The sequence below is a fragment of the Pinus tabuliformis genome, chromosome 3_2 (assembly GCF_031772625.1).
Source record: "Pinus tabuliformis cultivar Carrire ecotype Pingquan chromosome 3_2, CPIR1, whole genome shotgun sequence".
NCBI lineage: Eukaryota > Viridiplantae > Streptophyta > Pinopsida > Pinales > Pinaceae > Pinus > Pinus tabuliformis.
In genome coordinates this window covers 784,553,718-784,697,896 of record NC_142302.1, presented here as the reverse complement: position 1 = coordinate 784,697,896, position 144,179 = coordinate 784,553,718, and positions in this window count along the sequence as shown.

Genomic DNA, 144,179 nt, shown 5'->3' with positions numbered 1-144,179 from the left:
ACGTTCAACTATATGTATATGAAGTTGCAGCAAAATATAATATAAGTAACAACAAAGTTCATTAATCATTTTCTCAAAAACTATAAACCAGATTTTGCTAAAATTTTGCAAGTAGATTTCTACCATATTAATACTTCTCTCTTCCAAAAAGCAGATCATATTGATGTAGAGATCATGAGATATAAGCAAAATGGCTGTAGGTGACAGTGCATGATATCTGAAATTTGACAAACTAATTTAACTTGAAATTTTTTGGGTTTGTGTATTTTAATGATACTTCTTTGTTATCCAAAAATCACAAGAATTTAGTTCATAGTTTTAAAGATATATGCCAATCAATTTCTACACTGTACAAAAATGAAATTGTATGCCTTAAATGAGAAAGAAAATAGAAAACATTCATCATGTGTAGCAATTCCTCCCCCAAACTAGAGAGTTAGCATGCCCTCATGCAATGCTAGAAAACAAATTGAGGTGGTTGCTACAATCTATTGAAATCTATGCTTGGTGTAAAACAACATGGAATAAGGGAGGTGTTGAGAATGAATAAGAATATTAATGGATGATAAAGAATATTAATGGCATGGTCATAATAAATAAATAAATGAAAGGAACACTCCCCCAAACTGAAAGATTTTGTCTCTGAAAAATGGGAAGTGGTAAAGATGTGGAATGAATGATGATAAATAATGCTCAATGGATTTTGCATGAAATTCTCCTAAATTCGTAATAAATAAAAAAAGTATGCTATTTTACCTCAAGTTTTACCTCCAAAAAAAAAATGTGGAATGACATGTATGGACCGGAATTTGTTGAAGCTGATGTAGGCTGAGTTGATGCTGAAAGTGATGTAAAAGGTGGAATCCAAGCAACCACATCATGTCTGAACAATTGTTCGTGTTCGCGAGTTTCTCGAGCCTCTTTTGTTAGTTGCAATAGTGTGGCCTTGCTGTGAATGGAGTTTCTCCCCATACTTATTGTTCTCCTATAAACAAGTCACTATTTTGCATGCAAATTTCTTGAATCCACAGTTTTAGTTTTGAACAACAACAGATAAGCCGTATGCAAAAATTTCAATCAGAAAAAACTTTTGTATAAATGCAATACTAATATTTTGTCAAATCAACAAGTTATGGCAGAGTGTAGTAATTATATCGCATGCTATCCCATAATGCATACCTTCCCCCTCCAATTGGAAAAGGGCGTTCATGACCTTAAAGCCTAGGAAAAGTGTTGTTCTGATTGCAAGTCAAGGGAATGAACAATACAACAGTAAATGAAGTAGAGTACACCTATCAATGATAGGACGGCAAGAGGTATGATTATAATAAGAGCAGAGTGTGTAAAGATAGTTATAAATAAGAGATAGGACGCTTTATATTGATGATAAGTTATACAAAAAAGAAAAAAGACAGAAATATGCCAAAAAGATGCTTTGCTAACGGTATTCTAGCCGAGAATGATGCAATTGACCGTAAAACAATTTCTCATGCGTAAAGATTCAAAACAGGGAAAAATTAAGGAAATAACTTCTTCAATAAAAAGAGAGAATAAGAAGAGAGTATTATAGTAATAATTGACGATAAGATATAACTTCAATACCATAAGCAGAGCCTCTGCTGCCAACAAGCGTCCAAAGCCTTGGAAGGGTAGCTTTTTAACCCATATGAGCCAAGATCCTCAATTTATAAATAGAGAGTTCCAGTGTTGTTCTATAGAAGAGATCAGTGTGATGGCGTGGTAACTAGATAACCACACTGCCATTCACTAGGATGTAGCAAAAGTGATCAGGTCGGCTCGTGATGAGACCTCATGTTCCAAGGATATCTTGGCTATCCAATGGATCATAACCCTAGTGTGGTGGCCATAGTGGAAATGTCACTGTGCTACATCCTTACCAACCTGGTAGGCTAATTCTTAATGAGACCCCCTATCCTCTATCTATAGGAAAAAATTTACTGTCATTACACATTTTTATGATAAATAGAGGGAGGCTCAGTACTCTTTAAGAGTAGGGATGGTGGAAGAAGTTGAACATGTCAATAGAAAAAAATATATCCATAATCTCATTTATTACATACAGAGAAGATTATAACCAGGAATGGTGAAACTAGCATGGTATTAAGATGATCAATCAATATCATGTATAGCAGAAAACGATGCAGTAAAGTAGTATATAAATAATTGTGTCCCTTTTCTTAAAAAGAATCTCTCATCCAGAAGTTGTCCTGTTAAAGATCATAACATTAAGGGTATTCACCTGCCTCAATAGACTCCATAATTCTTGTCCTCATAAAAGTATTGTACTTCATGCCATGAAAGGGAATTAGAAAAATGGGGCTGAGATGAGCTAGGAATAATCCCACAAGAGGAAGGAAGTGCTATTCACAAAACACAAAACTTCAGAAGAAGCAAAAATGTTGTTTCAAAGATGGAACAACAACTGTTCAAAAGTGGGAATAGCAAGACACGCTAAGAGAAAAAGGTGTTGTTCAAAAGTTTGAACAATAAACAACAAAAAGTGTTGTTCCAAAGTTGGAATAGTAAACACACAAAAAATGTTGTTCCAAAGTTGGAATAGAAAAAAACGCATAAAATTGTTGTTCCCAAAAGGAAACAACGAAAACACACAAAAGTGTTGTTCCCAAAAAGGAACAGCGAAAACGCAGAAAAGTGTTGTTCCCAAAAGGGAACAACAAAAATGCAAAAATGTGTTGTTCCCAAAAGGGAACAACAAAAACGCAGAAACGTGTTGTTCCCAAAAGCGAATAGCAACAACGCAGAAAAGTATTGTTCCCAAAAGGGAATAGAAAAAATGCAGAAACGTGATGTTCCAAAATGGAATAGCAAAAACACAAAAAAATGTTGTTCCCAAAAGGGAACAGCAAAGACGCAGAAAAGTCTTGGGAACAAAAAAAATGCAAAAAGTGTCGTTCCAAAGAGGGAACAACAAAAACAAGAAGTGTTGTTCCGAAGTGGGAACAACAAAAACCAAAGGCGACGTTCCAAATTGGGAACAACAAAACCAAAAGTGTTGTTCCGAAGTGGGAACAACAAAAACCAAAGGTGTTGTTCCAAAGTGGGAATAGAAAAAACAAAAAGTGTTGTTCCGGAGTGGGAATAGCAAAAACCAAAAGTGTTGTTCCGAAGTGGGAACAACAAAAACAAAAAGTGTTGTTCCGAAGAGGGAACAACAAAAACCAAAATTGTTGTTCCGAAGTGGGAACAAAAAAAACAAAAAGTGTTGTTCTGAAGAGGGAATAGCAAAAACGAAAAGAGTTTTTCTGAAGTGGGAACAAAAAGAAACAAAAAAGTGTTGTTTCGAAGAGGGAACAACAAAAACGAAAAGTGTTGTTCTGATGTGGGAACAACAAAAACAAAAAGTGTTATTCCGAAGAGGGAACAAGAAAAACAAAAAAGTGTTGTTCCAAAGAGGGAACAAAAGAAAAACACAGAAAATCAAATCAACAATCATATTTACAATTTTTACAAAAATAAATAACTTTTTCAATAATTAAGCTACTGAAGGATTGCCTTCTACAACTAAAACTTGCATGGTGGGGTCCTCATTGTTCAACCGCTAATGGAGCGGAAATATAATTTGAAGGAAACAACACCTGAAACACAAAAACATAAGAGAAATTAGAAAAGAAACAACACTCTATTTAAAAAAACAGTAAATAAATAAATAAATTAAGTTACAACAGCTATGATGTTATTTCCTAAGGGAATATCAATCTGTCAATGGAAAAAATGATCTCTAGGAAAAATGGTTTGGTAGCAGTGACATGAATCTTCAAATGGAAATCAATTCATCATTTATTTTGTTATGAATCCATTACGTAATGAATTGGATGAAATGCCCTTGTTTCATTAAAATTTCTTCCAAGAATCGTTCATCCATAAATTAACCTTCTTTATTCTCCTAAGACATGCAAAAAACAAGTGTCTACCTACAATAAAACATTAAATCATGGAGAAAGAGAGGTGATCAGGCTCCCCTAATCCAAGAATTATGCAAAAAAACTAACAAGTAGTTACTCTGTAAAACAAATCCATGGAAAAAAAATAACAAAGTAAAATTAATTTATTACCTGCGGGAGAGCAGTGGCCAATCATGCTAACCTGCAGTGTTTTAATCATAAATTCTTTGTTTTTCGTCCAATTTGAGTGATTCAAAAGCCAAATGAGAGATACTTCAAAGATATATTACCAATAGAAACAGGTTTTAAAAATTCAATGATATGATATGTCAATTTTACTTAGAACAACCTGCATAACAGAGTCATTTTCGATTACCCATCTTAGACCAACAATGGATATCTTAAGCATAACTTTTTTGTTTGATGATGGATTGAGCTGATTCAAATTGGAAATGAAAGTAGATTCATTTATTTATCTCCAATAGAAATATGTTTTGAAAACAAAAAGAATTGATGGGTCAAATACACAAGTGAACAGCTAGAAAAACAGAGTTTTAAGAGTGCTGATTTACGATAGACAGTCAGTATTTTGGTCATAACTTTCTCATACGATATCAAAAATGAGTGATTAAAATTGCCTTGTAAACTAGATTCATAGGGGAATATACCATAGAAACAGGTTTTCAAAATATAGTCATTTAGGCCTCCAAAAACTGACTGTCCCAACTCTGTTCCTAAGCTACCTGCTAGACACCTTGTCAATGTTTTGGTTATAACTTTTTCGTTTCAAATCCAAATTGAGTGATTCAAATTGGGTTGGAAATTAGAAATAAAGGTCTACTTATGATAGAAATATTTTTTAAAAATATATCGATTTAGGCCTCCAAAAACTGACTGTCCCAACTCTGTTCTTGAGCTGCCTACTATACACCCTGTCAATGTTTTGGTTATAACGTTTTCGTTTCAAATCCAAATTGAGTGATTCAAATTGGGTTGGAAAGTAGACATAAAGATATACTTAGGATAGAAATAGGTTTTAAAAATATTCTCTTTTTTTCCCTCAAAACATGATTGTCCCGACTGTGTTTTTCGAAATTTCATCAAGCCCACAAACCAAAAAAATATGATATTCAAGCATTTTTTCAAATCGGTGATAAAAATGAATATGAGTCTTTGTAGAACTATTATTTTCAATATAATACATCTACATACACAAATAAATTAAAATATTTATCATCGATGTTGATTTCCACAGTGTGTTGCAACAAAAACAACTATTTTTACATTAAAAAAAATTGTATTTATTTATGTCCTTATTTATTTTATTTTCTACACTAACCTACTCTGCTTTGAAAAATGAATATGCTTACGTATAAGAGTACTTCCAGTGGAGCTATTTTCGAAATAAAAGCCTCTAGTATGTACATACCCAAATTTCAAAAAATACATGTTAATAAATAGTAGGGTATGAGAAGCCAACTTCCCTTGAAAAGATGGTGTCAAAAATTGTTGAAGTATGGAGTGATGCTGCAAACAAATGATGGACTGAAACTAATCTTCAATATATCTTTTACTTTCTTGATTTCCCATAGCCATCATATCATGAAGTTCTTGAGCTTTTAAAACGACTTGTTGATGCAGACTAAAAGAAACCTCATTTTCTTCCATAACTTCTACAATTTTTGGATTTGAAACATTCTGAATCTCATTGTAAGTTTTCTCCAATGGCGCATGTGAGATAGAATGGGTGAGAAGGGTAGGTAAATTTTATAGTTCAACACTGTAAGCATGTTGTACTGGTTTATTATGGTGAGGCTATGGAATGAGTTGAGTAGGAAATTGTGTAGAGAATGGAGCATTTTGATGATGTAGTTGATTGGGTTGAGTGGATGATTTTGATAGGCAAGCAAGATGTTGTGGAAGAGTTGGTGGAGAATATGGAGAATGTGTTTTTGTTACAAGATGAGGGAGAGTAGTCATGCAATCATAAGATGAACCATGCCAAACTTGTAGACAAGATTGGTGGTGGTTATATTGAGATTGGCATCGCTGCCCTAACACATGAGTTTTTCATAATATATTATGCAAGTAAGAATATGGAGAGGAAGTGTTTTGAACCATACCTATAGGCCACAATTTCCATGGTTTTGACCTTGTTGCAGCTTCGCCATCTCTTTGATATGCTACTTCCATCCTAGACAAGGAAGAACAACTAGCTATGGGATGCTCCTTTCAGTAATGAGGGAAAAACACTTCTTCAATTTCTTGATTTTTCTGAACCTGCAAAACATCCAATTTTGAATTCAGAGAGCTAATAAAATCAATTTTAAAATGTTCAAATAAATCATTGATTTCAACTCTTATGTCTCATGTTCTTGTAGTAGATTTGGAAAAGAAAGAAGAAAATTCTCTAGAATTCTTACCAGCCTTGGAGATTCCTCTTGAATACCTTATGCACAATTCACAAACATCATCATATGATAACTGAAAAACATCACCTTTTCTTATCAGATTTAAGAGTTCTAAAAATTCATCTTTGATTCCTTTAAGGAGTGTTTTTAAGATCTCTTTTTCCAGATACTTATGCTTTGATTTTTGAAGGTTATATTGAAATCACTCTACATAGTCCTCCAAGATTTCATCTTCCCCTTGTATCATACCGAAAATATCTTCATTGGATTTGCAGTAGTCTTGGTACTTCTTCAAGAATATGTTCTTCATGTCCTCCCATGTTTGGATGCAGTTCCCACCTAGGCTTATGAACCATCGGAGAGCTACTCCTTTTAGAGTAAGAGGAAACACTTTCAACCTTTGATCTTTAGTACAATAATCATGTCCTCTACAAAGTACTTCAAACTCAAATAAAAATGTATTTGGGTCTTCGTTTGCCAAACCATGAAAATTTGGTAGAGAATATGGGGGAATTACGTGCATTTGTGTCACTCCTCCTAGATCTTTGATAGGGAATTCAAAAGTAGAAATGTGAGCCATTTCTTACCATAATAGAAGATGTTCTTCATGTGTTTCTTTGAGGCTCCTCCTTCAAATGTTCCTACCAATTGGTTAGTGAAATGGGTGGTTCTTACACCACCACTTACGTGAAATCATGAGATTTGTTTTTCAAAATTTCTCCCTTTTTTTTTAGTCATTCATAAAAAAATACAAACGTTCATTTCTACCTTAAATTCCTATGCAATTCTGCTGAAAAGCGGGCGGAGGAGAAAGCACTTTACTTGCTCGTTATGCAAGTTCTTACCTTTTGTTTTTAATACCCAATTCTTTCACAGCAGACAAACATCAAACACCTACTTCAACTTCTATGCAATTGTGCTGAAAAGTAGGCGGAGGAGCAAGCACTTTACTTGTTCGTTACGTAGGTTCTTACCTTCCATGTTTAATACCCAATTCTTTCCCAGTAGCAAATATCAAACATACATCACTCTTTGTGAAATGGCAACACTCTCCACGGAAACGACGCCAAAATGTTGAGTGCTAAAAGGTTTATTTGAAAACTCCTAATTGCCTCACATTAATTATCAACCTGGGTAAGTCTTTTTATTCCAAGAGTGTACACAATATGTGCAAACTATAAATCCAGAGATTAATGCTTTAAACTAGGTTATTGAATTCAATACAAGAGTAAATGGATGCAATCATAAATATCAAGTTGTAACTTTTAAAGGAAATAATACATCTAAGCATTAGGACTTAATCTCAAGCAAAACCATAATCCAATATTAAGCAAGCAATTCAAATGGGAATAACATCAACTGAGAGAACTATAGCAGTAACTGAGCTCTTTCAGCTGGATCTACATTAATCAAGCAATTTGAATGGGAATAACATCAACCGAGAGCACTGTAGCAGTAACTGAGCTCTTTCAGCTGGATCTATACTAATCACACTCTGTCTTAATTAATGAGAAACAATTCCTTAACTGATAACTAATTCAATCCACGGTATGCATAAATGAAATCAATTAACAGAGTTGCGAATTACTGAAATGAGTATACGAAATCAGAATTAAGGAAAGTAAACCAACTGCAAAGATATAAAATAGAATAAACTCGTAGGAAATGGAAAAGTATAAAACAAGGAATAGCAGTAAGATCTGCCAGAGACCGGGCCCTAGCCACCAGCAGATACTGCTTAGCTACTTCAGAATATCCGAATGAACAACAACGCAAGTTATATATTATTCATCAAATCCAAATGTCATTTACAGCATGATGTGTCCTTCAGAATAACATTCTATATATTGAAATTACAATTGAGGTCCCAAGTGAAAAGTTAAATCTCTCCATTATATCTCCTCCTCCTATCCTATCCTATTATCCCCCATTATCCCCCTTCTCTCTTTGATCTTTGTTTTCATTTAAATACACAAAGAGCAAAGAGAAGTTACAACATAGATGATTACAAAATGATTCCCATTATAAAATTAGATTGTTCCAAAAAAATTGATCAGCAAGATCATATCTAAAATATCTCTCCATCAACATTCAACAAGAACAAGTTGAATTTGGTATTGCAACTGAAATAATTTGGAAAATGGTCGCAACAACAAATATGAGAAAATCATCTTCGGATAACATTTCGTTTCTCTTAATGCAGACTGAATTTCGGAAAACTTCTCACATTAAAACTAATTCGGCCCATTCTGGAAAAAAACCCATGTTTCAGATTTTCCAGATTCTTCTTCATTTTCCTGAAACGTTCAATGCAAAACTGTCACTTCTTATTCCAACGAATTTCTGAGTTGGAATATTTAATAATGAGTTGGAGATCAAATTTGCAATCTGGAAAAGATCTTGGAGGCTAAAATGGTGAGTGATGTTTCAACAAATTCATTAAACCATCATTGGTAAAATCATGCATAATAATCATTAATTTATTAAAAATAAAGGAGAAGAAATAATATTTATCCATAAGAGCATAAATAATTATAAAATGGAATTATATGATAAAGTATGATAAATGACGTGATAAAGAATGGTAGAAATGGATGAAATAGGCGTTAAAGAGTGATAATAATGAAAAACTAGCGGCCCAACATTAGTTAGTGTCAGAGATATACATGAAGCATAACATGACTCCCTTGAATGGAGAAATTGAACCATTGGCTTTCACATAACTTATGTTCGGCAATTGCTTTTTGGAGAAACAGTAGGGGTGTTATCTTGCAGAGCCATCCCCTACCCCACCAGACACACAGTTGGGTCTCCTTCCATGCCCGACTAGAGAAAATGAAACTTGTACAGTAGTTTGTAACAATAGTAGCAGTAGTGATAGTAGTACTAGTGCGGTTGGTGGTCCCTATACAGATGATATGTGGACCATGAACTTTTATGGATCCAAAACGTAGGAGGGATCTAGATCCGGTTATGTTTTAATAGACCCACTTCATAGAAAACACTTAATCTTTAGCTTCTTGGAGTTTGAGTGCATGAACAACATTTTCGAGTATGAAGCACTCATCTTGGGCTTACAGAAAGCCATTGACCTCAAAGTTGTTATTCTAAAAAAGGTAAGTGACTCAAATATCATGGTGCATTAGGTGCGTAACACTATACACTATGTGTCACCTCATCTTAAGAGTTATAAACAAGAGATATGGCGACTCATATCTCATTCGAAGCTTTTAACATTATTTCAATACCAAGAATGTGTAATGTAGCTGCAAATTCCTTGGCAAACGCAGCTGCTAGGATGTCACCATTAAGGAATAGATTCTCTTATGAGATTTTGTATAAACCATCTGTCATGGATGACACCACTAATTTATGTGTTTTTTATGCTCATCAACTGATATTTCATTTCATGGCTAATGCTGACGTCTTCAAGGACACAACAATAGATGAGGACGAGCATAAATAGTCTCTACAGGATGCCACTGATACAAGCAAAGGAAACCTCATCTCAATCGTGCCTTAGACAAGGAGAACTACCCAGTGTCATCCATGGAGCATATACTACAGACAATATCTGAAACATAGATGTTTTCTTTGCTTGATGACTTTTTCAGGATACAACCAAGTTCTGTTAGCAGATTCTGACAGACTCAAAACTATCTTCCGTACCAAGTGGGGTACGTTCACTTTCTGCAGAATGTCGTTTGGGTTAGTAAACACAGGTGAAATGTTTCAGCATGCAATGGACATCACCTTCCGTGGGCTTATCAGACATAGCGTGTTGGTCTTCCTCAATGATGTAACAATATTCTCAAGACAATGGTCAGACCACCTGTGCCATCTCAAGAAGATTTTTTAGTGATGTTGGAAATATGGGATATCCTTGAATCCCAAGAAGAGCATCTTTGCAGTGTCTGAGGGTAACCTGCTTGGACACATCATTGCCAAAAGTGGGATCAAGGTGGATCCAGATAGATTTCAGACCATCATGCAGATTCCCTACCCCGTGAACAAGAAAGCTATGCATTCTTTCTTGGGAAAGATCAACTTCCTCAGGAAGTTCATCTTTTATTATGCGCAAATTGTGAAACCCATACAAGCGATGACCACGAAGGACGTAGTTTACAATTTGCAAAAGAAGGAAAAGGATGAATTCACCTATATCAATCAAGAAATAACAGAGGCACCCACGGTATACAACCCAAGCTTCAACATAGATTTCTAGCTCTACACTTTGTCTTCGCACACTTCACTCGTTCGGTGCTCACTCATAAGGACGAGTTGAACAATGAGCGACCCATCTCCTTCATGAGTGCGAGCCTGCAAGGATTGGAACTCAACTATCCCAGTGTGGAAAAATAATCTTATGAAATGTACAAGGTAGTGAAGCATTTCATACCCTACCTATTGAAAAAACCATTGCGTTATCTTTGTGCCACACCCAACAATTAGATCACTACTTGTTCAGCAAGAGCTAGATAAGAGAAGGGAGAATTGGATGACAAGACTGCAAGAGTATGATATTGACATCAAACCAATCCATACCACCAAGGGTCACGGTCTTTGTAAACTAGTAGAAGAAGCAGTTCACACACAAGAGGAAGAGGAAGAGCTCGTAGGCTGGCAACAAGAAATAGAAATGTACAATGTTGAGCGAGCCCCTCCCACTTTGCACTAAAAATCTTGGTACACAGAGGTGCGCCCGTACCTTGAGCACGACACCATGCCCTCTGAGTTCTCTATGCGGCAGAAGAGGGCATTCCAACTGAAAGCTTTATCATACCAGCTGGTGCATGGGGTGATATAGAGAAAGCACCATATTGGTATCTCGCTCAGGTGCCTGGAGGCACAAGATTCAGAAAAGGTTTTACGTGATCTCCATGATGGACCAGACATGGGACACTTCACGGGTAACACCATAACACACAAGGTTATGCGGGTCATCTTCTACTGGCCTACATTATTCAAGGGTGCACATGCTTATGCCCGCAAGTGCCCGGTCTGTCAGAGGTGCATCGATAGAAATCGAAAGTCAGTAGCCCTACTGCAGCCTGTTGCAATGGAAGAACCATTCCAACGGTGGAACATCGATATCATTGGGGATATTTTCCCACATTCATCGAAGCATTATCACTATATTTTTGCTACTACATATTATTTCATGTGGTGGACAGAGGTAGTTTCGTTGAAACAATTGAACGATAAGGAATTCATCAGCTTCCTACAGCAGAACATCATTTCCAAGTTTGGTGTTCCTAAGTCACTTATTTTTTACAATGCAACATAATTTTCTTCATTAAATATTTATGAATTTGCATTGGAAAATGGTATTGTTCTGAAACATTCTGCCAATTACTATCCACAGGGAAATGGTCTTACCGAACCCATAAACAAGAACCTCATTCCCATCATAAAAAATACCATATTATTTGAGCAGCGAAACTAGCACTCCACTCTAGTGAATTCTTTATGGGCTGACCAAGTCACACCTAAGCCTTCTCTAAATGCTCCCCCTACTTCCTAGTATATGGAAAGGAAGCCATCTTCCCATCAAACATTTACTTGCCTTCTCTCTAGTTGTCCCAAGAATCCCAAGGCAAGTCGTATCTTTTAGTTCAGCATAGGATGGACACATTGCAGGAAGAAAGGATGAAATAAAAAGATTTTACTTCACCAAAACTGTATCAAGATCTGGTTCAATAGAAAGTCAACAGGGAGTACTAGCTTCAGTGTGGGTTACTTAGTCTTAAAGTGGGACAAAGGCCACAAGGACAAATGCAAGCACATAAATTTTTAATCCCTGTGGATTGGTCCTTTTACAGTCCACGAGAAGCTTAGCCAACACACATATCATCTCCAATCACTTGACGAGAAGATTGACTCTCTCCCTGTCAATGAAAAATACTTGAAATGTTATTTTCAATGAGATTCAAGGTCGCACCCTGCACTATATACATAGTCTTTTGTTTGTTTCTTGTTTTGTTTTCTTAGTTTTATGTTGTTTTTGCTTACGTGAATAAGTGTTGTTCCTCACTTCGTTCTGGATTCTGAATTTGTATGTGGTTGAAGTTCAAAGAGTCTTGTGACAGTGCATCCCTTGGCTAGTCCTATGTCCATCTTCTTTGGGTTTGGTTGTAACTTTTGGCCGATGAAGTCTTGACGGAAAATACAATCCATCTGTAAGGAGGGTTTTGGTCAAAACATGAACCTGTGTCCAGTCTGGGAAACCTCATGCCTATATTGATTTTTCTGCTTTGGTGTGTTCAATATTATCCAACTAGTAGAAACAGAGAAGGGGAAGATCTAAATGAGATCTATATATGCTTCTTTGAAGGAACAGCCTCTCTTACTCTCAATAATTCAAGATCCCTTTTCCACCCCAAAAATAAATAAGTGCCTATGCACAGTTCTCTTTAAAACATAACAAAGGCAAAAGAAGAGAAAGGCTTCTTGCATAGAGAGGTGAAGTAGGCAAATCCACTGATTTACTGTCCAAGCTCACTGGAAGTGGAGCAATGCTTATATTCCTGCATGACTCCATCAGGGTACTATCCAGGCCTGCTAGTAGTGGAGCAACACCTTAGATGAAGAACTATACTCTGAAAATCTTAAGCTTGCGTGCTAAAATACCTTCCTAAATCAAAATACTATGATTTGGCTAAATCTTATGTTTTGTTTAACTGAAAAGGTACAAGGAGAACCATGTCTTCCCATGGGGTAAGTAGGGAAACCAAAGTAATATGCACAGTGAATCAATACTCCCTGAAGGACCAGGGCCATTCACTAAAAATGAAAAAAACAAAGAAGATGGTATTCAACCAGTGTGTCACCAAGTGTTGTAGCAACTGCAACACCCTCCAAAATTTTGGCTTGCACTCAAATTTCAAAGCCTTCCTTGGTTTTTCCTTTATGGTCCAAACACTCGAGCTCATTCTATGATCTCCTTCAGAATCTTTTCACCCCTTTTGCTTGATTAACCAACTGTCATCTTATGGCATGTTGATTTCTTTATCATGCTTGCGGTCCTATTATGGTGATTTCAAAGGTTTGTCTTTGTGGGTTTGAGTTTTCCTATCTAGGTAAACATCAGTCCCACTCATACACAAAGTTGTAAGAACTATCGGATAAGTGTCTTCATGGTCGTCCAAAGGTCTATCTCAAGTGTCGCACTTGTCGCTTTTGGATCTAGACAATCTCACGGAGGGTAATGCTTCATCTTATTATTATGGTGGTCTATGGTCTCATGTCATCGAATTATACTAAGTGTGTGATCACAATGTCAAGTTCCTCACAAGTTCACTTACCTCCCACACTTAGTCTTTTTCCTGAAAATTCTTCTGACCGGCCAACTCCATTTCACTGGACCCCGACTGAGCTGCATTGCGTAGCCTCAACCCTTAGTGATGTTTCTCTACTACCTAGAACTGTGTAGTGTGTGGAGATTGTCCTCCAGGAAAGATGCACTAAGCAATCCCAGAGTTGAGCAACGTGCCTTCCTTCCCAGAATTGTGTAGAAGCTACCTCAAGCTTGACCTGATTTATGAATTTCTCAGGATTAGTCATCAAGCCTCCTCCCTGCCTATTAGAACATCATAATGTGCAGAGACTTGAGCCTTCTTTGCCTCCCAAAATTTCACAGAGGTGTCCCCCTAGTGTCCTCCCTCAATCGGGACTCACTCCCAAAAATTGCGCAGAACGGTCCTATCTAGTCCCTTTGTTTTCCTGTCCTATCTTCCCTCAGAAAAATGTGCAAACCTTCCTCCTAGGGTCTCACCTTGTAGCTACCACTGATGATCTCAACTCCGCAATCCTGCCTCCAAGTGGACTTTGCACAATTTTTCCCAGAAGTGAAAACTATGCTCTGAAGTTCCTCAGTCAAGCCTGAGCTGCACTTTGCACAATCTCAGTGACCAGTCTCCCTCCCTGTCACCTGGAACTGCGCAATGCACAATATTTGGGCCCTCTTCCCGACCTATCATCCATTCTGAGCAAAGTCCATGGATAACAATGCATCATCTTAGACTAGGAGGTTTTGGATTTGATGTCGTCCCATCATGAGTGAATTGCAGGAATAGCTACACTGTTAGATTATGGCGAGACAATGAAGGAGATGAAGAAGGAGCAAACCTGCTATAAGACTCACTTGTAGCTGGATGGAAAAAATAATTTCATCAAGAACAAGTGAAGGGAACACATGCATGCAGCCGCTTTTCAAGACCAAGATCATTGAAGACGCTATAACATCAAGTCATGCAAAGGAGAAAAGAAATCACATCCAAGAACACATCTATCACTCAGTAGCAATAGCAGATTGACATTTCCACCATAGCAAGCCAATCCATGTCAGCAGTCTCATGTCAAGTTGTGTCATGAGCTATCAAGGCCACATCACTATTATGGGCCATATCTGTTGTAAATCAAATGTAATGTAAAGTGAAAGTCTAATGGACACACATGAATATGAAGAGTCATGTCAGTTGAAAAGTCATATGAAGTTGAATAGTCATGAGGGTATTCCAAGAGTCACAAGGGTCAAGAATCACCCTTGGTTATATATACCCCTCCCATTGTATGATCAAGGACTTTTCACCTTGGCTCCTCCCACGAAGCATTGAGAGTCGATAGTTCTTTGAGGAGCAAGGAGTGGCTCCAATGTCCCACTACTGGGTTAGTGATGGATGGTGTACACATGTGTCTTGGAACTTTTTCTTAATACATAATCATGTTAAGGCCAACACATTTTCATGCATGTTTTGTGGATGTTTGTAAGACTATTCTTTCTACATTTGTAATTCTTGTTTGTTTCACATCTACTAAGATAGTTGAACTATTTCGATTGTTTTACTACTTACCTTGTTGGGAATGTGTTGCATTGGTTATCACTGTTGTCTCATCCTTGTGAACTACTCTGTAGGATACTAGAAAAGCCTTCCTTGTTTACTGGTTATAATGATCGTCACATCCATAGTGGACTACTCTGTTGGATGGTGGATGGGTCTTCCCTTGTACTTTGGTTTTAACGAATACTGCATCCATTGTGGACTATTCTGCTAGATTGATCCAAATAGAAAATGGCACCAACCCATCGTATTCATCAACCCATGTTATTCATTCACACATGGAATTTACCCATGGTATTGTATGTGACATCCACCCATGGTATTCATTCACCCATGGAATTGACCCGTGGTATTGTGACATCCACCCATGGTATTCATTCACCCATGGAATTGACCCGTGGTATTGTAACTGAAAAAAAGGACTATAAGTAACAAGTCGCATTTTGTAAAAGGACAAATTGTCCGCCACAATGTAACCTTTATAGTTATTATCAGTTTTAATAAAAAGTTTCTTTGTGGTTTTATTTATTGTGTGTTTTGTCATTTTCTTTCTAGCATTGCAACTCTTCATATCTTTGGGGCTTCCCACACAAGATCCATTTCAATCTTTTTGATCTTGGGGGCCTCCCCACAAGATTTGGATTAGTGGTATTAGAGCAGGTTATGATTCCATGGGAATGAGGGTTTGATGCATATTTCAATTTCAAATTTTGTAGAAATATTCAACAAACTTCAGGCATGTGCTACGTTCTCCACAGAGCATTTTCTTGGGCCAAGCAAGAAGACTTTTTATTTTTTTTCATTTTTTTGCAGGAATGTTTTTTTTGGGCGGCAAGTTTGCAGATCAGATCTGAAACATTGGGTACAAAATTTACAAAAAAAAAAATTACAGATCTGGATTCCTTGTGAAAAAATACCAAAATTCAAAAAAACAATTGGCCGAATCGGAGTTCGGATGTGGAAGATATCGCTGATTTAAAATCAGTTATGTTGTAGAATATTTTCTGACTGCAACTGGTGGACAACGACTCTCCTATCATTTCTTGTAGTTTCTATACTGAATTTTAGAACAATGATTGAAAATTTGAGCTCCTCTTGAAAAATCACCCAATTTCAAAAAAAAATGGGGTCAAATCAGAGTTCGGATATGCGAGATATCGTTGATTTAAAATCAGCTATTTTTTTAAAACTTTTGTGACGATGGAAAAGTTGCAACGCAAATATGAGATTCTAGAGTGTCCAGATAAGTATTTCCAATACACAAGAAGATGCAAAATGGTCCTTCCGTTTCCAAAAACATGTTATAATAAATATTATGAGTTATATTGACCAAGTTATGTCCATTTTAATTCTGGAGTAGCATTCCAAGCGGGTTCCCTTTGGAGACGTGCCCTCCCACCCGCTTTAGTAGGCATCTGCTTCACATTCATCAGTTTTAGCATAACAACATTCGGCTTGGGTTCTTTGGAGATGTGCCCTCCCACCCCAGGCTATGTAGGCACCTGCTACTTCATCAACAACCAACATCACGGTTATGGGTCAACCGCACAAAATCCTTGTCATCGAAGTCCATTTGCTAGGCCGCACACTATTAGCATCACAATTGGTCACAAGCATTACAGGGTATCTCTATCCTTGGATCTTTGTTTGTCATGGTTATGGGTCATCCAAAAACCCACACTTCATCAAAGTCCATTTGCTAGGCTGCACATTGTCAGTATCACAGTTGGTCACAAACATTACAAGGTATCTCTATCCTCGAATCTTCGTTCATCATGGTTATGGGTCATCCAAAAACCCACACTTCATTGAAGTCAATTTGATAGGTCGTACACTGTTAGTATCACAGTTGGTCACAAGCATTACAGGGTATCTCTATCCTCAGATCTTCATTCATCATGGTTATGGGTTAACCACACAAAACCCTTCTCTTCAGTGGCTCTTCATATTCAACAAAGGCTTCGCAGGAGGGAACTTCACGCAATGGGGACCATTGCTTCTTAAGGAGGGAGGAATGATCCGAATAGTAAATGGCACCAACCCATGGTATTCATCAACCCATGTTATTCATCCACACATGGAATTTACCCATGGTATTGTAAGTGACATCCACCCATGGTATTTTCCCATGGTATTGTGACATCCACCTATGGTATTCATTCACCCATGGAATTGACTTGTGGTGTTGTGACATCCACCCATGGTATTCATTCACCCATGGAATTGACCTGTGGTATTGTGACATCCACCCATGGTATTCATTCACCCATGGAATTGACCCATGGTATTGTAACTGAAAAAATACTATAAGTAACAAGTACCATTTTGTAAAAGGACAGATTGTCCGCCACAATGTAGCCTTTATAGTTGTTATCGGTTTTAATAAAAAGTTTCTTTGTGGCTTTATTTATTGTGTGTTCTGTCATTTTCTTTCTAGCATTGCAATTCTTCAAATCTTGGGGGCCTCCTCCACAAGATCCATTTCAATCTTTTCGATCTTGGGGGCCTCCCCACAAGATTCGGATCATAGATGCCGGACAAACCTTTCTGGTTCGCGTGTGTCTCTTCATGGGTGGTACTATTACCTCTCATTTAGAGGCTCACTTTACTCTCCCTCTTTGCAGTAAGAGAACCTAGACATAGTTACATTATGCACTCACCAGGCACACTCACCTCACTTTTTGAAGACACCATTGTAACACTCTCATATGCTGAACAACAAGAGCTAAGGAAAATTTCTAAGTAAATGGAAACCGAGCCATCATACCAGATGGGACTCCTACACCAAATGGTGGAAGGTCTAATTGGGACTTCATACCAGAGAGATCCCCTGAATGTTGGTGGATCCAGCACCGTCATCAAAATATGGATACCTGGCACTCTCATCAGAACATCAAAGCTTCAAGAGGCTAAGACTAGCACCAAAATAAAAGGGAAAGATAAAGTTTCTACCTACTTGAGGTGAGTGCAAACAAATATTTTTGGGAAGAAATAAAGGGTCCATGACAAGGACAAAACAAATTATAATCAGGCTAGACAAAGTGGTGACCAACAAGTAGGGTATCTTGCAAGAAGAGGAACAAAACTATTAAATGAAGCATATACTGAAGATAGGGGCTAGAAAGGGAATGAGGATAATAACAAACCATAAGGAAAGATATTTTTATTCATGTTACTCTTTCACTAAGTAAAAATGGAGCAAGACAATTTATTTTAGTCCCTGCATGTATACTACCATATGAGTAGATTTAAAGGATTTTGTTGGCTTAACCAACTTTTCAATCAAATCACAATGAGCATCATGATCAACAAGAAGCCCCTAAGTGATTTGGACACAATGGAACAATAGACTACCCCTTTTCTAGAGTCCATCCTAGAAGATCAGATTCATGATGATGTACAGCTGGACAAAAAACATCCTTTGATGCAGAAATTTGATAACAGTAACCCTACCCAAGCAGTGGATAATATTTTCAGCGAATAATTTCATAAAGAAATTCTCAATACTAAGCTTCAAGAAGATCATCAGCTATGGGAAATAAATAGTGGCAGTGATGTTGATATTTTAGCCTTCTAGCAAGCCCAACCATTGCAGATCTTATGAGGAGAATGGTTGAAAGTGAAAATTTCAGATCTGAATTTGCAATTTGCAGCCCCTTATGTGAAGAAGAAATCAACATTTTCAGCCATATGGAAAGTGAAGGGGCAAGGACAGTGGTCCAAAAGAGAAATAGAAAAAATCAGATTGTGTTACATAGACATTTATTTCATATCTGCAATATCATGTTGGTGAGATGGAATTTTCAGATATGGGTAGCAGCTATATCAACCCACTTCAAGAATATATGGATACATATTTTAGTAGCTTCGTTCTACTTGTAGAAGACATTACTATTGTGCGGATGCTGAAATACATTTTCAGCTTGGTAGTCACAGATGTTTTAGCATAAAAGCAACATATTTTCCATGTCTCTGTTTTACATAATGATCAAGTACAAAGGAAGAATGCAACGGATTGATGCCTTGCTGAAGTGGTTACACTAGATATTTGATTTCACCTACTTTGTTATTGATGGTTAGACAATGGAAGTATTCCTCTCCCTAGGGCTTAATGAAAACTTTATCAACATTATTGGTATCTCTAATTTATTATGTGATATATGTTTTGACCTAGAAAGCTTTTCTTTCTGGTTCCTTCCACATTATTTTAAAGGGTTTAAACTTGTAAGTGATTCAAGATCACCACAAGGCTTAGTATGAACAATCCATTAAGGGGAAACAAATCACGTGGAAGGAGAGATCAAGGCACTAGACCTCATCTCATCCTTTTCTAGTGTGAAGTAAAAGTAATCATCAAGCCTCTTTGCTAGGTAGACCCTTGAGGGGCTTCCCTTAGTAAATACTTGGTTTGTTTAATGGTATAGTCAATCCTTGGGTTGGGGGAAATCTTATTCAGAAATCCTCTCCGGGGTGATTTTGAATTTATAGTTTACCCTAATTGGTTGAGAGAATACCCATCTTTAGATTCCACACAAACACAAATTTTATTATATCAAGATTCCACAAAAAATTAAGGAAAAATAATACTTTCCAAGATGCCAATGAAAATTAGCAAATCATACATTACATTGATCATTCATGAAAAAAATAGTGAACAACATCTAATAGCACTGTAATGTATTTTTCTTTTAAATAAGGCAACTCTTCCAAACCAATGTTATCAAAATCATCCAATGAAAGTCAATGTAAATTGATAGGGTTGAAAACTCGTCCAATTCCAAATAAAATAAACTACGGCCAATTTTGGACTACCATATATTACCCTTCATTTCAGCAAGGGTATCGATAGCCATTTTTTTTTTGGCAACACCATTGTAAAAGTAGAGAATGCAAGTCAAAAGCCTTGTTGGCCATGTGATGGTTATGTATTAGGGAATCCTAGGCCTATTGTGGCCAGCCATGCCCCATCCTTTTAGTCTCCACTCTTAAGTCCTTTCATCCTATAGATAGGATTGCAAGTCTTAGGATGGAGCTACTTGGGCGCTATGTACAGCAAATCCAACCCATGTTTTGAGCACACCTATGTCTTTTCCACATGGTCATGTGTCACGAAGTATCTATGCATTCCATTGGCCATGGATTAATACTAATTTACAATTCTCTACATATAAATCTCATTGTTCATAGAATTTCATGTTTCTTGAGGTAGTTCACATATCCCAATGCACAAGGTGGCACGTCCAAAAAATCAACAAAGGATCAAAATGTTCAAAATAATGTGTACTCAACATGCCACTTACAAATTTTGGTAAAAGGTGAACACATCAAGAAAATATTTCAGTTCAAAGGTGTTCATACACTTTATTTTGGCACGTGTGGATAAAAGGGGGAAAATCAAGGTCCAGACTCCATACTTGACATTGAGGGGCAAATATTACGTCAAAATTCAAGTAAATTTTCATCCAGACAAAACCCATGTCTTATATTCTTCAAATTAGCAAAGGCATTGGAGATCTAGCAAATCACTCATCCATGCAAGGTGACATCCCACAACTGTGAGTCAAAACTAGCAATTTGAGAGGTCAAATTAGTCGTTGGGGCCCAAGTGAACATTTGAAGATGGTTAAGAACTCAAGGAAAGTCAAATTATCAAGTCAAAAAGGTGAAGGGCATTGGAGATCAAGCCTCATTAAGCAAGTTGACCCTCCTCTACTAGTAATTTTCTCCTTCAAGATGAATTTTGGGGTATTTAGGGTCAACCAAGCTAGACATTGGACCTTTGGTGGACACAAACTAGCCATTAGAAGCCAAGTGAGCCCTCATGGAAGAAAATCATACAAGTCTAACAAATAGAGCCAAGTCAAGTCAAATAAGCATTCTCATGTAGTCATTTTACCTCATACAAGCCAATTGACCCCCTTTATGGGCAATTATGTGATGTAAAAAATATTTCTATTGAAGCGACTTAGTCTTCAAGTTGTGGATGACAAGTCAAATACTTATTTCTTGGAAGAAAGTTTCAACTAACCGTTAAAAGAAAAACTATATAAGGCTAGCCCCTCCTCACTTGGGTTTTTCTAAAATATTATCATTTGGCCCAAGGAAGGTACAACACTCTTATGTTGTATAGGGAAACAAATCTAAAGAAATTTTGAGGGACTATCCAAGGGAGATCTTCCATACAATTTACAACAACAATATTTGGGTGGTAAGTGAAACCCTCATTCAAGGGTTTGATAAAAAAGGTATGTATTCATGATACTTTGTCTTTTATTCACTTCTGCATTATATTTTATCATCATTTGAAGTGATAAACAATTTTAAACTTGCTAGAAATAAATAAATAAATAAATAAATAAATAAATAAATAAATATATATATATATATATATATATATATATATATACATTAAAAAAAGGGTTTTGACCCTATGGGGATTTGACCCCAATTGTAGAGTAATCAATTGTATTATCATTAGTTTTACTCATCTACTCTCAATGATGGGATGTTTTTTGTTATTATTTATTCATTTCCCTAGCTTCTCTACCCATAGATCCAACACTTTAAAGTGTCTCTATGCTAGTGGGTGGCCCCTAAGGGGTAGTCTAGCTTATTGTTTTCAATGTCTTGTTGCATTTCTCAAATATAGAGGTGCATAACAACAACAAGTTACTTTGTCATCTACAACCATTTACTAAATTCTATAACAAGCTACTCATCTCCCAATTATTAAGGGTTCCTAACACTCAACTTGGTGCTATTCTAAGAACTATGTCTAGTATTTTCACTATCTTTATGCTTGCTAATTTGCATTTTTCTACAGTCATATTTCATTTCTAGATTTCCTCTATTGAAGAACTTGACAAGACCACTATTTTGGGTTGTAAAACCACTAACTTATTTGGAAAATACCTACCCACTTATGATCTAAACCAATCCATTTGAAACTAGGAAACCCATAGAGCACCAAAATTCATAAAAACCAAAAACAAAATAACATAAAAAAACACCCCTCTCTTAAAGCCTAATCCTCAAAATTCTCAATCTCGAATTAGATATGCAATCACCAGAAAAATATCAGAATGTATCAAACCAATGGAAGGCTTTAACTGTAGCCTTTCTCATAGTTTGAGAATTCCTAGCATGGAAGTTAGGTTTAAGCCCACAGGTACTTAAAATTGGCACAAATGTAATAGGTTATGCGGATAATGTCTTCCTCCTCGAGGCACTTATTATTCAAATTCGAGATACAAGTTAATGTGCACTTAATATAAATGTTGATGTCAATTGAATGACAATTTGGAGATATGGATGGGTCCAAGCACAGGATTTGGGACATGAAACAAAGCAAGGCCCAAATCTATTTAAGTGATTCCAATGATGAAATTGCTTGGTCCTATAACACCACAAGCAAGCACTATTCAACTAAGTTGGGGTATCTTGTAATGCAAAACTTGGAAACATCAATAAATAAATGATGGTTCAAGAAGCTATGCAAAATCAAAGGGCCATTGAAAGGAATTATTTTATATGGCTTGTTCTAAAATGAGAAGTTCTAATCTAGGAAAAACTTCAATTGAGGAGTTAAGTTAGGGTTGGCTAATATTCATTTTTTAAGAGAAATTCCTTCATGGCCACTTTATATGAAGTTCATTAAAGGCTCTTAGGGCCCTTCCTATAATAGTTGTTTGGCGAGTATATTTGGCCCCAAATGTCAACCTCTTTAGGGACAAGAAATACCCCCTATTCAAAGTCTCACAGCAATCCCTAAATTACTCTCCATTTATAAGCCTTCTCTTTATGTGAATGGTATTTGTATGGTGGGTGAGGTAATCATCAACAAAAAAATTTCCTGGGAATTCTTTGCTAATCTTGGGGAATATACTATGTCAAGAGGAAGAGAAAAGATGGTCTTAGGCCCTAAAAAAAGCTTCTAGAGTTCAAGGAACATGAAGTAACCCTAACCACATGAGGAAGTTGAGCTCCCAACTATCAAAAACAGTTGAAAAATAAGTTTGGGTCAAACTAAAATCTTCCTTGTTCTGGCCTCTAGGATGAGATCTTGGACCACCAGTTTTTGTTCATGACGAGATAAAAATGTTATGGGGGTGGATATGAACAAGTGATTGTAGGAGAAAAAGGAAATTTGAATGAAATATATAAGGAGTCCAATGGGAGATAAATACTAGATCTTTATGTTGACGTTGTTCAACCCGTATGGAAGGATGTTGCCAATAATAGGAGGTGACCTATAAACAATGGTTTGTTTCTAACAAGAAAAAAGCTCAAAGCTAGGGGAACTTTTGTGTAGTGGTTCATTGGTTGGGGGGAGTGTGGCTTCTCCTGTTGTATTTACTAGAAATCATATAAGTACTATGTGTTGAATACCTACTTTGCATGTGTATGTAAGAACTCAGAGTTTCTTATTAAAGTTAAAAGACACTACATTGTTAGATATTTAATGGTACATAGTATATAAAAAAATATAAACTATATACAATAGGTGGATAGAAATATTATAAAAACTATTATAAAACGAAAGTAGGAGATTTTGGGTATCTTCAATGAATTAGTATTAAAAACATATATATGAGATCATCGAACGCGTCATTGTAAAATTTTGTGTGACAGGGTTGGCTGAGTGAAGAGAAATCTTGTGGCAAAAAACCCTAGGTCGCACCATAGTCCCTATCAAAAGAAAAATCTATTAGACGATAAAAACAATTCAAAAACATGGAAGACACGAGCCATGAATGTTATCTTCTAGAAACAGAGATTGTCTAAAAGTTAATTTCTCATGAAAAGGAAGAATGTGTATATAACTCGACTGATAACAAAAATTACTACTAGATACCGAAGGTTTAAACATTACAAATTCTAGTTAACATATAAATTCAAGAGTATTAAGTAATTTACAGCCAGTATAATTTATAATAGGAAGTTACAACTTTGGTCATAATCGACCTAAAATATGATGAGAAGTTTAATATAAGAATTCTAAGTATAATAAGTATAAAGAGATTTATAGCTTTAGCACCAAAATTTCTATTAAATAAAACATGAATTGTGTCCTGGTCAATGTACAATTGGGCTAGTAAAAGAACCATCTTTTACCTTGTTCAAAGTCCCACAATAAGCCGACAGGAAGGAAAAAGGAAATTTCATATCTTAGTACATAGAGATTCAAAATGTATATTCTTCCATATCTATTTAATAGAAGAATTCTAAGTATAATAAGTCTAAAGAGATTTAGAGCTTTAGCACCCGAATTTCCATTAAATAAAACATGAATTGTGTCTTGGTCAATGTACAATTGGGCTAGTAAAAGAACCATCTTTTATCTTGTTCAAAGTCCCTCAATAAGCCAACAAGAAGGAAAAAGGAAATTTTATATCTTAGTACCTAGAGACTCAAAATATATATTCTTCCGTATCTAACCCTAACCATGTGATCCAGATCTCTTCAGCTACCAGAATTAACCAAGATATTTTACTTTTGTGATGTTAGCAGAATTTCATATGAAAGAGTATGAAAAGCCACATGTGCATACTTTAAAGAATATGAAACATAATGACAACCATCAAATAAAATAACACAAACACATTAATAATGGAGTTCACCCAGTGTGGGTTACGTCTTTGGACCCTGGTGTCAAGAGTGGGGTGGTCGCTTCATTGAATGTTGCAAAATGATGATGAGTACATAGTACATTCTTTGTCATTTCAAGGATAAATTCCTTCAACCAAAGTGACATGTCTCTCCACCAGATTTTCTCCCTATAGGAAGTCTCACTCAAATGGGCCCTCATTCAACATGTCAAGCTAATAAATTCTCACATGTCGTGGCATACAAGTATCCTTAAACATGATGGAATCAAGGATCTCGAGAAAAAAAATCATCATCTCAGCAAATCAAAAGAAAGACATGGCATAACTTCATCATATACCTCCACTTTCGTGGATGTCCAGAAAATGAAAAGCTCAGCTGACGAAATGGACTACACCATTGAATTTGTGGCATGAAATCATGCCAAACAACCATAAACTTGGCCCCTTTTTGACACCTTCAAATTCAGACCCTCGGGAATCTCAAAGGTTCCCCCAAATATTATTTCATGAAGATGGAAGAAAAATACATTGCTCGGATGAAAATTCTGAGCACACCACTGTGCTCCCTACAAAGTTTTGTGAAAATGACTTTAAATTTGGCATCATTCGACCTTTGTAAAAAATCAACCTCCAAGTAAATCTTTTATATTCCATGAGAATATTCAAATATTTCTTGTTGTTGGACACCTAAATGAATGCTACTCAGATGAGGAAATAGACTACATCATCACGTTCACTGTGAAATTTTGGTCCTTTTGAGTGTAAAGTTGACATGAAACGCGTCGACAAATGATTTTCCATGTGATTTTCGCCGAAGATTCTCTCTCTAAAATGATTCTGTCACTATGAAAAATCACCCCGAGGGAATCTTTTAAATTCCTCACTACATCAAAGATTATTCTGTGGAATATTCTAGGGAATATTCCCCTAGAATATACTCGCCTCAAAATTTGTGCCCATATTGGTGGGGTTCCACTCGGCTCCTGGTTCCTTCGTTTCCCTTGGCCTTCCTTGGGTGCTCCTCTCGACCTCCACCTCATTCCGTGAATGAAATGAACCAAGGTTAAATAAATAATTTTAGGTGGATAAATCAATGTGAAGTATTGAGTCGTTGGAAAATTCAATTGGTTGTTACAAGACCAACCTTCAGTCAAACCCCATGACCTCCGGAAAATGTTGTTTTTTGTGTTTTATTATGCATTTTTGGTTTGGGTATAGGTTAATACATGGTATGAGTTTGTTTTATGAACCGAACCATACCAATTATACAACAAATCTTACCATAATGAATTCATTGGTTTCTATATGACCATATGCCATTTTATTATGGCTTAACCAACTATATATGATTCAAATATGCTCGAATTTTATGGCTATTATAACAATTTTTTGGTTTTAATAAATTTTTGTTAATATATAGATTTTAAAGTATGGTTATTATATATTTATTTTAATAATTTTATTTTTGTCTTTTATGGGATTTTTAATTATATTTTTTTTTTGTCTTTTTGCAGGTGCAAGAAGCCAATGATGGCATGCCATGTGTCAAAGGCTTATTGGTCATTTCATCACCACATAAGCTAAGTGGGTCCCACATCCCCTTATGACTTGCAAACTTTTGATGGTCATACATACTCCAATTGAGTTTTTGTTTGTGTCGTTGGGTTCGTGATGACGAGCTCTTCCAAATGACCCTAGTTTTGATGCAATCCAACAACTTTGAATTTTGAGCCTTTCAAAGCCACTTCTGATTTATGAGCCTTTCTAAAGCCACCTAGATCATTCCTCCCCAATGAGGAGATTTTGGTCCTCCAAAAGGATGATCATAATCTGCAACAGCTGTGTTACATTGTCTGCACTACAAGTTTCTTGACAGGTTAAACTTCCTTCTCCTTCACTCTTGTTCTTCAGAGCCATAAGTGATGAGTCAACACCTGCATCTTCTGCAAACCTGTAGTACATTATTTTTCAAACTACATGTTCAATTACATGACCAATCATGACCCAAGCATCCCCATACTTGCCAAGAGTTTATAACACACACTCTTTGGTCAAGTTTACATCATAATAGAAACCAATACCCCAACTATCAATAAAAAGGCCAAAAACATCATCGTTGCTTTAATAAGTGATGGAAAACACATCATCACTTTTACATTTATATTGCAACACATGATTTACAAAATGTGGCCATGAAAAGCTACTATATCTAGTAAAACCATCTCTCACTCATAAAGGTGAATGGGTCATCTCCCTATGGTGGATTTGCTTGTTGAACATTTTCACCACTCGGTTCCTGCATGGGCGCTTTGTCCTTGAGATGCTTCTCTAGATGGAGCCTCCAACATGTGATTCTTTGATGTCCACGCCTATTGTAATGATTGAAAAAAGTCTTCTTCCTCCATACTTGCTTATCCTTCTTCCTTCCCTGGTGTGGAGAAGGCCTTTCACGCCTCATCCTCTTTCTTGTTGTCATTCTCTTCCAACACTCAACAAACACATGGTTATGTAAACCACAAAAACTACATGGTTTTCTATGCCATGATTTCCACTCATCATTAATAATATACTTCTAATAAAAATGAGCTTTAGAATATTGAGACTATTTATACCTCTCTTAACTGTCTCTGGTGCAATCCTGGAAATGCGAGCTTTCCTTAGCTCTTCCTCTGCAATGTGCACTGTCATGGGAGGATTGTGATGTGTTCCAATCATTCTCTTTATCTGATGGCTTTGTAAATTCCTTGAAATTTTTTGATACCTTTGATAACTCTCCTTCAGTGTATCCCAAACCTGCAAATCAAAGTCTTTGTACAACCTCCAATGGCCGAGTCATTCCTTAGCCATGAACACCAAGTCCTCCTCCTTTACACCCCATCTTGGTAAGGAGTCACATGCCATCTCCTGAAATGGGTACCTCCATGTTTCCAATAGAAATAGTGTCACGTGAAAAATAAACAAAAGAACTATCAACACTTTTTACCTCAACTGTTGATTCTGAAACAGGTGATGATGGCTTTCCTAAGCCTTTGTTGCACTTTAATGTTTCCAAGGCCTCTTCCATGGCTCATAAATGAAGCTGCAATCTTTGCTTCTCATCGTTTTCATTTCATATAAGTCTCCTTAATTCAACATTCTCTACTTGAAGGCTCTGATTGATCTCCTCATCCAAATGGCGAGAAGATGATGAAGAAGATGAATGTTCACTCAAGGGGGTAGATGGAAAATCTTCCTCTACTCTTTCTTTCTCTTATTCCTCTCTTTCCATATTCTCCTCATAATCTGCCTACATTATGCCCACCATGCATTCCATCCTAAGGAGGTCCTCATAGATATCTATTTTTTTCTCCATTTCCCTTTTGTTGCACGTTCAATCATTCATACTCGCAATTCACATAAGCAAGACGACCGCTCTGGTACCAAACTTGATTTGGGTCTCTTCAGCTACCGGAATTAACCAAGATATTTTACTTCTATGAGGTTAGCAGAATTTCATATGAAAGAGTATGAAAATCCAATGTGCATACTTTAAAGAAGACGAAACATAATGATGACCATCAAATCAAAGGACACAAACACATTGATAACAAAGTTCACCTAGTCTGGGTTACATCTTCGGGTCCTAGTGTCAAGAGTGGGGAGGCCACTTCATTGAATGCTGCAAAACGATGATGAAGACATAGTACATTCTTTTTCATTACAAGGATAAATTCCCTCAACCACAGTGGCATGTCTCTCCATGAGGCGTTCTCCCTATAGGAACTCTCACTCAAATGGTCCCTCTTTCAGCGTGACAAGCTAATAAATTCTCACATGTCATGGTATATAAGTATCCTTAAACATGATGGAATCAAGGATCTCGAGAAAAAATTATTATCTCACCAAATCAAAAGAAAGACATGGCATAAATCAATCATATACCTCCACTTTTGGGGATGGCCAGAAAATGCAAATCTCATTTAACAAAATGGACTACACCATTGAATTTGTGGTGCGAATCATGTCAAACAACTATAAATTGGGCCCCTTTCTGACACCGTCAAATTCTAGACCCTCGGTAATCTCGAAGATAACTCCAAATATTCTTTCTTGAGGATGGTCGAAAAATCCATTGCTAGGATGAAAATTCTGAGCATGCCACTACGCTCCCTGAAAAAATTCTGTGAAAAATGACTATAAAGTCAAGCATCATTATGCCTCTGTCAAAAAACAGCCTCCAAGAGAATCTTTTAGATTCCACAAGATTTTCCAAAGGTTCCTTATTGCCAGACGTCTTAATTTCTGATCCTCATATGAGAAAACAAACCACACCATCACATTCCTTGTGAAATTGTGGTTCTTTTGAGTATAAAGTTGACATGATTTCATCACTATAAAAAATCACCCCAGGGAAACTTTTAGATTCCTCATTGCATCAAAAAATATTTTATGAAATATTCCAAATAATATTCTCCCAAAATATACCCGCCTTGAAATTCATACCTGACTGAGTACGGTTCCACTCGACTCTTGGTTCCTTCGCTTCCCTTGGCCTTCCTTGGGCGCTCCTCTTGGCCTCCACTTCATTCCGTGAATGAAATGACCCGAGTTTAACTAAATAAGTCTAGGCAGATAAATCAATGTAAAACGTATTGGGCTATTGGAAAATTAATGGTTGTTATAGGACCAAACTTTGTTCAAACCCCATGACTTCCATAAAACAATGTTTTATGTGTTTTATTATGCATAGGTTAATATATGGTATGAGTTTATTTTATGAACCGAACCATACCATTACATAACAAAACTTACCATAATGAATTCGTTGGTTTATATATGACCATATGTCGTTTTGTTATGACTTAACAAACTGTATATTATTCAAATATGCCCAAATTTTATGGCTATTATAATAGCCATTTTGTTTTAATAACTTTTTGTTCATATATAGATTTTAAAGTATGGTTACTATATATTTATTTTAAATAATTTTATTTTTGTCTTTTATGGATTTTTTAACTAATTTTTTTTTGTATTTTTGTAGGTGCGGGAATCCAATGATGGCATGCCATGTGTCAAAGGCTTATTGGTCATTTCATCACCACATAAGCTAAGTGGGTCCCACATCCCCTTATGACTTGCAAATTTTTTATGGTCCTAAAATGGTAATACAGACTCCAACTGAGGTGTTGTTCGCGTCTTTGGGTTCATGACAAGGAGCTCTTCCAAATGAACCTGGTTTTTCTGCAATCCAACAACTTTGAATTTTGAACCTTTCAAAGCCGCTTTTGATTTCTGAGCCTTTCTTAAGCCACCTGATCACCACGTATGCGAGAAATGAATGTAGGAAAGGGTTTGGAATTAACATATAAATACATAAGGATATGGATTGACTCTTGGTTAAAGAAAATTAAGGGAAGAAAAACATAAAAAGAATGTAAACACCAGAACAACAAATCAATTACATGAAGATGGGTTGTGCCTGAACACCAAGCCTAGCAATGCAAATATGAGAACAACAATAGTGTTGTTACAAAGAAATATAGGAAAATAAAACCCAGAATACACAAGATGTTTGAATTAAAACAATTCTTATCAAACTCACAAAGTTTGTATGGAAATACTTGTAGAGAAAATTGTGCAACTAAACCCTACTAAAATTTGAGTTTACGATGTCGGAATTTCTAAGAAAAAGAAAAAGAGATGTGATTACCTAGAGGATTTCGGACGGTGAGTGCTCTCAAGGGGATTTCAAGCCCTAGATTATTTGGATTCCAACAGGAAGAAGAATTATACCTAAGACCATGAATGAGTTCCTACTCACCATTGCCAAAGGTAAGATTATAGTCTGGAACCTGGAGTAGCCAACCCAACACATTTCATGTAAGAGTCTGCTTTAAGCCATAGTAAATCATACAAGAATTTTTTTAGCAAACTTGTTATTGTCAAGTTGAGGGTTAGTATACCTAAATCGAGCACCCATGGCCACAAGCCCTATGACTGAGAAAGGAAGAAACCATGCCTGTTAAGAATTGGCAATCTTGAGGATTGGAAACCCTTTTGTTGACATTGAAATTTGAATATTAATCAATACCAAGGATATCCCTTGTTCTCAACTTGTCACTCAAACCTCAAAAGGAAATTTAGTGATGAAACAACCTATAATGCAAAACATGATCATTATAATATTTCTAGAGTAAATTGCGGAAAAATCTATATCATGGTACAAAGAAATAGTTTACCTGTTTTCCACGTGAGTGACGAAGCTAGGCGAATGGACTATCCAGTAAATTTCTAATCAAAAGCACTACTAATCGCTAAAGAGTCGAACCTATAAAACCCTGGAGGTAAGTCCCCACCATCAAATACATGATGATTCACGTGCTTGGGTAAAGTGGCATCTATATAATTCACCACAGAAGCTCTAAGTTGAATGGGAAAACAACAATGAATAGTGGAAATGCCTAGAAGTAGTCAAGAAAGGGGATATGCACATGAAGTCCAAACATATCACAAATTAAACCTTTGTAAAACATATATCATCCAATTACTTGGCCTAATGGGGGTAATGCCTAACATAGTTGTTGATATATGTTATAGGTATATATATAACATGAAGCCAAGGGTTAAAGACACAATTTTTTATTATTATATAAAAACAAAGAACTCCATCCCATCTGGCATGGAGAATCTAGGATAGACCTTTAAAAATAGAAAATGAAAATGTTGTGTTTCTTTTAAAATGTCTGCATGGATCAAAATGGAGATATATAAATGTTTCTATATATATATATATATATATATATATATATATATATATAAGAGGAACATTACAAACATTTAATGTTCCAGCAATATCAAAATCCCCATAGCATTCAAAACAATTTAATAAGAGTATTGTTATATTCATAATGTACATTTAAACTAAATAAATAATTTGATATCTAAATTGAAAACTAGTATCTTAAGTTCAATGAATATGACTTTGATAATAAAAAATGTAAATATGCATGAAAAGTTAAGTCTTCGACTAAAGGAAATGTGTCCTCTACTAATGAAGCAACACTTCTCCTTTAAGGTATTCTTCATAATGTATTTGACCCAGCTATTGACCCAGCTATAAGCCCAATGCCAATTTGTATAATCTGTGAGCCTTTGAATTAATTTCCCTATGAATGTGATCAAAGGATATAACCCTAAAGATCCTAATCAGTGTCATAACTCTAATCATCCATTGATCCAACAAAGAAGTGTTTAGGGAAGTATAATATTTCATGAATCTATAACAACCTTTGAATCTTCTATCACTTGTAAGATTAGATTGCTAAAGTGACATAATTAAAATGACTAACATAAACAGCTGATTTGTATTATTGTAGTACTTGTTAGGTAGTCGTATATTTGTTCCTAGACTAAATTAGTCATTCGTGTTAGTCATTTTTAGATGTATGTCTTATTAGCTAATCATTTCTGTTAGTCCTTTTTAGTTGGGTCACTTAAAATTGCTCATTTTTTGTGGTATTCCACTTGGAAATATTGTGGTGACTAACTTTTTTAGTCACTTAGTCGCTAATTTTCATTTTCTACTAGTGTAGATTGAAATATTTATAATGTAAATATAACTTTATTTATTTAAATTTTAGTTATTTTTCTTTCTAAAGTTAATATAAAATTATGTTATGTAACATAGACATCGAAATATTTTATTTATGGCTAAAAGAATGAAAGTGGAATATTTTAACTACATCTCCCTCATACTAAGTTGTAATATTAACAACTAAAGCCAACACACCAAGAATGAGATTATTGATTTGTATAATGATTTTGATTAAAGCCAACCAAATATGTATATGTTTTTATTAAAACCAACAGTCTTTTTATTTAAAATATATTTTATTTTTATTTTGAAAAAAACACATATCAACTTAAAATATATACAAATGAAATCACACATAACCCTTATACTGAGTTGTAGAATACCCTAGCAAAACTCACACTTACAAATCAGAAAAACAATCCTGAAGGTAGACGTTTCATATGAAACCTCATTAAAGTAGACGATGGTGTTTCAGAAAGTTTAAATTGCTTTTTGAAAAAACAAGATGATGTTGGGACTGTTTGAAATTTGAATTAAATTCACATATGGTTAACTTGTAAAGGAAAACTCATTGTTACAGGAACAATGGATCTATGGGGTGTAGCCCAAAAAAATCTCAATGGCTCTCATTAAACGTAAAGAATATGTCAAATACCTTTAATATATTCCTTAAAATATACATAAATAATTTGCTAAATTTGTCAAAAATCAAATTAATAATTAAATACACCCTTTGAATACCTGAAAAGCTGAATCCTGGAAACACTCAGAGTGCTGTTTGCACGTATTGGATCTTCGTTCGTAAAGGTTAGCCCGCCATGTATTAAAAATTAAATATCTATTTTTCAATATAATAATTGTATGTAATTCAAAATATATGGATTTAAGTTTTAAAGAAAATATATCAGATTTAATAAACACTGAGTTATGATAGGTTTTCCCACATATGAAAAAAATAAAAATAAAAAGAAACACTGATATTAAAAAAAAATGTTTTTTTTTTTTTGAAGAATTTTAGATAATTATAATTTAATTTAGATATACTAAATATAGAAAATGTGATTTGATTTTGACAAATTAAATCCACTTGGATTCAAATAAAAGAAATCTTCCTAACTTGCAGCCATGAGTGATTACATCAAGGATTTGAATGATGTTTGTAACAAGCACATGGCACATCTAACATTTCATGGGCATGTTAAGATTTATGGTATCAAAAGAAATACATTAAATTTGAACAAGATACATATGAAATATAACAATAAAAAATGTTTGTAAATTTATTAGTAAAGCAAAAGAGAAATATGCAATATAACAATAAAAAAATGGTTGTAAATTTATTAATAAAACAAAATTGCAATGAGTAGATTTATTATTTTTATTATTTTTTAATGGAATGAACAATATTGTTTTCTGAGTTACAATTAATGTTTCTCTACAATATATCTCTCGTATTAAATTGTAAAGCCATTTTAACCACAAAAACAAAATTTATTATATATTTTTTATAATTATTATTTTATATAAATAAAATTAATAATATTTTTTATTAAACACCAAAAAGTTTGTAAATTATATAATTTATTATGCCCATAGAAATGTCTATTTTGAAATAGGGATTTCAAAGTTTTAATTTAATTATCAATAATTATTAGGTGGATGATAGGGATTTAAATTCCATATAATACTCTAAAATATTATTAGTAGTATATACAAATTAAAGGTTGAGATTTATTTTCAAAGTAGTTATGTCTTTTTTTCCATTTTAATTAAATTCAATATTTAAAAAAAAGTGGTATGAACTAGTGTCATATAAAATGAGTTATGGTTTTTTAAACATGTGGTATTAATAAGCCATGGTATTATAACAAACCCTATTTACACATTAAAAGTCACCATGATAAAGTGGAGTTGAATACCCATGGTTAAGAATTTTGTTACGTGTTTTTTTTAATGTATAACTTATTTTTTAATTCTTTTTTTTTGTCGGTCGAAGCACTAAATTTATATTATTGGTGATAAAACAACTACATAATGTTGGTCATCAACTTGTCTTGCCTCACTCCGGTCGAATTTGTTGGCTAGGAGAGCTAGAATATACAACATAAGATTTTTCAATTTTCACCTTATTTCTGGAGGGCTTCTCAGCCATACAAGCTAAAAACCTACAAAAAAAAAAAAACAGCTTAGCACATTCATATAAGGGTGGTGGACATGGTGGATATGTATTTGCATGAGTTGGATGCTCCCTTTGCATTTGTTGGTCATGCTAGTGAAATTCAAAGTGCTCCATACGCTCCTCAATCTCAGGCAGACGATCATGAATTATGCATTGGCTACAATGGACATGTGCTAGTTGCTCAAGAATTTCCTCTTAGGTGAATTGGATATCATTCCACTAAGAAACATTATTGTTGCAGTCCTCATACCTATGGTCCCATAGGATGTATAGGTTGGCCAGGATCATCCTTGGTTGTTTAGAAATGGAGTCTAATGTGGTAGTTTAAACTACGTGGCCAGGAGCCATTCCAGAAATCTAAATGAGCCTCTCCTTTCTATCTAGGTTGGTTGAATGTGTCTCATTGGAGGAAGAGGCATCACCACCTATGTTGTCAGCATATCTGTGTTGTCCAACCCTCAACGAGATCTCCCTCTTTGTATTTGCATACCTGTAGGAAAAACAATAGTGCACTCCCACAAGCCCAGGCACTCACTTAGCTCCCATAGGCATTGACACACCCACAGGCACTTGCACTCAGTTCCTTTCATGCTCCACTCACTGATGGATCATCCTGGGCTCTGTATATGGGTGTCGCTTGACCAACTCCGGGTTGCCCTCAGACACCTAATTCCACAGGGATGCTACAACCGGTTGAATTCACATGAACACAACGACCAACTAGCACACTACCCCTAATTCAATAGAGATGATCACTCTAGTTGTAGAGGGTCTAATGTTTTGCTCTCCCACCCTCAGAACACACCCAAGCATAATATATCCCCCCCCCGAGACCCCAAGTCACAACACCCCTAGACTGAGTGAACCTACTAACACAGGGGCATGATATAGAAAATCATAGGTAGGACTTAGTAAGCATGGAGCTCAGTCCACCAGAAGCATAAACACCATATGTATAATGCCAAATATCTTCCCTCCTCGATGATTCCCATACCAATTCACTTGTCGTCAGACTTCCTCTTCAGGTGCCCAAATATCTTTTCTGATCCAAGTGGATATTGGTGGAAACCTGCATTTTCCACCTAGACCTCCAGTCGGATTCATTTGTTTCCTTGTTTATTTCACCATTTACTATTTTTAGTATTTTTTTGGGTCCTGAACTTTCGAAGCAGTTTTGCCACCCTAAACAATGTTTTTTTTTTTTTTTATTGCGGGCCATAGACATAGGTAGGGGCCCATCAAAAATCATGTAGTACTCAGAGAGACCTTTCCAACAAGGTGTCGTATGCACCAAACAAAGATAATATGACCAAGTTACAAACCCGGGAAGTTGGTTGCCCAACTAACCCCAATAGGGCCTGCAAAATATTGGTGTTACATCTCCTAGGGTTAGGGTTTGGATTGTTTAGGGTTTTCCCTTGTTGTTCAATAATAACTAGGACCTTGAGCCTCATTGTAACACAATTAAGATGCATGTAGCTGCCACATCTCTGCTTAGAGATAAGCTACCATCGCCCGAGCTAGTTTATTCCATTATGTTTGTAAGCATATTTCAGTCTTTTGATATTAATGAAATGAAGTCTTATTTTTGTTGTACTTTATATTTATGTTTATATCTGTAATTTTTTGCATTCCTGATTAAGTATAGATTAGTGGTATCAAAGAAATCTTCTATTTCTCTGTTTTTCTTTGCATGTCCCCAACGAGGTCAGGGTATAAGGAGTTAGGGCTTGAACTGGTTGAACCTTAGCAAGACCAGCCTCACAAACCCTGATGATCTCACATGGTGGAAGAAAATAAAGATGAGGGGGCAAGATATCCTTTCAAAATATTTCTTGAGGAAACTCTCAAGTGACAGAGGAACGTGATGATGGATAAATTTTCATAGATCCTCTGACGGCTACCCATAAGCAATGCATCTTCATTCAATAGCCACTCTAGAGGCGCCGCTCCTTTTAAGGTACAAGTTAACTTTGATATTCCCATATTTGAGGGCCAGATAGATGCAAACGCCATAGATAATAGGTTGAATCTATTGTAAGGATATTTTTTAGTTCAGACTTTTCCAATCGGGAAGAAAATACTTTTTCACTTCTCAAAGTCACCCCACCCATCAAGGACTAGTGGGAAACCTATTGTGAACAAAAGGATGAGAGGGAATCCTCATTGTTTTTAGTTGCACCCATTTGGTATTCTTTTTGAGACACCATCAAGGAGAAATATTACCCTATCAAGAGTTATGAGTATAACTACATAAAGTGGACCATGCTATAGCAAGGAAGGGACCAAGATGTGACGGAGTTCACAAATGTTTTCCATACCCTCCACATGAAGTTGGGTATCAACGATTCTAAATAAAATTTGGTATTCAAATACCATAGTTATATACACAATTACATCCAGGACAAGATGGAGTTACTAGACATCTCCTCGCTCAGCATGACATACCCATACGTTGTCAAGATTGAGCAGAAGTTTAAATAGAAGAAGCGAGACTTTGGATCTACGAATCCGAATTAAGGAAAAGGCGCCATCAAACCACAAAAAAAGGCCAAATCCAAGGCAAGGCGACCCAGGACAACCTGGAAAATCCGTAATCAAAGAAAAACACCACAAAGACAAAGAAAGACACAGGAAAATTGTGTGAGTTCCATAAGAGCTCCACTCACAACAAAAGTGAGTGTCGGGCCAAGTAGTCACTGGTGGCCGAGTTGAAGGCTTTCGATTCAAATGCATGTTCTGACTCTGAGTTAGAACCTAATAAAGGGAATGACAAAGGGAAATAGATCATTGACGTGGAGCCAAGTGCTACTGTGGCCACCACCAAGATCCAGAAGAATGAACCTGAAGATCCAGAGGAGGGGGAATGCCTCTTCCGCTCATAGATGTGGGTGAAGGGGTCTCCACTGCAGTTCATTTTCGACAACGGAAGCCAAAAGAATCTCATTTCAGCAGAGGTTGTGAAGTAGATGGACCTACCAATGAAAACACATCCACAACCATACTCGATTGAATGGCTTCACCAAGGACGATATATTTGCATCAGCCAACAATGATGCCTTCCCTACAACATCAAGCCCTTCACGGATGAGGTAGTTTGTGATTTTTCTCCTCTTGAATTTTGTGATGTATTATTAGGACAACCATACTTGTTGAAGAGACATGTTGTATATGAGTCTAGACCTCACTCTGTGATTATTACTTTAGGAAATAAGTTGTACAGGATACTGAAGATAGCCCTGCCTACCGCCATCTCTTTGATCATTGGAAAGCAATGCAGTAAGATCATTTCCCAGACCAGGAAATTTGTTTTCCTTATGATTCACCCTTAGGTAAAGAAGAAGGTTATGGCCATGACTTCTAGACAGGGCTCCTCCGCACAACAGTAGCAGATGGACAAGGTCGTGGAGGATTAAAGTGACATTTTCACCTCACCTACAGGGGTACCCTTGCACTATCAAGTTGAGCACTCCATCGATCTGACCCCAAGCATGGCACTACCCAATGAATCGATCTATCAACACTCTATTCCCAAGAACAATGAAATCAAGAGGAAGATTCAACAACTGTTGTAGTAAGGGCACACCAGGCCAAGCTCATCACCTTATGGGAGCCTAATTGTATTGGTACTGAAAAAGGACAAGACCTAGAGACTCTGTATTGACTGTCAGGCGCTGAACAGGATCACTGTCTGGAATAGGTACCCAATTCCATGGATTGATGATCATCTGGACCAGCTCAAGGGAGGAAAATATTTCAGCAAGATCAACTTGAATTTGGTTTATCATTGGGTGCCTATCAAACCCTTCGATGTGTGGAAGACTTCCTTCAAATCCAAGGAGGGCCTTTTTGAATGGTTGGTCATGCCTTTCGAGTTGACCAATGCCCCTGCAAACTTCATGAGATTGATGGACGACATCTTGAGACCCTTCACCAATGCATTTGTCATGGTGTATTTAGATGAAATCTTGATCTTCGGCCATATTTGGGAAGAGCACATCCACCATATTTTATAGGTCCTTCAAACCCTGTGCCAACACAAGCTATGTGTCAATTTGGAGAAGTGCACTTTTGGCATGACCCAGGTTCAATATCTGGGGTACATCATTGATGATAAGGGTGTGCATGTGGACTAAGCTAAGATACAAGTCATTCGAGATTGGCCAACCCCAACCACTCTAACAGAGCTCCACAACTTTATAGGTATTGCCAATTCTTACCGTAGTTTTGTGTTGGGTTTCTCTCATATCACTTGGTCTTTAAGTCAAGTCACCAAGGGTAGAGAGAGAGATAAGTTTTTTTTAGTTTGAAACCCAACAAAAGGCATTTACTAAGTTGAAGCATTGCCTCTCCTCTGCACTAGTGCTCACATTAACAGACCTGTAGCAACCATTTGAGATTGATATAGACGCCTTAGGCTATGCTATTGGTGTAGTTCTTACTCAGCAGGGGCATCTAGTGGCTTACCATAGTGAGACACTTTCAGATATAGTCCAAAAGTATCCCACTTGTGACAAAGAAATGTATTCCATTGTGCAGGTACGCCGTCAATGGAAGCATTACATTTTGGGGAAGGAAACGGTCATCCAAACAGACCACCAACCCCTACAGTTCATACAGACAGAAGGGAAGTTACAGAGTGACTGCCATCACAAATGGTACACCTACCTGAAATAGTTCCATTTGAACATTAAGGACAAGAAGGGAAGCACCAATAATGTTGTAGACTACCTCCACCAACCACCAGTCATGGCACTAATCATTGTGCTCGACTCCTGTGGGCACGAGACTTTGGGGTAGTTGCATATTTACAAGAGAAATCCATAATTCGGCAACACATACCAGACACTCCTGGAAGGGAAGCAATTTCTAAATTTTCACCTTGAGGATGCACTTTTATGCCACCTAGGACACATCTATGTTCTTTCAAGCGAACGTGCCAAGATGATTTGGGACATGGACTACAGTCAGGGCGCTGGAAATTTCAAAGTAGAGAAAGCAGTGGCAGTACTGTAGAAGTATTTTTATTGGCCTAAAATTTTTCAATATGTTGGGAAGTACATTACATCTTGCACCACTTGCACGATTTCCAAACCAACCATCAAGAAGCAAGGCCTATACTCCTCTACCTACTCCTAGTCAACCTTCGGAATCTATCTCCATGGATTACATGTTGGGCCTTCCTTCTACTAAGCATGACAATGACTGCATTTTCGTGGTCATCGACAGGTTCTCTAAGATGGCCATCATGGTGACCTACAAGAAGAGTATCATATCAAAGGCCACTGCTAAGCTCTTGTTTGAGTGAGTGTGGGTACACTTTGGGATCCCACATTGCATTATGTCATATCAGGACAACATATTCCTAAGTGAATTTTGGTCAATTCTCTAGTCGATGTTGGATACCAAACTTTTTAAGTCCATGAAGTTCCACCCCTAAATTGATGGCCAAACAGAGGTCGTCAACAAGATGATCATACACATTATGCACATGTACAACTTGAATCATCCATGCACATGGGATGAAAGCCTCTCTTATGTCCAACACAACTACAAAGGAGCTCTCCATAGCTCAACGGGCCATATCTCCTTTCAGGTAGGGTTGGTATTTCATCCATTATGTCCCATTGATGTCGCCATACCATTTGCAGCTACTCAAGTAGATCCAGTTCACATCCAGTCTGAAGCCGACAGGGCTAACAACTTCATTAAGGTTATTCAACACATCTGCTATAAGTTCCATGACATATTGGACAAAGCTAATGCTAAGTACAAACAGTGCCATGATCAACATCGATTTTCGCACAAGTTCCATGTGGGTGAAAAATTTTGGCTACATATGCAGAAGGAGCACCTCACTTGACCCCACCGCAAAGCTTCGTCTACTCTGATATGCTCCATACACCATCACCAAGCTTGTAGGGGACAATTCCTTTGAGCTCAACATCCCACCGTTCCTTGGTTCTCACCTAGTGTTCAATGTAGACTGCCTTCATCCATAGTTTCCACCATTGTTGTACACATCCGACATTGCAGAACAACTCACACCAACAGAGCTCAACTTGGACTACATGGAATAGGCCACAACTGATTAGCTCATAGACATGTAGATCAAGAACACTTGCTAATAGAGGATCCAATTATATAGAGTTGTTAAAGCAGACCAACTCCTTCACCAGGGCAAGTGGTTCACCAGGGAGCAAGTTTAATAGAAATTTCCCCACCTCATCGAAGCTCTGCACGCAATGGGGACCATTGCTTCCGAGGGGGGAGGACTAATCTAGGTGGATATTGGTGGACACCAACTTATTTCACCTAAACCTCGAGTCGGTTTCATCTATTTCCTTTTTTATTTCAGCATTTACTATTTTTAGCAATTTTTTGGGTCTTAAACTTTCAGAGTAGTTTTGACCCCCTAAAGAACGTTTTTTTTTTTAGGTCCACAATAGAAGTATTGCAAATCTTGTATTACTCAGATAGACCTTTCCAACAAGGTATCGCACGTGAAAAATAGAGATAATATGACCAAGTTATGACCCCAGGAATTTGGCCGCCCAACTAACCCCAACGTGGCCCACAAACTCTTGGTGTTACATCTCCTAGTTTATGGTTTTAGTTGTTTAGGGTTTTCCCTTGTTGTTCAATAATAAATAGGCCCTTGAGCCTCATTGTAACATAGTTCATAGGCATGTAGTTGCCACATCTTTTCTCATAGATAAGCTACCATCACCCAAGCTAATTTATTTCCATTTTGTTTGTAAGCCTATTTTAGTATTTTGATATTAATGAAAAAAAAGTGTTATTTCTATTACATCTCTGTATTTATGGTTATATCTGTAATTTGTTTCATTCCTGATTAAATTCGGACCATTGGCCCAACAAAGCCACCGTCCCCTTTGACTAATGACCCAGATATTAACAACAAATTCTAAATCAAAACCAACTCACATAAACTAGACCAGGTGAAAGAGAATTACCCAAGCTTGGCGGATGACAAAGTTCCACTGTTGCAGTCCATGAGTGGCTAGCAGGTGTAGATACCACAGACTAAAGAAGGTGCAAACAACTACTCAAACCAAATTCTCTGATTGTGGTGCCTCAGGATCCCAGACAAATTCCTAGAGACAAAACCAGATGCACAAACTTATGGCACCCATCGACAACTTACCACCCTGAATTTTCAACTTTTGCCTAAGACCTGGCTAGTGAACATAACCATCTCCCTTCTTCTTTCCTCACTTTCTCATCACCAACCACAAACACACAAAGGTCATCTTCCACCTAAACAAGAAATTAAAACTCCTGTTCTCTCGATAGTTCCATTGACAGGCCGAGATCCCCCCATCTCGTCTCATTACTCCCCACATGATTATCAACTGTAATGGGTGGGGATCCTTAGGCCACCTCAATCGCATCTCTGTCACCCATATCGGGGGACTTTTTAAATTATTTTTATCATTGATATTAATTATTATTTTAAATAAAGATATATATTTTTTTAATTTAGCAACTTGATATGTATGATGAAGTACAAGTGTTTTGATGCTTATTATGGATTGATACCTATTGGTCATCTAATTTATACGGTTTCACTAGTATTTATTATTAATTGATTAAGATTTAAGAATGGTCAAAGGTTCCTTTGCTGATGGTAGGGTGGAAGTATCAAATTATAGGCTTATGGCAAGATGGATGTGTCAAAATAGCAAAAATCCCCCGAATCTACGAGCCTTCTAAATCACCCCATCAAAGCGATGAACTACCCACCATATTATCCTGGTCTAGCACTATCTCACTAATGAAGAGAATTCCTTATGCCAATAACGATTTCACCCCTATAGGATGATGAAATTGTCACAAAATATGCTCTGATACCAACTCCTAGTTGGTGAAGGACCCACCATAGAATAAGCTCTTATACCAACTATGACACCCCCAGAGTGTTCCCACAAGTTATGGTATATCGTGACATCTGAGCATGTGGCACAGGCGTGTTTCGTCAATAATGAGGCAACAAATCTTACGAGTACAACACCTATACTATGCCTCTATTTACTTATTATGTTTAGTTAATTCTTGTAGTATAATTACAAGTAACCAAATTCAAGCGTATTTTTTAAGGATTTAACATTTTTCCTTTATATAGTACTCTAGACAATTATTCTAGTTTGAAAATTCATACGTATAGAATGTCGGTGAATATTCAATAAAAAAATATGTAATTTAATATTAAAATTGGTAATTTTTTTGTGAATATCATCTGTTTAATCATATACATGTAAAAAATAGGCAAATTTTTAACCAAATTGGCGAATATTTTTTTTTCATAAAATGTACAAAAATTAGCCCATTTACAAAATTTCACCGCTAAAATTTTCCCTGTCAAATTCACAAGTACCATATGAAATTAACATCTTGTCAAATAATATTCATAAAAAATTATGAACCTCATATATTATGCAATCATAATATTCATGCAAACAACATATGAGGTGGGGGGTTGTATCCTCCAATACATATAATTATCTCCAAATTATAATATTATTACACAGATATTTAATACATAAACATAACAAAGGAGGCTCTAATTACTCTCCTACTTGGTCTCACCAAACAACCACATAAAAGTGACATTTATACAACTTGTCTCACCCCTTGGGTAAAACCAACCCAGCCTGCCCACCTGTTAGGTGGCAGATTCAACTTGTAGACCTGTAACTTCTTATACCTACACCTTAAAACCTATACTTGGGTCTATACCTTAGACCTATTCCGAAGTCACTTAGACTAGCGAGATTCTTTAGGGATTGTCAACAAATCATGTCCCTCTATGGAGTCATCATGTTTGAACCTTACCCTATGCGAGTAGGATGGACTACCCTCTACGTGACCTTTGTTCTTAACCACACCAAGAAAGTCCCTTGTCCTACCTCCAATTCTGCTCCCTTGTTTGGTTTTTCTCTGTGTCCTCCTCTTTGTCATTGTGCCCATGTCATCATCTGTTCTCCCTCATCCAACCCCCCACCATTATGTGTTCTCCCTCATCCAACCTCATGACCATATGTACACAAACTAAGTGGAGGGTCATGAACGCCCATGACTCCTTGGCTATTAGGGAAAACCTTCAATTATTGTCAATTATCATACACTTTCTTCTTGTTGTCTCACTACGCATATGCCCATTCACTCTTCACCTATCAACATAAACCCCAAAATGTCCACCCAAACGTTGCATATCATCACATTTCTTGCGATGGATAATCTTTGCATTCTCCATCCTAGACTCGCTTGAGGTTAGCATGAGCATTCATCCTTAGGGATTAACACTATGATAACCATCCATTTCATTATATTGGTTATCCATAAACTACCTAAGAAACTTTTTTTGTAAGATTTGTCAAAGGTTTTCCTTAATTCTTAAAGATGTTATATTGATAGTTGAACATACTTTCCAAAAGAAACACCGTAGGAGGTTGTAATTACAACCAGGTATACCAAACAAACTCGATAACTATTATTGAGATCTAGGAACAAAAAATATTAAACACACTAGAGACAAAGCTACACTTAAATACAAACTATATTTGCACATTGGTACCTTGAGAATTTAAATAGTTTAGAAAAAATCATAGAGAAGTAGAAAACAGTGAAACCAAGCCTGCTACTAGTATGCCATCAAGGTGAAAACCATGGATATACATATAGAACACCAAAAGAAACCTATGTCAGGAGGTGCCATGCCAAACTACATCTGGAATCCATGAATAAAAAACAAAGGAAGTGCTATAGTGCTTTGCCAAGCACCCTCTGTGACAATGAGAACAAAACTAATAATAATCCAGCAATAGAAACAAGTGTTTGTGGCAATCATAACTATTAATCATAAATGACGACCGAAGAGAGGGGAGAAGATTTTTTCAGGGGAGAGTTGCAAACAAGAGCATTCATAATTGCTAGAGCTTCCTGTTGCTCATCAAATTGATCTAGAATCAGAAACCACAAACCTCTCAACCCTCGTCAGTTTAGTCATTATGTCGTCCAAATTATAGCAGATGTCTCGTAGAATTATTTTGAGCTCCTCTTGTCCTACAAATATTTTATATTTGTCTACCTACTTGTCATGAATGACCATATGGAGGAAAGTATCCAATTGTCTATGCAGAGAGATGGAGTGGAGAAAGTGAAGCCTACACTTTTGAAATTTCCCCGGATCTGAAACCCACCTGACGTTGTTTCCTCCTATCTTAGAATCAAAAAAATAAAGATGGTCACCGAACTCCTTCACTTCAAGGTGGCAAATCTTGTTCCTTACTTTAGGAGGAACTAAGTCAAAGTGCTTCGCCACTAACTCCCAACCAAATAGGCATCGCCGACGCGAGGAAGAGGAGTTGGGTGCACCACTGTTATAGACATATTTGGGCACATCAACCCAAAACTTATATGTCTATAAACTAGGGCCCATCAACCCCTAAAAGAGTTATTTCATACCATAAAAGAACATAGTCATTTGATTACATCATTCCCCAAAAGTTCCATCTCAGAAACCATCCAGAAATGGCCTAAATTGAACCATATTGACTGCTCCACTGGCAAAATGCGATGCATACTGAGTGGTACACTACCAGGGTGTGATTATACTGATTAGGCCTTCTATAGGGTGCGATGGGCGAGGATAGAAAAATGTCCGAGACAATTTGCTAGGTGGTTGCTCATGGAATCTTCTAGAAATTCTCTTGTGCTACTTGCCTCTCTGAATTCGCCCAAGGATGATTAAGAGATCTAAGAAATCTCCAAGTGGAACCAATTGTAACAAGTGGAATGACACTAATCAAATCCCATGGATGACTCACACCCTTGCACACATCTATAAATGGATCTCCAATTCAAGAGATCTAGAGGTTGGAAAATTTTGAATTGCAAGGAAGTGTTGATAGTTTGTAATTGAGGAAAGAGCATTGTATTGTTAGTGTGATCTTGCTATTTCATGAGGTGAATAAGGATTGAAGCTGGGAGGATGATGCTAGATCAGACAACTGGGTTGTAATTCTCCCTTCTATTAATAAAGTTCTTCAATTTTTCTTCCATATGATTGTGCAATTGTGAATGTTATCATTTGTGAATGCTATCATTTGTTCATTATATATCTGATTCTATAATGTTTATGTTGTAATAGATCATGATGCTTGGGTTCTTTGTTACTATGCTTGTGCAGGTACTCTCCAAGCGGGTTAAGTACAAGGAGGAGTTGCGGGCTCTTTCAAGGGGGAGAGAGATCAAGCAAGGGATTAAGCGGAAGTTCCAGGTTGGTTCCATTATCTTTCTCTTATCTGTTGCACATAGAAGAAATTGTTGAATTGCGTTAAACTGTTGTTTTTAGGGTAGCTTCTAAACCCAGAGGACTATTCATTTGATAAGACACTATTTTTCCTGGAAACAACCACCATGGTGAGTGGGAAATCTTTGGCGCAGGGCCATAATAACATAGGAGAAGGGGTAAATGGTTGAATGACATGAAATGAATGACACACAATTAGGTAGATTTAATGTTGTATAGAGAGCAGGTACCCACAAGAAGAGGACTTCATCTATTATTTGAAGAAAAATGGGGTGGAGAAGAAATCAACTCAATTTTAATAAGAACATAAAACGTACCTCCCAGTAAACCACGAGTTGTGAGATACATAGAGATTGAAGGCCCAACAACCTTAGACTACTTGTGAGCCTAGACACACAAATAACAATATCAAAACCAAATAGAGAAGGTGTCGGGGTACCAAACTCCACAAACCAATATTGGGCAGTTGAAAGAGATTCCAGCAGCATCAAGGACTTGAGATGACAAAGACGCTAATATGGCCACCAATTTGAAAGAGGGACCGGTACCCATATTATGGAGAAAAAGCACACAAAAATTGAACAATTGGTAAATTTACAGAATTATATAGGGGATACCAAAAAGCTTTGAGTTTAAAACATGAACAAAACCTGAAATAGGAAGGATAAGAGCAAATAGATGAATCTCCTGGTTTCCAAAAAGAGACCCACCAACAGACCATCCAACATAACCATGAACAACATGATGGTTTGAGATCCTTTTCAATAATATCAACTTCATAACTATGCCACCACCTTGCAAGACTTCTCATGCATATATAATAAGGCACAAACATGAGAGGGTTGAGCCATTGAAGGGAGAAGTTAAGGTAGACAAAATTCATGTAGGGAAAAGTGTATGCTTGGGCACACTCTTTAACAAGCATGGAGTAGCCATCAATTATATGCTCATGAATGAGCTTTGTGAACATTGTGTCAGGATCTCCTCCTCCCACAACCAATCCGCCATGAGAGAGTATTTCCCTCGCAGCTACTAAGGTATGCATGTGAAGAGAAAACAGAATTTCATACTCCACTACACTTGCAACCACCTTTGGGCATTTATGCTGATGGGACCGGGGTAGGTACACCCTAAATGATGAATCAAAAATATGCCACACAAGGACAATGATGTGACAAGTGGAGAGCTTGGTTCTCATTCCTAGGGCCACCAACTTGTACTGCATTCCATAGTTGAGCATGTTAATCTTTCTCTCTGATGGGGCTATGACGAGGAAAAGCACCCCATCAGCCACAATAGCTTCTATTGCTAACCCAATAAACTTTATTCAAATAACTACATCACATTAATTATCATACCTATTAACTTAACATTACACAATTTTTTTATACATAAATTACCTTTCCTAAACTACTTACATTATTGTTAATTTTTTGTTTCATTTTTTTAATAAATTCATAAAATTTTCATACTTATTACTTCTTCTCCTCTATTATCCCACAATAATACCAAATTAAATAAAAATATCATCGTGTCTTTATCATTATATATAATAATATACTTATCATTACATAAAAATAAATGATAATAATTATCATAAACTAAATACATAAATGTTATGTTTTTAGTTTTTCTAGTTTTTCATATAATTTATTTTAATTTTTTGTTAAGCTAAAATGACTTATTATTTTTCATTGGGAGGCGCATTCTAAGCCCAATATGAGGGCTATGTGTGATTTTGTTTGTGTTCAACCTCAAGTTAGGAAGTGTCCCTTTTAGAATAAAAATAAAATATATTGTAAATAAAAAAAATGTCGGTTCTAATAAAAACATAATTGAATATACATATTTGGTTAGTTTTAATTAAAAGCATTATAAAAATCAATAATCATACTCTCACTATTGGCCTACTTTGTTAATATTACCAACCTAGATACATCTTAACTCCAGATCTATTAAGTGCAAAGAAGGATCAAATCTATCGAAGTGCAAACCTCTTTTTGAGTGCAAAACATGAGGAACTATTTTCACCTCAAGTGATTAGATCCCTCTCGGAACTTCATAGATCTAGAGTTAAGATAGATCTAGGCTGGTCTAATTATAAATTATTAATAACTATAATTATTAATATTAATATTATTTTTTCCTTGTTTTTGTATTTTTTAATTTTTATGTCATTTTAATAAGTCAAAATGTTCTCCTAGGGATTTGATATTATTCCAATTCTAATAAGTTCCTCCATGATAAGTTCCTCATTATTATTTATAACATTCATTTATATATAAGAAAATATATAACAAGGTATTTTCCTACGTCTTCACTATGGTGCAAATAAATTCCATCCATTCTAGTGTTAAGATCTCCCTCAACGTGTTTGAAGATCAAATTGTGTACTCCAATATTCTTCTCATGCTGGAAGAATGTGGGCTACAAGTTGTGAATGCTACGTCTTCTTTGATTAATAACAAATTTTTCCATACCATATATAACAAGGTATTTTCCTATAATTGTGGCAACAACTTACTTCCCTGTCTACTTTACCAGTATCTGAACATACATATATTTGTACTTTTTCTCAGGTGTTTGATAGTGGCAAATTTAACATGGACAACCTCTATGAGAAGTTTGGGAATTTGATATTGGATCATGAGGCTGACTTATGGGCCCTTGACTCTCGAGAGGAATATGTGTCACCACACAAATGAGGAGTACAAGGTTTGACCAGCTTATGCCACGAATCTCCACGAGATCAATTATGTGTCTGCTATAAATTTAGTAATTGAGTGTGGTTTAGATGTTAATGATTTGAAGGAGTGCTCTATGGAATATTTCTTTACTTTTCAAATACAAATGTATAAAAATAGCTTAGCTATGAATTTGGGTTGTCCTGTGTTATCAATGTAGGATTACTGTAGAATTAGGTAAAGTAGCATGAATGAATTTTTGCTCTAAAATTAATTAGCAATCATTTAATAACAAATTTTCAAATTGCAAGCTGATCTTATTAGTTTTTTCTTTAAAGATCGGTATTGATCTATTTTAATCACAAATCTAAGAAGTGTTTAGAGTGATATAATTTCCTCTTTGGTAATTTTTTCTTAAATTCAAAATTTGAAAAAAAAATGTTTGCATCTCAAAGATAAAATAGACAAAAAAATATAGCCCAAATATAAAATAATAACATTACTTGAAATGTTTTAAAATGTTTTAATCATGAAAATTTATTTCTTTTTATTGTACATATTAGTTGACATTAAAATATTTTACTTAATATGGCATTGAAATATTTTACTTATGAAGTACATTGTTTATATTAATAAGTTCCATGATAAGTCCCTCCATGATTAATAAATTTAGAAATTATGGTTGGTGTTTTGAAATTTATTTTTATTTTTAAAATTTGAAATGCATTATCTTGTAAATTGATTATAAGTAAATTAGATGAAGTAAAAATATAAAATTAGTTTTTTTTTTTTAGATGAAGTAAAAATATAAAATTAGTGTTTTTTTTTTTTTTTTTAAATACATCATACATTAAAAAATTGTAAATTTATAGATTTAAAATTCCATCAATAATGTTTCACATGTTATATATTTTTTAAATTTAATATATTCAAATGAGATTATAGTAAATGAATTTATGAATTTACAAATGCTTATTTTGTTTCATTTTATTTTATATGAATTTATTTTTGAAAAATTCATTATCTATTATTCATTTGTTTTTAAGATTTTGCACTATATTTTGAATGTTTTTCATTAAAAAAAAACTATAAAATAATAATTTATAAACCATTTAAATTTAAAATAATAATTTATAAACAATTTAATTCCTTCCATTGCCTTATAGATTTAAAATTTCATCAATAATGTTTCATGTGTTATATTTTTTAAAAATTTAATATATTCAAATGAGATTATAGTAAATGAATTTATGAATTTACAAATGTTTATTTCATTTCATTTTATTTTATATGAATTTATTTTTGAAAAATTCATTATCTATTATTCATTTGTTTTTAAGATTTTGCACTATATTTTGAATTTTTTTCATTAAAAAATACTATAAAATAATAATTTATAAACCATTTAAATTAATATATATATATATATATATATATATATATATATATATATATATATATATATATATATATATATATATATATATATATATATATATATATATATATATATAAACAATTTAATTCCTTGCATTGCCTAAATGTTAGCATTCATGATGTATGTGAGATTTCTAACGAAATAATTTGAAAGGGATTTGAGTATGACGTTTTTAGTGGCATGTGGTTGTGCAAAAATCAATCCAACGTCACATTATGACAAACATTGTTGCAACATGACAATTTATCTAATACTCATTGTCGCAATGTTACATTGCATTGCAATTTATTCAATGTCGCCTCTCAAAATTAATAAACCCAAGGGATTGATATTATAAATGCAAGGGTTTTAGAATTAATCCCTTGGGTTTATAATATCAATCCCTTGGGTTTATTAATCTAAGGGTTCATATTCCTAGGGTATAATATTATTCATAGGGTTTATAATATTACTCCTAGGGTTTAATATAAATCCCTTGGGTTTACAATCATGATCATCCATGGTCAATGATGGTCCAATGTCACAATGTGCCAAAGATTGTCTCAATATGAAAATCAACCATGGCCAACCATGGTCGAATGTCGCATTGTGACAAAGATTGTCTCAGTATGAAAATAAATGATGGTAAACCATGGTCAACCATTTTTATTTTAGGGGTTATAATATTTATCTTGGGGTTTTTATACCTTGGGTTTATAAACTCTTGGGGTTTTAGTATTAATCATTGGGTTTATTATTCCCTTGGGTTTGTAATGTCAATCTCTTGGGTTTATTAATTTAAGGCTTCATATTCCTAGGGTATAATATTATTCATAGAATTTATAATTTTAATCTTTGGGTTTAATATAAATCCATTGGGTTTATAATCATGGTTAACCATGGTCCAACGTCACATTGCGATAAATATTTTTTCAATATGGAAATAAACCAATGTCGCATTGTGACAACGATTGTCTCAATATGAAAATCAATGATGGTCAACCATGTTCCAACGTCACATTGTGACAAAGGTTGTTAACCATGGTCAATAACCGTGGTCAACCATGGCCACAATATGAAAAAAGCTCTCTCTTGGTCCAACGTCACATTCTCACAACCATGGTCATCCATTGTGAACCATGGTCAAATGTTGCATTGTGACAAAGATTGTCTCAATATGGAGATCAACCATGGTCAACGATGGTCAGCCATTGTCTAACGTCGCATTGTGACAAAAGTTGTCTCAATATGAAAATCAATCATGGTCAACCATATTCCAACATCGCATTATGACAAATATTTATTGTATGGTTTATAATATTTATCTTAGAGTTTATATTCCTTGGGTTTATAATATTTATCCCTTGGGTTTAATATTTTCCCTTGGATTTATAATCCCTTGTTTTATTGTTCCCTTGGGTTTATAATATTTAATAATATTAATCCCTTGGGTTTAATATTATTCAATTGGGTTTATATTATCAATTTGTTGGGTTTCTAATCCCTTGGGTTTTTAGTATTAATCCCTTGGTTTTTTTATTCCCTTAGGTTTATAATATCAATCTCTTTAGGTTTATATACCTTGCATTTATAATATTAATCCCTTGGGTTTAATATTATTCCCTTGGGTTTATAATACCTTTGGGTTCAATCATGGTCAACCATGGTCCAACGTTGCATTACGACAAACATTGTCTCAATATGAAAATCAATCATGGTCAACCATATTCCAACGTTGCATTGTGACAAATATTTATCTTAGGGTTTATAATATTAATCACTTGGGTTTAATATTATTCCCTTTGCTTTATATTATCAATCCATTGGTTTTTTAATCCCTTGGGTTTAATATTATTCCATTAGGTTTATAATACCTTTGGGTTTTAAAATTAATCCCTTTGGTTTATTATTCCCTTCGGTTTATAATATCAATCCTTTAGGTTTATTTGATTCATATTCTTAGGGTATAATATTATTCATAGGGTTTATAATATTAATCCTAGGGTTTAATATAAATCCCTTAGGTTTACAATCATGGTCATCCATGGTCAATGATGGTCCATTGTCACAACGTGCCATGAAAATCAACCATGGTGCAACGTCACATTGTGACAAATATCATCTCAATATGAAAATCAATGATGGTAAATCATGGTCAACCATGTTTAGTTTAGGGTTTATAATATTTATCATACAATTTTTATATCTTGGGTTTATAGTATTTATTCCTTAGGTTTAATATTATTCTCTTGCAACGAGCCACAATAGATATTGGAGACAGAGAGAGGTAGGGTCTGACATTTACAATAGTATCAAGAGTGAAATCAATAGATGGTTTACGAATTTCAACACCTTTTTATTTTCAACGTTATACAAAAATGCAAAACAATGCGAGAAGGTATTGATTGGAAAGTGTGAATGGTCATGATCATTATCCTGTAGATTTGAATTGGTGTAGCTTTTGCCATTGGTCTCAATGTGTTTTGGAAGAGGCTAACATTTAATAACTGTGTTCTGGTGGAGTGTTTAAAGTTGAATTTCGTATCAACCACATTTAAATTGTTGTTTGATTTTTATTAAATGTTGATTTCATAACTTCGTTATTATTTATTAAATGATTATTAATATAACTGTTGTTGTTATTATTATTATTTAATACAATAGTAATAATATAATAATTATTATTATTTAATATAATAGTAATAATATAATATTAATTATTATTAATATGGTTCTTATATTTATATTAATATTATTGACAATAATGGCATGGGAGCCAGCGAGAGCGCGGGCAGATTGATGCCAGCAAGTGGCAGGAGGTGATCCAGGTGGATGTTGGTGGCCACCCACCTATCCCATTTGGACCCCCACAACTGTCTCTTTCAGTTTTTTAGTTTCCTTAATTATAGCAGAGTTTACTATTTTTAGCAGTTTTTCGGGTCCTAAACTTCCGGAGCCGTTTTGAGGCCCTAAACGACGTTTTTTGGGAAATCCACCGCCAGTGATTTTTCTGTCAAAAAATCATCTTTTCCATCGCAGTCCTCGGAGAGATATTTCCAACAGGCTATCATGCGCGTCAGGAGATAATACGACCAATTCGCGACCCCGAGAAGTTGATGTACCAACTTACCCAAAAACGGGGCCCACAATTTGGCGTTTCATCTTCTAGGGTTAGGTTTTGGAATGTGAAGGGTTTTCCATTGTTTCCCAACAATAAATAGGCCTTTGAGCTTCATTGTAACACAGTTGAGAACAGTTCAGAGGCATGTAGCCACCACATCTCTTCTCAGAGATAAGCTACCATCGGCCTAGCTGGTTTATTTCCATTACTATCTGTAAGCATATTTCAGTATTTTCCATTAATGAAATGAAGTATTATTTCCGCTACATATTTTTCTTTATGATTATCTCTGTATTTTATTGCGTTCATGTTTAAATCCGGATCAGTGGTATCAGAGCGGTCTGCTTTCCTCTGTTTTTTCTTTGCATGTCCCCAACGAGGTCGGGATATAAGGAGTTAGGGCTTGAACTAGTCGAATCTTTGCAAGACCAGCCTCATAAATCTCGACGATCTCCCATGACGGATGAGAAGAAAAACGAGGGGGCAGGAGATCCTATCAAAATCTTGCTCGAAGAAGCCCTCGAGCGACAAAGTAACGCGATGATGGACAACTTTGCCCAGATCCTTCAGCGACTACCCAGAGGTGACGCATCGGCTTCCAACAGCCACTCTGGAAATGCCACACCCTTTAAAGTACAAGTTAATTTTGAAATCCCCATCTTCGAGGGTCAAATAGATGCAGATTTCGTAGCTAAATGGTTAAATCTGCTAGATGGGTATTTTTCTGTTCATGAATTTTCAAGTCGGGAAAAGATTGTTTTCGCTCTTCTCAAAGTAGCCCCCCACATCAAGGACTGGTGGGAAACCTACTGCGAGCAGAAGGATGAAAGTACAGGCTCACTATTTTCAGCTGCGTCCACTTGGAATGACTTTCAGGATGCCATCAAGGAGCAATACTACCCTGTCAAAAGTTATGAGGACAAATACATCAAATGGACCACACTGCGACAGGGACAAGACCAAGATGTGCCGGAGTTCACAAACATTTTTCATACCCTTCGCACACAATTGGGTATCAAAGATTCTGAGCTGCATCTGGTACTCAAATACCGCGGCTGCCTACACAGATACATCCAGGAAGAGATGGAGTTCTTGAACATCTCCTCACTCGGCACAGCATACCGATACACTGTCAAAATCGAGCAAAAGTTCAAACAAAAGAAGCGAGACTTTGGATCTGCAAATCCGAAGCCCAAAGGACAAAGCCAACGCGGTGTGACCTAAGGAAACCCCTCAAAGCCGCAAGAAAAGAACACCACCACGAAGCCGAAGAAGGACACATGAAAGTGGTGTGAGCTCCACAAAAGTCCCACTCATAACACAAGCGAGTGTCGGACCAAGCAGTCGCAGGTGGCCAAGTTGAAGGCTTCCGAATCAGATGCATGTTCCGACCCTGAGCCAGAACCTGACAAGGGGAATGGAAAAGGGAAGCAGATCATTGATGTAGAGCCCAGCGTCACTGTTGCCACCGCCAAGATCCAGAAAAATGAGCCCGAAGATCCAGAGGAGGGGGAACGTCTTTTCCACTCACAGATGTGGGTGAGGGGTTCGTCGTTGCAATTCATTGTCGACAGTGGCAGCCAAAAGAACCTCATTTCAGTAGAGGTCGTGAAGCGGTTGGGCTTACCAACTACACCACACCCACAGCCATACAGTATCGGGTGGCTTCATGGAGGACGAGATCTCAAAGTTCGCCAGTAGTGCTGCCTTCCCTACAACATCAAGCCCTTCACAGATGAGGTATTGTGTGATGTTACACCTCTGGATGTTTGTGATGTACTACTAGGCTAGCCATACTTGTGGAGGCGACATGCTCTGTATGAGTCAAGGCCTCGCGCTGTCATTATTTCTTTAGATAATTCATTATACAGGATACCGGAGGTAGCCCCACCTACCGCCACCTCTTTGATCACTGCTAAGAAAGGAAGCAAGCTCATCTCACAGACTAGGAAATTTATTTTCTGTCTGGTTCGCTCCCAAAGTAAGGGGAAGATCGTTGCTACATCCATGACCCCCGCGAAGGGTTCCTCCACACAGCAGCAGCAACAGAGGGATACAGTCGTGACAGAACACATGAATGACTTCTCCTTACCTAGAGGGGTACCACAAAATTTTCAGGTGGGTGACAAAGTTTGGTTACATTTACAGAGGGAGCGCCTTACTAGAACCCATCAGAAACTCAGACCACTTCGACTTGGTCCTTACACCAGTAACAAGGCTACGGGAAACAATGCTTTGAAGCACAGCATTCCTCCATTCCTTCGCTTGCACCGAGTGTTCAATGTGGACCGTCGCCGACCATGCTTCCCACCATTTCTGGACACATAAGAGATTGCAGAACAGCTCACCAGAGACCCAGCTTAGCAGAAGCTTCCTCATCTCAGAGAGGAACTCAATGCAATGGGGACCATTGCTTCCTAAGGGGGGAGGAATGATCCAGGTGGATGTTGGTGGCCACCCACCTATCCTATTTGGACCCCCACAACTGTCTCTTTCAGTTTTTCAGTTTCCTTAATTATAGCACAGTTTACTATTTTTAGCAGTTTTTCGGGTCCTAAACTTCCAGAGCCGTTTTGAGGCCCTAAACAACGTTTTTTTGGAAATCCACCGCCAGCGATTTTTCTATAAAAAAATCGTCTTTTCCGTCGCAATCCTCGAAGAGATCTTTCCAACGGGCTATCATACGCATCAAACGGAGATAATACGACCAATTCATGACCCCGGGGGGTTGATGTACCAACTTACTTAAAAACGGGGCCCACAATTTGGCGTTTCATCTTCTAGGGTTAGGTTTTGGAATGTGAAGGGTTTTCCATTGTTTCCCAACAATAAATAGGCCTTTGAGCCTCATTGTAACACAGTTGAGAACAGTTCAGAGGCATGTAGCCACCACATCTCTTCTCAGAGATAAGCTACCATCACCCTAGCTGGTTTATTTCCATTATTGTTTGTAAGCATATTTCAGTATTTTCCATTAATGAAATGAAGTATTATTTCCGCTGCATATTTTTCTTTATCATTATCTCTGTATTTTATTGTGTTCATGTTTAAATCCGGATCAGGAGGATAGAGAAGAACCCATGGTAGGAGGAGCCGGAGGCACAGGGGAGTTAATGAGGGACAAAGTTGGAAGTGCCAGAGAGCCATCATTTCGAGGAATAGGAATGAGCAAAAGGGTGGCAAGGAAATTAGGAGGATAGGTGGGAGGTGTGACGAAAGGCAGTAGGGATAGCAAGTTAAAACAAAAGGTAAGAGAGAAAGCAGATGGTTTCATGCAGAAAGAGAGAGCAAGGGTAAGAGCAGCGAAAGGTGGTGGATGCAGGACAAGGACACAGACCAGTGGATGCAGTTGTGTCAACTCAAGTCGACGGTATGTATTCCTCCATTTCCTTAACATTAGAATTACAGTAATTCCAAATTCAGTGGTACTAGGGAAAGAGACCTGGGAAAGTCAGGACTCAAAAAGAGTTGGAACTAGGGTCACTTGGAACATTATCTGGATCAGGAATGAGGATGAAAGGGAGAAAGAAGCAAAAGATAAAGAAACACACTTGAAGAAAGTGCGGAGAGGGAAGGAGGGAGGCCGGGGAGAAAAGAGAGAACCTGGTAAGGGAGAAGGCAGAAGGAATATAACTTCGAACAGGTGGCTCCTGAGGCACGGAGGGGAAAACTTAGGTAGCTGGTATAGAGAGGAAACTACCCTGGAGGCCACAGTAGCCAAGACAAGGGACATCTAGGCCGCTGAGAACCCTAACTGGAATATCCAGAGTAAAACTGAGAGGATAACCAGGGGCTCAATTAGAGCGAAGACTATAGAAAGGTGTGAGAATGGAATGAAGAAACCTCGTGCAGTTCAGAACAGGGACATGGTCTCCCTTTGTAGACTCCCCGGTAGGTCTTCTAAGGTAAACCACCCAAGTGAGGGTAGACAGGGAGAGATGAATATGAGAGAAGAAGAATTGAGAGGCTACAAAATTCTAACCCAAGAGCTATCAGGGGGAAATATGAGGGAAATGAAAAGCAAACTCAAGCCGCCAAGACTTGAGCAAGAGACCAAACATGGAACACTTAAATACAAGATAGAATGGGAAGTATACCTTCAGACTACTGATACTTCTTATGGTATTGTTTTAGGTTTAATTATAATTTGTGTCTAGTACAGTGTGAAGGCAAGCAAGCACATAGAGGAAAGTGAATTGGGTGAAGAAAATTGCAACCGAGACAACGAAAGAATGGCGAGAGATGGAAAAGAAGTGGCTAAGAAGAGCAACAGAGGAGCAGGCAAAGTAGGGAAACGGACCACCGAGGGGTGGGAACCCTTAGCAGAGACCAGTGTAAGAGAGGCAGAAAGATGGGACAGGATCATATGAATACCCTTATCGATGCGTACATGGCAGGTAATCCACCCGAGGTCAGAGTGCAAATAGTAGGTTGGGAGAGAGAACTAAATGACAATATCTCCAACCAAGATATTCCCACAAAAGAATGGGAAGACATGGTACAAGACCCGGGGAACACCCGCAAACACCACACTCTATTCAGACAAACGATCCAACAATACTGGGTCATGAAGAATGTAGTGGCCCAAGCCATGACTCTCAACAAAGAACAGGCAGTAAACAAAGGACAGGAGGCACAGGAGGAAACCAAAGTGAAGGAACCCAGCAGAGCAGATCTCCTCAGAGAGATAGCAACAATTCATATTCAAACATATCGAAACAACCTGGCACTGAGTAGGATTGAGCAAAGTCTATAGGACATGAGGAGAAGTGAGATGCCGGGATCCAGCACTAAAGCCCCAACCCCTGTGGAGTCCTCGGACAAGGAGTAAAACAAAGTTCTAGATAAAATTTTGTTTTTATGCTGAGTAGCTTTTACTTTTCAAAGTTGATATTCAGTATAGATAAAATAGACAATGTTGTAAGGATGATAGAAAAAGACTTATTTAAATTTTGGACAACTTTTAACGCTGACAGGTGGCCAACCTGGTTTCCTACGGGCAGGTTGAGGCCACCTGTTACTATTGGAAAAACTTGATTATGGTTAGTTAATATAAATAGAGAAAGTACTACCAAGTTTACAAAAGAAAAAATATTATTCACAACAATATTAATAACATTAATTCTTAATATTATTGATAATTGATATATGTGCTCGATATGGGCCTATCGGCGTTTATCAACCACATTTATTAATATGGTTGTGCTAGATAATATTCTTTCTCTTCTCTACAGATGCACACACAATTTATGAATATGGTTGCAATATTCATTCATGAGTTTTATATATTTCTGCAATGATCTTTTTTTCTTAAGTTTTGCAGAAAAACCATCCAAAAATTAAATCCTTAAAAATAAATCATACTCAGGTAGATAAAATATTTATCATCATTCACTTTCCACTATAATTTAAGCAATTCTTTGCATTAAAAATGGATATGAATAGATGTAAATAAATACACCTACCAAAAGTTACCTCCCACCATTATTTATGTTTTCCTCAACACTTATGTAGGAGTAAAACTATAAATGTGTAGTTTTATTAGTGGTTACTACCCACCAAATTTGTGCAAGCCTTTGTTTCTGAACAAGTAATTAATTTATCCACTTCACTTCTCAATTTATTAGTTCTTGCCAAAGTAAACCTATAGGATTTGATTTTCCTATTGATTATTATTAATTTAGCATTGACCAATGTAGGTTATAATTTTTTATGCAAATTTTCGAAGAACATAATTATGCCGTAATGAGTTTCCATTTGAGAATAACTTCACTATCTTCCACAGTGTACCGGTTTTCACCATCGGAAATAATGTTAGATGATTGAAGATTTTTAGGCCCTCACATTAATAGTTAATAGTTAAGATAAAACTAAGGGAACCTAATGGGCGGAAGCTAATAGTTAAGAAAAAACTAATAATTAGGGCACATAATGGGTTGAACGATTTCTTTATGGCTTAATGTAGAGGATTATTCCCCTCTTGGTTCTCCAGCAAAAGGTTTCTTTGTCGCGTTGTGGTTGCATTTGTTTCTGCAACTCACGCCCTGAGCTTGCATTTGCTCTAGAATTCAACATTGTTGTTCATGCGTTCAAATCCAAAGGAAGAAACCTTATAGTCATTGCATTTCTGTGTTGAAGTGTCCAAGCTACCATGTGTGTTTTTGTTGTTATGACGCACATATGTTATTTGTTGCTACCATGACCAGGGAGAAATTCATATGTAAACTGATACTCGCTACCAATAGTGCATTCAATGAGGTGATTATAATGCAAATTTGTTTACCCAATGGACACCCAGGAACCTTGAGTCCCATTCCTTGCTACTAGTAGGAACGAGTGGTAAAATACATCTTTCCAAAGAATGTATAGTTTATTTCATAGCTATGTGATGGAGGAGATCTACAACACTTTATCGTTGCTCATGGCGTCATTTCTGAGAGATCCAATCTCTCATCCAATCCCTTCAATACTACCAATCAGTGGAACATCATTCACAAACACGTAAAACCATCAAGTATTTTTATATCAAACATTGCAAACAATGCAAACCCCTGTTCCTCGGTTTTTAAACTTGGAAATTTTGATATGTCAATTTGGAATGGTGTGCTACAGAAATATTGTTGAAGATTTATTTATACATTTTGCGGTCCCTTGTAGTATATTGGTGGATTATTTGTTATTATAGGTAATGAAAATATAGCCATCGGTAACGTGGGGAAATTGGGATATTCTGCAACAGAGATGTTGAGTGGAACTAGGTACTCGTACGAGGTTGATATATGCAGTGCAAGAGTGGTGTTGTAACATCTAATCTTTGAGAGGACAATGTTTTATGCAGTGAATTATGCAATGGTCATGTATGAGAAAATACAGAATACAAACCTAAATTCGAGTGATCCCTTCTTGCCGTCCATATCAGAATCTGCAAAGAAACGCGTTCCTCGAATGTTGCTAGAAGGACCGCACATGCTGATTTTCTTGCGATGAAATCTTGAGTGAGTTTTTTATTTTCTTTAAGATCCTTGAACTTAGTTTATGCCAAGAAGATATCTAAATCATTGTTCGAATGTAATTTTTGGGATTTTGTAGATCATCCTTGGATCCTGACCAATGTAGAAATGGACATGGATATCCAAAGGAAAAATATTATTGTTAAGAAGGGTAATGAAGTAACATGTTTACACCTAGAGATTGTATAACATGTTATTCAAATTTTTATGTTTATGATGCTTTAATTAGATAGAAGATAAATTTTATATATAATTAATATTCTTTTATATGATCTCATTTACTGCTTATTATATGTAGGAATTTACAGGGTAAGTTCCTCAGACATAACACCAAAGGACATCGCTCACAAATAGATCACAGATCAATACACCAGTGTTCTTGATGTGGTTAAAACCATCAAAGAGGGAAACAATCCACAGCCTAAGCCAACGTGGCCACTTCAGGCAATTTATTAATAAAAGAATGAAAATTTACATAAGTTTCTCTCATGAATGGTTACCCTACAAATGACCCTCCATTCTCTTTAAATAGAGATCATGGACCAATCGGGTGTTAAGCCATGGATCAAGTGTCGATAATACTGAGGAGAGAATGAACCGTCAAATCACTTCATGTCTACAACATATCATGACTGTTGGATTGTAAGTTACAAAAGTACAGAGTAAGAAACACACTTTACTTAACTCTACACTAGACCAAGTTATACTTAACTATTTTCTATGTGTCGGAATATCCTAACATCCCCCCTTAAGAACAACTTGGGATAGGATTGAAGGATGTACAAATATGACACAATAGAAGAAAGAAGGAGGCATTAGAGCCTTCCCCCCTTAGTGACAACTTCCTGAACTCCAACCATAAATCAAAGTTTAGTAAACTTCACCTCTGTGAGAGCCTTTGTAAAGATGTCTGCAACTTTATCATCTGTTGAACAATATTGCACTTAAAGAACATGGTCATGAATGATCTTTCTGATGAAGTGCATGTGCAGTTCAATGTGTTTGTTGTGCTGATGTTGGACTAGATCTTTGCATAGTTGAATGGAACTTTGATTATCACGTCAAAGTGTAGTCGGATGCTACCACTGAAAGCCAAACTCTGACAGGATCTGACAAAGCCATAGGGCTTCCTTACTAGCTTCTACGGCACCACGATACTCTACATATGTTGAATAAAGAGAAATGGCACTTTGTTTCTTGCAAGCCCATGTAATAGGTCATGAACCAAGAGTGAACACATAACCTGCAGTAGACTTCCGATCATTAGGGTCACCAGCCCAATCGGAATCAGTGAAACCAACTAATAGAGGAGATGCTTTTGCACTATAATGAATCCCAAACTGAACTATACCTCGAACATAACAAAGTATTCTTTTAGTCGCTTTCCAATGACTTTCATGTGGGTTTTGCATAAATCGAGCGATAAGGCGAACAACAAAGGAAAGGTCAGGACAAGTATGGGTCAGATACAAAATTTTTCCTACAAGCTGACAATATAAGGTAGAATCAACTTCAGGGGAAGTACAAGTGACTGAAATTTGGCTCCAAAATGAAAGGGAGAAGGGGTTGGCTTATAGTCTTCCATGTGAAAGTGGTGTAGAAGATCACAGGCATACTTGGAGTGGGAAACAGAAATACCTTCCTTGGTTTGCAAGACTTGAAGACCATGAAAATAATGCAAGTGTCCTAAGTCTGTCATTTCAAACTTCCTTTCAAGGTTAGACTTCACATGGTTTATAAGGTTGGGATCACTACCAGAAAGGATAAGATCATCAACATAAAGAACAAGAATGATAAGGGACTTACCCACTTTCTTGGTGTAGACAGTATTGTCAGAATGACACCTAGAAAAGCCAATATCTAAATGAAAGCTATCCATTTTGGCATACCAAGGCCGAGGGGCTTGCTTGAGACCATAAAGGTATTTCTTAAGCCGACATACAAGGCTGGAGTCTATTTGTATATAGCCAGTAGGTTGTTCCATATAGATTTCTTCATGCAAGTCCCCATGCAAGTAGGTAGATTTAACATCCATTTGATGGACTTCCCATTTGAAAGAGGAAGCAAGGGAAAGAACAAGGCGGATAGAGTTCATCTTGGCAATAGGGGAGAAGGTTTCAGTATAGGCAATGCCTTCAACTTGTGAAAAACCCTTAGCAACAAGACGAGCTTTATGTTTATCAACTTTTCCATCTGGTCCATACCTGGTTCTGTAAACCCATTTGCATCTAACAAGTTTTCGTCCCTTTGGAAGAGGAACAAGATCCCATGTATCATTTGCCAATAATGAACAATATTCTTCATTCATAGTTACGTCCCAATCTAGATGGCCTGAAGCTTCTGCAAAGGTGTTAGGATCATAATTTGCTGAAGCTTGACCCAGTAAAGAAGAGGCTCTATCAAACTGAGAACGTGTACATTTTTTATCTGTAGGATCACTAGCAAGAGAACCTGCTATATCCCGAGTAGGATGAACCCATTTTGGAAGATGAGGAGCTCAAGGAGGAGCCTAAGAAGGTGGGGGAGGATTGTCATCCTCGCTATCATCATCTGAAGAAGAAATATTTTCAGAAGTAGAATGGATAGAGAGAGGTGGCACATCCTTCGAACTAGGCTCATAAACCGATATATTTTCAGCAAACTTTACATCTCTTCTAATGATAACGTTTTTGGACTTAAGTGGAATATGTCTATATCCTTTGACATCTTCATAATATCCAACAAAAATATATTTTTCACTCTTAGGTTCTAAAGCTTTATGTTTTCTCATCTAGAATATGGGCTCATGCTTCACTTCCAAAAACACGAAAGTGACTTACATCTGGTTTAATTGAGCTCCATGCTTCTTCTAGAGTGATATTCCTTAAAACCTTAGTAGGAGGGTGATTTACTATGTAATTTTCACAGTCAATTTCTTGTACCCAAAAATTAAGACTAAGTCCTTTAGATTGAAGCATACAATTAGCCATTTCCTTTAAGGTGTGATTCTTCCTTTCAGCTACACCATTTTGTTGTGCAGTATATGGAACAGTATGTCGTATTTGAGTTCAATTCTCAGTGCAAAAGTTGATGAATTTTTTGTTAACGTATTCTCCACCATTATCATATCTTAGCTTAAGAATTTGATGTCTAGATTGTTTTTCAACAAAGGCCTTAAAGACCAAGAACATGTTAAATACTTCACTCTTGAGTTTTAAGAAGTGTACCCAAGTGCGTCTGGAGAAATCATCAATGAAAGTTAATAAATACTTGTAGCCAGAGAATGAAACAACTGGAAGTGGACCACATAAATCACTATGCACAAGCTGTAAAGGGGCTGAGCCGTGCCAAGAGGCATGTTTTTCAAAACTATCCCAATGATGTTTTCCGAATACACATCTGGAACAAACAACATCTCTGCAAGATACCATTGGAAGACCTATCACCATATTTTCTTTACATGGATTCTGAAGGGAGCGATAGTTTAAGTGACTAGATCGCTCATGCCAAAGTTTGCTCACTTCATCGTTATGAGCAACAAATACCAAGGGAAGATTTGATGACCCAAAGTTGTTAAACTTATACAACCTTGTAGAATCATCAGCAATGTTAGTAGCTAAAATCTGTCTAGGATCTCTTAGCTAGGTCCTTAATTACAACATTGTGAGGTGAAAATTCAACAATTTTACCTTCACCTGAATGAGTTATCTGATATACATATAGAAAGTTTCTGGATAAGGTTGGAACACATAATACATAATTAAATTGACCATTGTCTAGATGAATAGTTCGAGTCCCTACAACAGTAAGAGATCAATCATCACCAACATATATATTTTTGGTGTTACAATCATTTAAAGAAGAAAATGTGGCTTTGTTTTTGGCCATGTGATAAGAAGCTCCAGAATAAATGAGCCACTCATGAGAATGAGAAGAAGAAGATACATTTAGCGAATAACCAGACCAAGATGCTTGACAACCACATGCAGAAAGTGCTATCCCTGGAGATGAAGTTGAAGTTGAAGAGTGCTCCAAATGGATGTTATGCTTCTTCATTGTTGCTTCCAAGGCTTCCATCTTCTTAAAGCATTTGGATTCTAAGTGGCCATCTCGATTACAAGAGTGGAAATGTCTATCATCTTCTTCCCTTTGTTTTTATTTGCCTTATCATTTTGTTGAAATGCTTTTTCATTTTGAGACTGAAATTGCTTAGGACCCTTGTTTGGTTTAGGACCATTTTTTTTAGGATACTGCTTCTTAAGATTCCTTGAATTTGGTTGCTGCTGGGCTGCTAAGGATTTCTTAGAAGAGTTTCCAAGATTAAGAAGACTAAGATATAAGAGTTTTTCTTGTTCTTTTATTAAATAATCACAAAAGGCATCAAAAGAGGGGGACTTGTAGTCTTGTCCTTGAGAAATAAATGCTTCTCTAATAGAATGGCAGGTGGAAACAAACACATAGTAGGTTGGTCCCAACTTAGTAAGAATGGAATAGATAAGGCTACCATCTTCTTTCTTAACCTTAACACATTCCAAGAGAAGTATAAGGGTCTTGAACTTGGACAAAAAATTTGCGATCGAAGAAAAATTATTGGGGTCCAATGTAAACAACTCATTTTCGAGTTGATGGACTCTAATTTCATTTTTAATTCCAAAAAGTTTAGTGAGTTGTTTCATTGCTTCATTAAGGGTATCAAGTTCTGCGATATAGAATCTAAGGTCTGGAGAAATAAACATCCCTATCAACCCACGTGGTTGATCTTGCCTATTTTCCCATTTGGCTACCTTGTCTTAATCTTGAGGCTTGGTTTCTTGGCCTAATGCTATTCTATAAATACCTTTACTTCTAAGTAAATCCACAATGTAGGACCACCATTGGAAGTAGTTGGTGTTGTCAAGAATAACTTGGCATGGATTTCCATATTAATATAAACTGTAGTTGTAGATGCTAAAACTAAGTGTTCCAATGAAAAGATCTCGAAAAATTATGCTGATTAAAAAAAAATGGCTCTGAAAACGGCCTTTGGATGAAGAAGTTATGGCTTTTTTAAGAAAAGTTGTTGAAGATGCCGACGAAGTGCGTGAATGTGTGGAAGTGAATGATAATGTTATATTTAAAAAAAATCCCCCCCCCCCCCCTTCCAAACTTAATCTAATTAGCTCACTTAAAAAAAAAAAAAATTATGTGACTAACTTTTATAAATAAGTGAAAGTGAGCTAATTATGGACTATGCCATTGGAATCCGACAAAGAAAGAAATTGAAGGGTGGCTGGATAGAAAAATTCACGAGTTTGCGGAGCAGGAAAATAGGAATCCATGAGTATCGAAGGAATAGTGGTTAGAGCGCTACTTATATAGGAAATCCATGAAATTTTCTTTGCATCCTTCCCCTCTGAGTTGTATGAGTGGATCGTGAAGCTAGCAGACAGTCAAGGAAGGTGTAGGCTCGACAAATCGATTGTGTGGACTCCATAATTGGTGCGCAGACTAGAAGCATCAGAAGATAATATTGTGCACACTGTGGACCATTGGCTCGATCGAATCATAGGAAGGTTTATCATTGAGTTCACAGTAGATACTTTAGTCAACTATAGTGAGGGGGAATGACGCTTCCTCATAGGACAACGAGGTAAGTACATTGAAACTTTGAACACTTGGATTAGAATGCTACTGTGTAAAAAGCTGGTTATGCGAATAAATTAATGTTTGGGGCTACGCGAAGTGGAAGGATCTATAGAAGTGAAGGTAGTGCAGAGATAGAAACTAGCCCCTTGATTTCACCTCTGCAAGAAAGCAAGGAAGAGCTCGCGAGGGTTTCACCGAGTGTGATTAGTATGATAAGGAAGTGAATTCCGCGCATACCACCCCCTGCCCCCCCCCACACCACCACCAGTGTCACCATCTTCACCCCCATCTTCGCCCACACCACCTCCGCCACCACCACAGTTTAATATGGTGAGCGCAATAAAGTTGTCGGTATTCATAGGAGTAGGAAACGAAGATCCGTACCAATTTTGGTTCATAGTAAAGGCTGTATGGGAAGTGCAAGGAATCACCAATGATAATATCAAGAAGGCAACACTGGTTAGCGTCTTGCAGGATCGCGCACTGACATGGTACATCAAGCATTCCAATGACAATCGAAACGTAGGGGTCATGGATATCCAAGCTGCACTAAACAAGGAATTTAGCATACCAAAATCAGAGACACAGTCGAACATCGAATTTAAGGAAATTGTGATGCTTCCAGGTGAGACCCCCTGAGAGCTAGATTAGAGACTGAAGGGTATGATTCGTGAAACCAACATAACCTTGATTGATGGGAAGCACCGCGCGTGGATTGTAGCATCACTAACGCCACATGTAAGGACCGCGCTGTCACAACAGAAGTTATCTACTCAGGCCGAAGCCTTGGAGTGCAACAAATCCACACGCAGTTGAAAAGTTTTTGTCTTGAGATGCAAAGTTTGAAACAAGATAGGACAACTCGTCCAGAGGGGCACGAAGAGGTATGGTGCATAAAATGCAAGGGCCAAGGGCACGACAAGGACCATTTTCCAGTCTTCACGAACTACCTAGCAGGAGGAGGGCCAATGCCATTGAGACTAGATGCACAAGCCGGGCCAAGTGCGGCGCATGCATTATGGTGTGCGATTTGTCAGATAGGAGGGAACCACGTTATAGATAACTTTCACCTATTACAAAAGTATACGCAGACGTCCCAACAGTTGTTCTATAATTTCTATAGGTCAGTAGGCCATGATGAACGCACCTGTAGAAGTTATGAATTGATGATGGATCAGACTCCTGCCTACAAAGTTCAGACCAAAACACGAGCCCTCGATCAAAATACAAGGATGGCGCGCACTGGATTTCAGGGGTGCGGACGAGGTCGAGGTGGAATGGGACCAGGAAGGGGTTGCGGATAGCTGATTTATTACAATTGCAGAGGGCCAGGCATTATGCTCGTCATTGTACAAATCCGACAAGAGCATCATGTTTATATTGTACCCAGTTTGATCATGAGATGGAGGACTGCCCCACACTGATAGCGAGGTTGCGCGATAAAGGAATACTCCAACCTCCCCCAACTCAGAATCTGCAAATGATGAGGTCTGAGCCGCGCAAAGAGGACCTGAATGTAAACATCGTGCTCTGAAGCAGTATTACGACAGGAGATGACAAGGGAAAGCAACCCGAAGAAAGTGCTTGGGTTCGCAAGGCTCCTACAAAGGAACCAAAGTTCGATTTGGAGTGCGCAAAGGAGACATTCATGGAAGCTAAGAAGAGCTTCACAGAGGCCTCCACTTCAGGTAGTAAGGACAAACTAGAACCAGAGATGGACCCATCAATGCTTACTACCTTTCTGGAGACATGCATGAAGCTACTGCGTGACAACAAGGCTGTGAAGGGACTGCAGGAACTCATCACTAGGTGCGCTAGGTCAGGAGAACCGTGCATAGTCCAGAAGCTCGAGAAGCACACAACGCGAACATGAAGGGAGATGAGATTGACTATGCAAATCGGGGAATATGAAATGGATCAAGTGATTCTAGATTTAGGATCAGACGCGAACGTACTACCAAAGCAGACATGGGAGTGCATGGGCAGGCCCACGTTGCAATGGTCCCCTATTCAATTGCGAATGGCGAACCAGCAGAAGATCCTACCAATGGGAAGATTGCAAGGAATAATAATAGACATCGAAGATGCGAGCGCACTTGCAGATTTCGAAGTGATAGAGATTGTCGATGATAGCAATCCCTATCCCACGCTACTGAGAATAGGTTGGGCCATTGATATGAACAGAGTGATAAATCTGAAGAAGCGCAAAATGATTTTTGAGAAAAAGTCACTGCGCATAGTGGTGCCTTTAGACCCTGCGGAAGGATCGCGCTACACAGAGCCAGTGCACGATGAAGAAAACGACGATGATCTAGACTGTATCTACAAGATAACCTATCGGGAACAAGATTGGGTGAATCCTACCATGGATGGCAAGATTTCATGGAAGTGCAAAAGCTCCTGCACATCGGATTCAGATGAGGAAATAGAACAATGGCAAAACCTACCATGGATGCAAGATTTCATGGAAGTGCAAAAGCTCCTGCACATCGGATTCAGATGAGGAAATAGAACAATGGCAAAACCAGTTACATGAGGTACCCATGCTCAATTGCAACATGATGGTACAATCATTGCATTGCGTGACAACAGAGGTAAGGGATCTACCTACGTATGATTGGTTGACAGCGGTGGATGAATTCCTGACCAAATATGAAAGAGAAGTTCCAGAACAACAGCGTTTTGATGCTCTGAAATGGGCACTACGCACTACACCTGCAAGGTGGTGGGGTATGCATCAAAGAAGTTTTTAGAACTGGTGCGACTGTAGAAGAATGATGGTTATATGGTTTGGAAAGCCTTAGCTGTGGATGGAAGCCAGGTATAATGAACGAAACAGCCTGTGTGCCCACCTCTCTAGAAGGGTACAGGCATATGCTACGCAACCTGCATGGACACACATCGTCCTCACGATAGGAAACAGGAACAACAAGCAGGAGCGGGTAAGATGAGGGCGTGAGCGACGAGTATGATAAGACCAAGCGCACCGAAGATTATATACGGGGAAGCCTTTGACAAGGTGTGCGAAGTGTTGAACACGGTCCACCATGTGAGACGCACTCACTGGGATCTGTGGGTACCTGCAGTACTATGGGCTTACAAGACAATGTACAAGAAACTCATGGGACAAACACCTTTCCTGTTAGTGCGTGGAAGCTGTCATGCCGATGGAATATATCGCACCTAGTTTGTGCATAACAGAGCTCACAGGGATGACAGACCGTGAAGCTCTGGAGGAGAGGCTTGCGCAATTGGAAGAACCCGAGGAAGAACGGTTCTTGGCTGAGTTTCATCAGTAGGTATAAAAGCAACATGAAAAACACTGGCACGACCACCATGTCAAGTTGCGCACCTTCAAGGTAAATGACTTAATGTTGCTGTATGATAGTAAGTTTGAAAAATTTCTGGGAAAATTCAGAATGCATTCGCTGGGACCATACGTGGTTAAGGAGGTCATAGACAGAGGCGCAGTCCAGCTAGTCAAACTAAATGGAGAACCCTTCCTAGGCAAAGAAAATGGCAGCCGCTTGAAGACCTACACAAGTGGGCCGGCTATTTGACTAGCCGGCTGAAGCACAGTTTTCACGCTCCGAGGAGCTGGACAAAGGCGCAAGACTATAAACATACGCAACATATGCAGGTACAGATGTGGGGAAACAATTCAGACATGGAGCAGAGGATGCAACAGATCCAGCAAACAACAGCGTAGTGTGTTGTTGACATCAACATAGTTCGAGGACAGTTGGAGGGACTCCATGCCAAGATCGTCGCACCGACAGAGTGACTCGAGGGCGAGTCACAATGTTTGTGTTGGGGGCCTGTTGGGCATGGAATCCCCCCAAGGCATGTTTTGGGGCTCAAAGCCCATGTTTTGACTGAATAATGTTGTAAAGCCCCACGAATTACAGGTGCAGAAGTATGTCAGAGTCATAGGGTTGTTTACCCTAGTTTGTAATGTAATGTTAGCCTACCCATGGTCCGAAAACCATGGGATTGTATAAATAGAGCGAGGCTCTAAGTGTAAAAGGGTGAAGGAAAGCGAAGTATGATAGAGAAGTAGAAGCATAGAGCAAGTGCAAAGTGTGTCTTGGGTCGTAGAGTAGGAGAAGGCTCTGCAGCTGAGTGCACAGAGGCCTAGTTGTCCACAGCTGAGTGCGCAGACCCCTGCAGCTGAGTGCGCAAGGCAGAGTCGAGTCTGTAACCGAAGGAAGAGAATAATAAAGAGAAGTTTTATCTGAATTCCGTGTATCTATTCTTGAGTTATTACATGTTTGATATCAATTACAAATATATTGTTTATTTACTACACACACTTGTATGAATGATTTATATTGCTAAGTATACTTTACACCTGCAAGTAAGCTAAGTTAATAAACTAACAGTGAAATAATAGTAAGGACTTGGGTAATAACAACGTTCGGCCCCCAAGTAGGGCTACGCGAAGGCAGCATCACAAACTGCGAGGTACGGGTAAGTGCGCGTAGCGACGTGCGCGTAGGGTCAAACCGCATACCACTTGACCTCATCAAACATCTCCTAGGTGTGGAAACCTGGTTCTAGCACCCTCCCATACTACTTAGGGTGAGACCTCAGTCCGCAGACTATTGCCGAAAGGGCCTGTGGTGCCAGGATTTGTTTGGCTAAATCACCTCCATACATGGGTCAGGCCCCAACAAGCCAACAGTAAGTTCCGAAAGAAAATATTTGACAAATATAGACCTCATGTGTGCAAAGTCATCTTGTCATATTATTATTTTAAAATGGTGGATTATGGTTAATTAAATAACTTCTCTTTTGGGTGGGGTCTTTATTATTTTTTTTAATCCAAAATTTATAAATTCATCATAATTAAATTTCAATTCTATTTATTTCATAGTATAATTGACTCTAGGGTTCGAGTAATGGATTTTTATTCAATTTGTAATTATTTCTACTTTTTAAATTAAAAAAAATAAACATCAAAGAAACACATTTACCTCAAACTTAAAAATGGTTCAACATTGCAAAAAGGTCGACCCTAGATATGATGTTTTTAGTTCAATGTTAGGGTGGAGTGTCGTTTTTTTAATATCTATTTACTTATTTTCATTTTTTCCGATTAAGTTGAGTTAATTGTAATTTCAATATTGAATAAAAATTGATTTCCTTATTGTAAAAGATTCTAATTAGAATTATTATTGAGTATTTGATTGATTTTTTAATTAGAATTATTATTGAGTATTCGATTGATTGTTTTAATTAAATTGTATTTATATTAGATTAGTTTTAAATTCAATAATCAATTAAAAATATTTACCTATATAAAATATTATAATTAAAATTATGCAGTCTCCTCACTTATAAAATATTATAATTAAAATTATACAATGTGCGGGAGAATATAAATGTGACACAAATATTTACCTCATATATGAATCTCATTCCCCAATCTTTTTGACAAAATTTACATTTAACTATTTTTATATTTCAATGAGGCAAATACCAATGTGTATATTGTATGTATGATTTTTTTGTTTTTTCTTTTGCTTAAATTGAGTTAGGATTATACATTTTTCACTTATTTAAGGGATGCTTTTATATTTTGGTGGCGATGATGGTCGAAGATCTTTAGTCAAAATTATCTTCTATTAAGTGGAATAAATTCAAAGCTATAGAACTTGTAAATTCATTATTGTAATAAATTAAAACCATAAATGTATGTTTTATAAAACTTATAAATTCATTCTTATAAGGTAATAAGAAAATGGTTGTTATTGTATTTTATTAAATATAAAGTAATAATTCTAAATTTTAATTATACAGTTGTATGATATTTATTTATATTAGAATTAGGTTTGAGAATTTTAATTTAATTATAAAAAATTACTAGATAGATGGTGGGGATTAAACTTCAAATATATATTTTAAAAGATTTTTACTAGTATACATAAATTAATGGTTAAGATTTATTTTTATATGTTTTTATTTTTTTAATAAAGTTAATTATTAAAAAAAATGTCTAATGAGTTATATGATCTCAATTCCTTATTATATTAGATGCATGTTATCAGTAAAAGTTAGGTTTATGAAAAGGTCCTAAACCCCTGCGTGGTTTACCTGTCCTCCAATGCCTTTCACTATCAACCTATTCTCTAGAATAGTTGAAAAAAAATATATGTGTTCATCTTCATATTCAGCGCACAGAATATGGTCATCATCTCATATAATTCGCTAAGGAAAAGAAATGTTATATGCAGTATCAATTGTTTTCAATTCATACAATTCGGTCTAATGACTTTGAACATAATGAAAACATAATTTTCTTGAGATCATTCCGCTGAAGATGTGACATGTCAAACATGGAAAGATTAAATGATACATTAATTAGAATCTTTGAATTATTTACTTTAATGTCATTTATCTTCATAATGAATGATAGAATTAAACGTGGAGATGTTTCAACTTTCTTTGTCGTGTTCTTTGCATTATAGTTTGCGCTTTGGTTGAGTTTTTAAAGACATCCTATTTCAGATGTCGTGGTTACTTGATTAGTGAGAATTAAGAGTGGTCATTGATTAGAACTTGGCAAGATCATAAACATGATGGGAACTTTACATCCTTGATAGTGCATAGTATTTTATAGTTCCAAGTATACACCAGTTGATGTATATCATAAAAATCACCATCGCTCATAGCTTTCCCTTTCTCTGAATCCACTTCCTTCAAATATTAGATATGTATAGTTAAGCACTTTTTCACCACCAAAAATGTTGGAATTGAAATACATGTCCACCACCCACTAGTAGAATGACATTGTCATCAGATTGCTGGGAACTAATTACGATTTAAGTTAATTATTTCTTAATTGGAAGTTGGAATGTGAAAGCTAGAATGTGGATGGTTTTGATAGATGTCACTAAAATAACAATACCCCATTTTTTATATGTTATAATGCCTAAATTTTATGTAGTTTTTGTTAATTTGAATGTGTTGCATGTATTTTAAATTTTAAATAATTAAAAAGTAGATAAACTTTTATCGAGAATCACTTCATAAAACTTTAGATATATATTTATATTTCTATTCTTAATCAATGAGGGAATTAAGAAATAGAGCCTAAGGTCTCTTTTGTAAAATTGGTATTAGTTTGTGTGGATGTTTATCTAACTATTTAGCTTAGATTCACTACTATATTAGCTTAGCCATGTAAGATATATTGCATTGAATTGTATTCTCTCATAATTTATTTTTTTTGCATGAATATAATTTAGTAATATTTTTTTCTCTTTTTTTTCTTATTTCGTATTTGAAAGTTTTGTTCATTATTATTTAAATAGATCCACTCTTTGTAGGTTTAGGTACAACTTCACATGTTATTGGATAGTCAAAAGTAGAGGTTTGTATTGGATAGTCATGACAACCTAGATTAAACCAAATTGTGAAGTTGGATAAAACCAAATATTTCAACCACATTACAGTAATATTAATCTAAATGATGAAACTGAATCGAGGATATTATTATATAAGCATCTATGTCTAGAATACAATTAGGTTGGCTTGAGAAATCATGGAATAAAGTATAAACATTTGCAACCAATCTCAATCCATAAAAATTCACCCATTCATCATGTTGCATATAATCACTCTCCTTAGGAGTTTGTTGAACAATTCTAATTCCAGGGTATTGCTGAGAAAATAAACTATTTTTTATGCTTCATATTTCAAGACCAGATTTAACTTTACTACACTTTTCAGGTGTAGGGACAAATTCATCAATGGAGGAACATGATGGATGTGAACACATTTTCTATCTTAAGGTTCAAGGGCCAAATTTATCTTTAACTTCTCCAGGCCTTTATTTTATGAGTCAACAACATCTTCAAGAGGATCCTCCAACTCAACTGGCTCATTCCTCACCTCATGGTCTTTATTGTCTTCCCCAATTCGATCTCCATTTCCTTCAATTGGTTCAACATCCATTGGAATTCCACTTTTGGAAAACCCCCTTGAGTTACATATCCCTCAAAATCAATTCCAACATGCTCCTCTTCTTTCTCAGAATTAATTACAAATGTTATTTTTATTCTTCTATGTGTATCAGACTTCTCTACATAAGTGACGACAAAGTTGAAAAATTTAATGAAAAAAACAACAATTAGTTGAAGAAGACAAGGGCAATAGACTCATTTTGTAATGTTCCAATATTGATGGAATCGAGAAGAATTTGATTCAAGTTCATGGTTTCTCCTATCTTTGATGCAATCATCAATCTAAAGTGTAGAATCAATAGTGAAAAAAAATGTTTTTTTACTTGAGATGAACCTAGAAACCACTTTTGATGATTTGTCACTCAAACTTCTATCTTTTTATTGTATTGCAATTGAAGTTGGTTGTGTTATTCATATTGGTAATCCAAGTTTTGTATATTAAAATAAATGAGAGAAGTTGATAGCCTTTTTCTTGTAGATTAAATACTCTTTCGCTCTGATTAAATTGTTCTCACAAATATTTTAAGTGGACACTCCACCCATTATCAATACTATATGATAATAGTCTTCTAGGCTCAAATCAACCATGTATTATGAAATTACATCAAATTTTTTAAGCCATAAAACTAAACCCAACTTATTGTGAAAACATTTAAGGGGTATAGTAGAGCCATAGTTTCATTTATGAGAAAAGTAACATTTCTCATTATTCATCCATTCCTAATATTGTACTGCTACATCTCTATTGTGAAAGGATTGGACCTAGGAATTCAACCTACTCAATATCATGGTAAACTACAAATTCAAGACCCTTTGCTGACTAATAGGTATGTTGTAACTAGATCTACCTTCCTATTCTCTAAGCCTATATAGGAGTTTCATAAAGCAACATGTAAAGAAAAACCTCTTCTGCTGCAACTAATTATGTAGTGCATGCGAAAAACAGAGAGACAGGGTGTGAAAAATTAATCCCCATTAATTCATCACATGGATACCTATGATATTTTTTTCCACAATAGTAAGTCTATCCTAAAATTTATTAACAACCAAACAAAATATTAACAGAGTTCATTAATTTTTCATGAGTAAAATTCAAAAGTTTTGACTCTTTATTTTATTGTAATTGAAGTTAGGAGGCTTTTGATGATTTGACACTCAAACTTCTAGCTTTTTATTGTATTGCAATTGAATTTGGTTGTGTTATTCATATTAGTAATCCATGTTTTGCATCCTTAAAAATAAAAAGGGACTTTCATATGGCTTTGCACAAGTTAATATATATTTCTTTTTTTAACAAATTTTTGTTCCTAGTAGATATACCCACCTTGGTGTAAGAATTTCCAAGCATTAGAACCTACATATAATAAAATTGCAAAGTAGATTCATGGGGTTGACTCCCTTGTCTTAGCTAAGATGGATCCCCATGTAGCATGGTGCAAGCTCATAACTTTTCTAAAGAATGTGGATTGAACAGTGTGAAGCAGAAATTGAAAATTATTTGCTTGAAGTAGAAAAGGTAAAAAAATGCACATCTGTAGTTTTGTTTTTCTTTTTATTTGTTTTCATGTATTATATATTATGTTTGAGTAACTTAATGATAATTATGAAATTTATGTATGACACCAATCCTTCTCCTCCATTGCAACTTGACATACAATAATGCAGAAATCAACACATTCAGAATCAAATTATGTGTAAGGTAGAATGTAAAAGATTGCAAGATTTTGATGGAATGAGACACTTCAATATTGAAACATGATCATAAATCACTAGGAGAGGAGAAATAAATATTTACCAAACCTGTGTGGAAGGAAACAATCTTAGCATCAAATGTACACTTTGCAACTTTTTCTACTTATTTGGAAGAGAGTATGCTTTCTGAGGCATGAAAAGCCTTTTAAGTTTATTTACAGGCCCCTATCTTGTCAAATCCATAACCAATTCTTGTAAAATATCATGTTGGATAAAACAAAGCTTGTGATTGCTACCATAATAGTTCACCATGCTACCTCTGAATAGTGAATTAAAGTTGTTATATCAGCGAAAATAATTATTTAATCATTGTACAACAAAAGGTCCACTTCTCTCCTATTGAATAGTGTAAAGTTGTTATGTTAGTGACTAGCTTTATTGATATATCTATTTCGTAGTTATGCTTTAAGCTAGTTCATCCAATGGTAAATTTCGAATTTGTCATTTTGGAAAAAAAGATTTGAATAAACCTCATGTGTCACAAACCAATTTAAATACCCAAAAGAAGTTAAGCAAGAACAAGCAAAGGCAAATCCAATCACGTTAATAACAAGTGGTAAAAGATTGTAAGCTTTTGATCAAGTGAGACCGCTTAATATTGAAAAAGAGCATTTTTTTATCAGATATTTTCTATTGGAACTTGAAAGAGCATCTTTGAAGATCGAGAGGCAATCTATGTTTGAAAGGTTATAGCATGTGTAAATTTGGTATAATGTAATTGATTTATCTTTATCTTCTAGGTCTGAATGAAATTTTGTTTACTAACTTTTATATTCAGTGATCTTCTATATGTCAGTGTTTTTCTCAAATTTATGCCTTTCTCGAATTTATGCCATATGACGTTTCCTTTGCAACATCTGGTGCAATTACTAGTTTATAACTTGAGTGACATGGACTAAGCTTCCCTCCAACACTTGTTTAATAAGGACACTAATTTTTTTTACTTATGGCTAACATTAAAATAATTTATGTTTTTAATATATTTTTGTTTAAAATATTATATCTAAACTAAACATAGAATGAATTGCACATCACGTAATATCAATAGAATTATTTTTTGTCAACTCCATATTAATTAAATAAATTGCATATTTTTTCTTGTACTGAAACTTAAATTAAATTTTTTAGCTCTCAATTAATTTCTCTCTTTATAAAGTTGATGTAAAATTAAAGTAAAATTGGAGTATTTTATTCATTAACAACATTAAATTTTTTTGTTTTTACTATTATTTTTAATGTTTTAATGTAACTATTATTTTATTATTTTTAAATGTAATGTTACTTGACAACATTTCTCTTATACTGGGTTGTAGAGTGCCTCTTAGCATAATTTAAATTAGAAAAAAAAAATTAAACTTTGAAATTTAAACTTTTAATATAAATATTTTTAAGTTAATATTTATATTCAATTTATTAATACTCTGACATGTTTCAAACTATAAAGAAAAATAGAGATTAAGCTATGGAATTTTAGCATGGATTAATAGAACAAACTAGATGTATAATTAAATAATTTTGTTTTTCAACTAATTAACAAATTTAAAAATGGAAGAAAGAAAGGAAATATCTAAATGAATTTGGATGGTTATATTGAGATAAAATGGGAGAAAGAAAGGAAATATCGAAATGATTTTGTAGGGTTATAACGAGATCAGAAGTGTATGGTATATATTTAATATGTTTTTATATAATTCTCAGTGGTTTTGTACTATGTCAGTTTGGATAGGTTTAACTTCTAACCTATTAAATGTTAATAAATGTATGATGTGGATGTTACAACATCCTTACTTATGGAATAAAAATGACAAAATGTTACTTTGTGACTTAATATTAATTAGTCGAAATTTTGTCTCTTTATATCTCCAATGTTATCGGGGATTTGATATCAATCCCACCTGAGTATGTGTATTTAATTGCTATAGTAGCTTGAGATCCACCCCCAAAACCTTCTCCTAGAATAATGGAACCAATTGGCCTCCGCATCTATGAAACGCAACACACAAACTAATGGCTAGTTTGTTTGAATGTGACAAAATGTTCCATGAATTTAAAGACATATCCTTTAGTACGCTGTAAATGATTTGTGTTATCATTTCCTTCTATATAAAATGAAGATATTGTATTTGATTTTGGAAGTTATCATGAGAGCAAATACATTGGATAATATTTGTGATTACTTACTTTAAATGGAAAAAAATATAGATATAACTTGACATGTGGATATAATAAGGGATGGCTATGCCAATGGTCAGGGTTGGAATTTCCCATGGTCAGGGTTGGAATTTCTCATTCATTAAATTTGACAGTCTTCACACTTTTTCGGTCAATTTTCACAACTTCAACAAAGAACTTAGACGGTCTTGTAAAATTTTAAATTGTATTTGACGAGCAAATCACCCCATGATAGGCAATTCACCACATCAAATTCCATCCCTGCGAATGGTGCCTTAAGGATAGTGTATATATGATAGTTTGTTAATAGAATGTGAATGTTAATTATGTGATTTACAATTGAAATATTTTATTTTGGTATTGATATGAGTAATATAATAAATTAAAATAGATAATAATTTAAATTAGTTATAAAATATTAAAATGTTATAAAATTATTTAATTAGAAGTAAATGTGATGATTTTTTGGGTTAATGATTAGAAATATATGTCTCAAGTTGAAAGTTAATATTTATGATTTTATGGATTTGCACAACATACATTTGTTGGGTCTTTTAATGTTGATAGTCGAATACGATCATATTTTGTGACCATTATTATTTTTTAGGCAGAGTCTAATTAATAGACTAAATGGTTTTTTTGGCTGGAATCCGACAATATAGGTTCGAGCAAGATTGTTATTTCTTGTTGTTTAAAATGTATTTTGAATGCATGAATGGATTCAACACCCTAAAAGCCCCTGAGGTACTTGACCTTTACATATTAAACAACTTGATACTTAAAAATATTTATCGGATTTTGGGTAAAATTGACGAGGAAAAAAACCTTAAATATTTTGACCTTTGAACATTAAACAACTTAAACAATTGATTCTTAAAAATATTTACCAAATTTTAGGCAAAATTGACCAAAAAAATACTCTAGAAAAGACCGTTTTATCTATTAATTAAACTATACCTTATTTTTTATTATAAAATAAGTTTTTCTTTTTATAGAACTTCAAACAGCAATATAGTTATTCACCAACATATTCGCCAATAACAACTTGCTACCAAATTGATAATCACACAATAGAAGTACTTTGTACGAGGAGTGCAGGTTGGTGGGTTTCTTGAATCTTTCCATGACAAATACGTTGGGATTTCATAATGCACTTTGAATTTCTTTTATTTTAAAGATCAGTTTTGAGGAAAATGTTTCACGTTAGTTTTGAGGAAAATGTTTCCAGATAAAAACTTAAAATTTTTAAGGTATACAATTTCTTAATAACAAATATCAAAATTATTACAAAGACATACTCAAAAATAAGATATAAATAATTAAAGTGATAACAACACCTTACTTTTCTCAGCAATAAAGGTGCATTTTAAAAATCACACTAATATCGAATCAGGGCAAAGATTGCGTAAAAGGAAATGAGCAGAATCAGAATCCTGCCCATTACCCAAATTTAGTACATTTCACAATAAACAATCGCCTCTCATACGTCCCAAGGTCCATTCTCGACAGCACCCAGCTTGTTTTTTTCTGGTTAATTTAATCAGCGGATAAAAATGCCATTCAGCTTTTCAGACAGAAAATGTTGAAAGATTGTGACACAACACTTATCATCTATGTTGTGCTTTCGGAGATTTTGGTGTAGCAGGACAAGCTGACAATGACAATTCGTAGCAAACATTATTGAAGTAGACACTTGCGTTTCATGAAGTTTAAATTTCTTTTTGAAAAATCATGATAACGTTCGAACATTTGAATTAAATTCATATATGGTTAAACTGTAAAGACAGCTAATCTTATTTCGTAGACCATAGTAATATTAATGCGGTCTGATATAAGTCTGATATAAGACAATATAACATGTCGTTATTTTTTTTCTCTCTCATCACTACGGGGTGTATTGTATCGTCTTATATTGACCCCTGTCAGACCACATTAATATTGCTATGTTCTACAAAACAAAAATTGCAGTAAAGGACAGCTCATTGTTACAGGCACGAATGGATATGTCAAATACGTAAAGCTCCTCCATGCCTATCATTTAACGTAAAGGATATGTCAAATACTTTAATAAATAGACATTAATTCAAAGTATATTTTCCAGCATTTGCTTTAAGCTTTTATATATTACCTAATGTTAAGTAGATTCTAAATTATATTAAATGTGAGGGACATGGAGAAAGTTTTTCTTATTTACTCGGCACACTTGTTCTCTCGTGCAACACTCTTTCTCTGTATTCACGGGAAAGACATTTTTTTTGTTTAATATTGAATGATAATTATTTAATTGAAAAAAAAAAATTATTCGGCATGTTTGTTCTCTAGTGCAACACTCTAGTATTTACTAGAAAGATATTTTGTTTAATATGGATGATAATTATTTAATTGAAAAATGTCAAATTATAAATGTATTTAATATTTAGACAAATCCATATAGAGAGAGTAGTGAGACACTTTCGCTTACTCACTCAAACTTTTCATGTTTCAAATTTTTGTAGTTCTTTTTACTATAAGTTCGAAAGATGTTATATGTTTTAATCATTTAAAGTATTGTGGAGTGCAGAGTGTGGAGGTGTGGAAGAAGCTTTGATTGTGTTTCTTGATATCAAATTAAATGTATCCACGTTGAAAGGTAAAACATATCATGAAATTTTAAAAGGAAATGTGACGATTCTAACCACTAATTCTAATTATGTTGTCCGTAAGAGCATTGGCTAGGTGTTTATGATGCAGTTTTTAACATACAAATTGTCAACGCATGTTCGATTAACTTTTGGGGGAGTTGGTTACAAAATGATTTGTTCTTCAGGACATACAGTGATCGTTCTAGTAGTTTCATGATGTGCGGGAATTTCTCTACAAGCTCATTTTGAACGCAGTTGCATAACATGTATCATTTTTGTCAGTTAAGTTGTGCATCATTCCTTCTATATGTGAGTGCTTAGAGATTTTATACATTATACATTATAGACCTATAGCAATAAGGTGCACAGTTCAAAAATTGGATAACATGAGAGTGCTAAAAATGTTTCTAAAATGCACTTCAGCATTGTGTCGTTGTTAGGACTAAATTGTTTTCATGCTATGAAAATAGGACTTCTTCTTTTTCTTATTTCTATATATTTGATCTAATTCATATCTTTAGAGTTTGAAAATGAACATAAGTAAAACATATAAAGTTAAAGATGGTGATAACTTTGTTAAGAGGTGTTTTATGTTCTATTTATTGGCATTTGATTATTACATTATACAACTATGTTTTTTTTCTATATTTTTTATGTATTGTAACTAAAACGATGCTATTTTTAATTCAAGAAACATGTAACGCTTAAAGATTCAGATCCAAGAGAACAACTACAAGGAAAAAAAACTTTGTATATATTTCTATAAAACATTTGTACATTTGTTAATTTTCTGGTTTGATATATGTAAAAAAGAACTTTGAAACTAAGATTCTATCTCGTAGCTATGAACATGATATTGGAATATACATTAGGAATGACTTTCGGATATCTAATTCTACTTTCGTGATTGAATTCTTATTTAGTATTAATTATAATGTCCTTTTAAGCAGTGATTTGAGTGCAGAGTTTGTGAACAAAAAAAAATATCAAATTATGAACTGGTCTCAAATAAATATATTATAAATGATGTGATGATAGACATGGACAACATAGTATATATGGAAATGACCACAATTACAGAAGCACATATCGCTCTTGAAAATAGCCACAAGAAATGTTAAAAATAACATCAAGAGAAAAATCCTAATTTAATTTGTCTTTGAATAAAATTGTATCTCCACATCTCATGACAACTTGTAATATTTAACTAAGTTAATATGACTTAGTTAGCTCAGTTAATTCGAGTTGAGGGTCTAACTAGAGTCACGTAGAGTATCTCCTACAATTAGGAGCACTAGTTGAGTTTATTTTGAGTTGTAATTAATTAATTCAATCTAACTGAGTTAAATTAGTTAAACTAGTTACAACTGATGGAGGAATTAGTGGGAGGTCCAGTAGTGGGGTGCTACCTATCTAATAGTGGGGTGTTTCCTACAGTGATAAACTAGTAAACAGAATATTAACTCATAATTAACTCAGGCATGTCAGATTAGAGAAAGACCAAGTTGAGATTGGAGTTCAAGGACAGTGTACTACTCGTTGTAAAATAATCTAAATAAAACCGATGGTGCTTGCAGTCAAAAGAAGGCCTATGAGGATTTTGCAATTCATAATTGAGGAATTTCCACATTAAATAGGGGCTAATTCCCAAGGGAAGAGCACAAGGAATTAAGAGATTTGAGGCTTGGAAATTTGGCTAAGTATTGGCCAAAGGAAGTTAGTGAGGTAGAGGATAGAAAATACTTGTGCAGGTTGAGCTCAAGCTTTAGTAGAGCATATTGTATTCATCAAGGTTCTTTGACTAATGCATTATATAGATAGCAGGGGTTTTTAGTTGTGGCTTTCCCCCGAAAATCATTGTGTTATGTGATGAGCCCCAAATTTGGTAACATTTTGGGCTCATTTGGCCTAACTACCCTTGCTCAACCCTTCATTTTTCATAACTTATGCATCATTTTTTAGTATATTCATGTCATTTGTACGAAGGAGGGCAGTCACTATTCCTAGGTGGCTAACACATGTTTATTTCAGGTTTTTTGACATTTAATGGAGCAAAACCACGCAGATGAGGGCTAGGAGACAACCAAGATGGGATTGAGGTTTTGTAGGAAGGTTGTCCACAGCATTGAAGGGCCTTCCTCGTGATCTCCACCCCAACTCCGAGCTCCAATAGCCACCACCACTGAGCTAGAAGGCAGCCAAACGGATTGCGAGGAAGCAGCAGATTACTCTTAGTTTGGACAGCCAAACCCCACTAATTTAGGAGGCCAGCTTGGCCCTTGTAATGTATAAATGATGAGGCTGTAGCCTTCGATGGGGACTTTTGAAACTTTGTTGCATATTCTGGATTACGAGCTGATAGCTCTGTTTTGCTCTTTGTAAGCCATTTGTGGCATGTTATTTGACTTATGACTATTATCTTTTAATGAATAGCAGGCAGATTTGAGTTCAGTTCTGAGTTCTTAGAGGAGCCATAGCTCTCGGGGTTGGGCCCAACCTGAGAGCAATAGGCCTCCTTTCTTTGTATTGTTACTTTTCTTTCAGCATTGTGTTTCTTTTCCTTTACATGCATTTGGAAACACAGTTTGCTGAGTTGAACTTCTTGGTGTGATTAAGTAGGTTAGGCTTATGAACAAAGTTGCTTTCAGTAGTTTAGATTAGCGTAAGGAGATTGGAGTTAATCAGAGTTCCAAAAAAAGGGTTGACTACATGCTCACTTCCACCTCTGTTTAGAGACTGGAATTGCAGACCGTGCCACCCACTAAAAACACTGTTTTACATGTTCATGCAAGCTTTAATGCAATGTTCTCGGTTGTAGCAGCATCCCTGCATTCAGATCTTGTGGAATGAATCTTTGCTTCAATACCATGCAAGAGTTTCCTTACAAAATCACGTTGCTGTTCTGTGGTTTCATAAAAACAGTTAGAATAGGTTGATGAAATTTCGGTTATGTGCAAGACATGGATGATTTGTTTCATTTACACTGTGCAGTCCTACTCCCTCACTCCCCTATCCTCCTAAGCCGTGCCTAGGTTATCCACTCATCTCTCAGTTAGACCACTTACCTCCTAACTCTTCTCTCACCCACGTGACTCTACCTTTTCGGCCTTCCATTTCCTCTAACCTCCTCTAGACCAACCAGCTTTGCACACCCCCTCTTCATCTCATCTCTCTGTCCATAAGCCATCACAAGCTCCCCTGCTACCTCCATGTCCATCCATATAGCCTCTTCCACTCATCCATCACCCAAAAAATCCTATTGCAGAACATCCTGTAGGAATTAGTTAACTTCCTATAGAAATTCTGAACATCCTGTAGAACCCCTGCAGACTTCCTGTAGAAGCTTGTAAACACGGTTGCCAAGCATCTGAACTTTATGAACTTCTCTGAAAGGATGTTAGGGATTCCTTAGACCCTCTCTGAGCCTTCCTGACCTTTTCCAAGCATTTCCCTCCTTGATCTATCCCTGCACAGTCAAGACCCAGTTAAAAGCACACACATAATAATTCCAACGACTTGAACAAAAATACAAAAATATGCTTTCTTTAGATCAAAGTAGTCTAGGCACATGCATCTCACCTTCCTAGAAGTAATGGCACCTCTTTCAGTAGTTTGCATTCCCACCTTTGCATCAGTAGGACTAGCTGGTAGAATTAGGGTTTGCTAGGGTTTTCATTTCTTGTTGGCTTTCAGTTCCTTCCTACAGTAGGTTAATTTCCTTTGAGATAGCTTTCATTCATCGGTTAAAAAGCTTCTTCTGAGAACTCATAGAAGTTGGCTTGAGCCCTAGCGGACTTGTGCCAGCTGACCAAGTGACAGCTGCGACAAGAGCTAGTACTTGTGCATACAACACCGTCGCTTCCAAGTTTGTTACGAACTACCGGGTTGATAAAATTAGAGAAGGAAGCTCCAGGAGTTGTAGCATTATTGCTACAATACTGGAGCCCACCATCTTTTTGGCGTCGTTGCCAGGGAAGCGTCAGAGTATTAGTAATTGTTGCTTTTCTTCTATTTTCCTACTCTCGCCTTCTGCCAAGTAGTTTATTTCATTTCCTTTCTGCAAAAGTAGCATAGACATTTCCTGCTTTCATAGATTAACATTTCAATTCCGCAATTTCATTTTTGCAAGCGTAGATTAGCATGTCAATTCTGCAAGCGTAGACTAGCATTTCCATTCCTGCAATTTCATTTGAGCAAAGTAGATTAGTTCTTTCCTGCTTTCATTTCAATTCTGCAAGATAGTTAGTTGTAGATCAATCTGTTTCAGTTTTTGCAGGTACCAGAAAAAAAAAAAACAAAAGCAATCAAAAGTCTTTCCATTTCATGCCTCGTAGGAATCGAGATAAAACAGGCAAATTCTTACCCAACACCCCCACTACATCACTGAGTCACCCTTCTCTCTTCTTCGGTGACAGTGATCCAGAAGAACCTATAGGTGAACCTCTTGAGATATACGAAGATCCTATAGCAGAAGAAGAATTAGAGACCATTCCATCTGAAGCTATGGCTGACAATAGGGGAGAAGATGAGAGAATAGAAGGTGCCTTCCCCATCCGAGAGACCAATGGAGACATGAAAATGAAGAACATTAGCCCCTCCGCTTTACCTCACTTCCATGGACTGACTACTGAAGATCCTGATACCTTCCTGTTTGAGTTTGCTGTCCTTTGTCGAACCTATGACTATACTGAAGATGAGCAGAAGCTGAAACTCTTCCCCTCAACCCTTAAGGATGCAGCATTATGCTGGTTCATGGGCTTACCTGGGAACAGTATCACCACTTGGGCTCAGATGCAGCAAGCTTTCAATACCAAATACTGGGACTACTGTAGGTCCAAGGAAACCAAGGGATAAATCTTTCGAATGACCATGGGAAATGATGAGTCCTTAGAGGATTACGAGGAAAGGTTCCAACTTAGCTATAAACGGGCCAGGTGCACACTTGACCTTGAATCCCTCAAGTTGGTCCTGCTTCGAGGAGTCCCTGAAGACCTCTTAGATACCCTTCACATGTTAGCTGGAGAAGATATTTACCAACTGCCTTATGAGGACATAAAGACTGTGTTTAGAAACCACTCTAGGGCAGCCCGGAAACGAGGTAGAGGAAACCTCCTCTCAGCTGGTATTCCTTTCTCCAAACATGAGTTTGCAAATCAATTAGAGGATCTCAAGAGTGAGGTGAGACAAACCATTGCCATGCAACTTGATACATTCAGGATCCAGCAGAAGAAGGAAGAAGCCGAGAGGGCCTTGGCTATCTTCTGCCCTAGGTGTACAAGGAAACACCCTAAGAACGAATGCCCATTACATTCGGTTAAAGTATGTTTTGTTTGCGAGGAGGACCATCCCACAAACCAATGTCCAACCTTACCTGGGCTTAAAGCCATGTATCAAGGGACAGAAGCCCCCACCGAACCTCTCTATTTCCTCAACCAAAGGAGGCCACAAGGACCTAGACCTTACCAGCAGGGGATGCAAGGGGCACCCCAAGCTTATTACAGCCCCAACCAATCTACTCCTATGCCTTCCTGGGGTCCCCCTGCTCATCCTTCCTGGTCTGTGCCTCCTCCATGGTCTTACCCACCTTAGTACCATACTCAACCCACTACTCATTCGTATCACTCACATGCCCAGCCACAGCCTCAGTGGAATGCACCTCAGTCGGGGTGGAAGCCCCAGTACAACACTCCTCCCGCCATTTTGCCTCCACCACCAGTTCAACCACAACCATTACCTCCTGCTCCTCCAAGGCAACCTCAAATGCCTGCTCAACCGAACCCGAACCCCAACAACAGACAGGCCCAGCAGGTATATACTGGGGAAACCTCATGCCCTACCTATGCTGTGGAGATCCAGGAGATCAATCTGCGGTCTGGAAAGACTCTTCCGGATCGCCAACCTCCTCCCCCAGAGGATGAGGAAGACAAACAGGAAAGTGAACCAAAGGCTATTCCACCCTTTCCTGAGAGACTAACAGCCACCACACAACCCAACCCAGAGGAGGATGAGCTTCTGGGAGAGCTCAAACAGTTGTGTGTGAAAATACCACTTCTCCAAGCCATCAAAGATGTGCCAATATACAACAAACTGGTTAAGGAAAAGTGTTTCAGACACCCAGGCAGGCGAAAGAGGGATGCTTCCACCATCAATGTCATAGGACAACTGTCTGACCTTATGTTGGGACAAGTCATCTGCCCAAAGTATTTAGATCCTGGGAGTCCTGTAGTAGATGTCCACATCAATGGCACCATCATACCTCACACCTTGATTGATCTGGGGGCTGCCATTAACGTGATGACCAGAGATACCATGCTCAAACTCAACCTTCAGGGTTCCTTGAGGAAGACCTCGACAGTCCTACAACTAGCAGATTGCTCCGCCGTGACTCCCGAAGGGATTGTGGAGGATGTCTTGGTCTCTGTTGACTCTTGGGAATACCCTGCAGATTTCTTGGTTCTGCAACCAAAGGCAAAGCTCACTGGATATCCTCTTATTTTGGGAAGGCCTTGGTTAGCCACTGCAGATGCTTACATAAGTTGCCGTGCAGGAAACATGACCATCAAAAATGGTCCTATGTCCAAGCAGCTAGTCCTATACCCTCCTGCCCAACCCTCATTAGAGCATGACTTACCACTTTGGTTGGAGGAAGGAGAAGAGGATGAGGTGTACTCAGCACCTTTTTGCACCCTAGACACCACTAGGGGAGACCCCCCAACCGAGGATGATTTGATTGAGACCTTGATCCAGAATCCACCTCCCAGTGCACTGTCCTTAGAAAAATTGGTGGAGGATGCCCAAGCCAACACCTTAGTGGACCTTTGTGCGACCAACCCTGTCACTCCCAGAGTCAAGAATGTGGAGTTCGGCCCTGAGAGAACGTTAAAGATCAGCTCCTCCCTATCTCCTTCCTAGGAAAAGGAGCTGTGTAGTCTGTTGGCCAGTCATCTAGATGCTTTTGCTTGGAGCTATAAGGAGATGAAAGGAGTCCATCCTTCGGTCTGCACCCATCACATCTACATCAAAGAGGATTGTAAACTGGTTAGGCAATCCCAAAGGAGAATGAATCCAACCCTTAAGGACATCGTCAAGGACGAATTGCAAAAACTGTTGGATGCCGGATTCATTTACCCCATCTCAGATAGCGAATGGGTGTCCCCTCTGGTGTTGGTTCCCAAGAAAAATGGGAAGTGGAGAATCTGTGTGGACTACCGAGAACTGAACAAAGCTACCAAGAAAGACCATTTCCCTCTACCTTTCATAGATCAAGTGTTGGATGGACTGGCAGGAAAGAAGTTTTTCTCTTTCCTATATGGGTTTAGCGGGTACAACCAAATCCAAATCAGCCCGGAAGACCAAGATAAGACCACCTTCACTTGTCCTTGGGGTACCTTTGCCTACAGAGTTCTTCCCTTTGGGCTATGCAATGCTCCTGCTACCTTCCAGAGAGCCGTCTTGAGCATCTTTTCTGAGCTGGTCCATGATGCGGTGGAAATCTATATGGATGACTTCACTCCTTATGGGTCCAACTTCCAAGAAGCATTGTCCAATCTGGGAAAAGTCCTAACCAAATGCATTGAGATGAACCTATCCCTTAGTCCTGAAAAATGTGAATTCTCAATGACTGAAGGGACCGTGCTAGGCCATACCATTTCTTGCCAAGGGTTACAGGTGGATCCTAACAAAATTGCTCTCATCAAGAAGGTTCCACCTCCTCAAAAGGTAAGGGATGTTCGGAGTTTCTTGGGATTAGCAGGGTATTACAGGAGATTCATTAAAGACTTCAGCAAGCTAGCCTTGCCGTTCTTAGGCCTGTTGGCAAAAGATGTGGAGTTTAAATGGACTGACGATTGTCAGAGGGCTCTGAATGAATTAAAGGACAAGTTGGTGTCTGCCCCAATCTTGAGAGGTCCAAACTGGGCCCTACCTTTCCACATCCACACTGATGCCTCAAACAAAGCCATAGGGGCAGCCTTAGGACAAGTTGAACAAAAACTTCCGTATGCCATTTACTTTGTTAGCAAAAACTTATCCAAAGAAGAACTGAATTACACTGTAACTGAGAAATAATTCTTGGCTGTGGTCCATGCACTGAACAAGTTCCGACATTATATCACTGGCTATCAAACATTTGTACATACTGATCATGCTGCAATTAGATATTTAATGAATAAACCAGATGTGAATGCTCGTATTATTAGATGGTTACTTTTGTTGCAGCAGTTTGATTTGACTATCGTTGACAAACCAGGTAGAGAAAATGTTGTTGCTGACTTTTTATCTAGATTGGATTTATCTGCAGATGAGGATGGAACAGTGGATGACCAGATGCCCGATGAACATCTGTTTGCTATTTCAGTACTCTCTCCATGGTTTGCTGATATAGCAAACTACCTTGTTTCAGCACAGTTCCCTCCGCACCTATCCTCAAGAGAGAAGAGCAGAATCATCAGAAAAAGTGCCTCATTCACTTGGATCGGGGGCAACCTGTTCAAGCTTGGCCCTGATCAGATCTTAAGGCATTGTGTAAGGGAGGAGGAAGTCTTTGACATCCTCCTCACCTGTCATGATGGGCCTTGTGGAGGACATTTTGCAGCAAAGAGGACTGCCTTCAAAATCCTGCATTCAGGCTACTATTGGCCCACACTTCATCAAGATGTCAGAAGGTATATCAGCCAATGTGACCGATGCCAAAGAATGGGGAAACTGACTCAAAGGGATGAGATGCCTCTCCAACCTCAAGTGACTCTTGAGCCATTTGAGAAGTGGGGTATGGACTTTGTGGGTCCAATCAACCCTCCTTCGAGGCAAAGATCTTACATCATTGTGTGCACCGACTACCTGACAAAGTGGGCAGAAACGAAGGCAATCAAAGCAGCAACAGAAGAAAAGGTGGCTGAGTTCTTAAGAGAAAACATCTTCTACAAATTTGGCTACCCAAGAGAGCTAGTCACTGATCAAGGAAGCCAGTTCACATCCAACCTAATTGAAGACCTACTAGCTCATCACAAAATCAAGCATAGGACTTCCACCCCCTATCATCCTCAGGAAAATGGGCAAGTGGAAGTCACCAATAGAGCACTGGAAGGGATTCTGACTAAGGTAGTGAGCAGCAGTAGGAAAGATTGGGCAGATCGCCTGGTTGAGGCCACATGGGCTTACAACACCACTTGGAAGACCACAACCGGCTTCACACCTTATGAGTTGGTCTATGGGAAGAGAGCTTTGCTGTCAATTGAATTTGAATACAACACTTTGAGGATGGCAGCTCAGCTGGACCTAGATCTCAGCCATGCCCAACAAGAAAGGTTATTGCAGCTGAATGGATTGGACGAGCACCGAATGCAGGCCCTCCTTCACTCAGAAGTGGTTCAACTTCAGATAAAGGTGTGGCATGACCAACACCTCAATGACAAGCAATTTCAGCCAGGAGATTGGGCGCTGTTGTATGATTCCAGGCATAAAGATTTCAAGGGGAAGCTGAGAACCAGATGGCTGGGACCATATGCAGTGGAAAAATGTCATGACAATGGATCTGTTCTTATTCGGACCATTGATGAGGAGGCCATCCCCATGCTTGTCAATGGGCATCGACTGAAGATCTACAGGAAACCTCTCTCAAGACAAGAGTTCATCAAAACTGTGGAGAAATCAGTGTTGGTCATAGAGAAGGGTTCTGCCTCTGTTTTGGGCATACCCTGAAAGGTCTTAAAAAAGCAAAAATTAAATTAAATAAAAAAATAAAGATCCTTGGGTGAAAACCTTTCTGAGGCTCCCAAGGTAGATGGTAGGGGTGAAAACCTCATTGAGGCGCCCCTGCTGTCTTTCAAAAAAAAAAAAAAAAAAGAGAGATTTGAAAAAGATCCTTGAGTGAAAACCTCTCTGAGGCGCTTAAGGCAGATGGCAAGGGTGAAAACCTCATTGAGGCGCCCCTGCTGTCTTTCAAAAAAAAAAGAAGAAGAAAAAAGAAAAAACAATAAGCAAAAAAGACAGGGACAACAAGTTTACAAGTGGCAATGCATGCAGGTTGCAGGTATTCTATGAAGGAGAGGAGGTCTCTCAACTCAAAGTTAAGGGTCCTTATCATGCTACCAGTAACCTCACCAGCACCTCCCCCGAAAACACTCATCTTCTCCAAGGTATGGGCACGATTTCATCACAGCTTAGTCTTCTACAGGAAGCTGCAGACTTTCTACAGGAAGTTCTGTATTTCTACAGGAAACTTCCTGTAGAAGTTCTGGTCGGCCCAGAATTCATTGTGTGGGGAGATCTAACGACCAAGGTTCAACATGGAGGCATGCAAGCTACTATTTCCTCCATCACACACTGCTGTCACCTCCTTCTACCACCCCAGTTGACATGCAATAAAAGTACCTGCACAATCAAAACAGATCATTGAGTTATCAAAAGGAAGCGATTCTTAAATGAAAAAATGCTGAGATGCCATGCAATACCCATCACAGCTATCCAAGGGCCCTGCGAGCGTGATCGTGATGCCACTGTCTTCACCGGTCAGCATGCACCCGAGGAGGAAAAACTGCTACAGGACATCCTGCAGGAGTCCCGTAGCAGTTAAGCCAACTAGAGTGTACACCATTCAATCGCCTGCAACATGCAATAATAACGCGGGCACATGCAGCCGAGTCACAAGCTTCATCATCAGCAGCCTGCGAAGAGGAACCTCCGGGCCTGTGCAATTAAGCAGCAGCAAGCAAATCTAGTCATCGTCGTCCTGAAGCCTGAGAAATCATGTCGCGGTCGCACAGGTAAGTGCCTCGCGCTTTCTTTCGTCGAATTACATGAATATTACTTTGAAATGTTTGCAAGTATGAATGAATGGGTTGAGCGGTCGTATGGTCATTCGACTGGCCACGTCGACCAGTCAGATGGTCTAGTCGGATGTGTAAAAGGTGGTCGTGGCAAGAAGAACGGGTAGTAGACACGTGAGAGCCATCCAGTCGGGGAGAAGCGCGTTTTAACAGAAATGACGGCGGCGGATCTGTGGAGAATGATGCGGCAGTCAGGGAACTTGCAGTAGAATGATTAAGTGATGTCGTCCAACGGTCCGGCAGGGACAGCTCACCCCCGCGCCACGGATTCCGCCGGATTCAAATCTATCGGCTAGATTGCCACCCCACGCATTTATAATCAGCCGTTTAGAAGTCGAGTGAGCATCCAGATTCCTTTGAAGCTCGACACTCCAAGTCTTCGGCCGTTCGAACGTCTGATAACAGCACAGAGGGCACAGAACCACTGCAGTGTTCTCCAGAACCCGTGCGCTGCTTCTACAGGAAAGCTGCTTCTACAGGAGGCTCACTGCCACAGGGAAAATTGGGCTCTTCACGTCAAAGGTGGCGAATTAAAAAGTTAAGCCTGAACCTTGCCTCCCATGCAATTGGTTTCGAGGGTGGCAGAGTCGACATTCTACAGTCTGCTCCTAAAAGAATTGCAAGTATTGTCTGCCATTTGCATGAACTGTCGTCGAGGTGTATGTAAAGTCTCCTACAGGATATAATTTGTAATTAAGCTCTGTTAAAGCTCATCTGGAGATAGTCTTCGTGAATTGTATGCGTGGCAGAGGTATAATTCTACGCTCTGTCCCAAAAGGCTAGTTTTTTTGCATCCGCCACCTCCAACCAACGTAGCAGTTTTTCACCATGCCGGGTGGGTTCATCAGAAAGGAACCAACCGACTCCAAGAAACTAAGAGAGAACCCTGAGGTGGTAGAGTTGTTCACTCGTGCGCAATGGATGTCGTTCTGCGACAAATTGCAAGGGTATGATGATGAGGTGGCAAAGGAGTTCTTGCGGGCTCTGAAGCCAAAATCAAAGACATTAGCCACCGTCAATTTCAGGGGTTTGAGTCTCAGACTCACCCCACAGTTCATCAGCCGAGTTACCGAGCTCCCAATGGGGGTACCATGGGACAAAGAAGAGAGGAAATTAGGCCAAAAGGCTAAGAAGGAATTCTTTCCACCAGAGGAGCAACTCAAGGAGGCAAGAAGGGAATTAGCTATGGCTAAACACGTGGCAAATTGCCAACGGGTGTTCCTACAGGAAGAAAATGAAAAACTTAGACTGCAGCTACAGGAGCTGAGGAGAGGAACAGGCACATCCTCAGGGGACATCACAGCAGAACAGCAAGGCCTAAAGGAACTGCAAATCGGTCTTGGGGAGCCAACCACGCATCTACAGGAAACAGAGCTGCAAGCACAAATTGAGGTGCAAGCTCTCAGACAACAGTTGCAGCAGAAAGAGGCATAATTGGCCTGCATGGCCAGTTGGGCCATGGATGCTATACAATGCAGACAGCCGCCAAATCCAATGGCCTGTACCTGAGAGACCAATGGCTACAATTTCAAATCAATACCTTGGCACAAAGGGGTATCTCTCAGCTCCAAGACCCGCAGCAGTTCACTGAATTATGCAATACCAATTCATCAGAGGATAAGGCCAAACTATCGGAGTTCTACCTCCATAATTTGGCCCTTCCTAATGTGATTTCATGGGATCCCAACACGGTCTTAGGGGATATGCAGTTAATGGCACTTGCCTAATGGTTGAACCATGAAGACAAAAGAGCAGCAGAAGCCAAAGCGGTCATGAACCGAGAGCTGAATGAGCCATTACTAATTAGAGCAGAACCAGGGGATCCAACTGCATTAATATCAGCACACCAACACTTATCCACCGACCCTCAAGCTTCATTGAAATTTATGGATCAGCAGGCCTAGGCCATAGCGCATTTCGAGGATATGGAGAGACTGTTAGGAGACAACTGTGTTCAGGCTTGCACCCGCCGATAGAATACATTGGCCCACAGTCTAAAAATTAGAGAATATCATACTCCAAATCGAATGAGGGAAGCTCTAGTACGGGTGCCCCTCTATAAGAAATCTATGCAGAACCTCCAGGCCAGCTGGATTGGCCTCAAGCTAAGTCCACCTCTGCTGTTAGGATTGATGGAAGGCAGCACAGAGAAAGATGAGCATGAACAGTGGGAAGAGGTGGAGAGAAAGGCTGGGTTCCATGTCAGTAACGAGGAAACTACTGCAGAAGCTTGGGATGTGAGGGTGGCAGTAAAGGCAATGAAGGACGAGGAGCTGGATTAGTTGCTCAAGGATGAGCAATCGTTTTAGCTGGGGGGTGATGATGAGCCCCAAATTTGGTAACATTTTGGGCTCATTTGGCCTAACTACCCTTGCTCAACCCTTCATTTTTCATAACTTATGCATCATTTTTTAGTATATTCATGTCATTTGTACGAAGGAGGGCAGTCATTATTCCTAGGTGGCTAACACATGTTTATTTCAGGTTTTTTGACATTTAATGGAGCAAAACCACGCAGATGAGGGCTAGGAGACAGCCAAGATGGGATTGAGGTTTTGTAGGAAGGTTGTCCACAGCATTGAAGGGCTTTCCTCGTGATCTCCACCCCAACTCCGAGCTCCAACAACCACCACCACCGAGCTAGAAGGCAGCCAAACGGATTGTGAGGAAGCAGCAGATTACTCTTAGTTTGGACAGCCAAACCCCACTAATTTAGGAGGCCAGCTTGGCCCTTGTAATGTATAAATGATGAGGCTGTAGCCTTCGATGGGGACTTTTGAAACTTTGTTGCATATTCTGGATTACGAGATGATAGCTCTGTTTTGCTCTTTGTAAGCCATTTGTGGCATGTTATTTGACTTATGACTATTATCTTTTAATGAATAGCAGGCAGATTTGAGTTTAGTTCTGAGTTCTTAGAGGAGCCATAGCTCTCGGGGTTGGGCCCAACCTGAGAGCAATAGGCCTCCTTTCTTTGTATTGTTACTTTTCTTTCAGCATTGTGTTTCTTTTCCTTTACATGCATTTGGAAACACAGTTTGATGAGTTGAACTTCTTGGTGTGATTAAGTAGGTTAGGCTTATGAACAAAGTTGATTTCAGTAGTTTAGATTAGCGTAAAGAGATTGGAGTTAATCAGAGTTCCAAAAAAAGGGTTGACTGCACGCTCACTTCCACCTCTGTTTAGAGACTGGAATTGCAGACCGTGCCACCCACTAAAAACACTGTTTTACATGTTCATGCAAGCTTTAATGCAATGTTCTTGGTTTTAGCAGCATCCATGCATTCAGATCTTGTGGAATGAATCTTTTCTTCAGTACCATGCAAGAGTTTCCTTACAAAATCACGTTGCTGTTCTGTGGTTTCATAAAAACAGTTAGAATAGGTTGATGAAATTTCGGTTATGTGCAAGACATGGATGATTTGTTTTATTTACACTGTGCAGTCCTACTCCCTCACTCCCCTATCCTCCTAAGCCGTGCCTAGGCCATCCACTCATCTCTCAGTTAGACCACTTACCTCCTAACTCTTCTCTCACCCACGTGACTCTACCTTTTCGGCCTTCCATTTCCTCTAACCTCCTCTAGACCAACCAACTTTGCACACCCCCTCTTCATCTCATCTCTCTATCCATAAGCCATCACAAGTTCCCCTCCTACCTCCCTATCCATCCATATAGCCTCTTCCACTCATCCATCACCCAAAAAATCCTATTGCAGAACATCTTGTAGGAATTAGTGAACTTCCTGTAGAAATTCTGAACATCCTGTAGAACCCCTGCAGACTTCCTGTAGAAGCTTGTAAACACGGTTGCCAAGCATCTGAACTTTATGAACTTCTCTGAAAGGATGTTAGGGATTCCTTAGACCCTCTCTGAGCCTTCCTGACCTTTTCCAAGCATTTCCCTCCTTGATCTATCCCTGCACAGTCAAGACCCAGTTAGAAGCACACACATAATAATTCCAACGACTTGAACAAAAATACAAAAATATGCTTTCTTTAGATCAAAGTAGTCTAGACACATGCATCTCACCTTCCTAGAAGTAATGGCACCTCTTTCAGTAGTTTGCATTCCCACCTTTGCATCAGTAGGACTAGCTGGTAGAATTAGGGTTTGCTAGGGTTTTCATTTCTTGTTGGCTTTCAGTTCCTTCCTACAGTAGGTTAATTTCCTTTGAGATAGCTTTCATTCATCGGTTAAAAATCTTCTTCTGAGAACTCATAGAAGTTGGCTTGAGCCCTAGCGGACTTGTGCCAGCTGACCAAGTGACAACTGCGACAAGAGCTAGTACTTGTGCATACAGCACCGTCGCTTCCAAGTTTGTTACGAACTACCGGGTTGATAAAATTAGAGAAGGAAGCTCCAGGAGTTGTAGCATTATTGCTACAATACTGGAGCCCACCATTATGTGTGATTGAATTATTTCTCTTATATGTTTCGTGATTTCATCAATCGTTTATTGTTTCCACTGTGGTTCAAGTAAATTGTTTTAGCATATTACAATCTACAGTTTGAATCTACAAGGAATTTATGCATGGTATCAAAGCTATATTTGTAGAAATTTTTACATGGTATCAGAGCTAGATTTGTAGAAGTTTCTACATGGTATGCTAACTGAAGTCACACTAGAAGAGAAGAATTTGAAGTTGTCCTTGCAGATTAATGGAGCTCTAGTTTAAGGAAGATTCAGAAGACCCTATGTGCAGAATTATTAATGGATCAAGAAGGTTGCTTGTGGGCAGATCAATGAGTCAATGTTTAGTGACACAAAAAAAAGGAGTTGTGATCATTGACATTGGCAGAATGAGGATCAGAGAGACTTACCACAAGGAGATCGAGACTCAGAGGAAGCAACCCTATGGAAGCTAGTACTTCAGGATCTGGGAAGATCATACTCATTATTATAGTAGTTGCAACAACATTGTGGAAGCAACAGTAGTAACAGTAGTATGAGTAGATCAGATTTAGCTCATGCATGTAAAGTCTTGAGGAGAAAGGAAAAGGTTAGAGATTTGGTGGTTGAGAGGGAGCATAAATTACCTCTCAACATGCAGCCTCAGTAGAAGCCTCAACAAGTTGTGGAGCTTCCACAAATTGGAAAAGCATAAAGGAGACAGAGTGGAGACATCTACTCAAGTAGAGACCTCCAGTAGGGGGGAATTTCAAGCCAAGTGGGCAGAGGCAGCACATGCAGACATACCTCTAGGTGAGAGGTGGGGCGATGTGAAGCAATAGTCCAAAGAGTGTAGATATTTGGGTATGGTCCATTGAGGTGCTTTTCTCCTCATGGATCATTACCTTCCTACGGGGGTCCATAGTATTCAGTAGCAGGAGGATCAGTTTTAGTCAGACACTAAGGAGTGCAGAGTAGTCTTGATAGCAGAGTTAGTAGTGGCACAATTTTCCAAGTAGACAATTGCAGACACTATTGATTTAGTTTATTTTGTTTATTTTGGATGTTTTTGGGTTGCAAATGTTGTAGTAGCAACAACAATAGTGACAAGTGTTGCATTCAGAACATTCCAAAGGTACTGGACTAGGATAGAGTTTAATTCCTTTCTTATTGAGAGGGAGTGTTGAAAATAGAAACAAGAAATGTTAAAAATAGCGCCAAGAAAAAAAATCCTAATTTAATTTGTCCATAAATTAAATTGCGAGTAAAATTTTAACTCCACATCTCATGACAACTTGTAATAGTTATCTAAGTTAATTTGACTTAGTTAGCTCAGTTAATTCAAGTTGTGGGTCTAACTAGAGTCATGTAGAGTATCTCCTACAATTAGGAGCACCAGTTGAGTTTATTTTGAGTTGTAACTATTTAATTCAATATAACTGAGTTAAAATCAGTTAAACTAGTTCCAACTGATGGAGGAATTAGTGGGAAGTCTAGTAGTGGGGTGCAACCTGTAGTAGTGGGGTGAAACCTACAATAGTGGGGTGCTTCTTGTCGAACAGTGGGGTGTTTCCTGTAGTGATCAACCAGTAAACTGAAGATTCACTCATAATTAACTTATGCATATCATATCAAAAAAAGACCCAATTGAGATTGGAGTTCAAGAAAAGTGTACTATAAGTTGTTAAATCATCTAAATTAAACCGATGAAGCATGCAGTCAGAGGAATGCCTATGAGGATTGTGCAATTTATAATTGAGGAATTTCCACATTAAATAGGGGTTAATTACCAAGGGAACAACAGAAGGAATTAGGAGATTGGACGATTGGAAATTTGGCTAAGTATTGGCCAAAGGTAGTCAAAGACGCAGAGGATAGAAAATACTTATGCATGTTGAGCTTAAGGTTGAGTATGTAGGTTTTAACCCTGTACAGAAATTACCTGCATACGAATTCTAAAACACAGAAAATAAACAATGCGAGAGCATAACACATAAAACACATATACACAGAGATTTCCCCTGGATCCCAAAACTGGGACTACCAGCTTGATTTTTCATTATGTTCCTTTCAATGTTACAATACATATTTATACATGCCGAAGCATCCAATACCATGGACCGAAAACCATCGCGTCCAAAACCATGGACCGAAAACCATAGGTAGGTTCACCTGACCTAATATAGGGTCCAAAAAAAAAATTATTCCCGGGGCACTGCCCCCGACCCCCTAGAGGGGGGCTACCCACCCCCCTCGAACCCCCTGTGAGCCCCCCGCTGCGCAATCGGCACAACTAAGGGGGGGCTCCACCCCCCCTCTAACCCCCCGGTTCACTACGTAGGTTAGTCGTGGAAAGAATATAACACAACCCAACAGAGTAGAGCATATTGTATTCATTCAAATTATTTGACTAATGCAATATACATATAGCAGGGGTTTTTTGTTGTGGCTTTCCCCGGAAAATCATTGTGCTATGTATGATTGAATTCTTTCTCTTATATGTTTCGTGTTTTCATCGATCGTTTATTGTTTACGTTGATGAGTAGAGTATATTAAAGTCAATTTATTTAGCATATTACAACCTATAGTTTGAATCACAAGGAATTTCTACAATCGCAGGATATACAACGAAAAGTACATAAAACATACAAGAAACAGAAACAAAAAGGTACTTTTTTCCAAGTTAAGTTAACTATAAAACATATTTATTTTTTGTTTTCTTGAATTAATTTCAGTTCAATGCTCATGACAAGGAACAAAGTATTGATTCTATGTCATTATTGACCAAAGATATTAGTAACAACATAACACGAAGCATTTTCCATGGCATTGTGTTAGTTACATGTCAAACTTTTTCGGAATGAGAAAATAATACAAAAGAAATACTTTGTGTAGATTTGACAGATAAGAAGGGCTGAAATGAAAATAACATTATTTGTGCCAACATAGTTTATTGAACAACATGAGGAAAACATATTGCAAACGTTGATGTTTCTATTAGAAATTTTGAAATAATTTCAAAGCACAAATATTATAGTGGTGACTGTGACAAAACTATTGTAGTAAATAGATTTAACATTGTAGAAACATTTGTCTTGTTTTAGGAGAGTACTGATTTTTCCCAAATATCATGAGTACAAATATGTATCGTAGTCAAGGTCAATTTCTAGTTGGCACAATAGGTGTCATTGCAATTTTAGCTATATAGACTGGGATGAAATGCGTACTATAAATCAAAGATGGGAATGCAAATCGGGACAAGGTAATAATAAGATTACATTTATCTGAGTGTTTCAATGATAGCAAGTTAAGCTTAGATTTATAAATATTGCATATGTGACAGGTTCAAGTACACGACAAACTTCTTCCAACATATCTTTCAATCCAAAGACAATTGCAAGAAAATGTTTTTCTGCTCATCTTGCTAAAAAATATAGTTAAAAAACAAGAAAAAGTTTTTTGAACTTCATAATCCACGTTCATATGTTCATTGAAAATAGAAAAGAAAGTGGAAAGTCTAAGAAAACAACTTTCTTTCACAAGTGGAATATGCATGGTAAACTCTCTCTCTCTCTCTCTCTCTCTCTCTCTCTCTCTCTCTCTCTCTCTCTCTCTCTTTCTATATATATATAAAGAGAGAGAGAGAATAATATAAATTCATTTGATTTCAAGTTGCTAAGTCTCAGTTTTCTATATCAATTTTGCAGCACTTGTAAGGACTATTGACAACGACTAGTGCATATACGAATCTCTTTGAGAATGTATGTGTGAAATGAAATAATCCAATTACAATTGCTAGAACTATGGATAAAACTATAGTTTATTGTACCATTAGCAAGGAAAAAAATTCCCTTTGTTTATTCCATCGAATAAAATGTATCATACATGCAAACGACATGAATACAACATACTATATTCTAATAGGCATGGAACTTGAGAAGGTATTACTTGATCTGCGAGAACTTTCCTATCTGCAATACTGTGCAGACAAATTAGATATTATTGATTTGTTGTCTAGTTTGGAGGTCCATGACACATTTACAATAAACCATCCAAACACGATTATGTGTATACAATGATGGTTGTCTTTGTTTACATTGTCAATGAATCTAATGACAGTACAATTTTCTTTTCTTACATTGTCAAGTAATCTACTGATGATATTTTGGAGATGGTATTATTGTTGAGTTGTCAAAATCAAGAAGTGTTTTATGGAAAGTGCAGATATCCCTGTTACTAGGTATTAGTAAGACTGAATTCCCATTGACTATTAGCTAGGGGTGGAGGGGAATCTACATTTTTGCACCTCTACATTTCCGTAGTTTCAATCTTAACACCACCTTCTACTTTCTACTTCAATAATTTGAGAATTTCTAGAGAGTTTTTTTATTTGTTGGATGGTTGGGATCTGATTTCATCTTGTGGTTACATGATCTGTAGCTATTAACATTGTACAAAAACGTATTTCAATGAATTTGTTTGTTAAAGTTCCATGTTTTATGCTATGTCGTGTCTACTTTTTTTCAATGTGATTCCTTCCATTGTTTTATTGATTTATCGAATTTAAAAATCCTATAATTAGTCAAACAATATTAGAAAACATATTTCGTTCGCACATAGTTTATGTTTGCGTACGGTTTTCCATCGCATGTGACTTTTTAAACAAAGCAATACGACAAGTTAATGCTAGAATGTGACTTTTTCGTCTGATTGCAATGCACAATTTGATTAGATTAGAAAACGAAAGAAAACACTTTCAAACATGTGTAAAGGAGAAAACAAGGTCTGTCTATTTGCAATTGTGCAATTCGATTAGATCACATATAACATTTACATTATTTTGATGATCCAATTTGGTGTAATTTACAAAATTCATGTTCCATGCACATGATCAAAGTATAGGTGATGCAATGTTATTAGAATATTATACTATATGTTTCAAAAAATAATTTATTTAATGTGTCGAGAAAATTGCGATATATATCCTTTAGCATAAACTAAATTTCAAAATTGGTAGAGCTACAAAATTTTGTAACAATTTCTAAAATAATGATTTCAAATTTGGTAACGATTTCTCCCTAGAGGTTGATGCTTCTACTAATTGTGTTGCGATGATTGAGGTTTGATTACTCCATTCATTTTTTGCAAGAAATATTTTAATAACGTTCTTACGACATCCAATTCATCCTCCAAAAGCCCAAGAATTTGCTGAAGTCCCATTATGTCATTCATTAGCATTAAGATATCGTGTCTAAGAATTAAAATATCTTGGATGAGCATTAAGATATCTTGGTTGATTGCATATAATTGTTCCTATATGCTCTGGTCATTGCTTTTTTTGACCATTTGTCTAACTGTTGGTTTTGCAATAATGACACCTAAACCGCAATATTTTGAGTGACATAGAATCCCTTCCCCCCTTCCACTACTTCATCCCCCTTTCTTCCTCCTCCATTCGACTTGTTGTGGTATTTTGAGTGATGGAGAGTTACTACCCCATGCTCCTTTCTGCCTCCTCCATTTGGCTTACCAATTATCTGGAATTCTAGTACAAAGCTAAAGTAATAATGCCAATAATATCGAAATCGTCTTTCAAATTTGTGGTAGGGCTTCCATTTAAAGTAATTTTAGTATAAAACAAAAGCAATTTCAGACAGAACTTAATGGAGAGGAAAAAAATAAAAAACGATGATGCCAACAAGGCTTAGAAAATTCAAGAAACAATAGAAAAATGATAAAGAAAATCTTGATAACACTTATTAGTTTCAGAAGAAATGAAGCAAGTCACTTGCCTAGAGCTTTTAGAAACGAGTTCAGTGCTAACAGGCCTAACAAGATGAACATTGGAAAATTTATTTCCCATAGCTTTTAGAAACCATTTCAGAGCCAATAGGTCTACATATAATGTGTAAGAGGCCATAAGTAATCTAAAATCGACATCAAAATTTTGGAAGGACATTTAATCGTTATTGATTTTAGTGGTATTAACTAACCACTAATCGTACTAATGTGTCTGATATGAAATCATAAAAAACTATTTAAATATCAGTTACTCTAAACCATATTCATTTTTCTTGAATTCCCACTCGAGATAGTCCAATTCATAGGATTGTGTTTCATGATTGTTGTGTTCGACACGTTTTAGAAATCAATATCAACATATTATCTTATTAATATTGTAATTCTCATTCTATTTTGATTTATGTAATGATACAATGACACTTAAACATTTATTTTATTGCGTTGTGTTACTTCTTCTTTATGACAATGTTATTTTCCGGTTTGAACCCAATGTTTGATTTACCCTAACCCTACAACTAACTAAATCTCTCGTGCCAATAAATACAATTATTTTCGGCATTTATTCACTAAATTAATGTGTATTCAATAAATACACTCTCTTAACTTCCTGCACTCCGTACATATTCCCCCTCCATACACTTCTTTATGAACACAATATCTTAGTCATTTTGCAACAACGTTTTTATTGGTAAAATAAATCTATAAATTACTTTATCTTCACAGATTGCTTCTCTAATTGTGCTCACATTATTTTTATAATGAAATGGTCATGGTTCACATTTCAATTTGCGGAATGTGGGTGTGGGGTAGTTCGAAGAAAGTCAAATTAAGGCTTCCTCTACACTCTGCATATATCGTTTAAGTGCTTTGGAGTTTTCCCAAAGTTTAATAATACAATTTATCAAACTATTTATTTTTTTAATTAAATAAATTTATCTAAGATAGGGAAATAAACATGTTTTTCAAACTATTTATCATTTCATTTGTGTGTTTAAGCATTCCTTTCAATTCCCTAAAAGGCAGGGATTTCACATTAAACCTCAGTACAACACTTTACATTCGATCATGGCGTTGTGTGATATGCTAAATATGCACCTTTTTAATGCATCCAAGTAATCATTGAAGATCAATAAAGTGCAAAGCATAAGATATTAAAGACTAAAAATGAATTTCAACGCACGATGGTTGGATACCTTGTCTTAAATAAACAAAACAATCATCTCATCAAATTTTAAATAAAAAGAAATGGAAATAAAGAAAAAAAGAATACATGGATGCCATAATAGGAAAAGGGAAAACTTGAAAAGTTGACAACATTAGAAGCATTTGTAAATGGAATGAAGTATCAATTTATGCAAAAAAGAAGAAGATTACACTTTCGAGAACAGCTTGACAAAATATTACCAGCTTCACTCTTACAATATTTATTGGCTAGTAGCTAATTAGAAAAAGAAAATTATAAATTGCAAAAAATTACTTTAGTTCCAAAAACGAAAATAAACATAGATCCATAAAACTTTCATGATCAATGCATAGCCAAAAGCTATTAACTTTGAGAGGTAGTTATTAAACACGATTCTCTGTTCCTAAACATAGTTATGGTAGAAGTTTAAACTCATAATGTACAAGTTTCTCCATGTGATCCAATCTGGCTTCAAAGTGATCTAGTTTTTCCTATAGATGCCCTTGACCCTTTTGCGGATTTGCTAATCTGTCCCTCATCTACCGCTAGTTGCGTTGGAGATCATTCATGTATGATATGATCATATTATGGTCATCATGTTTGTCTCTTAGGAGTTGTTCCGTAAGAATCTTGAGATATGCAAGTTTGTCTCTTAGGGTCCTTCAAATCAATTTTATTGACAAGGTTGGGATCTATAGCTTCCCCATGTTCAATTCTCTCTTGGTGATGTTGGATTGACTCTCCTCATTCACTAACTCCACACCTTATTCTTCCTCGTTCACGTGGAATATTGTATTTCACAAGAAAACAAAAAAGACTATAATAAAATAATGATATGGACAAGCTAAACTAACAAAACCTTCTATGTAAACCCATGGGGCTTTGGATTGACGGTGAATGGGTGCACTGTTAAGGAACTCCTTGCGATAGGTCACTGGTTCAAATCCCCCGTGGGTACTTACCTACCAAAAAAACAAAAACAAAACCTTCTATGTTAAACAAAACAACAACTTAGCTGAGAACAAAACAACCCACCTAGATTTGCATTACAATGAATGAGGATGTAGTCCAAAAAGAAACTATCTAAATGAATAGTTATAGACTGTAAAAGAGAAACCCCAATAAGCAAAATACAACAACAATGATCAAATAAAACCAGAGCATAGAATATTTCCACCTTACCTCATTATCAAGTTGGGAAACAACATAACAACATATTATCAGACTTTCCGAATAAATCATTAGAGAAATTTTAAGGTAAAAAATGGGCCTCAAAACAAAAATGTACAACCAAAATCAACTTTATAAGAACCAATAAGATTCAAGATGATGATGTCAACCATGGGGGATGATTATAAAAGTTTGGAGTAAAAAAGTATTAAAAAAAAACTTTTTTTTTTTCAACTCATATTTTCAACTTATCTCCCTACGATGTTACTCAAATTTCAATCTAGAGCACTCGTTGGATGCATAATTTAATTCCACATTTTAAGGAGTACCCATGTTGCATACTTTTGATGGACCCTGTTACATGAAAAATGAGAAATACATGAAAAACGTGATTGCAATAATGTTGTTCCATGTATTTCTCAATTGTTTTGTGTATAAAGGTCCTTTGAAAGTGTGCAACATGGGTAATCCTTGTATGAGGAATTAAATTTTGTATTCAATGAGTGCTCCTGCTTAAAATTTGAGTAAAATCGTAGGGAGATTATAAGTTGAAAATACAAGTTGAAAAAATAGTTTTTTCTTTTTTCCCTCTAAACTTTGATGTAATCTAATCTTATTTTATTATTTCAACTATTATTTTATAATATTCCTTAGGAGGCCTATTTTAGACCTCAAAATTCCCTAATGAGCATTTAATTCTTATGGGTAACATGTATCTATATATCTCTCTTTAATTCGTTCACTATACCCTATGTCAATATGAATCATCATTGACTTAGTCATTGCCTTGCTCCAAGTGTTTTAAACTTATTTTCCCCATATTTCTGTAAACCAGAAAAATATTTCCCTGATTTCAAAATATTTCCCTAATTTAATTTGTGTATTTCTCTATTTCCCTTTCTGATTAATGTAAGAATTTATTCGATTAAATGACGCATAATCAGGAGATTGTTTTAATTCTTAATAGTATTTTAACAAGTCCATAAATATTATAAAAAAAGTGTTTTCGACATTTATTCAGTGAATGCACGCATAAATATGGCTCTGAAACTAGTATTTGTTCTAGTATACTAGAAGGATGCGCAAAAGAATGATATGTGTGTTGAAAATAGCAACAAGAAATGATAAAAATAGAATCTAGAATATTCCAATTTTAATTTGTTCTTAAATTAAAATTGTGAATTAAATTCGAATTTAGTATCACCAGCTGCTTGAAATTAATTAATGAATTAATTATGGATTAATTAGTTGGATAAATTCAAGTTAGAAGTCTTTCTGAAGTCATGCAATAGTTATCCCTTAAATTAAGGAGATAAGATTGAGTTATATTTGAGTTGTAATTAGGTAGCTCAATTTACTGAGTTAAGTCTAGTTAAATTAGTTCCAAACTATTTGAGGAACTAATTGTGAGTTATCAGTCAGTTTATGCATGCATGCACTCAACCAGTGTACTCTAGATAACTGAAGATTCCCTCATCATAAACTCATGCATGTCTATTCTGAGAAAGACCTAGTTGAGATTAAAGACAAGGACAGTGTACTATCAGTTGCATGTGTTTTCCTATAAAGGAAACTCATCCATGCAGTCAAGGTAAGGTTCATTGAGGATTGCGCAGTTCTGACAGGGTGTGAGATCAGTGTTCCACTTGGTTGAGAGTTTTCCACTTCGTGACAAGAGGATCACCCAGGAGAAATTGCACAAGGAAATAGGAGCTTGGAGGGCAAAGGAGAAGGCCTGTGAGAAGCTTTGATTTCCTGTGAGCATCCAGGAGGATTGTACTAAGAGCTGGTTAGCTGTGAGAGCTAAGGCTTTGTGTATTCTGATGTATTTCCACCTTGTATGATAATACAAATAATGGGGTTTTTAGCTAAGGCTTTCCCCTGAGTATTTTCTGTGTTTCATGTGCATTGATTCTTCTTCTTTTGGTTATATGTGTTCAACTCTGATTCAGCTCGACCTTTAAGCTTCCACAAGTTTGATAGTAGAAGTAGATTACAGTATTTTGCTTTGGTATATTGCATTATTGAGTTAATCTACATTCAAATTTTCTACATAGATCTCATAGGTAGATTTGTAGAGAATTTGTAGGAAATTCTACAATGTGCAATAGAACCTTTGTTTTATTTTTTTAACACTTTCATATACGTTACTCCTCTGCACATAGCAACTTTCTGTGAAGTCGATTAGCAGATATTAAAAAATTAATTAATGCCTAATATTATGATTAACAGATATATTTTCAAATCTTAATGGGTAAGAATGAAATGGTTATGTCTCGCATTGCAATTCGTGGAGTGTGGATATGTGGGATTAATTAAGGAAATGTGGGGTCCATGTTTTTTCGTTGTTCGAGAATGCTTCATTTTAAAAATAATTTCTGACATACGTTCTTATTCCTTCCCTTGCACTACATACAATGAATGACACCTCCACATATTTTCACTCTACAAATGTGGCTTCCCAGCAATCCATCTTAGAATTATAACAAAATATTAATATTTTTATAAATTATCTCTCGCCACTACTATCCATGATACATTATGCGACCAGTGGAGGTGCATATTTATACATTATGCAAAGCTCATAAATACATAGTGAGCAAATATTGAGCAATATTATATATTAGTTTCTTTCACACCTTTGCACTCGTGCTTATCTACACTCTGCATAATAAAAACTTCGTGTCCATCATGAAAACTTCCTTTGCACAATCAAAGCTTCCTTCAAATATGCACACTCTGCTCAATGAAATCTTTTGCATATTTCTTTATTTCTTGTTTGTTATTTTCTCCTTTCGTTATGTCTCTTGCAATATTTGCTTCTATAATTGCGGTCATATTACTTTAACAATGGAATGGTTATGCAACACATTGCAATTTACAACCCGCGAAGTGCCTTACATATCGTTTAGATATTATTTTTTTTCACAAAGTTTAATAACACAATTTATCAAATTATTTATTTGTTCAATTAAATAAATTGATTTAAGATGTCAAAATAAATATGTTTTTAAAACTATTTATGCATTCGTTAATGCATTTCAACATTCTTCCAATTTGCCACAAGAAAATAACAAAACTGAACTTGTTTTATCAGTTCGTTATTTCCAAGGCCAAATATGCATGATAAATCTACATGCTTTCCCAGTAGCATTTCTTTCAACAACAATGGAAAAAATTGCAACGACAAAAGCATTTTCAATATTGATACTAATACAAATATAATAATTAGTAAGAAGTAATTAGATTACATGCAATTAGAACAAAACCACCAATTCATGCAATGGACAAATAACAGTTGATGCTTTATTATTATATTCAATATGATTTTGTCTAAGTAACCGGTATAGAAAATAGATATCTACCCACATGAATTCTAAGACAATATTGTTGAAGAAATTATCAAGGTTAGATTGCTTTGGAAATCTCTCTTCATATATACATTGTTATGAAACCTGCTCACAAAAAGATAGAAAAGATAGATCAACGACTTAGAAATCAGCCTATTTGAGGGGGCAACCTCCTTTACATTATACAAATAAACAATTCTTCGATGATACAAATGACAAAACCTCATTTCTCTATATAGGAGTCTAAGGAGTCACAATATAACCCAAGCCAACCTAACAATAATAATATAAGGGCACAAAAATAACAATAGTGGGCTTCTATGGGGCACAATAATAATAATATGGGGACAATAGGGGTAAAACAATAACAATAAGGTATACAATGACAATAGTAATGGGGGAATCACTAGTATTATAAGGACCTAACATGCCCCTCTCCTTCAAAAAAGTGTTGTCCTCAACGCTTGAGTAGTTCTGGATGCTTCTGTATGAAATTCTCATCCTCCCATGTGGAATCTTCAGCGGGAAAGTTCTTCCACTTGATGAGATACTCTGAAATTGATCAATTTTGTAGCTGTCAAGTTCTTTTTTCTTTGACTGCTTCAAGTTCCAATATGACTTTTCCTTCCTCATCAAGTTCTGAAAATATTGTTTGAACTGGGATCTTGTCACCTATAACCTTCTTTAAGCATGAAACATGGAAACTAGGTGCACTCGGGAAGCTCCAGGAAGCTCCAATTTGTATGCCATAGTACCTATCTTTTGCAACACCTTGTACAGACCATAATACTTTTGTGATAATTTATTATCCTTCTTAACTTGCTTAAGGGACATTTTTTTATATGGTTGTAGCAGTAGGAATACCCAATCACCTACATCAAAACTTCTTTCGTTGTGATGTTGATTTGCCTGTTGTTTCATTCTATTCTACGCCAAGGTGAGGTTTTCCTTTAAGATTTGGAGAACTTGTTTTTGATGCTCGATGTGATCTTCCACTATTGGAACCTTAGAATTTTCTCTTAAATATGATGTGGTTGATGGTGGATGATATCCATAAAAATGGGGTCATTTTTGTTGCGGTATGCAAGGAAGTGTTATACCACCATTCAGCTAGAGGCAACCATTTGACGCATTGTGTCTGTTTATCAGATACAAAGCAACGAAGATATCCTTCCAAACATTTGTTTACTATCTCAGTTTTCCCATCAGATTGAGGATGATAAGATGAGCTATGAGCTAACTGAGTACCAAGACAAGAAAATAATTCTATCCAAAAATTTCTGGTGAAAATGGGATCTGTGTCGCTTACAATAATCTTTATGTTTCCATGTAGCTTTTGAATTGTTTCCATAAATGTAGTGGAAACTGTACTCGCTTTAAATGGATGAGATAATGCACAAAAGTTTGCATACTTGGTAAGTCTGTCTACTACCACCATGATAACACTCTTTCCTTCGGACTTGGGTAAACTTGTGTTAAAATCCATTGAAACCTCCTTTCAACATTGGCTTGGAATGGATAAAGGTTGTAATAGACCTAGGGTCTTAATTGTTTCAAATTTATTTTATTCGCAAACCAAACATTCTGCAACAAACTTTTTAATATCTGATTTAAGGCCATCCCAAAAAAATTCCTTCTTAACCATGTGGTAGGTTTTTGGAAATCCTAAGTGCCCTCCTAAGGGAGAGGTGTGCAATTCCCTAAGAATCTTTTGTTTGAGTTGGGAATTCTTACATAAGTATAACTGATCTTTGTACCATAACAAATCATTTTTCCAGCTAAATGTATCAGATGTGTTGGGATGTTGTTGTATCTTTTGAATGAGTGCCCACACTTCTTCGTTATTCTTCCATTCATCCCATGCTTCATTTATCTAATCTGGTTGGATAATAGAAATGGAGAAAATAAATTCTTCCACATCCTCATCCTTTCTTGAGAGTGCATCTGCCACAACATTTTGCTTCCCTTTTTTGTAGATGATTTCAAAGTCATAACCCAACATCTTTGTGACCCATTTTTGCTGCTCTTCTGAAGATAATCTTTGTTCTAAAAAGTATTTAAGACTATCATGATTTGTTTTTACCTTGAAGTGTCTTCCCATTAGGTAGGGTTGCCATTTCTTAAGTGCATGTAGTATTGCCAACGTTTCCTTCTCATAAATAGCTTTATGTAAATACTCTCCTTTGATTGGATAATTTTCAAAAGCAATGTGTCTTTCTTCTTGCATTAAAACAGCGCCAATTCCATTTCCTGAGGCATCACATTCCACAATAAAGGTTTTTGTGAAGTCTGGTGTAGCTAACACTGGTGCTTGGCACATTACCTATTTAAGATGTTCAAAGGCCTTCGTTTCTTGTGGAGTCCATGAAAATGCATCTTTCTTCAATAATGTTTTTAGAGGTGTTGCTATTCTCCCATAATTCTTAACAAACTTGTGATAATACCCTGTCAACCTGAGAAATCCTCGTAGTTGCTTTATGGATGTGGGATTTTCCATTCCTTAATGGTTTTAATTTTGCTAGGGTCTACCTTAACACTTCATGAGATACAATACGACCCAGATATTCCACCTCTTGTACTCCAAAGAAACATTTGGATCTTTTTGCATATAATTGTTTCTCCTCCAATAGTTTGAGCACCCTTTCAACATGTTTAACATGATCCTTCCAAGACTTGTTGTAGATTAATATATAATCAAAAAATGCTAACACAAATTTCCTAAGGAAGTTTTTGAAAATGGAATTCATCAAACCTTGAAATGTAGAAGGTGCATTGGTAAGGCCAAAAGGCATGATAAAAATTCATAATGACCCTCATGAGTTCTAAATGTTGTTTTCAGAATGCCTTCAGTGTTCATTCTGATTTGATGATATCCTGAACGAAGATCCAACTTGATGAAGTAAATTGATCCATGCAATTCATCCAATAATTCATCAATGACAGGAATGGGAAATTAATCTATAATAGTGAGCTTGTTGAGATCCCTATAATCTGGGTACATGCACCATGATCCATCCTTCTTGTGAACCGATACTACCGGAGCATAGAAAGAACTTGGACTAGGTTGAATTATACCAGCCTCTAGCATTTCTGCAACCATACGTTCAATTTCACTCTTTTGGGCATAGGGATATCTATAAGGCCTGATGTTTGGAGGAACAATTCCTGGAATCAAATGAATATCATGATCATGATCACAAATAGACGGGAGGTCTTTGGGAGTCTCAAATACCTTGGAATGATTGTCCAAGACTTTTTGGAGATCTGGAGAAATAGATGATTTCGATGTGGGAACCTATAGTGAACATAATTATGCAATTATGCCTCATTTTTCTTTATTTAGAAGCTTTTTCATTCCGTTAGAGTTGATTATCTTTCCCAGTTTCCCTGCAATACCCCTTAATTCGACTTCCTTTCCTTCTGCTGAAAATTTCATGAGAAGTTCTTGAAAATTAAAATCTATTGTACCCAAGGATTGTAGCCATTGGACTCCTAGCACAACATCAGCACCACCCATTAGAATGGAAAGCATTGGGCTATTCAATACATATTCGCCCATGGATAGCTTGATATTATGGCACTTTCCTAAGCAATTTATGGTTCCTCCACTTGAAACTATCACTTGACACTCTAGTGCTGGATATAGGAAGCAATTCAATTGCTTAGCTATCTTACAATGAATAAAATTATGGGTAATGCCTGAATCAATCAACATTATTACCTTTTTCTTCTTGATATGCCCTTCTATCTTGATAGTTTGAGGAGTGGTAATTCTAGGAAATGCATTACAAGATATGGTCAGATTCATTTCTTCTTTCTCTAGGGTTTGTTCCTGGTGTATATCCTCTTCTTTTGACATTTCTTGTTCCTTTTATTCCTCCTCTTCACAATCTATGTAAAATAATTTCTTCTTGGCATATTTATGACCTTTAGTGTATTTGCTATAAAAATTGTAACAAAGCCCTTTTGCTCATTTTCTTCCAATTGTCGTGGTATCAACCTTGTAGGTTGTGGATGGCTAGGGGAAACAACACTTCCCTCTTTATGATTGTGAGTGGTACGCCTCTTGTTGCCATAATTTTTCTTTCCATTTTTCTTGCCAACCTGAATGCCTTTTCCAATGAATCAGTTTCCCAAAGGTGAACCTCATGTTGGATGTTATCCTTTAAAGTCCCTATGAACACATCAATCCTATGCTCCTCTGGACTATATTTTACCCTTATATTCAATTTTTGGAAGTCCTCAATGTGCTCCATCATTGAACCCTTTTGTTTGAGATTTATCAATTGGATAAAAAAAGTTTTGCTTTCTGTATCCTCATAATGTGTTATCATTTCATCCGTAAAATTAGCCCAAGTGAAAATTTGTTTACGAGAGCAAAGCCATCGATACCATACAAGTTGATTTGGTTCCAAACATAAAGTTGCAATACGTACCTTTTGTGTGTTTTTCACATTATGGAGATTGAAAAATTGCTCCATCTGTAGTATCCATGTTATAGGATCCTTTCCATCAAACTTCCTCATATCGATCTTTGGAACACGGTGGGTCTTCGATCCAACATTAGAGTGTATGAAATCATGATTACCATTTATTCTTTTCTCATCATGAGTTTCCTTTACTACCGTTTTGCCATTAGTAAGCATTTCTTGTAGAAACTTTGTCAAATATGTCTTCAAATTTTCAATCTTATCTTCCACGCCTTTCTTTAAATCATCCATCTTAGCTTCTACGCCTTTCTTTAAACCATCCATCTTATCTTCCATGTCATACATCTTAGCTTCCACATCATCCATCTTAGCTTCTACGCCTTTATTTAAACCATCCATCTTAGCTTCCATGTCATACATCTTAGCTTCTACTTCTTTCTTTAAACCATCCATCTTAGCTTCTGTTACTTTTTGTGAGAGTGAATTTTGTTGCACTTGGTCTTGTAATTTTGATATATCATGTTGCATTTCTTCCTCTTCTTCATGAATCATGCTAGAGATTTTCAATTTCTTACTAGGTGTTTCCATTTTATTTCTTCGGGGCATCAATTAATGATAATAATGATTCACTATTCTGTTATAGACATATTTGGGCACTGCAACTCCAATAACATATGTCCATAAGCCAAGGGCTTCTAAGTCCCTAAAAGTGTTGTTTCATACCCTAAAGGAGCAAGTTCAGCTGATTACATCATCTCCCAAAAGTTTTCCATGAAAAACCACTCAGAACTGGTCAAAGCAGGACCATACAAACTGTCCAGAGAAAAGGGTGTGATGCATCTCACCTGCCACATGCAAAAAGTACGATGTATACTGGAAATCCCTTCTGTAGGATGCGATGAGCGAGAGCAGACAAATGGCACAAGCAGTTTGTTAGGTGGAGACCCTGAGAATCTTCTAGAAGCTGCTCATTTGACACTTTCCTCCCTGAATTCGCCCAAGGATGAGTAAGAGATCATGAAATCTCCAAGTGAACCAAGAACTATCAGAGAGATGACACTAATAAAAATCCCAGAAGCTGACTCACCCCCCTGCAAATATCTATATATGGATCCCTCATCTCAGAGATCCAAAGGTTGGAATTTGGTAATTTGCAAAGAGGTGCTGCTGATTTCTATTTGAAGACATTGTTGGGTGATCTTGCTTTGTATGAGGTGAAGAGGGCTTTCAAGCTAGGAGGATGGTGCTGGGTCAGACCATGTGGTTGTAATCCTCTCTTCTACTACTTTTATCAATAAAATTATTTGAGTTTTCCTCCATATTCTTGTGTATCTCTGAATATTGTGTTGATATATGCATTTGTATGGTCAATATATATCTGATCCTATGTTGTTTACAGTGATAGATCTCTATGCTTTGATGGTATTATACTTTTGTGACTCTACAGGTGCTCTTTGAAGCGGGACAAGTAAGGAAGCAATGACGAGATTCTGTCGAAGGGGAAAGGAAACAAGCAAGGAGCCAAATGAAAGACTAAGGTTGGTACTCTCTGCTTCTACTTTAGTTTGTTTGTTTCTAAGATAGCTACCCATCTTAGTGGGACTAGCAGTTCTGAATAGACACTAAATTTCCTGTAACAAAATGGTGACTCCGCTAGGGAGCGATTAGTTTGATTGCTTGTCTCTATTTGTTTGATTCATAAACCACAAACGGAGATTGAAGTTAAGCCAGCTAGCCTTCGAACTGCATTTGTTATGCAAGTGCAAAGTAGATCAACGCTGCTTTAGTCAATATCTGGGTTTGTTTATGAACTGAACAATTGACTTGAAATCATCTTAAGTGCCCTAGAGTTAGCTCAAGTAACCTCATTAGATCAGCCCCTATACTTTGTATTTACTGACTATCATTAGTTCAGCCTAAATCCCTGAATTGAGCTGCAAACTGTGACAAAAACCAAGTTAAAGTCTCGTACCTGGACCATTGCACCTTCTCCTCTTGGCAATTTGGATGCATCGCACCTCCTATGTGTAGTAGGTGAGATGCATCCCTATTTCCCTGTGTTACAGGTGCGATGATAAGATAAGACTGTTTCTGCCTCCAGATTTTGGTTTTTTCTTCACTGTCTTTAACTTTATTCAGGAGTTTTACTGTCTATAATCAGTGAACCACTATTGAAACCCCCCTTCCTTTTCATAATTCAACCTCCATTGTACAAAGATTTGTGAATGTTTTTGTGTATTTTTCACCATTCACAGTTCTCATTTACAAAATAGTAGCTTAATCGAACTGTCATCTTTTGATTTGAAAGTGTTGAAAGTGTCGTTTTCAGTCAAGGAAAAGAATCCTTCTATTTTTGATAGTCGATTACACTGTTACTCTTGTATTTGATCTAAATTAACATTATTTCAAGTGGCGATAGCAGTTTTCAATTCAAAATTGCAAAGTGTCATCTTGTCTCCCTTTCGTTTTTGAAAAGTTTGAAAGAAGATACAATCTAGATTTGTACTTAGCATTCTTTTTGTCATTTGCACATTAAGAAAGCGGAAAACAAATACATGCATGTGCATTTGCATTTAGACTGCTTGTTGATTTTGATTTAGGATAATGCATCTAGTGTGTGCTCTCTGTTCTATGTTGAAAGGATTTCGTTTCTCTTTCCTTAGTAGCTAGGATTTTCATTGCAAAAAGAAGAGTAAATAATTGTTTATAATCTTAGATTACATATTTAGGAGTTGTATATCTACATCATGCGGTGAAATTTAAAGGCAAACTTCGTAAGAAAGATCAACTGTAAAATAAATTCAATGAACATATAAATGCTTTGGAACCTAACGCACAACATCTAGAAGTCTAGGCTAGAGACGTATTCTGGTGTCGTAAAGCCTGGTGTCACACGGAATAAGTCGATCTTGCGGACAAGATAGGCCTTCCTAGAATCTAAAGAAGACCTAATGACAAACAAACCAACCAGACACTATCTTTCTCTAAATATGCTTTGATTAACAATAGCAAACAAGTGTTTTTAGGGCCTACCTTAGGTCCAACGCAAGCTTGTGGATGCCCTCGCTCCTTCGATCCAAATGAGCTCCTTTTCGTGAATCTGCAAACACAAACAAGGCAAACAAATTAAATAGCACCTGAAAATCCAATTGCATAAAACATATTTAACATGAAAGTCAAGGAGTCCATGAAACAAATAACATAAGATACTTGTTGAGAAAAATGAGTTTGATTGTATTAATTCAAAAGAAGAAGAACTTTACAACCTTTGCCTTGACGTTGTACAAGCTCCTTCCAGGGTCCAGCAAGAAGTCTCCTCTACTTTGACAAGTTTCACTCACTCCCCAATGAAGCCAAAAAGATGTGTGATCTCTCCTCTTAAGCTCAACTAGGAAGTCTTGATTTCACCAGCATTTACCCTCAAAAATGTTCAGCTTCTAACCTCTCTAGCAACCAGCCCAATGCCTGTATTTATAGTGCAATGGAGGGAGGTTACTAGGTCCTCCTTTAAAGGGATAAAGCCCTCCTTCAAAGGGTTAGCTCCTCTCATCAAGGGATTAGCTCCTTCTCTTTTGGGATGCATGAACCACCTCAGAGCGAACAACCCACGTCAAAATTCCTTCTAGAAACCTCTAGAATTAACCCAAAGTGAGTTTTTTAAGATCAAACTTGCGCCTTTTGACTTTCACAGGGGTCCGCACCTACACCATTAGGGACAGAGCGGGCAGGTCCGCAGTTTTTGTACACAGAAGGTGCGGGACCGCAGGTGACCATGAGAGAAAGTGCGGAACCAGAGTTACATTGATTTTTAATGTCTTTCTCTCATTTCCAAAGCTTGATTTGAAGAGCTAAGGTCTGAGACTTGCTTAGGAGGACAGTACAAGTGATGATAGACCCATACTGACTACAAATAATCATGGTGACGATATTTTTGTGTAACAGATTGCCCCCTAAAGTGCGAAGTCTGTAGTAGATGAGGATTTCTTATAATTTAGGAAGAGTGAAGTACTTTATCATTTCGAGGATCATCTTGTGGAGAGCTGGTTGGAACCTGTGAAAACATTCAATGCAAGATATATATATATATATATATATATATATATATATATATATATATATATATATATATATATATATGAGATCATATCATCGCTGAGGTAGGCATTCTCATACTCAGATCAAAACTGACTAGAAAAACTAACTACTTCTCTGACATAGGAATGATCTTGTAAACCATCACAAGTAAAGACTCATGTGGACACAGTATGGACGCAGCCATCTGTTTATGAATAGTCCATTATATAATGAATACAAAATTCCTCGCAGCCTGGATTGTGGAAACTAGATCCAGGGTCTTCATTTCTACTTCCCAAAACAGTACGATTCTATCCATGCGAATGAATGTGTTGATGTCGAACATGGTAGAAACCACTTGATTACCAGTCAATGATGTAAACTGTTAACAAGTGTGAGAGAAACCACCAGTGATGTCAATGGCTCTCAAAGTACCCAGTGCAATCCATGAGATGCGAATAAATGTGTTGATGTCGAACATGTCACGGAATCCTTTGATCGAAAGTCAATGATGTAAACTATCGTCAAAGGCGAGAAACCTGCCATTGAGGCATGCAGACTTCATGGTACTGACGATTCCTAGATCATCTTTCTAGATAATGAGCTGATGTCGATAGAAAGCGATCCGTCGTAGGCAAGCCCACAACACGAAATCATAGATCAAGTTGAAGAAATTTAGATGCAAGGACTGACTCAGGGATGGTCAAGATGGATGACATATATTTTGCAGATGAATGGCTTATTGGCAGTGACCTCTTGAACACATAACGACACGACAGATGGCTTGGTGACAATTGACCCAAAGTTAATAACCAGAAACCGGCTGAAGACTTTCAATGTGGTTTGATCAACTGTTAGGCAAAGGATTTCCCAACCCAGGTGAATGAAAGTGTCGTGTTCAAGAGTGGTTACAAAGTATGACAAACAGGCTCATTTTTCTCTCTTTACCCCCACCATTTCTGGCAAGTACCTCTTTATTTTTGACAAGCTTGAGGAGGATAACATTTGCTTGATTATAAGCTCATCCTTCGGATGAGTCCAACTTAGTTTAAATTCGAACCCTAAGAAGGAGTGGTTCGTTCCTATTTGTAACTGAACAGGTCCTTTACTGTGAAATTTTAACGAGTCCAATATAGGAGAAACTTGGCGTTTTTTAATTTTAGAGATTTTGAAAAAACTTAAGAAGACTCCAGGGTTGACCTTTTTCGTAAATTTGTGTCTCCCAAACCCGAAAAAGTATAAAATAATACTTGAGAGAACCGCTTGATCTTTTACAACCAAGGAGTACTTTTCGTCATTAGTTCCCTTGACCCGAAAAAGTAAAAAAGCGATCAATGACACGTCGTTTTATGACCAATATCGAATTTGAAACGACAAAAATCCGGCAATCTTTTCACGTTTTTATGGTCGGAAAAGAGTTGTAAGTGGACCGTCTTTTAATTTCGTTTTAACGAGTTTAAAAGAAACACTCGGCAATCTTTTCATGTTTTAGGAGTCAGAAAAGAGCTTAAAGATGACTCTACATGTTTTTTCGTCGAAAATGATAGATTTCGCCTGAATAATCCTTTATTCTGCACAAAAACACAAACATTACTCATACCTGTTTGAAATGGATAAAAACGTCGCAAAATACCTTTTCAAAGTGAAACATAAACAAATTTGCAATTTATTTACTCAAAAAACTTATAAAAAGGGCCTTTGTCAATTCATTTTTACCATTTGAGTTTGGGTGAGAAAATAGTGCTTTTGCTCAGAAAACTTCCCGTGAAGATTGCGGAAAATCCAACTGTCAGAATAGAACGCCGTCTTCTCCAGGTAATCCACATCATCCCACTCTTCATTTTTAACCATTTAATTTTTTGTTTTAGTCCTTTATTTCAATTTTGGGAGGGTTTTTAGGCACAAAACCCGCGCGTGGGGGCCCGCAGGTTTACCATTGCGGGCCTGCGGACCCCGAATTTTTCTCCATTGGGAAAAAGCTCGGGGTCTGCACCTTCCGTGTAGACAAAGTGCGGTCCCACGCACTGTGTCTAACCTGGAGGGTGCGGTCCCTGCCGCAAGGGTTTTTAACCCAAAAATTCTCAAAAATGGACCACACAAAATATTTTCTAGCATTTTAATTTGTCTTTATACTTGATGCAGAGAGTACATCATGCTAGATTGGCATGAACGAGAGCATGAGGACGTGGATGCTGCCGCATGGAATCATCAGTCTTCACTTGATGATTTGAGGGCGTGCGACTTGTACAAATTCTGGGCCATTCCTAGCATGAGGGCTCAGGTGGATTTCTTACAGTGGCTGGTTGACAGATGGAGCATACAGGACCAGTGATTTTTCATCGGCGGCCACCAGCTCGAAATCGAGCTAGCAGACATTTATTTCTTGACTTGTTTGCCTAAGAGAGGCAAAGACTTGACTCTGCACGGGACTAGGCCAGGTGGCCAGTCTGTCGATAGCCTCCGGCTAGAGTACTGCAACAGCCAGGCTAGAGACAAAGGGATAGACATAAAGACCATATCCCGTCCTGAGCTCATGGTGATTGTGTTCACTATCACCAGACTTTGCGGAGCTGTTGCATTACATATTGCCACCGGATCCCAGATGCATATGGCAGTTGATTGCTTTCGAGGCACCATCTTCAACTGGTGCGATGCCGTGTTGGCCAATGTGAAAGGCCAACTGACCAGGGCCAAGAACGGACGACTAAAGACCTTTGGTTATGGGGCTTTAGTCGTGATTTTTGGCCTGGAGAGGGTTCCTATGCTGATCCCACAGCACCTTACTATTGGAGCTGGGCTTCCTCGAGAGCCCAAACTGATGCGATGGGTCGCAGTCATGGCCCGTCACTCGGACGAGAGGACAGAGGTTGCTCGATTCAAACCTGAGTATTTCCAATGGCTGGAAAACCAGGTCTTTTCTATTCAGGACTTCCCTTACGTTGGGATAGATTTTCGTGGTGACCCAGACATAGTTCTTCCACCAGGAGAGCAGTGGGACGAGTCAGGTAAAATCCTTTTCAACATTTTTCTATTTTAAATTTTTTTTGTTATTTTTTCATCGTCTCAAAACTGATAGTAAAAATTTCAAATGCAGATGTGGGTCCACAGTGACCAGCTGCTCTCTGGCCTTACGAGAGGAGGCAACCATTTACACCCGCACCAGCCCCACAAGACGAATCAGCAGAGGTTTTGGCCGAGTTGGAGGGTCATCTTGAGCACTTGACAGGAGATATTCCTGAGACCACTATAGATGACATTCCTCGTCGACTTCAGCGCTATGTGATTGGAGACCCGAGACCTTTTAGGAGGTTCCTTTGCAAGGTGGCCCGTGCAGTGGTTTCTTATAGAGATCATCACCAGTGATAGGATGATCGCCTACTGTGGGCACATGTGACATTTTTGTTTTTTGTACTTATCATTTTTGCCGATCATAAGGTGTTTTTCAACCTATGATCGAGGACGATGTATTTTTTGACACACTCCTATATATATATCACTATTACTGGCTTATCTTGTAAATCATGTTATGGAATGGTTTTAAATTTACATGTATGATTATTGCAAATGTCTATTTAACATTCGAGAAGCAATTGCATCTGCTAATGTATTTAAAGACCTTGGAATATGCTGATATTCAATATAATCAAATTCACGTTCCAAGAGACGCACTCTCAAAAATAATCTTAATAACACTGGATTTATAATGGCATACACTCTATTAAGTTGTAATACAACGAGTTCAAAATCTAACCTCACTATCAAACTCCGAATCCCAAATGAAATAGATTCAGATAATAACTCAATCACTGCACTATACTCGGCAATGTTGTTCATTGTTTGACCGAGGCTTACCCCATGCATAGATACTAACTCGTCAGAGGGCGAATAGATAACCCAAGCTGCGGAAGAGATGTTCCGTGTATTACGACAAGCACCGTTAGCGAAACCAATGTATGTTTGGAGAGGCATCGACATCTGCAATATCAAGAGTAAAACCAAGATAAGCAGGAATAATGATGAAAAGCACTCTCTAAGCTAAGCACACTGTTTAAACTAAAACACACCAGCTAGAAAGAAAAACTATCCTAACTAAATCTCCATACCCATTCTTTTAAGCATAATACCTCTTCAAGTAAAGGCCATTTCTGGGTTTACCCAAAGAGTCCCTATCAAAGTCTACCAATTCATAGGCCCCTTTGGCTAGCTTTCGCTTGACAACATAGGGACCATGCCACATAGGAACGAATTTTCCAGTGCCTAATTTATCATTAGCTTGATTGTAAACTAAGACTAGATCTCCTTCCGAAAAATTTCTAGGGGTCACATTTCGATCATGCTGAGCTTTCATTCGTTTTGCATGAGTCTCAATCGCCAATGCAGCATCACGTCAATTCTCATCTAATTGAGCCAAGTATAACAAACTCTTTTCCTCTTCGGAAGTGGCTGGAAGTAACACGATGGCCATTTGCAGTGACGGGATTTCGCATTCAATGGGTAACACAGCTTCCAAACCATAGACTAGTTGGAAAGGAGTGAACCCTGTTGATGTTTTTACTGAAGTTCGGTACGCCCAAAGCGCTGAAAATAACATGTTGTGCCAATTCGACCGATGAATCCCAATGATTCGTCGGATCATGATAACTAAAACTTTGTTGATGGATTCAACTAGACCATTCGCTTGTGGATAATAAGGAGTTGAAATATCGTGACGTAAACCAAGCTGGCTTGTAAGTTTGGTCATCATAACGTTTTGAAAATGACGCCCATGATCAGTGATTATCGCTTGTGGGACACCAAACCTAGCAATTATATGATTGAACACAAAAATTGCAGTTGTCTTGCCATCTGCCTCAAATGTAGGCATCGCCTCGGCCCACTTAGTAAAATAATCTACCACAAGGATGATATACGCATGCCCCCCGGCCGAGTGAGGGTTACATGTAATAAAATCGATACCCCATTTGGAAAAAGGACCAATGGCAATTATAGGGTGGAGAGGAGCAGGTGGAGCACGCATCTTATGATAAAAAATCTGGCAGTTGTGGCATTTTCGAACCACCGTAATACAATCTTTAAACAAAGACAGCGAGAAGTAGCCAGCGCGCAATATCTTTTGGGCTATGGCATACCCAGACATATGACCACCACACGCTCCAGAGTGGCAGTCATTTAGAACCCTTTCAGCTTCCTTGTGAGTTAAGCAACGTCGAAAAACAGAATCTGCCCCACGGCGATAAAGAGTATCTCCAATAATCCTGAATTGTTGGGACTGGAATCGAATTTTCTGACGTTATGACCTTGAAATTTCTGGCCGAAAGGATTGGGTCTAGAGATAAACGATGATATCCCCATACCACGGATCTAAAGTTCTTATTAGAAACAAGGATTCATCCGCAATGGGTTCTTCCGCCACAGTTTCTGTGTCAGCACGCGAGAAGTCACACATCAACTCCGCAAAAACTAAAGATTTCTTAGACTTGGATTTCTCGAATTCCAAGTCGAACTCCTGCAGGATAACGATCCATTTAGAGTACTTTCCCCCTAGCAATTGCTTGGTCAAAATGTAGATCATAGGGTTGCAATCTGAAATTACCGTAGTTTTACGTAGTAGAATGTAGTGACGAAAACGTTGGACAGCTTGAACGGCTGTCAATGCCAATTTCTCCACATGGGAGTATTTTAGCTCAATTGGATTTAAAGTTCGACTAAGGTAATATATCACATGTTCAGTTCCTGATTCATCTTCCTAAACTAAGACCATTCCAATGGTGGAATGAGAGGCGGCGAGATACAAGAAGTAATCCTGGTTGTAGTTGGGAGGATGCAACAACGGTGCATGGGTCAACACGTGTTTGAGTGCATCAAAAGATTTCTGAGCTATCTCATCCCAATAGAATGGAGTATTTTGCTTCAACAACTGGGTAAAACCCTTTGTAACCTCGACGTATTTAGGAATGAATCGTTGTAAAAAGTTTGCTTTCCCCTGCAAACTTTGGAGTTGGCGAAGACTCGAAGGAGGAGGCAATTTGATGATAGCTTCGACCTTCGAGGGATCAATTCGAATGCCAGCTTTCGAAACTACAAATCCCAGTAATCGACCCGTTTCTATACAGAAGACACATTTGTGTGGGTTCAACCGAATTCGATAATGCCTACACCTCATAAAAATTTCTCGTAAATGGACGAGGTGATCAGCTCGATGTAAGGAATGAGCAGGCAAGTCATCGAGATACGGTTGTACAATGTGTTTGATGTCATTAAACGCATAAGACGTCGCCCTTTGAAAAGTTTCTCCTAAATTTAACTCTAAATCGGGATGTTTCATTGGATTCTGAGGTTCCTTGACATATTCAGTTGTAAAAATTGATGAGAAATCATTTTCAAAATGATCATCCTCAGGTAAAAACAAAGATCTATGACGGAGATCTTCCCATGGTAAATCATCTACACATAGGATTTCATGAATTTGCTCGTCAGAGTGAACAAGTTCAGAAAACGTAGTTAAATCTGAGGTTGATGTGAGAAGTGATTCCTCACGGACCACATTCATTAAGTCATTTTCAGTTGAACATGGGTCGGCAAAAGACTGCACGGCTTCATAGGCAATTTCATATGGACTCAAAGGCATGGTATTACCAAATGAGTCTATCTCAGATTCAGAAGGGACAATCCAAGGATCATCATAAATAATGGTGTCTGATGTAATCATATGAATGGTTGCAAATGAAGATGATGTGTTGATTGGAGGAAAAGGAAAAGTTCCCAGTAAACCGGCATCTTTAACTAATCCTACTCCAACATCCTTATATGGGATAGTCGTTTTACCAACATGCTGAATACTCTCCGAAGAGGTTGGGTCGGATGAAAAGTAAGCCAGCTGGTCTATTGTTACGATCTTTCCATTGTGTGGAAACTTTATTACTCAAAAGACCGATGAAACGATCGCTGTCATAGCGTAAGACCAACTTTGACCCAAGAGAAGGTTGTAATCTAGAGGGGCATCAACCACCTCCACATCTAGACTAACGGTTTTTCCTTCAACCCCTATAGGCAAATCCTATAGAATGCTAAAAGGATGAAACCCACGGCCATCAAAGGCCTTTTGAATCGTCGGGGATTGATTTAGCGAAGGAGAACCAAGCGATCTCCAACACTGTATCGACATAATACACGTTGAGGCTCCCTCATCAATTACAGTCCGATGAATAGGCCTGTTTTTGACTATCACTGGAATCTGGAAAGCCATTTGATGAGGCAAACGTGGTGTACTATTTTCTAGATCGAAGATTATTAGGTTCGGGTCCTGAACATCAACAGCTCCTATAGCCGACAAAAGTAATTTACGTTGTGCTGGACATGATTGCATCACTTCCAAAGCCGACATTGCTGAGGGTGAAACAGCTAAATCCTCAACAATGTTATAATTCTGAGCCACTCTCGCATGTGGATTGAAAGCTGACTTTCGAAGTATACCCTTGGCAAGCGGTTTGACTACCAAGTCTGGATTAGGTTTCTCGATCTGTAGTGGATCGGAACCGGGAGCTGAGGTTGATGGATTAGAATGAGAAGATTCTACTTATTTACCATCAACAGGACTCTTACTACCATAATCTTGCGATCGAGTCGCAATCCTAACATGGGACATCATCAGTATGGGTTCTTCATTGGCACTCGAGGATGAACCTATCATCTTACTGTCTTGAGCCGGAAAAGGATCCTTCAAAACGGCAGGAGTTTGGCAACCCTTGACAATTTTCGCAACCTCTGCACGATGAGGGTAGTCTCTTGTAAAATGTTCATCGTCACAAATGAGACAAGGATAACGAGGTTTGCGCTTTTCATCATTGGATTCCGCCTTTTCAGGTTTCTCCTTTGAACTTTTGTCCGTTTTATTCTTCTTCTTTCCTTTCTTCTTTCCACCGAATTTTGATTTGGCTGTAGATGACTCTACAACGTGAATATCGACGGAATCTCTGCAGAAGAATCTCCTGTTGGGGAATCAGGCAAGGTTATAATGGGAGAAGAATTCTTGGAAGACTTCTTCTTACTTTTAGTGTTAACCATGCCAATCATACCATCGGTGGCATGAGATCCCGAAGGAGCTGCAGTGATTTGATTTTGCTTGGGAAGATCGGGGATTTTTTCGTGTAACGTACCCGACTGAGTATAGACCAAGTCAAGGTACTGTGCTTGAGCAATGAAAAGCACAAACCCTCACTGTAGATCTCACCCCCTCACTCCACACAGCAGAATCCATGCCACTGTTTTAGTTAGAGGCCTCACTGTAGATCTCACCCCAGAGCTCATCAGTAGGGTCACCACACTTCCCCTAGGAATTCCATGGAGAAAAGAAGACAAAGGAGATAGTCAGGTGGCAAGAAGGAAATTCTTTTTAGAAGGTGAAGAATCCACTGAGGAAAAAATGGAGTAAGGAGGGATATTCTACCATACCCATGGAGTGAGGTAGGCTACCAACTCATAAAATATATCTCATGTGAGGGTAGATATAGTGTTTTTTATGGCTATCATTTCAGGATCCTTGAAGAATTAAGATTTGGGGTAGAAACACTAGTTCACCAAAGACTCAGCATACCCTATTTCTTGATGCAATCACTCATAGACTCCAACAACAAAGTGAAGGAAGAAAATTCCCTACAATTGTCTCACCATGGGTTGATTAGGATCCTCACTGAAGATTCCCTCCAAAACCTCATAATCCCTATAACATGGTCAATCTTCATAGACTTGCCAGCAGAGGATGATATCAAAATCGTCACTTATGATGTTAGTCCTTCTGTCAATGAGGAGGAGGCAAAACAGGAAGAGGAAGATACAGAGCTAGATAAGGATGATATGGATGAAGAAGAAGTTGACATAGAGGAACATGATGAAGCAGAAGAAGAAGAGGGAGAAGAGAAGAAGGATGATGATGAAACAGAGGAGGAAACTAAGGAAGAAACTGATAGAGATGATGAAGATCCACAAGAGGAAGAAGACAAAAAAACAGAGAGGAAGAAGGCATGGAAACAAAAGGGAAAGAACACAAGGAGGAGTCACCTAGGGTGTCCCCAGAGGCCATTGAGAGAGAGGTAGCAGCTTCCCTCACTGCTCTCAGCACCCCAGTCAAGCAAAAAGGAAAAAGAAGGAGGCAAACCCCACTATATTTCAGAACAAGAAAGAGCACAAGAATCAAACAAGGGAAGCCACAAATATCAACAAAAATTCCTATTGAGATTGAAGATTCCCCTACTCAAAGAGACAAAATTCCTTCCCCTAAGTCACCAATCACATATGTAAGGAGGCCTAATACTAAATCAACTTCCTCAAAGGGTAAGGAAATCCTACAAGATCCACAACAAAACCTACAGGAAGCAAAAACAGTCCTACATGATACTCTGCTGAAACTACAAGAGGCACAGAAATTGGAAAGCAAGGTAGGGGAGCAACAAGAAACAAAATAAGAAGACCCAGACACAAAGGAACCAAACCCCCAACCTAACCTGGACTCCTGTTACTGGTTTATTGAAGGAGGCAGGGTAATACCTCAAAAATTTTCCATCCCATTGTTTTTCAAACCTGAGAAGGAGAGAGCCATAACCCACTAATGGATGCAAATCGCTAAGTCAAAAGGGGTGGAAGACATTGAGCACATGGAAGAGAAACTCAAATAAATGTGCAAAGTGCTAAGTGGCTTAAGGGACAGAGAAGCAATCATGAGAAGTCAACTTGAGAGAGAAAATACATGGCTAAGGGGACAACTGCAAGAAAGAGAGAACCAGCTAGCATCTATGGTCAGCCTCTCCTTGGAGGCCATCCATTGTAGGGTGCCAGCTAAATCCTATGCTATTTTCTTCAAAGAAAAATGGCTACAATTTCATATTAAGACACTAGCATAGAGGGCAATCATGCCATTTCAGGACTATAGGCAGTTTATTGATCTTTGTGATCAAAGTACACTAGAGGATAGGGCTAAAATGGCTAAGTTTTATTTGCACAACATGGCCCTCACAGACATGAATGTTTGGGACCCTAATGCCAAGCTAGGAGATATACAATTAATGGCTTTGGAATCATGGATGAACCATGAGGAGTCAAGAGCTGCAAAGATGAAAAGAATATTGGCCAAAGAGCAAAATGAACCTCTTTTCAGCAAGGCCAAACAATCAAATCCCATGGCACTAATCAACACCCATAATTTGATTGCAAATGATCCTCAAGTGGCACATATATATCTTATTGCCCAAGAGAAAGAAATTTCACATTTTGAGGATATGTTTAGTCTGCTAGGACATGATATTATACATGCCTACCTAAGGAGATGGAACACATTACCACATAGCTTGAAGATAAGAGAATATCACTCCCCTAAAAGGTTGAGAGAGGCACTCAACAAGACACATATGTATAAGCAATCAATGCAAAGGTTGAAGGTCAATTGTATAGGCCTAAAACTCAGTCCACCACTACTCCTAGGGATGCTAGAAGGGAGAAAAGAAGAAGAGGAAAAGAGGCAGTGGGAAGAAGTAGAAGAGAAATCAGGCTTCTATGAACAAGAAGAAGAGACCACAACAGAGGAATGGGATGTCAGAGAGGCTACCAGAGCCATGAAGGACATGGATATTGACTAAGTTGCTCAGAGGATGAGCAAAACTTTCAGTAGGGGATGATGATGAGCCTCATCATTGGGTAATTATATGGGCCTTAATTCACCTCCTAGCATAGTCAAACCAACTATTCTCATAACTTATTTTATACTTTTTATTATATTCTGTTTATGAGATGAGTTAGAGTTGGATATTTTGCTTTGTGGTCTAATGTGCATTTAATGCAGGACTAAAGGATAAAAGCAAGGAATTTTGGCAAAGATGTTGGTCAAAACTTGAATGGGACAAGGGAGAGGAATTATAGGAGGGAATTCCTCCTCATTTACTACCCCTACATTCGAATATTCCTCCATCAGCTCGGAGTGCAAACAACCAAATGATCAGGACTAGAAGGTAGTTGAGCAAGTGAAAGACAAAGCACCAGTTTATCTTGAGCTTGGGAGTCGAGCCTCCCTAATTTTAAGGGAGCCATTGGAGACTTCAAATGTATAAGTAGAGAGGCCTAGGACCTCATTAGGATTCGGATTTTTGATTGTAAAATTCTATTCTATTTTCGAGTTGTAAGACTTGTGATAGTTTTTGATGTAATCCATTGTTTTGATAATAAGAATGAGTTTTGTTTTGAGCCAGCACTGAGTTAACTCAGAGGACTAAAGCTCTTGGGTTAGGGCCCAACCTTAGCAGCCAAGGATCCTCTTTATTGTACATATATACTAGCATAGATTTATAGTTTAATTGTTCATTTGCTTAGTAGTTGCATTTCCATTACAACGGTGTAGATTAAATTGGTTGTATGTTAATTTGCTTCCATTTGTGCCTTCTTTCAATTATCAGGTTAGCAAGGAGAAAAAGGATCACCATAAGGTTGTCAGTAGGTGTCTCAGCCTCACTTCCTCCCTCTGGGACCATGACTTGGGGAAGAGACCCTTCAGCAGCCCCAAAAACACAGAGTTCTAGTTCTTGCATGAGCTTTGGAGTTTGTTGTCTTGATTCAACATTTGGTTCATTTCATTGTCATCTTTTTCTATTACTCCATTTTTGCAATAATATCTCACTCATGCTTTCATTCCCTTCAACATTTTCTTCATGCATAATATAGGCAATTGATTCTTGATTTTCTAGTTTATGAAATGTATCTTGTTGCATAGTTCTTGGAAAACACACATGTTTTAAGCAAAGCAATTACTTTAGAAGGAGACCCAGACTTCATCACCAGTAGACACCTTCCACTTCACCCACCCTAGCCATCTCTTGTTTCACCATCACCCTTACTAGTTCTTTTTCCATTTTTCATCAAAATTCCCCTAGATACATTAAGCGAATCTATCCATCTTTGATCTTGGATATTGACTCCTGAGTGTCGCTAGACCTTCTAACACCCCATCTCATTCATCACACACCTTTTCCAAGCTTCCCAACGCCTCCAACACCTCACAATTAGCTCTCGGTTGTATCCTATAGGTTTCCTGTAATTCCTACAAGATCATCTTGTAAGCTTCCAGGACATCCTGTAGGTTTTCCTAAAATGGTCTGTTTTGAGGCCAAATTGATGGGGAACCTCTAGGAAGTCACAAAAATCCTCCTAGGAACCTTCCACACCATTCAACGACTCCATAAGCCTTTTAGCCATCCTCAATCACCTTTCATCCACCTATCACATCCACAAGAACAATTAATTTTCATACTTTATTTTGCCTAAAAAACCAAAAGAGTGAAAAAAAATTTAGTTTAGTTTTCTTTCTTACACATTAGTGTGGTTTGATGCTCTTTAATTCTGTAGCTTAGATAGCAACATTAGGTTAGTGATGATTTAGAAATTCTTCTTAGCACAATTGTTTAAATGGTTAATTAGGATATGGTGTGATTTAGCATTACATGTTTTTTTCTTCATTACTACAGTAGTGTAGCTCTCTTAGAATAGATTTTCTCTTCTTCCATCAAAGAATCAAACTTCTTCTAACTCTATAGAATTCCAGCTTGGAAACCCTGGGGTCTCTCACCAGATGAACAGTGACAATAGGTAGGACCTTTACTTTTACGTGTGCATATAGTACTGTCACCTCCAAGTTTGTACGAATCCCGGGTTGATAAGTAAAGTTGGTAGCCCAGGAGTTGCAGCATCCTTGCTGCGATATTGGCGCTCATCACCAAAAGAGCACTTGGACAGTTTGAAAAATAATTTGTGCTTCCGGAGCAGTTTCAAGATTACGACTACATGCTAAAGATGTTTTTCCCAAGTGAGGCTGTAGATGAGAATGTCACCAAAGAAAGCAAGGACAAATTTTCTAAGATATGGTTTGAGCAGGTGATTCATGAGACTCTGAAAGTGGATGCAGAATTACAGAGACCAAATGGAATGACCAAGAATTCATAATGGCCTTCATGAGTTTGGAAAGAAGTCTTGGAAATTTCTACTTCTTTCGCACGTATTTGGTGATAGCCCGAGTGAAGATCTAGCTTAGTAAAGAATTGAGCACCATTTAGTTCATCTAACAAATAATCAAAAACTGGGATAGGGAATTTATCTTTGACCGTGAGCTTGTTGAGGGCCTTGAAGTCTGAACACATGCACCATTCCCCATCTTTATTGAGCACCATGATCACTGGTGATGAATAAGGACTAATGCTAAGACAAATGATATCAGCTTCCAAGAGTTCCTTGATGATTTTTTCAATTTCATTCTTTTGGGTGAAAGAATATCTATATGGGCGCACATTCGACAGTTGTGCCCCTGGGACCAAAGTGATGTTATGATCATGCTCCCCTCTAGAGGGTGGAAGCTCTTTAGGTTTATCAAAGACCTGTTGGTGCAATTTACGACCTGTTGCATCTCAAGATGAATATGAAGAGTAGTGGGCTCGATGGCCTAGATGGCATTAAATTGGGTGATAACTCCATGATGGCCCCTTCTCAACAACTTTTCCATTTGATGTGAGCTGATGATAAAAGGAGCACCTACCTGGAGTCCACAAAGGGCACACATGTGGTCATTCTGCTTAAAAATCATATATAACTCCTGGAAATCCATTGTGATTGGGCCTATTGTGCAAAGCCATTCAACACCCAAGACAATATCACAACGACCCATGTTGATGGCAAACATGTGGGTCTTTAGGTGGTAATCTCCCATTTGAAGTTTAATACTTTCACAGCGGCCTTCACATTTCATTGTCCCCCCATCAGTAATCTGGACTTGGAAATTAGAGACTTCCCTAACAAAACAATTAACAGCTTCAAAAACTCTCTGATGGATAAGGTTATGAGTGTTTCCATTACAATCAATACTACTATAGGGCGATGTTTAATAAAACCTATGATTTTGAGAGTTTGGGGCACAAAAATGACTGCCAAAGCATGTAGCGAGATAATTAGTTCTTCTGGAATAGTTGGGAGCTCATTGTCCCACTGAGTGTCCACATCTGGTCCCTCAAGGGGTGGGGCTTCCTTAGATGAACTGTAATCAATAACATCAATTTAGAAGAATTTGGGTTCCTTGCATTTATGCCCCGGAGAGTATTTGTCATCACAGTAGTAACACAATCCTTGTTTTCTTATTTCAACCTTTTTTGCGGGGGACACCTTTTGAACCTTAATTGTTTGGGTAGTGCCCTGAGCCTAGGTGGGGCGTCCCTTGGCTATGAAATTTGGACGAGGTGACTGGGCAGTGAAAACATGTTCCACTTCGATAGCCTTTTTGCAAGCATCCATCCATGTGGGTGGGTGGTGCATCTAGACATGAGCTTGGATGGCTTCTTGGAGACCACTTATAAAGCATTCCAAGTAGAATTCATCTCCCAGACCTTCTGTGCAGATGGCCAATGTCTCAAAGGATGCAATGTATTCTTTTATTGTGTCTGTCTATTGGACCTTAGTAAGATGACCCAAAAAATTAGATTCGCGGTCAAAGTGGTCACAAATGGATTTTGAGAACACCTACTAAGTAATTTTCCCAGGATATCATTTCTGATGCCACTGCCACCATTGCCATCTTTCTTGGTCCAAGTAAAGGCCTCCCACACGTAGTTTAGTTTCATCATCTATGATATCAGTCAGAGTGAAATATTGGTCCATTTATGCTACCCATACTGCTGGATTAGAGACATCAAATTTGTACATGTCCAGCTTGGGTGGTCGAGGGTGGGAATGTTGGTGATTTCCATGGAAGTGAATATGATGGCTAGATTCACCTTCAAGGTCTTCATTAAACCCATGCGCCTCTGATTGCAACTCCAACTTGCCCCTTGTGAATGTGTCCATGAATTGCTTCATCTGGTCCGCTAGGCTCTTGAAAGAAGCCAATGGTTTTTCAAGGTTCTTGATATTCTTGTTGGCCATGGCTTGAGCTCTGGTTTCTACCATACACAGATCCTGGTCACTTGTTGTCACTTTGAAAAATTTGAGACCACGCAAAAATTGAAGATGACAAGTGAATGGTACCACCTCGATCAGCGTGTCATCCTGATTCTTATGGGCTATCTCTTATAAGCATCCTGGGAAGGCCTATTTTTTTTTACTCCGAATGGAGTTTTACTCCCCACTTATCAATACTAGTGGCCAATTTCCAGAAAACTTAATCCTTCCCAATTTCGTGCGAGAATCTCCCCAGGGTATAGGAGCCACAAGCCTCCCTGCACAAATGGTCAGATCTGCCTGTGAAACCCTCAACTGTTGAATGTGAGTTGGACTGTGGCGGCGAGAGAACCCCAACTGCTAGATCTGCATGGTACTATGGCAGTAGACCCTCAACTGGTGGATCTGATTGTTGCGGCAGTGATAGAACCCCAACTTCTAGATCTGATCTGGCAAAGAAGATAATGGGTGATCTTCAGAGAGACGAGGGAACTATGGTCCCAAGGAGTGTCAGGTGCTATAGATCGCAATATACATAGGGGTCCAATAGTAGTACTCAGCCCAATCTTTCAGGGCACTAACTAAGGAGGATCAACCGTACCCTTAGCCGTACTACCCAACTACCATATCATACGTGCGAGTAATATCACTGAGTGTTGTTCTTGGTGTACTGTAGCAGCAAGACAACCAATAGTTTATCTAAGGCGAGGTTTCAAGTGGGCCTAGGGGGCTTCCGATATAACCAGAGGGTACATAGAAGACATTCCATGTGTAGTTCTATCTAATGCGCTACTACTCGAAGGGTTCCCGCAAGGGTTACAAGGGAATCCAACAAGCATGACCACCTCTTATATTTCCTACGTGCATGCCTCCCCAAATCCGTAAGTTTATGCACTCAACAACAAATCCCATGGTTTAAAGATGCCAGAACAAGTCCCTAGCCTAAAAAAAAATATGCTAAAAATGGAGATACCACCAACCCTGGAAAGCGCTCTGATACCACTTGTTATGCTCTTGACCTACGGGAAGATGCCAGAATACCAAATATATGTATAAATACAACCCAGAACACAGAAAAAATGAGAAAAAACAGCAAGTATTTTATTCAAAGATGAAAGCAATGCTCACTTGCCTCTTCGAGGGGGCAACCTCCAACAGAGCAGAGCTTGATTACAAAATAAGACACAATGCTCCTCAATGGGGAGTCTCTATCCTTTATATAAGATTCATACATGCAATACTATGGGTCAGTACCATGGTTCTCTCAATACCGTCTATCTAATACCATGGCCCATTTGCAACTAACTGTGGTCCCTTTCTTTAAACGCGGGTCAACCACTTACAATTATTACTATGGGCTTTATTGACTCTTTAACTAACTATAACTATGACTCGACCCTATTACATAAATAAAGGGTTTAGGGTTGGACCCTAACATAATGTTACTAATGGGTCCAATATGAAAATTTGATGAAACGTGACCTTCATATTCTATTGTTATGTACCAGGAGTATCCAGTCTGAAAATTTATGAAACGTGGTCCCTGGAGGATATTGAGGGTTGGAGACTTCAATGAGGAAGTCGAAGCTTCCTCCCAATAGTGGCTGGTGATTAGCTTAGGGGGTTGGAGCTCCCTTCCAGTAGCATCTGGGGAACGAGTGAACATGGTAGACTGGCGCATATGTACTGCTAAACATATCAACGAGTACAATAGTGAGGGGGTTGTAGCTCCCTTCTAGTAGAAGATGGAGAACGAGAGAAGGTTGTAGCCTTCTGCAGGTGGGTTCCTACATACTCGTATGAGTCTGTACCAGTACAAGATTGTAAATAGATTATTCTTTATATTAAAAGAATACAAAGACAACAAGAGCAGGTGGTTTTTCTCTCGCATTGGGTTTCCACCTTAAATATTGGTGTTCATGTGTGTTGCTTATGTGTGATGGTTTATTCTATTTTTTTTTATCAAGTGAGAGTGGGATTTTCCATTAATCTAAACAAAATACATATTGTACACTTCTTTGACAGAGCTGAGCACGATAACATCAGCTCTGTAAAACTTCAACAGACAACTGGGATATCAGAATCCTGAACCTAATTCCAACAAGACTACAAAAGAACGATGACATGACAAACCGCCCAACAAAGAGTGCAAAGAATACAAAATGACACCCAATAATTGTCCACCCTCAGGGCGTCGCTCTGTAAAACTAGCGAACTGAAACCTGCTTAACGAACCAGAAGGAGAAGTTGAGAGAATCACCTCTCAAGCCACAAAAAACACGAAGCCCATGAAGGCAGGCCCATAGATCCGAAGGCCCATAACATTACCACAAGTGACCCAAGCACCATCTTTAACCTTCGATTATCTTTCAAACCTGATGACCGTTCGATTCCGCCCTCTACGATCCAACGTCCATGAATGATTTCGGGACGAAACCTTGCTCATATTATATTCCTACATACGGACCCGAAGAGAATCATAAGCCGCCGCACTAAACTATTTCGGGTCCGATTGAAGAATTAACCTTCGATCATTTTCTCCACCCGAAATCCATAGGATGGGGGAGCTTTAAAGCGATGACTCCAACTTGCCCATGCTTTAGCCTGACTTACGGACCCGAAGTGTTACTAAGCCACCACACAATAAAATTTCGGGTCTGATTAGAGAATTATCTTTCGTGCTGTTTACCGCCCGAAATCCATGGGATGAAAGAATTACTTAGAGATCTCATCGACATGCCCACTCTTTATAGTTTCTTCCAGACCCGAAGAGTAAATAGGCCCCGCTCTATAATCTTTCAGGTCCGTTTGAAAAAGTATCCTACGTGCATAATTCCACCCGAAATGCATAATTCCACCGCCTGCCAACCTGCCTGCATTCTATCACTCGCTCCTTCCCTGGGCTTGGTCCACTTCCTGCTGATTCCATTGGTCTTCTCTCTACTTATTTCTCATACCTAGAATGTGCTCTCTATCTTTGATAGCCTGTTGTTGACATTCCTCCAGCAATTTCCTTAATGGCATCATCATCCAGTCATATTTTTTACAGTTTCTTGAACAAAGTACTCCTTCGTTTGCCAGACGACCAGCTAATCTGTTAGTTTTTTTGCGCACATGAACAAAATTAAGGGTTCTCAGCATTCTCAGGTGGGATTTTATGCATTGGTAGACCTGCAATAACCTCCAGTGTTTCAACACTCTTTCTGGTGTTGTACCACTGCATATCTTCTTGACCAAATTGATTATCAATTCGAAGTCAGCCTCAATGATGGCATTATGTAAATTTGTTTCCATCAAGATTTCTAGGCATTTCTCTAAGGCCATGAGCTCTGCCATATTGTTAGTGGCTTTCCCCAAATGACTATGAAAGATGACTTTTATGTTACCCTACTCATCTCTTATGACTCCACCATAACCAGCTGCCCCAGGGTTTCCTTTAGAGGCACCATCTATATTAAATTTCAAAAAACCATGGGGAGGAGGTTGCCAGAAGTCCTTCTCCATTATTGTATGCCTTACAATCTTGCTTATTCCCTGGGGGAAAGGCAACTGGAGACCCAAATGCAATAGTATTTGTGCATCCTGGTCTTGAGGTGGGTTCTTGGGGGGTTTTTTTATAAGTGTTCCCATAGTCTCTTTGAGTTGTCTAATGATCTGAGCTATGATGCTCTGGGATGAGCCAATTCTATTCTTGAAAATCCTATTGTTGCACTCTTTCCAGACATTCCAGATTAAAAAGCCTAGAACCAGAGTCCAAGCTTTGTTGATTATTTCATTATCTGAGAAGTTTTTCCTCCAATTCTTCAAAGTATCAGTGATACTGAAGTTGTCCTTATCTGTTTGTTTGAAGATTGAAGCCACCCAATTCCACAAGGAAGAGGTGAAAGGGCAGAGGTTGAGTAGGTGTTCCATAGTTTCTTCTTGTGATTCACACAAATGGCATCTAGATGGACCGACTACACCTCTTTTCCGAAGGTTTTCCCAAGTCAGGATTTTTTTATGTTGCACCAACCACATGAACAATTTGATTTTCATCCAGTGCGGGCTCTGCCATAGTTCCTTCCATACCTTATCAGGGTTTGGAAAGTCGAGCCAAGGGCCACTCTCTTGGCTTCTTTGAGGTTGAAGTTGCCTTCGTTGTTTCTTCCCCATCTCAGTTGGTCAAATGATGTTGATGTCAAAATCTTTCTTTGTTTCAAGATCTTAGCAAGAGCATCAACCTAGGCCTTCAAAGGGGTCTCTTCACTGTATACCAGATCCTTCCATATTCTCCATTTTCCCTCGTTCCTCGCCTAATCCCAAAAATCACTTACCCTGAGTAGACCTTTACTATCAGTGTCATTCTTGAGATTGGCTAGTTCTTCTCTTAAAAGGTTAGGCTCTTGCTGCCAATTGTCCTCCCAAAACTAAGCTAGCTTACCATCTCTGATCTCCCAGAAACTATGATTCTGTACAATTTCTCTATTCTCCCAGGCATTGTTCCAGATGTGGGAACCCTTGATGAGCCCAGACATTCGAATGTGATCTCTTTCTTGCCAATTATTTGCATACTTCTGTTTCCAAATCTTGGCCCACGGGGTTACCGATTCCTTTAGCCATCTCCACCATAGTTTTGCCCCTAAAACTTTGCTTAGGGTTTCAGGGTCATGAAGTCCCAAACCACCATGGGTCTTAGGTTTACAGAGCTTATCCCATGCGACCAAAGCCCATTTCTTTTTCTCTTCCCCTTTGCCCCTAGAGAAAGTCCCTTTGGATATTTCGGATGAGTTGCAAAACTCCTTTAGGAGCAGGAAGAGCTGATAACATGAAGATGGGAACAGTTTGTAGGATAGCTTTTGTTAGCACTAGCCTTCCTGCTACATTCAACGATCTTCTTGTCCATTTCTTGACTTTGTCCTGGAGTTTATTGATTACTGGTTCCCAAACTTCCTTGCTCAGAGGTTTTTCCGTTAGAGGTATTCCTAGATATTTGGAGGGTAGTTGTTCTCTTTGGAAGCCGAGAATTCTGGTGAGGTTTCTCTGAATAGCAATGTCAGTATTAAAAAAGAAAATCTTTGATTTGGTAAGGCTTACCTCTATTCCAGCAGCCATGGCAAAGTCATTCAGGATTTGTTTGAAAGCTTTAGCTTCCTTGACCGTGGGTGTACCTTGCAGCATAGTGTCATCCACAAATTGTTGATGAGTCAAGGCATCTCCATTCAGGGTGAGTTTGAGACCCTGGATTTTGCCTTCTACCTTGGCTGATTTGATCGCATTGCCTAAACCTTCCATCATGAGAATAAAGAGGAAGGGGGAGAGAGGATCTCCTTGTCTAAGGCCTCTCGAAGGCCTAAAGGTTCTGGATGGTGAGCCATTAAGCGGGATTGGAAAACCAACTGTGGTGATAAGTGCCATGACTCATCTTATCCAATTATGCTCAAAGCCATACGCTTTTAGTACTTCCCTGATGTAAGACCAGCTTAGCTTATCATAAGCTTTTGCTAGGTCAAGTTGTATGATCATACCTGCTTGCTTATAATTCTTGAGAGAATGTACCACCTTGTGTGCTTGAATAATGTTATTTAGAATTTGTCTTCCTTCCACATATCCAGTTTGCTCCTCAGACACCAAAGTTGGAAGAAGTGGCTTGAACCTGTTTGCAATTACTTTGGATATAATTTTGTACACCGCAATTCATAAAGCTATGGGTCTAAATTTGTCTAGTGTCATAGCTTTTTCCTGCTTTGGAATCAAAGTTATGAAATAGGCATTAAGCACCCTCAAAACATTTTTGGATTTCCTCGAGTCCTCCACTATATCAAGGATATATTGTTTGACTATTTCCCATCATGCTTTGAAGAAGTCTACATTGAACCCATCCGGGTCTGGAGCTTTCCCATTTTGCATCTCTTTAATGACTTTGCTGACCTCCTCTTCAATCACTAGCATGTTAAGATTGTAATTGTCTTCTCTAGTTACAATCTTTGGAATGTACTTTGTGAAGTTATTGATGAATTGTGATCTGTCTATGAGAGGTTCCTCTAATATGCTTTGGAAATGTTGTACTAGAGCAGATTCTATTTCTTTGTGGGTGTTGAGTTGTTTTCCTTGAGTATCTATGAGTTTTGAAATCCTGTTATGAGCCCTGTGATCCACAGTTGACTTATGAAAAAGAATTATTTCTTTCCCCTTCCTTAATCCATTGCACTCTTGATTTCTGTCTCTAGAAGATCTCCTCTTGCTGGCATCTATCCTCCCATTCCTTTTGAAAATAGTCATCTTGTATTCTCCTTTCCTCGGTAAAGCCATCTGTTATGAGGCTCTGGTTAATTCCCTGCAATTTCTGTTCCACTTCTTTTTTAGCTTTGAAAATATTTCCAAACTCAATTTTGTTCCAATCTTTGAGCCTGTGTTTGATGTGTTTTAGTCTCTGATGTAGAAGGAACATATTCGTTCCCTGAACGGGTATATCTTCCGCCCACCATCTTCCAATATTGCTGATGAAGTCAGGGTGGGTGAGCCAAACATTTTCAAACCTGAAAGGTTTGTTTCTCGGAGTGCCTATAAAAGAAGCTTCCAGTTGGATAGGCCAGCGATCCAAGCCTCCAAAAGGGAGGATGAAGGCAGACAAGTCAAGGCCTGTGAGAATGAGGTCCTCAGAGATTATAAATCTGTCTAGTTTAGAGGCTACTTGAGAAGCCCCTCCCCGCTTATTATTCCAGGTGAAGGTACCATTTTTAGTCTCCGTGTCCACTAGCTTCATGTCGTTTAGGAAGTTCTAGAAGGCAATAGAGTCTCTGCCTAGTGTTCTGGTCCCACCTTTTTTTCTAAAAGAGATCTGATCATATTAAAGTCCCCTCCTAGAATCCAGGGCATGACAAGATGTCTTTCTCTAAGCTCCTCCAGTGAAATAAGAAGCCTAAGTTTGTCTTCTAGTCTTTGAGGACCATAGACATTTGTGATCAAATAGACTTCCTTGTCACCCAAAGGTTGGATCACCATTGAAAGGTAGTTCCTGGATGCTTCAGCATCTAGGATTTCAAGTTTCTGGGGGTTCCAAAGTGTGAGAATCCCTCCTGCTGTGTTGTCTGCTTTAACTTCTAGATATTCATACTTGATTAGCCATTTGCTATGTATCTCTCTTATTTTATCTATAGAGCATTTTGTTTCCTGGATAAACACCATATCAGGTTTTTCCTCTTTTATTCTATTGCTAAGATTTCTTTGTTTCCTTTTACTTCCTAGACCCCTAATATTCCAGGTTGTGAGTTTCATTAAGAAAGATTTGTAAATGAGTAACTAGTAAGATCTTTCATCTTACCTGAGTTTATCATGAGTTTCCCACACTCTGTCAGCAACTCATTCTGTCTTTTCCTTCCTCTTTTCCTGCCTGGGTTTTTGAACGAGTGTCCCTGTGTTACCTCCATCATTTTCACCCCTTTGTTTTCCTAGATATCGTGATTTCTTTTGACTCCAGAACCCTTTGTTTGAGATCTCCAGAGGAAGAGCTGTTGCACTCTGTCAAACTCCTCTTGTGGTAGAGAATCCACCCCTTTGGTGGTTCCCTACTCCAGGAACTTTTCTAGATCGAGATTCTCCATTCCAATAATTTCCTGCAGATCATGGTCCTCCATTCCAACCTCACTTGGGGTCATCTCATGGTCCTTGTCAAGTTCCATGGTGCTTGGCAGATCTTCCTTCAGTTTGTTGTTTTCAGGTATATCCTCCATGCTATCCTCTTTTTCCTTCTCTGCAGGATTATCCTCCAGTACCTGGTTCGTCCCATTGTTCCCACCTTCTTCTTCTAAAATCTTGAAGCTGTTGTGACTTGGTTGCTTATCCTCATTGGTTTTATTTTGGTACTTTTTCCCTCCTTTCCCTTTGCCTCCCACTTTGGTAAAGCCTTCAAGATATTTGCTTGTGTTGGTTTTATTACTGTTCTCCATTTTGTTTAATGGGCAGTCTCTAAAGAGGTGCCTGTGCTCATGACATTTGTGACATCTGAATGGGACATGCTCATAGTCCACCGCCTGCACCCATTCTTCATCATATACTTCTAGAATGATTTCATCTGGAAATGCTCCTGATAGGTCCATCTCTACGCATATACGGGAAAATGAGGTGTATTTTCCTCGCAAAGTCACATCTGATATTTTTATAAAATGACCTAATTTATTGCCTATGGCTTTTAAGGATTTTGGCAGCCAATAATCTAAAGGTAGGGAGTAGAGTCTTATCCATACCGGTACTGATGTGAAATTCTCTCATTTCGGGACAAAATTCATCATCCATGGTCGCATGTAGAGGCCTGCAGTAGCATAAAAATACAGTCCTCCTTCGAACACTCTGTCTTTGTCCTCTAGGTTTGTGAAGACCACTGTGAAGAAACCCTTGGACCCGAGATGAAGGTTTATTTCCCCCTTTGGTTTCCAGTGGTTTTTTATCCAAGCATGCAGAGCCTTCTCCATTGGCCATATCCCCATAAATTTGCATATTACCACATACGCTGCCATGTGATCCCTGTGCACCTATAGCGCTGGATCACTTAAAACAACCTGGGGTGTAATGGTTGACCTAGGTTTACAGAGTCCTGCCATATTCTTGTACTCAGCTCTCTAGCTGCCTTCTCCTATTCTCTTGTCTCTTCTGACCTCCCCATGATTTTCTTCCTGTTCATGAGCTCTGCTATTTTTTGGTTTTCTTGTGCTGATATCCCCAGTTTCTGCCTCCATTGGTTTCTTGAAGCAGTTTGACACAATTTCCTTGCTGCTATTCGTAACTTCTTGACTGTAGGAGGGAGTGGAACTCCCCCCTCCTCGCCCCTCCATGGTAACCAGCACTGCTATCCCATTGCAAACCCTCAATCAGCTCACTCCCTTGCTCCCGCCACCGCCTTCTCTCCCATGATGGTTTATTCTGTTATTACTGCACATGGTTACTGTTTAATTTTTAATAAAGTACTAATGCATTGATTAAATATCAGCACATGATGAATTAACTAAATCATAAGTTCACCGGATATACGATGGTTTCCTTAAGAACAGATGTTTGCACATGTGAGTTCCCTTCACTGAAGTAGAATTTATAAATTTGATTATGAAATGGAAAAAGGTATTGATTTGTAAATAATGATTCACCCCCCTCTCAGTATTATTCCCAACAAAAAGGTCCTAAACCCCTGTGTGGTTTACCTATCCTCAAATGCCTTTCACTATCAACCTATTCTCTAGAATAATCACAAACAAATATGCATGTTTATCTTCATATTTAGCACACAAAATATGGTCATGATCTCCTACAATTCGATAAGGAAAAGAAATGTTATATGTAGTATCATTTTTTTTTCACTTCATAGAATTCGGTCTAATGACTTTGAACAGAATGAAAGCATAATTTTCTTGAGATCATTCCGCTAAAGGCACAATGACATACCAAACATTGGAAAGATTAAATGATACATTAATTACAAGCTTTGAATCATTTACTTTAATGTCCTTTATATTTGTAATTAATGATAGAATTAAAAGTGGAGATGTTTCAATTTTCTTTGTCATGTTCATTACGTTACAGTTTGAACTTTGGTTGAGTTTTTAAATACATCCTATGCCATATGTCGTGGTTTCTTGATCAGTGGTAATTAGGAGTGGTCATTGATTAGAACATCGCATGGTGGGAAACATGACGAGAACTTCACACCCTTGATAGTGCATAGTATTGTATAGTTCCAAGTATACACTAGTTGATGTAAAATATGTATATCATAAAAATCACCATCACTCATAGCTTTCCCTTTCTCTAAATCCACTTCCTTCAAATATTAGATAAGGTACAGTGAAGCACTTTTTCATCAAATTGCTTGGAACTAATTACAATTTATCATGATTGTTTCTTAATTGGAAGTTGGAATGTGAAAGCTAGAATGTGTACGGTTTTGATAGATGTCACAAAAACAACAATACCATTTTTTATATGTTATAATGTGTTAATTATTCCCAAATTTTATGTAGTTTTTTTTAGTTTGAATGTGTTGCATGTATTTTAAATTTCAAATAATTAAAAAGTAGATAAACTTTTATCGAGAATCACTTCATAAAATTTTATATCTATTTATATTTCTATTATTGATCAATGAAGGAATTAAGAAATAGAGCCTAAGGTCTCTTTTTTAAATTGATATTGGTTTGTGTGGAGTTAATCCAACTGTTTAGCTTAGATTCACTACTATATTAACTTTGATATGTAATATATATTGCATTGAATTGTATTCTCTCATAATTTTATTTTTTATACATGAATATAATTTAGTAATAATTTTTTTCTCAATTTTTTTTCTTATTTCGTACTTGAAAGTTTTTTTCATTATTCTCTAACTAGATCCACTCTTTGTAGGTTTAGGTACAACTTCACATGTTATTGGATAGTCAAAAGTAGAGGTTTTTATTGGATAGTCATGACAACCTAGATTAAACCAAATTTTGAAGTTGGATAAAACCAAATATTTCAACCACATTACACTAATATTAATCTAAATGATGAAACTGAATTGAGGATATTATTATATAAGCATCTATCTCTGAAATACAACTAAAGTTGGCTTGAGAAATCATGTAATAAAACATAAACATATGCCACCAATCTAAATACATAAAAATTCACCCATTCATCATGTTGCATATAATCACTCTCCTCGGGAGTTTGCTGAAAAATTCTCATTCCGGGGTATTACTGAGAAAATAAACTACCTTTTATGCTTCATATTTCAAGACTAAATTTAACTTTACTGCACTTTTCAGGCGTAGGGAAAAAATCATCAATGGAGGAAGATGATGGACATGAACACATTTTATATCTTAAGGTTCAAGGGCCAAATTTATCTTTAACTTCTCCAGGCCTTTATTTTATGAATCAACAACATCTTCAAAAGGATCCTCAAACTCAACTGGCTCATTCCTCACCTCATGGTCTTTACTGTCTTCCCTAATTCACTCTCCATTTCCTTCAATCGATTCAACATCCATTGGTGTTAGCATTATGACACAGGTTTGGCACAGGTTTGGATTTATGACATAAGTGTTGTCCTTGATGGAAACTCACTCAAATGGCAGATCACAGTTCAGGCTCTCAGAATGGAAGAAAATGAGGTATACGCAAGTTCCTCTTAACCAAGTCGCGTATACACGCGGGTGTACCGAACAAAAGGTGTGTATGCGTACGCATGCACTTTCATGTAGAGAAAAGCGCATACATGTGGGAAAATTTATGGTTGGTCCATAGTATTTAATCCGACATATTTGAACCTATGGTTTTGGTCCCTGGTATTTCATCTAAAGTATTGAACCCAGGTATTGGGTCCCTTGTATTAGATCTCTATAGTTTTGGACCATGGTTTGAGTAAGGTGTAGATTATAAAAAGGGAAGGAGATCATTTGGCATGGGTGTCGACTTATGTGTTGAATATCTTGAGAGGAGCAAGACCTAGAATTCTGGTGATTGGTTGGTGAGCTATAGTTGGATCTGAATCAAGGAGGAACCTGAGCATTACAAGATGGTTAAGATCTATTGATGAGTCGAGATCTCAAGGCTTGAATAGTATTATCATTATGGGATTTTGATCTATTATATTTGGCACATGATTAGATCTATAAATCTGATAATCTGGGTATAACTAGTGTCTGATTAAGTAAAAGGGTGAATTATCTTTTATAGATCTGTATGCAGGTTCGTCGCAGTGGAGGCGCGTATACACGCAGGTTAAGCAAGCAAAGACTACGTATACGCTGGTTGGATTTGACATAGCTGCGTATGTATGCAGGTCTATATTGGTGAAGTAGCGTACATTTTCTTGAAGTATGTTTTAGCTGCTTCTGTTTATTGCTGCAATGTTCTGGGTTATAAATTGTTTCTGGTTACTGGTACTGTGTTCTGGTTACAACATTTTGAGAAGTTATTGGTTGATTCAATATTTGTACAAGGAAGTTGGTTGATTGCAGATCTACTTAATGTTTGATTGGTGTTCATGGATCTAGTCTCAAAATTTATGAAACGTGGTCCCTGGAAGAAAAGAGAAGGTTACAGCCTTCTATAGGTCAACACCTACGTACTAGTACCTCAGCTAGTACAAGAGCTAAGGGAGTTGTAGCTCCCTTCCAGGAGAATCTGGAGAACGAAAGAGGGTTGTAGCCCTCTGCAGGTTGCAGACTGCGTACTGGTATAAGTCTGCACCAGTACAGAATCATTGTAAAAGAAGTTTCTAATTGAAAGAATATAGAGACATATTGTAGTAGGTGGTTTTCACCCACATTGGGTTTCCACCTTATATCTTGTGTTCTTTTGTGTGATTGTCTGCTCTATTTTTGGTGTTCCTGGTTACTGTTATAAGGTTCTGACACACAGATTAATGATCATCATCTGAAGATTAAATTAAATTTAAAGTCTGCAAGTTATACACAAGTTGCATTAACCAGAGTTGCGAATATATGTTGTTTTAACTAATTGAAGTAGCGTATACAAATATGTGTTGAATTGAAAAAGAATTTGACTTAATAATACTGATTCACCCCCCCTCTCAATATTATTTTCAACAATTGGTATCAGAGCAGGTCCTTCAGAAGAAGCTTGATCGCTTGAAGGAAGATCTATCATCATGAGCAACTACGAAAAGGAAGCATCAATCAAGCCACCAATTTTTTATGGGAGAAACTTCATCTATTGGAAGGTAAGAATCACTGCCTATCTTCAATCTCTTGGTACAGAAGTTTGGGATATTGTGGAAACAGGATACACTTTTCCTTCAGCAACTCCTACAGATACAGCTGGTAAGAAGCAGTATGAAACAAATGCAAACGCTGTCAATACTCTATTGGGGAGTCTATCTCAATCAAAATTTGTCAAGGTCATGTAGCCAAAAACAACAAAAGAAATATGGGACAAGATTGTTCTGAGCTATGGAGGAGATGATCAGGTAAAACGAGCAAAACTTCAAACTCTCAGAATTCAGTATGAAAGTTTCAGAATGTACAATGATGAAAGTGTGGCTAACTATTTCCTTTGTATAGATGAGATTGTTAATTGTATGAAAAATTTGGGTGAAGAAATAAAAGAAGTTGTTTTGGTTGAAAAGGTTCTAAGATCTTTGTCTTCTAAGTTTGATTCAAAAGTTTCTGCCATAGAAGAAAAGCAGAATCTACAAAGCCTTACCATGTCACAGCTACATGGAAACCTAACTGCTTATGAAATGAGAAAAGGGGGACCATCAGATAGGAGAGAAGCTGCATTCAAAGCCTCAGGAAAAGGAGATTACAATGAGTCAGAACATATGTCAGAAGAAGAGGAAGAATCTAATTTTTTCAAGAACCGTCAATGGGGAACTGGAAGATTCAGAGGTAAGTTGCCTTTTAAATGCTTTGCTTGTGGGAGAGTAGGTCATTATGCTACCAAATGTCCTCATAAAGATAAACCTGACAAATGTAAGGAACCTGTTAGATGGAACAGAAAACAAAATGTAAGTAAGAAGAGCTATTATACTCATGAATACAGTGATGGATATTCAATTAGTGATGAAGATGAACAACATAATGACTATAGACTTTTGATGGCTTTTGAAGATGATGATTTCTTGGATGCTATAGATGAAGAAGGTCTCTATGGAGAAATTTCTAAGATCAAAATTTGTTTAGAGGAAAAGAATATGATTATAGATACTCTGACATTCCAACTTGCTGAAAGAGAGAAACACAATGAAAAGTTAGAATGTGAAATTGTGGGACTTAGAAAAGAAATTGAGAAAACAAAATCTCT